Consider the following 133,702-nt stretch of genomic DNA (forward strand, 5'->3'; position numbering starts at 1 on the left):
GCGCGCTCCCGGGAGCTTTCTGTTGTTTTGCAATGAAAGCATTTGTTGGGCGTCCCCTGGGCTCCAGGCATCTTGCCAAGCGCCGAGATTCGAGGGGTGGACTTCTTGATCTACTTCTAACAATCTGTAATTCCAGGGCCAGGCTTCACCCATCTCTGAGGACTGACCGGATAGGTATTTCGGGGGGCAGGGGGGCAGGCAGGCAGGGGTAGGGGTGGGGGGACAGTCTGCGTCTGCTGTGAAACAAAACCAGGGGCCTGTTAACTACTATCTTGAAGTTCAGAGTGTCTAGGGGGTATGTGCGGCACATCCTCTGGCCTCCCTCTCCCAGCTCTGTGATCTGGACCCAGACCAAGGATTTTCTAGATATCCGGGTTGATGTAGGGTTGATGCCACAGTATTTTTCAAGAATTTTGGGTGTATTCATTTTCCAAATTGCTGTGTAACAAATTATCACAAATTTAGTGGCTTAAAACAACACACATTATTGTTTCATAGGTTCCAGCTCAGGAGCGCCAGCCTGGTCAGCTGAATCCTTTGCCCTGAGTCTCAGAAGGCTGTAATCAAGGTATCAGCAAGGCTGCATCCTCATCTGGACACTCAACTGGGGAAGAATCCACCTGCAAGCCCATTCAGGTTTTGTTGGCAGAACTTACTTCCTTTTTGTCTATATGACTCAGGGCCTGGGGTTTTTGTTGGCTGTCAGCAAAGCAGCAAAATAGTTCCAGAGGCCATCTGCAGTTCCCCCGGGGGTTACCACAGTTCCTTGCCATGTGGGCTTCTCCAACATGGCTGCTTACTTTATCAGGCCCACAAGGAGAGTCTCTAGTTCCAGTCTGCTAAGACTGGGTTTCACATAATGAAACTTATTATGTATGCAGTGGGAGTGACTACTTTCCCATCACTTCTGCCATATTCTATAGGTTAGAAGAAAGTCACAGGTCCCACTTGAACTCAAAAAGAGGATCACACCTTTGTGTGAATATCAGGAGGCCAGAATCACTGGGGGTTACCTTAGGTTCTGTCCACCACATTGGGATTACTGGAAAACCTAACGAAAAGGATAAGAAAAGAGCAAGCTGGAGACTAGTATAGGAGAGAGTAAGAAACAAAATCAAAACACATGATGCAGGGGCACCTGGGTGACTCAGTTGGTTGAGCATCTGACTCTTGGTTTGAGCTCAGGTCATGACCTCAGGGTTGTGATATCAAGTCCCAGGTCGGGTTCCACGTTTGGCATGGAGTCTGCTTGTGATTCTCTCTCTCCCTCTCCCTCTGCCCCTCCCCCCTGCGCCCTCTCACTCTCTCTAAGATAAATCAATCTTAAAAAAAGATACATAATGCAGAGGGATAGAAAGGTAACAACAGTGACCTCAAGGATCACTAATTGTTACACATGCCAGAGGCTGCCCAGCCATGCCCTTGGTGCCAAAGATTCTGGGTTTGATGAGCCCCACCTTGGAGTGAACCACGTTGTGGGCTTCCTCCCCTCTTGTTCCTTGGCTGTAGAACAAAGTTAAAAACTGGACATACTGGTTTCAGTATAGATTCCTGTTGTCCCACCCAACGGGGTTCTTTTGCAACCTCAAACCTTTGCTTGCTCCTTGTCATTTTACAGAAACTCAAACTATCTTGCTTGATTTCAGCTTCCCTCCTCTCTACCTCATAATTTTTCCCTATTTGCCTCGATCCTTGCCTCTCATCTTAAAGATGTGGGCCTCTTTCTGCCCATGGCCAGCCCTCCATTCATGTCCTACCTCTCTCTCTGTTCATAGAGACTACAAACACACGCTCCATACTCTCCCAATTAAAAAGCAGGGGGCACCTGAGTGGCTCAGTTGGTTAAGCCTCAGACTCTTGATTTTGGCTCATGTCATGATCTCAGGATCCTGAGATCGAGCCCCACATTGGGCTCAACTCTGGGCATGGAGCCTGCCTAAAATTCTTTCTCCCTCTCCCTCTGCTCCTCCCCCTACTTGTACATGGGCATGCACGCACTCTCTCTCTCAAATAAATAAATAAATCTTTTTAAAAATAAACAAATAAATAAAGAGCAAAACTAAACTAAAATACCAACAACAGAAACAGCATTCCATGTTGGCTGCCTCCTCACTCTAGTGTCAGGTTTATCTTTTTCTCTCTTCATTTAAAGAGTAGCTCTCACTTCCATGTCACCTATTCACTTATTACTTTTTAAATTCTTTTTTTTAAATTTTATTTATTTATTTGAGAGAGAGAGAATGAGAGGGGGGAGGGTCAGAGGGAGAAGCAGACTCCCTGCTCAGCAGGGAGCCCGATGTGGGACTCGATCCCGGGACTCCAGGATCACCTGAGCCGAAGGCAGTCGCTTAACCAACTGAGCCACCCAGGCACCCCTCACTTATTACTTTTTAAATTTGGCCTCTGTCTACATCACTCCCCTAAAACTTCTATCTTGGGGCACCTGGCTGGCTCAGTGGGTAGAGCATGCAACTCTTGGTCTCAGGGTTGTAACTTAAGGCCCCACATTGGGTGTAGAGATTACTTAAAAATAAAATCTTTAAAAAAAACCCACCTTCTATCTTAAATGTCACTAGTGGCCCATTTAGTGTGACATAAACTACTCATTCTCACCAACACTCACAGTTCCCAGCCTCTCTTACAGATGGGTGTGACCAAGTGACTGAATTCTGGCTAATAGAATGCAAGTGAAAGTGACAAGCTGGCTCATAAAACTCCCAGGTGCTGATCTTTGCTCCCGTTCCCACCTGCTAGCCGAATGAAGGAGACTGAGTCAAACCAGATGTGCCCATTCCAAATTTCAGAGTCCCACTCCCCCTCCATCACTGGAAAGACTTAATAAGACTGCATTCAAGGGGCACTTGGGTGGCTCAGTCGTTTAAGCATCTGCCTTTGGCTCAGGTCATGATCCCAGGGTCCTGGGATCAAGTCTAATGTCGGGCCCACTGCTCAGTGGGGAGTGTGCTTCTCCCTCTCCCTCTGCCTGACACTCTCCCCCCCACCCCCGGCTTGTACTCTCTCTCTGTCAAATAAATAAAGTCTTTAAAAAAATAAGACTGAGTTCAACTGTTGTAAATCTGCAACATGTGCAATATTTTATTTGTAGCAAATAAATCTGGGGCTAGGAGAAATAAGAGATTCTCTTATGGTTATCCTGGAAGCTCTATGACTCTCTGACCATGACTTAGTTGAAAATTTAAAGACCCAAGCTTGTCATCTTCTTTGTGCAAGGGCTCTGATGCATTCACAAGCATTCCTGCCATACCAAGTCCCCATAGTCATCATCACCGCCATAATAGTCTAGTGCAACACTTGGGCCCCCCAAGGCACTTGCATGAGTTGGCAAGTCATCCCAAATAACAAGTGATAATCTGATTAATCATGATGCCACAGCCGTGGATTAGTTGCATTGCATTTCTCATTGGCAAGGAGCTCAGCACATTGAAACCCAATGACACAACCAAACCAGATCCCTATTCCCATCTTTTGAGGTCTATTTCCTGGGACCCCCTCCTATTACCAATTTCTGTATCAGTCAGGGTCTAGCCAATGAGTCAGAAGCCATACCAGTCATTGGACAGAGGGAGTTTAATATAAAGAATAGTTGGAAGAGTTAACTAGGTATAAAGCTGTTAACTAACTGAAAAGGTAAAAAGACAACTCTGAGATATCACGGAGCAGCAACAGCAGGAGCCATCTATATAACTCACAGAGCTAGGAGAACAAAGGGAAGCATCTGGAATTACGAAAACTTAGAAGAGGGGCTCCACAGAGCTGAAACTCAGACCTCTAAGTCTGGTGCTGGTGTCTGGTGTCTGAGAGGGAGGAAGGACCAACACCGCTGAGGAGAGTGCCACCGGGCTGAGGCTGGTGTCTCTGACTGCGACACCATGAAGCTGGTTCTGCAAAACCAGCTGTTGTGAAAACTCTGCAGCGTGGATTCAGCTGCTGCCCAGGTGAAGGAGCTTTGCTAGTGACCTCACAGGAAAAGGAAGCAAACAGAGGGAGGGAGATTCTCTTCCTCCTCTGGACTCACTATCTCCCTCTGGTGGTCCTTACCGGCAGAGCCACACACAAAGCCAGCTGACAAAGCAGAAATGGATTTGCTGAGTCCCAGCTCCAGTATCTCATAGTAGAAAGCAGAAGGGTGTGTTTAGAGCTGAGAGACAATAACTTACTAACTAGCATGGGCGCTTTTATAAAGCATTAGAAGAAAGAGGTGAACTTAGGTGAGAACTGGCTGGTTTTCAAGCAGAGATGGAAGGGAAATAAAGTCCGGAGATAATGGGCCTTTCAGAGTCAGAAAAGCTGACTGCTTCTAGACAACAAGTAGTCTAAGATTGAAAAAGGTCTTGAAAGATGTGAACACCTGTAAGGCAAATATCAGCTTATTATTTCACATGACTTTGGTGTAGCCATCATTACATTAAGAGTGAGGCAAGGGGGAGCGCCTGGGTGGCTCAGTTGGTGAAGCGTCTGCCTTCCGTTCAGGTCATGATGCCGGGGTCCTAGGATCGAGCCCCACATCGAGCCCCACATCAGGTGCCCTGCTCAGCGGGGAGCCTGCTTCTCCCTCTCCTTCTGTGCCCCACCCCCGCTCGTGCTCTCTCTTTCTCTCTCAAATAAATAAAATCTTTAAAAAAGAGTGAGGCAAGGGGTGGGGCACCATGGATGGCTCAGTAGGTTAAGCACCCAACTCTTGATTTCAGCTCAGGCTGTGATCTCAGAGTTGTGAGATCCAGTTCTCTGTCAGGCTCTGTGCTCAGCGCAGAGTCCACTTGAGATTCTCTCCCTCTCCCTCTGCCCCTTCCCCACTCACACACACCCGTGCTCTTTCTCTCTCTCTCTCAATAAATAAGCAAATAGGGGCGCCTGGGTGGCTCAGTCGTTAAGGGTCTGCCTTCGGCTCAGGTCATGATCCCTGGGTCCTGGGATGGAGCCCCGCATCGGGCTCCCTGCTCCGCGGGAAGCCTGCTTCTCCCTCCCCCACTCCTCCTGCTTGTGTTCCCTCTCTCTGTCAAATAAATAAATTAAATGTTAATAAATAAATAAATAAATAAAATCTTTAAAAGAAGAGGCAAGGGTATCAAAACAAATATAGAAGCTTGAGAATTCTGTCTAGGAAAGAGCTTAAGGTTGGTTAGTGTCACATGGATCTGACTGGAAGCAAACACAGCAGAAACCTGTTGTATTAATTTTTCGGTCAGTCTGGCTAAGCCACACAGTCCACAGATATGTGGTCAAGTACTATTCTAGGTGTTTTTGCGAAGGTATTTGTAAGGTGAGGTTAACATTTTTTAAAATATATTTTTAAGTAATGTCCACACCCAGTGTGGGGCTCGAACTCATGACCCCAAGGTCAAGAGTCACATGCTCCACCAACTGAACCAGCCAGGCGCCCCATAAGGTGAGATTAACATTTAAATCGGTAGACTTTAGTAAAGCAGACTGTTCTCCATAAAGTAGGTAAGCCTCGTCCAATCAGTCGAAGGCCTTAATAGAAAAAAAGATTGACTTTCCCTAAGAAAGAGGGGATTCTGCCAGCAGACTTGAATGGCAATATCAGCTCCTCCACGGTCTCTGGCTTCTGGCCTACCAGCAGATTTTGGCTTTGCCAGCCTCTACAATCATGAACCAGTCATCTCCCCTGCACTCATATATATGTACACACGCACACATATACACATACATCCTGTTAGTTATGTTTCTCTGGAGAATGCTGACTTATACATCAAAAAGGTTTTGAGGTAACTGTATTGCCAGAGAAACCATGAGCCCAAATTTTAAAAAGCCTTTGTCTGGGATGCCTGGGTGGCTCAGTCAGTTAAGTGTCTGCCTTCAGCTCAGGTCATGATCCCAGGGTCCTGGGATCAAGTCCCACAACAGGGAGCCTGCTTCACCCTCTGCTGCTCTTCCTGCTTGTGCTCTCTCTCGCTGTGTCAAATAAATAAATAAATAAAATCTTAAAAAAAAAAGCCTTTGTCTGCCTAAAATTCATATGAAATCTCATATTCAAGGGACGCTTGAATAGGCAAAACAATTTTGAACAAGAAGAATAAAATTGGAGGTCTCATACTTCCTGATTTCAAAATGTACTACAAAGCTACAGGAAACAAAACAGTATGGTACTGGCATAAAGACAGACATATAGACCAATGGAATAAAATAAAGAGCCTAGAAATAAACCCTTGCATGGATGGTCAAATAATTTCGACAAGGGGTCCAAGACCAGTCAATGGGGAAAAGACAGTCTTTTCAACAAATGGTGCTGGGAAAACTGGAGATCCATGTGCAAAAGAATGAAGTTAGATTTTTATCTCACACCACATACAAAAACTAACCCCCGATGGATAAAAGACCTAAACATAAGAGCTAAAACCATAAAACTCTTAGAGGAAAACAAAGAGCAAAACTTCTTGACACTGGATTTGGTGATGATTTCTTGCATATGACACTGAAAGTACAGGCAACAAGAGAAAAATAGATAAATTGGATTTCATCAAAATTAAAACCTTTTATGCATCAAATGACACTATGACCAGAGTGATAAGGCAACCAGGCAACCTACGGAATGGGAGAAAATATTTGCAAATCATATATCTGATTAATATCCAAAATATATAAAGAACTTCAGCAACTCAAACAACAAAAAACAAGTGACCTGATTTAAAAATGGGCAAAGGATCTGAATAAACATTTCTCCAAAGATACAAATTTTATGTGCCAGTAAGCACATGAAAAGATGCTCAACATTGGGGCGCCTGGGTGGCTCAGTTGGTTAAGCAACTGCCTTCGGCTCAGGTCATGATCCTGGAGTCCCGGGATCGAGTCCCACATCGGGCTCCCTGCTCAGCGGGGAGTCTGCTTCTCCCTCTGATGCTCTTCCCTCTCGTGCTCTCTGGCTCTCATTCTCTCTCTCTCAAATAAATAATAAAATCTTAAAAAAAAAAAAGATGCTCAACATCACTTATCATTAGGGAATACAAATCAAAAAAAGATGCTCAAAATCACTTATCATTAGGGAATACAAATCAAAATGACAATGAGACACCACCTCACCCCACTAGGATGGCTACTATTTAAAACAAAACAAAACAGGGGCGCCTGGCTGGCTCAGTCACAGAGCATGCCACTCTTAATCTCAGGGTCGTGAGTTCAAGTCCCATGTTGGGTGTGCAGCCTATTTAAAAAAATAAAACAAGTGTTGGTGAGGATGTGGAGAAACGTGAACCCTTGTGCATTGCTAGTGGGAATGTAAAATGGTGCAGCTGCTGTGGAAAACAGCACGACAGTTCCTCAAAACATTAAACATAGAATTACCATATGATCCAGAAATTCCAATTCTGGGTATATACTCAAAACAATTGAGCAGGGACTTGAACAGATACTTGTCTACCACTGTTCATAGCAGCATTATTCATAATAGCCAAAAGGTGGAAGCAACCAAAATATCCATTGACAGATGAATGGATAAACAAAATGTGGTGTATTCCTACAACGGAATGTTATTCAGCCATAAAAGGAATGGACAATCTGACACATGCTACAATATGGATGAACCTTGAAGACATTATGTGAAGTGAAATAAGCTCATCACAAAAGGACAAAGATTGTGATAGAGTAGTCAGATTCATAGAGACAGAAAGCAGAATGACGACTGCCAGAGTCTGGGAGGGTAGGGGGAATGGGGAGTTAGTGCTGAATGGGTATCAAGTTTTAGTTTAGGAAGATGAAGAAGTTCCAGAGATGGATGACGGTGACTGTTGCATGACAACGTGAATATATTAATGCCACTGAACTTTACACTTAAAAGTGACTAAAATGGTAAATTTTATATTATAAAATATTTAACATCCCCCTACACACACGTGCATGGGTGCCTCTGGCTGGCTAAGATTTAGGCCCCCATGCTTGCACCAGCAGGAAGTGAACTGTGAAAGCTGCACATTCTCCAAGGAGGTCTTACTCCCCAAAGCCCATCTCAGATGTGGCCATGAAGGACAGTCAAGCGGCCAGAGGGCACAGCCAGAAGGCATGGAGAACACTGGACAAAGGAGTCCCTCCTAGAACTGATCAGGGTGTCTAATCAAGGAATGTTGTTGTTCTCCAGCCCCAGGGAAGAGGGCTTTGTCAGTTTGACCAGTGGGGATTCAGAACTGCTTTGGACCAGAGACTGCTATTCTTTCCTTTCTTAGATAGATGTTTGTATTGAGGTTATTCTTGCTCTACCATTGTATATTTTGTTTTTTTAGTTCATAAGGAATGATATCAGAAGCTGACTGAGAGACTTGGAGCTGAATATAGTCACTGGATGGGCTTTGGGGTTATCTCCCTTGGGAAGGGATGTGTTCTCTCTGTGAGAAGAGCAAAAAAACAGGTATTTGGCTCAGAGAGACAGACTGAGGCAGACTGAGACACACAAAAATCTGTGTTTTCTTCTTCCTAAACCTATATTCAGGCTTCATGTCCCAGTAGGGTTGCCAGATTTAGCAAATAAAAACACAGGATGCCCAGTGAAATTTGAATTTCAGATAAACAACAAAGAATTTCTTAGTGTAAGTAGTATGTCCTGTGCAACATTTGGGACATAATTATACTGAAAAAAATATTTGTTTACCCCAAATTTAAATTTCACTGAGCATCCTGTATCTCATCTGGCAACCCTACTTCCCAGCCTCCCTTGCAGTTAGATGCGGTGTGTGACTGAGGTCTGGCCAGTGGCATGAAATGGAAATGATGTGCATCTCTCCCAGGCCTGGCCTCTTCAAACCTCTCCAAAAGCAGAGGACTTTGAGCATCTAGAGGAGGGGAGAGTCACAAAATGGAAGGAGCCTGGGTCCCAAATAACTGGATAGAACAGCCCTCCCTCCTCAAACCTGCATTAGACCACGATGTAAACAAGAAAGAACTTGTATGATGAAGCCACTGAGTTTTCGAAGTTGTTGATTACAGCAGTCTATCTTTTTTTTTTTAAAGATTTTATTTATTTGAGAGAGAGAGAATGAGAGATAGAGAGCACAAGAGGGAAGAGGGTCAAGAGGGAGAAGCAGACTCCCCGCCGAGCAGGGAGCCCGATGCGGGACTCGATCCCGCGACTCCAGGATCATGACCTGAGCCGAAGGCAGTCGCTTAACCAACTGAGCCACCCAGGCGCCCTACAGCAGTCTATCTTGAATAATATCCCTAATCCCTAAATTCAATAGCTCTTCTCATCCTTTCCTTAACAGCCTTTGACCTTGGTAGCCATTTCTTTCTTTTTGAAACTCTCCCTTCTCCGATACTATTTTTTTCTAGTGCTTTAACGATGATGATGATGAGCAGGAGGAGGAGGCGAAGGAGGATTAACCACCATTCACAAAGTTCTTACTATAGGCCAGGTGCTGTGCTAAGTGCTTTATCTAGTATCTCATGTAATCCTCCTAACTACTCTGTGTGGTAGGTGCAATCACCCCCATTTTCAGGGTGAGAAAACAGGTGTAGAGAAGTTCAACCACTTGCCCAAGGTCTTTCGGGTCCTTCTCTCTCTCTAAACTTTTCCTTTCGACAGTCCCATCTAATCACGGCTGCCCTAATGACCATGTGTTGTGTGGACGGCTCCCTGACCTCTCTCCTTGTCTCCACTTGCACATTTTCTGGCATATGAATGTGCTGATGGCATTGCAAACTTGTGCAGCTACTCCAGTGTCATGTTGTTCTAAATACTTTTCATTTAACTTCCACGACAATCCTGAGATAGATGTTATTCACATCTACAAGGTGGCCAGCGTTACCCACATTTCACAGACGAGTGAACTGTGGCTCAGAGATTCTGCACCTGGCTCACTTTCATGCATGAGTACACACCAGCTCTCAATGACCTCAGTTCTACTCAAACTGAGCTCTCCCTGTCCTGTTCTGCTGCCCGCTTCCTATACTCATTCTCTGCCCTTAACTTTCAAATCGTCCCCATCCTTCAGAGTCCAGCTCAAAGGCTATTCCCCCACCATGTCTGTTTGGGTATTCCAAGCTGGAAGGGATCTCCACCTTCCATGAATTTACAGAGAACTTACTCTGTACCTCACTTTTTTTTTTTTTGTAACCATACAAGCAAAACTTTAATCCCTCCTCATCATAAAAAGTTCAAGGAGAGAGGTACAGAGAAAGAAGTTTTTTTTTTTTTTAAGATTTTTATTTATTTATTAATGAGACACGGAGAGAGAGAGAGAGGCAGAGGGAGAAGCAGGCTCCCAAGGAGCAGGGAGCCCGATGCGGGACTCGATCCCAGGACTCCGGGATCATGACCTGAGCCGAAGACAGACGCTTAACCATCTGAGCCACCCAGGTGCCCAGAGCACGAAGTTTTTATGGCCCTTCGATTCCCCAGAATTTACCAGTTTCTATTTTTTTTTTTAAGATTTTATTTATTTGAGGGGCGCCTGGGTGGCTCAGTTGGTTAAACCGCTGCCTTCAGCTCAGGCCATGGTCCCAGGGTCCTGGGATCGAGCCCCACGTCGGGCTCCCTCCTCATGCAGGAAGCCTGCTTCTCCCTCTGCCTGCCGCTCCCCCTGCTCGTGCTCTCTCCCTCTCTCTCTCTCTCTCTGTGTGTCAAATAAATAAAATCTAAAAAAAAAAAGAAAAAAAAAAGAATTCCTTCTTAAAAAAAAAATTTTATTTATTTGAGAGAGAGAGAGAGAGAGAGAGCATGAGTTGGGGGCGGAGCAGAGGGAGAGGGACAGACTCCCCGCTGAGTGGGGAGCTGGTTGCGGGGCTCGATCCCAGGACCCCGAGATCATGAGCTGAGCCAAAGGCAGACACTTAACTGACTGAGCCACCCAGGCGCCCCTACCAGTTTCTACCTTGATTAAAGTTTCTGTGTATCTGCTACCAACTCTATTAGACAATTATTGGAGTACAGAACATGCAGCGAGTCATCTTTAGTCCCTAAAATAGGCATTCATAAACAATTGTTGAAAGAATTGATCGATTTCAAATCCTCTGAGCCTGCACACACTACATTTTTAGATGAAGGTGAGAAGGTCTGTTCAGGAAAAGAAGTGATTTTTCCCCAAGAGGACTGGTAAAGATATGTCAAACACTCCCTCTCCTCCCACCTTCATTAAAGAACAAAAAAGCATCTACTTCTTAGGTGTATGAAGCGTCTGGTTTCTGTTTTAGCTGGGTCTCAGAAGGAAATGACTTTTCTCTGAAATTGTAGACGCCCAACCCAGCTGCAGCATTGTTAGGCCTCAGGGTAAACAGGAAGCTTCCTGCCTTGGGCCCTTCATGTCCCTCTCCCAGACTATTAACGACTGTTAATAGGATGGTAAAAGGACAGCTGCTGGCCATAAAATCAGCCCATTCCTTAGATCCTTGGAGAATTGCAACTAGATCCCTCCAAGTTCAGAGAGAAAACTGTCTCCAGGTCACACACCAGGTGCGTCCACCTAGCTGGGGTCGTCAGTTATCTCTTCTATGATTAGCCGTAACCATAATGGCCTTTGCAGGATACCAGAGTTTGGTTCCTTGGCATTAGCTGAGAAGGTGGGATTTCCACTTACAGAGTTTCTGGTCCTTGAAACTATTTGTTTCAGGGGCGATCCGTCCTGATTATCCGCCAAAAAGAGGTAAAGAGGAGAATCCATGAGAGCGAAGGATCTAGTGCTCCTACCTCTGTGATACAGGGCTGAAATAGGACCTCCAGTCTTCCTGCACACCGGGTAGAAGTCCCTGGATTTGCAGCTTTGGTGAGGAGGGAGGGAACAGTTTCTGCCAACTGGAGGGACACTAGGGCAGGGGTTATCCTCTTTTGCCAAGAAGGGCACTCGGGTGTCTTGGCAGAAGGCAGAGGGCTGCCCCGATCTGTGTGTACATTTTCAGAAGCATTTGACTCTGGACCAAATGCTCTCAGCTGTGCTAAAGCTAGGGCGATGGATGGGAAATGCTTATTGGCCAGGCTGACTAGAAGCTCCAACAGAGGGTGCTGGGGCTCAGCCAGGAGCTTCCCTTCAGCTGGCAGGTTCAGCTTTCTGTCATGGTCAGAGGGAGTGTGTCAAAATTCCAATTCTCAGTGCTCTCCAGAAGCTACGATTACCCCTCTATTTTGAAGTTTCTGCTTGTTGGAATTTTTGGCTCAAATAGGGAATGAGTGGTGACGCTGCAGAGCCTCTTACCCCCCTCAAAGAATGAGCACAAATAGCTCAGCAGGAGTCAATGCTCTTACTACAAGTACAGTGATGGGCTCATAACCAAATGGGGGCCAGGAAGATACCATTTCATTCAACCTTGGACTTAGCCACAATTTATCAATTCATGCTGCCTTGTTGGCTCCTCTGCCCCATGTCTACCAATCAAGCAAGCACAGGCACCTGGGCACGGCAGGAAAACCAGTCACCGCTTTGACCGTTTACTTGCCTGGCACAGATTTACTTACACAGAACAGGGAGCCTGATTTACGACGTGTCACTGCTTTCCCTCATTCAAAGGAAAGGTCACTTAAGTTACTCCTCAGAGTTGCACCTGAAGAGGGAGGGTTTCTTCCGAGTACCGAAAGCAGGAAAACTGGATACCTTCTCCTAAAATCACGTTTGAGCCTCTACATAAGTGTTTAGATTGGGATGATGCCATTGCTTAAGGCAGCTCTTAAGATCTTAGAGCAGAAAGGGACCTACTAGATTATATGGCCTGCCCCCCTCGCCTCTCCCAGGAATGTCATTTCCCCCAGTTTCAGAAGAGGTCACTAAGGCTGTGAAAACGCTCCCAAGGTCACACAGCTGGTAAGTGGGGTTTTACTGAGAGGACTAGAATCTGGGTCTCCTGGTTCTTTGTGCAGTGTTCTTTTTACCATGACTTTTTCCCTAAGTATTTTGTATTATTTTAAAAACCGTAATTCAGGGGCACCTGGGTAGCTCGGCCGGTTAAGTGTCCAACTCTTGATCTCAGTTCAGGTCTTGATCTCAGGGTTGTGAGTTCAAGTCCTGCCCAGCGTGAAGCCTACTTATAAATAAATAATTCATTGCATGCATAACCAAAAGTTGTTTAATTTGTGTATCTTTGTAAGATTTTTCATATAAATAAATGAACAAATCATGACAATAATCAGAAACAATGTCCCATTTAAAAAAGATGGTCCTGCTTCTTACTGCCAGTACACTGTTCAGGCCTCCACCATCATGTGTGGACTATTACCAGCCTGTCAGCTAGAGCCTTTGATGAAACTGACATTTGAAGTACTCACATTTACATTGACATTTAAATACTTTACATTTAAGTTTACAACTATCTCTGCTATGCTTGGTTGATGAGACAAATGCAAGTGTACTTTAGACTTGGAGAGGAAGATTTCTTCACTTACAGAGAAAATAGGTACTACTCTAAAATTTGCCATAGCCAGGACCAGATGGGGGGCTTTCCAGTGGCTCGTGCTTCTCCCATTCCTGACCAACCTTCAGAGAGACTGGAGGTTCCTAAAGGACAGAGCAAGGGTCCCAGGGCAGCACAGACAGTCCCAGTGTCTATCTGTACTTCCAGACCCCTGAGACTCCAGGTCATGTCCAAGGAAGGAAGTTGCAATGTAGGAGCAGTCCCAGGAGCCAGTAAGACAGGAAGTAGCCCAGAATGCATCGTGTGACTAGAGAATAGGTTTTCCAGTTGTATAAAAGTCCCATGATAGAATTTCTGGGGACCTTTTGTCCTGGTACGGAGTCCCCTGTAAGGGGCTTCCAAGGCACAGTCTCTAGGGATCTCAGCAGTGGCTCTTGATTCTGAAGCAAGTAAGCTGGAAACCAGTACACAATAGGAGTGGAGGAACCCAGAAACCTGGTGAGAACCTGGAAATCATAAGAGGGGGAAAACCCACACATTTATTGGAATATCACTGCTTCACAGTGGACCAGCCCAGGGCTTCCCTGCTGCTCGGTCAACTACAGCCCCATGATTAGAAATGTGTTGTTCTGGATAAAAGATTCAGCAGAACTTAGGATCTGCCTTATAAAGAGCTGTGACACCAGCCAGATGACCTCAATGTTACAAACAAGCAGAGCTACAGACTAATTACCACAGTAATGGGCCAATCAATACTAAAAACTATGGGGTCCAACTTGAGCCTAGGGCCTGGACTCTAACCGCTAGGCTGTGACATGGGGCTTTGGGAACCTGAAGGGGTTCCCTCATCCCCTGGGGGCGGCAAAACAGAGGGAAATGGGGCAGGGGATCCTGTGGTTCAACATTTTCCCTCCTAGGGGAATTCAGAGCCAAGCCTCCACATGGCCTCCCTCATCTGAGCTGGAAACTCGAAGCTGTGCTGGCACTCGCTCTACTAGTTAATCCAGCTACAAACACAGAATGCTACTTTCTATTTCCCCTGGGCCTCTTACTCACACAGCTCAGAGAACTTTACAAACAGCCAGTGTGCGCCTCCCAGAGGCAGAAGCTGTTAAGGAGTGGCCGGCGTGGAGGAAACCACTTCCTCTGGGTTATGTGGGAACTGGGGTCATAGCCAGGAATAAAAAAAATGGAAATATCAAAGGCTTCCCACCCCAAACATTACACAAGGGATCTCCTCTAAAGACTGGGCACCTGCCAGAGCTGAGAGTGCCTCAAGTCACCATCCAAGTAGACCCTCGGGGTAACCGTACAGTCGGGAAGGACCCGCGCTCTCCTCTGTGCTTAGCTACTTCATCTCAGTCACTTCAGGTCCTTCCATGACTCTTGTGTCTCTGCATGCACCCTTCATTTGCCCAGAATCCTCTTCCTCTGCTTCTTAAGTGCAATTTCTTCTCACTCTTTAGGACCCAGCCTTAACAGGACACCCTCCTCAACTCCTTCAGTCCATTAGCTACTTTTTCCTCTGGGTTTCCACAATACTTTATCTCAAAACAGCAATTCCTCTTCCATCCCACTGTACTAGAATTTTATCTCTTAAGTGTCCGTCTCCCCATTTCTACCAAGAGACCCACTAGGGTAGCCTCACTCATGTTCCATTCCTCAGTGGTCTGACCCAGGGTCTGGACAAAGAAAGCCCCCAAATAGTTGGTGAATGAATAAATTAGGTACAGGTCACACAAACGGGAGAAGCTGGCAGTCTTCCTTGACCCTGACCAAGGGGTTTTGCCTGTATTCACACCCTTACCCCAGTCAGGAACCCACCTCACCTGAACATGCATGCATAGACTGCCGAACAGCAACAGCGCCGCAGCGTGGGCCAGGTACACAAACACCCGAGGGCCGAGGAATCCAGGGTCAGGTTTCTCTAGGGTCTTGCTGTTCTTGCTCCTGTGCATCCCAAGTGTAAGGCAGAGCCAAGGGTGGGTGGTCACATATGTCCATGTTGCCCAGGCAACCAGTATAGCCACTGGTGCAGCCAGTAAGAAATTGGGCACCTGCTTGAGCTCATAGTATCTCAGAAAGCCAACATTCCAGTAGATATCCTGGATATAGCTATATATTAGGGGAAGTTCCCAGGAGCACCAAGGTGGCTCATTTCCCTCCACAATCCGGTAGCCCTTGTCCACAGCTAACTTCAGCAAGGGCTCAGGGATGGGGCGGGCTAAGCCTGACAGACAGAACTGGGTATAGGCATAATACTGAAAGAGGGCAAAGGGAAGGCCAAGCGTGAACACAGACAGGAACACAGAGCCCATCAGCTTCAAGAGTGGTCTCAGAGGATTCAGCACCATGAGAGAGGACAGAAAGCCTTGGCACTGAGAATACACGAGGAAGCCAATGTTGACCAGCCCATTGGAGCGTACGCCAGTGGCAAGGGCAAAGAGGAGTCCACTAGTCCAGCTTCGGCCCCTTTCCAGCTGCCCCATGGCGCTGAATGTCAGGAGGGCAAACAAAGCTTCTGAGTAACCAGCTGCCAGAAAGACATTGGCGGGGCTGAGGCAGAAGAGTAGGGCTCCATAAAAGGCCTGGCGGGGACAGCGCAAAACCAGACAGCCCAGGTCGTGAAGTGCGACAGCGGCCAGCATGGAGAACAAGGAATTGAGCAATGCTACTGAGATTAACAGGCGACTCCGTAGGTTCAGTAATGCCTGCAGGGGCCTCAGCAGTTCAGCTCCCACCAAGAGAGCCAGGGGGAAGCCAGGCAAGAAGGCAAAGTTGTGCTCATACAGATAGCCATGCTCGGCAATGAACAGGAAATGTTCGGCATCCCAGTGAGACAGGCCACCCAGGAGACCTTCCACAAGTTGGTCCACAGAGCCTGAGGGGGTGAGGCGAGGAGGAGAGAAGGCTTCTGCATGGTGATCAGGGATGATGGCATTGAAGAGAGCCTGTGGGATGAAGGAGAACTAGGATTTTGGTTGAGCAACTGGAAGGAAAGAATTACCATTTAATAAAATGAGGAAGAACACGGGCGCCTGAGTGGCTCAGTTGGTTAAGCAACTGCCTTTGGCTCAGGTCATGATCCCGGGGTCCTGGGATCGAGTCCCACATCAGGCTCCCGGCTCAGTGGGGAGCCTGCTTCTCCCTCTGACCCTCTCCCCTCTCATGCTGTTTCTCTCTCTCTCAAATAAATAAATAAAATCTTTAAAAAAAAAAATGAGGAAGAACAGACTTGTTGGAGGACAATTAGTTCAGTTCTAGACTAGTTAAGTTTGAGTTACATATTCCAGGGCAGAGGTCAACAAGACAGTGAGATATGAGTCTGAGGGTCAGGAGAGCGATCAGGGGCTGGAGACATAAATTCAGATGTCATAGGTGCACAAAAGGTATTTAAAGGCATGAGACTGAATGAGATCACCTGGGGAGGGATGAAGCAGGGCTAGAGAAAAGAGATCTGAGAATTTGGCCCTGGATGTGTCAACATTTAGAGGCTTGAAGGAGGGTGAGGATCCAGAATGAAGATAAAGAAGGAACAGTCATTGAGGTATGAGGAAAACCAGGAGAGCAGGGTGTCTTAGAACCAGGTGAAGGAAGGGAGTGATCAGTTCTGCTAGTAGGTCAAGGAAGATGGGGACTGAAAAGTGACCGCTGGATTTAGAAATGTATAGGTTACCTCACTGCTTCAGTAGTGAAGGTACACAGGTGCAGACGTAGGCATGGGATGGATGTGGGGGGAGCATGCACAAGGTCACTTCTGATTGGACCTATTTTTGTGAGTTTTCGCTCAGAAAAGCAAGTTGGGGAAAAGGTGTTAGTTAGGGACTTGAATAAAAAGATAAACATGTAAAATAAGTCATCTATGACCCCCAGTTCTCAAAATAGCTGTGCACTGGAATCATCCAGGGAGTTTCAAAAATACTGATGTCTAGATGTCTGGGTCCCTCCCCCAGGATTAATGATTTAACTGGTATAGGATAAAGCCTGGGCATTGAGATTTTTTTTTTAAGCTCCCCCAGGTGATTCTGATGTGCAGAACCATTTCAGAGAATGGCAGGGTGAATGGGCCAGGGCAGTAAGGTCACCAGGTAGCACTAAAGACTCACTTGGGCCAAAGATCTTGAAGAGAAAGAGACCAGTCAATACAGCTGTGTGTTTCTCTCTGGGCATGATGAGAAGTAGAGAGAGAACGAAACTGAACCATGGCTGGGCTTCTGTCTTGTGACCAAGCCGGGGAGCAGGGAGCAAGCAAGTTGTGCATGTGTGCCTGGTGGATCATGGAATCTAAGAAGGGGTGCAGAAGCTAGAAGGTGGGTGAGGCACAGCAAAACGGTGGATCAGTGGATTATAGGTCCTGAGGGGGTGGAAGAGCCGTTAGAACTGGGGTACTAGAGGGAGTGAGTTGGAAAGATAGGAGATAGTGGTTGGTTGTATCAGCTTTATTAATATTGAAACCACCAAGAGGTCAACAGGAGTGCTGGAAAGTGCAACAGTGAATCAAGAGCTAAAACCTTTAAGGAATGAAGAGGAACGAGCTGTCACTAACAGAGATGACAGCAACAGTGAAGGGTAACTGGGGAGATCATCTGATGGCATGAGCTTTAAGGCTGGAAGGAGGGTGGGGGAGAGAGAGGGATAATGAAATAGCATTATCATTAAATGTCTTTTTGCATCGTTAGATTGTCAGCTACTCAAAGGAAAAGAGACCGTGACTTTTCCTTCTCACCACCTAGCACAGTTCTTGGAACAGAGCAGGCACTTAACACAATCCTGGGCGAGAGGAGAGGAGACAACTCATTTCCAAATCACTATCTGAATTAGTCTTGCTTCCCTAACCCAGATGCCAGTTCACAATCCTGCCCCCAGGGGCCTGCCAATCACTCATCTGATACTGTTCAAAGCCATCGCTGGGTCAGTTTCCCCAGCCCCACAACCGGGGTATAAGCCCATTCTTAAGGCTCTTTCTCTTTTTGGTCAGTTTCTTTTTCTTTTTTTTTTTTTAAAGATTTTATTTATTTATTTGACAGAGAGAGAGAGAGAGAGAGAGCACAAGCAGGCAGAGAGGCAGGCAGATGGAGAGGGAGAAGCAGACTCCCCGCTGAGCAGGGAGCCGGATGCGGGGCTCGATCCCAAGACCCTGGGATCACGACCTGAGCCGAAGGCAGCCGCTTAACGGACTGAGCCACCCAGGCGCCCCGGTCAGTTTCTTTATCAGGCCACTTTAAACAGTGAAAACGAATGGGGCAGGAATGACAGTCACAGTAACAGCCCTAGTCTCCAAGCTGAAGCTACTTTTAACTAAACCTGGGGCCCAGCAGAGGCTGCTATGCCTCATAGTGCAGGAAGGGAGAAAGGAGGTTTCCAGAAAGGAAAAAGAGAACCCTGAGAAAATGGCATTTGTGGAAAAAAAGAGCACACGTAATTATGTTAATGTAACACCACTAGACTGGTTGACATACATTCAACAACAACACATACTGAGAACATACTAAGCCACTGGGCACTGTGCTAGGCATCAAACAGAATTCATATATATGGGAAATTTGATTAAAATATACATCAAGAGGAAGCTTGGAGGCGAAAGGAAGTTGCAAAAGTGCAAATGCATTCTGAGGGTTGTGGTGGGTGAGGCAGCAAGGGGAGACACCTGGGGGAAGAGCCGGGGACATTGCTGACTAACCAAATACACTCAACTGACTGACTCTGTGCTCCGTCTCCTGGTAAGGAGACCCAGGGCAATGCCTTGGGCTGTCACGCCCTAAAAACATCTCTGGTTACAGAACCTCATGGTCCACTAGAAAGACCACTAGCTCAGGTGTTAGGAAGGCTGGGGTCTGATTCTGGCCCTTCTCTAACTTGCTAAGTGACTTTAGGGAAACCATTGAATCTTTCTGGGCCTCTGCTGCTTCATGTGTAAAACAAGGGATTAATAGACCATTTCTGGGGCGCCTGGCTGGCTCGGTGGGTACAGCACGCGACTCTTGATCTTGGGGTCGTGAAGTTCAAGCTCCACGCTGGGCACGGAGTTTACTAAAAAAAAAAAAAACGTAGACCATTTCTAAGAGTCCTGCCCATCTTTTGGTTATCAGGTGTAGGTGTTCCAACCACATGGAAGGGCACACCTGGGAGGCAGAAAGAATATGGGGATGATTCTTAGTGCCTAGCCTAGTCATGTGGCAACAGCATGTTCAGGACAAAAGATCAGAGACTGACCTGAAGCACCAGAGTCAGGACACGGCAGCTGACTGCAAACCTCAGCACCTCTTTCCTGGACAGGTCCAGGGTGCACATCCTCTCACCACCGGGAATTCAGGGATGTTGCTGCCTGGACTGAGTTCCCTCAGGCTTCTAAACTCTAAAACCCAAGGAGGAAACATCACACATAGGCCAAAAGTAAGTATTATTATTTTTTTTCCACAAAAGTAAATTCTTGAAAGCATTCTTCACAGGAGACTCCCCCTTCAACATTACATGGCAAACTTAACTGCCTAACTGCCCAGGTGAGGGAAAAGCATTTTGAAGGCAGATGGGACCACTTGGTGTCACTTTGAAGCACTGTATTGGAGCACTATTCTACACAGATAGGCATGAAGTTCGCAGCTAGGCTCACAGAAAATCTTCAAAAGCCTGTTGGGTACCCCTGTGCAGAAACTAAAGACCTGGGTTCAAGTCCTGACTCTGTCACTCACAAGTTCTCATTCAGTCCTTCTAAGCCTCAGTTCTTTAGGTATAAAATGGGATCAGACTGTTGTTGTTGTTTTTTTAAAGACTATTTTCTCTCACAAAATTGTCATGATGGTGAAGTGGACGAAAGTGTGCAAGTACCACCGAATCCATGTTGTGGTTGCTATTATTTGGTGTGTGCCCTTTTCCTCTTGCCCAGAATAATAAACTAGATCCCAAACCAGAGTCCCAGAAGTGGGGCACAGAACTCAACTGGAAGACCATAATGACTACACACTCTAGCCTAGCTCTCTGATGTGTGTTCAGCTGGTCTGTTAAATTAAGTGGAGAAGGAAAAGAAAACCACCACTCAGCAGGACTTCAGCCAGCTCACATTGCTAAAACAAACTGAGGGGGAAGACAGAGTTGACTACTAGGGATGGAGAAAACTGTTATTTCCCCATCTCTTTGTTGGAATGGCAGCAATGTATAAACAACTGCAAAGCCATTCTGAGGCAAGGAATGAACTTGAAGGCTTTTTTTTTTTTTTTAAACACAACTCCTTGGGCTAAAAGAAGTAGCAATGGCTCCTAAAGAACATTCAAATACCAGTCTGGGAAATCAGAAGTGGGGGCAAGAGCACCAGAGGCAGTTCACTGATTTGGGGTGAACTATGCCTAAAGGAAAAAACATTTCAACTGAGAAATTAACAGGGAGGGCTGGAAGACTTTCCTTTCTTACCTAATATCTACCAAACCTTTAGGTACCATTTGTTTCTGGAATTCTTCTCTGATGCTCACTAGACTATTTGATATGCTCTCATTGCACTCTGCTTCGTCGTCTTTACTGCTATTGTTTAACTAAGTTGCTTGTGAGGGCAGGGGCTCTGTCTATCTCGCTCCCAACTACACCTGCAGGGCCTGGCATTACAGACAGGCACTTCAGGCCCGTGTTCTCACTGAGCAGAAGTGGCAAGAACAAGATATGGCATCACCAGTTCACTGGCTCGGGATATAAAAATCACTGCTATAAGTATTCCTCTCACCATATCTCATGTTAAGCTCAAGACCTAAGTCACAGAAGCCACGGGAAAATACAATTTCTCCAGCAAGGGAGCAAGATTGGCCAATAGCAACAGTACACTTTCCTCAGCACAAGGGGGCGCCTGCTGCTCACTCCATCACCAGGAGGCCTGGAGGAAGGGAGGGGCCGTCGACGCCACACCGGTTTGCTCATCAAAATTCAGTTCAAAGGCAAGCTTTTGAAAACCCCAGAGAGCCGCTGTAGTTTGTGAATCCACCCAACATTTCCAGCATCTGACTCGCGGAATCGAGAGGAATTGCAGAAACAAGTATGGCCAACCTCACACGGCTGCTGATTCTCTAGCCTAGGGTGAATTCACTTTTTCCCTTCACTTCCCACCCACATGCATTAGAAATGTTGGGGACAGAAAAGCACTTAACCCACCTCTGCCTCTTCACCGGGCTTCCAATTCTTCCTTTCCTCTCTCCAGAGTCAAGCTCTAGCCCCAGCGACCACAGGAGACTTGTAACCTACACTTAGCTTACAGGTAAACCAAGGAAAAATAAAATAAAGCCAGTTGAGTTGTCCCTCTCTGCTAGTTGAAGACCTCACTTCCCAACAAGGCCTTTGCGAAATCACAGTCTCTTGAATTGGCAGGACACTTAAAGCAACTAGTTTTACTCTATTTTCCCGTGAGATAAATATGCCCAGAGTGGTAAGTAATAAAAATCTCCATGGTTTTTACATCCGATATCTCATTAGACCCTGTGAGGCCAGTATAATTACCATCGCCATTTTATGGATGTGGAAACTGAGGCTCATTGGGGTCAAGTGACACACCCTAGGCTATATTTAAAGAGAATGTCATCTTTTCCCCTTCTGGAACCTCATGGTCTTCCCACCGGCCCTCAACAGGGCCAGAGGAATGTGCTCTTTCAGAGCCAGGGTAACAACCCAGGACTCCCAACTCCTAGCCCAATACTTGTCCAAAGACAGCGCATGCTCTTACTGGGTATGCTTAGGAAAGGGAGGGCCCTAGCTGAGACTCTGGGTAAGCCTCAATTGGAGCCCTGGAGCCTTGGAGTAAGACAGCGTCCTCTGTAGAGTGGGGAAGTCTCCGTGACCCAGGGTCCTCGGGGCCAGAGGCGCTGCTGGCTGTCGCGAGCCAGGGACCGCCTTCTGCCACCCCAGCCGAGTCCGAAGCCCATTCTAACCCTTTCCTTTCGGACACAGTCCCAAACGGGCCGTGGGCACCTCCTCTCCCCAAAGGGGGGCCACGGCGCAGGGGTTACTCCCGAGGCGGCCGGCGGGGCACGGCCCGACCCGGCCTACGGCCGGAAGGCAGGGGAGGGCCAGAGGCTGTAAAGGAAGTGGCGGCACCGGGAGGCCGCTATGGCGGAGGGGTGGGGCTCCCCGCTTCTCGGCGGCCTCCGCCTCGTTTCCCTCGGCCTCCGTTTGACGACCTCCCTCCCCCCGAAAACTCCAAGGCTCCGGAGCTGGCGCCGGGTCCACAGCGCCGGCCCGTCTCGACCTCCCAGGCGGGGCCCGAACCTCAGCTCCTCCATCCGGGGACCCCGAACGGCCCGCGCCTGCGCACTGGCCCCGCCGAGGCGGCCCCGCCCCCCTCCTGCCCGGACTCGGAGCTGCCCCGCCCCCTCCGCGGCGGCCATGTTGACTCCGGGCGCGCGGGGCGGGGACGGCGTAGCCCCAAGACTCCGTGCCCTCCGCCTTGGCACCTTCTCGCCTTGGTGACACCTGAAGAGTTCCCTTTGGCACTTCGCGCGCCTCAGGTCCCCTCCCCGCCTTCAGTTAGCCCATCCGTGCTGCTATGGCAGAGTCGGCGCTCTCGCCCGGGTTGCATCCCGCAAACGTCCACTGAGTTCCCGATGTGTGTGTGCAGAGGAGGCTTTCGGAGTTGGGGGCCGCCCCGCGGCCTCTTCGCACAAGCCAGAGCCGCGCTTTCCCTGCTCTGAGGCACCAACCGCTCAGCACAGGGCCTGGCACACAATAGATGGTCTCTGAATAGAAAGAGGAGTCTTGGGGTTTCTGTGGCCAGCAGTGGCACCCAGCGTCCTGGGTGTGAGGAAAGTGGGGGATCCCCCTGCCTTTTCCCTCCTCCAGATACCGGGGACCTCGTGTCCGACTTCGATCCTCAGCCCCACCTCAGGTGGCTAACGAGGACGGTGCCGAGAAGGCCCCCCAGGACTCTTCCTCATTCAAGCAGTTGCTCTCGTGGGAAGTGGGGCCAAAAAAGCAGCAGCAGCAGCAGCTAACTCAACAAAACCGGCTGTTAGGGAGGAGCGGCCAGTGGGTACCCCTGTAACGGAAACTGTTAGAACAACTTTGCACCCTCCTTCAAGGAAATAGATAATAAATCCTTCTCCGTTGGTGGATTTCTTGTTTCTCAGGATTCTAAAGCCTTCTGTGGTTTCAGTTATCGGCCCCCTAAACGGAGCTGGGGTCTGGGTTAGCCTCCGGCCACAGACCTGGATAGGGAGGGGGTTTATCTTCTGCCACAGCTACTAGTGTGGGTGGGAACAAAGGGATGGTTGCTATCTCTCCAGGCAAAGAAAACTAGGCTACATCAGTTCTGTGGGGGCCAGGCACTGCACTTTTAAATTCTAACTCATTTCAGGCTCTGACACCTAAGCTGCCCTAAGATACCGTTGTGTGTGAGGTGGATAAAGTAGAAATCACATGTTAGTCCTGAGTTGGAGAAGGGAACAAAAATGGAGAAGACTCTTCCCCAGTTTTTTTCAGTGACACACACTCGTTCTCAGCTCCAGAAGCCTGTCAGTGAATTGGCAAAGCTGTGGTGCACACTCGTGACTAGGGCCTGAAGTTGTGGCTTGAATCTCTAGAAGTCCATGAGGCTCCCAGCAGCACTCTGTTTGCAAAGACAAAACCAAGCAATGAACTGTACTTGCTTTGTGAATTCACAAGGGAAAAAGACATGCATTCTTAAGGTTTCCTCCATCCACACCAAATTCCCTCAAAAATCTGTTTGTAAAAAGGACAGGGGTCTCTTGTGATAAGTCAGAATGTTTCCTAACAGCTCAACTGTCACCCGTTAGAGGTAGAACTTTGTCCAGATCTTCAGCTCTACTTTCCAGCAATTTCTCCTTCCTTTCCTTCTCTGCTACCCACCCCCCTCCTCTTCCACTCTGTTTCCTGTTTCATTTTCTGGCTCCTGCTCTGACAGGAAAACAAGAAAGCTGAACCTTGTGCTCTCAAAGCCCTGGCTTGTCAGAATGGAGGAAGACTAGGTGGGATGGGAAGGGGTTCTAGAAGGGCCTCCAAGACTGCGGGCAAGTAATTGAGGAGGCAGCTCTCTCCAGTCTGCTTTTAGAGTCTGCAGCTAAAATGGAGCCTGCATCTACACAGGGAGCCAGCTGAGCAACCAGCACGGTGGGAAAGCCAGGGAGGCAGACGTATCCAAGGGCTCCAGAACGACTCTATACCACCCGGTCACTTCCATTAAGAAGCAAATGTCCCATACCACCAACAAATGATTTCATAATACAAATTTCTGGCCTAAACAATAAAAGCAATGCATCACTGTTTCTAGAATCCTAGAAGGTAAGAGAGTTACAGCATTTCTGTTTCTTGAACTTGCCTGGCTCTGCTCTTGCTGCTTCCCCTGCTTGAAATGCCTCACTGCTGGACCACCCTTTGGCCAGCCCACAACCTTCAGGTCTCAGGTGAAAGGTGGCCTCCTCAGAGAGGCTTTCTCCCACTACCCAGCCACATGCAGCACCCTGTACCATCCCATCACCCTGTTAACTGTTCTCTCCATAGCACCTATCACCACCTGATTGTCTTGTCTATGAATTTTACTGCTTTCATTGTCTGTTTCCCTCTTATGGAATATAAGCTTGTGAGAGCAGGGGCCATGTTCACCAAAGTATTACCAGTACTTAGACCAGTGCTTTTGCACATTGTGTGTACTCAGTAAAGATTTGGTTGATAAATCAGTTTTGTTTACCCTGATACCTATATTTTATGGATGTGGGAACGAGGCTCAGAAAAGGGAAGTGGCTAGCCTGAACTTACATAGCTGGTGGCTAAGGCGAGACTTGAATTCAGATCTCCAGGCTGTTTTGTTTTTTTTTTCCTGCCACTCCACATTATTTTAAACTTTCTCAGGTTTACCTCTTTCTCTCTCTTCCTTTTGTTCCACACAACTGAGAATCTGACCAGGTTATGCCAAGAACCCTGCGTAGTGCACACCGCGTCTTAACAGCTCCTGTCTACTCTTTCCTCTACTAAATTCCCATCTTACTCCACAAAATAGGAGTGCCTACCATGTGATAGGGAATGAGGAGGATGTAGCACTGAACAAGACAGACACAGTCCTTGTCCTCATGGAGATGACAGTAATATCTACCTCATGGATTCTATAGCGCTTGGCCCAAAGTGCTCCAATGAAGATGGGCTGTTGTAATTCCCTGAACAAAAAGGGGAAAGAGCGATGTTCCCACTGGAGGTGTGAAGAAGGAAGTTCAGTAGTTCTCATGGAGCACTCACCATGCTGGAGCAACCTGACAACTCGTTTCTTTCTGTAGCACCTTGCCTGGCTCTAGGTATCATACCCAAGGATGGCTTTGGCTGCAGACTGGGCAGAGGAACAGACCAGTGTGTCCATTCTCAGTAATTCAGTTTCAGACCCTAGACTTTCTATGGCCCCAGCCCTATGGGAATGATGGAATAGCTGACCCTCATCTTGGCTTTGATGCCACACCGTTATGTGACAAAAGTGACCACATTGGCTTCTGATTCTGTCCCTGCCAACTTTAGCAGGCAGGGGCTAAAGCCTGTGATGACAGGCAGAACTTTATGCTCCATTTTTTCTCTGTGGGCATTCACTGGCAGTTTCCAAGGGTGTTGGGTGACATTCACATCCGTCCTGAAATCGGGGGTGGCACCGTCAGGTTTTGGACATTCCATTTGGCCTCTGTTGTATTATTTGAAGGTGTCCATCCACCGTGGGACACCCCACCCTGCCTCTCAATTGCAGGAGCCAAACCCTGATCCTTTAGAGGCCACGGACACTAAATATTTTTCACCCTTCCTTCGGTGTTTGCCTTTCAGTACTTAGAAAACCTTGACCCGACTGAGGCCTAGTGGGAAGGGCCTTAGCCACTTGGGGGTGGCAGTGGCTGCAAGGCAAAAGAGCCAATGAGGTTGAGAGTATTGTTTAGGCCAGACTTGGCAGCTCTCCAGCTATGAAAGAAGGTTAAGGTCATTTGTGGGGGGGGGAGGGGTGGAGGGAGGAGCCTGGGAAAAGAACTACTGGCCACACCTCTGGGTTCTCTACTGGCGAGGTTCTATTTACTTCTCAAAAGCAAATTACTCACAGCTCAGTGGCTAGCAGTTCTCTCAGCCTGTGGTAACTCCAGTCCGAAACTGGAGACCAGGCTAGGCTCCCCCTGCATTGCAGGGGAGCAGATGAAAGGAACCCAGGAAACCAAACTCCTAGGTAATGCTCCACACATAGCCCAGAAATGCACTTTCTACACTAGAAAATGGAGTTCAAGAGGCCCGGTACAAAACATAGCCATTAGCAACACAGCTCACCAAAATATAGATATGAAAAGTTTCCCATGTAGTTTTTTTTCCAGAAGAGTCCTAGGAAGGCATCTCGGTTGACAAAGGTTAGCCCTTGTCTCTACCTCCCTCCCCCTCAATCAATAGAGGAATACTGATTATTCATTCCTGTCCCTGACCCAAATATTAACAACCACACTTAGCTCGATGAACACTTGATTGAAATTCTTGGGACAATTTTTACCTCATGCTGAATACGACAAAAACAAACCTTGCCTGCTGAGCTCCGCAGCTAGCTTCAGTTACTCCTGGTGGTCCTCTGACCCGGGAAGGAGGGCCGCAGTTGTGGGACCTCGCTTGGTGTATGTGCTCAAACCACTTTCCTCAACTGTAAAATGGGAACCGGAATACTGACTCGCAGGCACAATCCTTGCAAGATTACTTGATGGGCTACGTCTGGTACACAAGTAGGTACGCACTAGAAAACTGTTGTTTCGAGTTTCACTTCTAAGTGTCCACAACAATGGCATTTTCTCTGCTCCTGCTTCCGGTCTTTCCATTGTTCCCCTAAGGAAGAAGATGAACAGAGATGCTGTATATGGCAACATTCACCTTATAAAAGTAACTGCATCTAGCCAACATCTACAGTTTCATTCAACAACTACTTAAGTGGTCACCCTGTGTCGTAGGACCCGGATGTAGCAGTGACCAAAATAATAATGCCCTCAGAGAGCTTACATTCTAGTGGGAGACGACAGGTGAGTAAAATATATGGTTGACCCTTGAACAACAGAGGGTTTGAACTGCACGGGTCCACTTAAACAGATTTTTTTTGATACAGTGCAGTACTATAAATGTATTCTCTCTTCCTTATGATTTTCCTAACATTTTTTTCCCTCTTCCTTACTTGATTGTAGGCACACTGCATATAATACAGATAACATACAAGAAAGGTGTTGATCTACTGTTTATGTATCAGTAAGGCTTCCGGTCAACAGTAGGGTATTAGTGTAGGTTTTGGGGGGAGTCAAAAGTTATACATGTACTTCTGGGGGGGTGCCTGGCTTGCTCAGTCAGTAGAGGATGTGACTCTTGATCTCGGGGTCATGGTTTCACGCCCCACGTTGGGGGTAAAGATTACTTAAAAAAAGTAAAAATAAATAGAAGCAACATTTGTAAAATTTGAAAAAAAAAATACAAGTATTTTTGCCCGGGCAGGGTGTTGGCACCCCTGGCCTCCACACCGTTCAAAGGGCAACCGTACTACAGGCCGGACGTAACAAGGGCTACAAAGAATAAGGCAGAGAGGGAAATAAGGCAGGGGAGCAGAGATTGCTATTCTAAATAAGGTGGCTAGGGAAGGGTTCGCCGACACAGTATTTGAGCAAAGACACGAAGAGGACTTCAGTCACAGAGTTATCTGGTCAAAGAGTATTCTGGACAGAGGGGACAGTAGACACGAAATCCCTAAGGTGGAAACATTTCTTTGGGGGGGAGTGAGCAATGGGGCAGAGAAAAGGGGCCCAGAAATCTAACGGCAAGCCAGACGACCACGGGTCTTGCAGGTCATTATAAGGATCTGGACTTTACTCCGAGTGAGAAGACTGAAGGATTTTGATCTTAGGTTTTAAAGGGAGTGTTCTGGTTGCTAATGTCAAGAATAGGTTCAACCAGGCAAAGCAGAAACAAGGAGGCTATTTCAAGAATTTAAGAACGATAGGATAGCTTCTCGAACTACAGTGGTAGTGGCTCGGCTGAGGGTTCTTTTTTTGGGGAGTGCGAACAGACTAGATGTGGAAATGAAAGTAGTTTTTTGTTTTGTTTTGTCAAGCAATGGAGTTGTTGTTTACTGGGGAAGGTATGGGAGAAGCAGGTTTCTAGGGGAAGATAGGGCATTTTAGCTCGGGAGTGTTCAAATCAATCTTCCACACCGTTGAGTTGGAGGCTGCCTTGAGATAAATGCTTGTCTTACTGTTAAAATTTCTTAGAAAAGGGGCACCCGGGTGGCTCAGTCGTTAAGCGTCTGCCTTCGGCTCAGGTCATGGTTCCAGGGTCCTGGGATCGAGCCCATCGGGCTCCCTGCTCAGCAGGAAGCCTGCTTCTCCCTCTCCCCCTCCCCCTGCTTTTGTTCCCTCTCTCTTGCTGTGTCTCTGTCAAATAAATCTTAAAAAAATTTTTTTCTTAGAAAAGCAGATATCCTCCCTTAAGCCAACTATTTCAAAAAAAAAATTTTTTTTCTAGACTACCATCAAAATTTCTTTGGCTATTTACACCCATTTTATTTCAAGAGGCTAACGTGCCTTTTATGCCGAGAACTTCCTTTTGCAGGTGAAACATTGCAGATGCTTTCTTAAATTTACTTACACTGTGGAAGGTAGAGCAGAATATGGTACAGAAATGACAGGGCCCAGGACGCCACCATTCAGGGAAGAGAGCACACCAAGGGAGATTTCCAAGAACAGGACCAGCAACCCCCCACTCCCCTCAAAAGATCAAGTTGTTAAACTGCCTGAAAACAGTAAAAAGCCTCACAAACGTCTTACCAAGATTTAATGTACATTTATTCTTAACACGTGGAACATATAGTATAAAGATTTCATACTGAATAAATGATATTCATTAAGCCAAAAAAGGAAAAAAGGAGGAATTTACATCAAGTTTTAGCTACATTGTTTGAAATACAAATATGCAGATTTTATCACTGAAAAAATCTCAATTGTGTTTCTTCATCAGGAACTTCAACTGAACCTAGAACTTTTTCACACCTCGATTAGAAAGAAAACAAAACAAAACAAAAACCCAGAAAAAAATAAACTATAAGTTGATTGGCTGCTGAGACAGCAAGGACTTTTTACAGAGACCTGTACAGCATCGCGCCAAGAGGGGCGATGTCTGGCAAGAGATTAAATAGCTGTGTCTCGCTTTGTGCAGGTCACCAACTTGTTAACTCGTCATACTATAAAGGGGCGGCTGGGAGGGGGACCAAACTGTGGGGATCCAAGGGTATGTGCAATGTACAACGTCAGATATATACACACGTGGCAGCGCAGCCGCTGCAGCTAAAGGTTAAAACCAGTTCTAAGAGGTGATCTCAGGGTTATTCATACAATCAAGGAGGAGAGAAAGAGGTCAGGGTGTTGTAGGTTCACACATGATACTTTGGGGGAAAAGCCTTTTTTTTTTTTTCTCCTCAACATTTAACTAAAAACATTTTTAAAAACTACAGCTTGCTGCTGACCCAGCGTTTTCTCTCGTTTCCATGTGAGACATTATTATTACAGTATGTTTACAGTATCAGGTGTACAGTACAGTACATGAAAGGGTCTACACTCTACTGCACAGGCCTCTCCAGTGAACAGGGTCTGTCCACAACTGCGAACTTCTCGGCTCCTGCAAGATTGTGAATGTACAACAATAAACCACACACAGTTCAGCAGTCACCTTTTTTGTCCTTCAGAGGTTTTTTTTTTGTATTTTTTTCCTTTTTTTTTTTTACCATTAAAAACAGTTATGAAATGTGGCATCCCGTTGATGCAAGGGCCGGGAAAGCCATTTTTATTTTATTTTATTTATTTATTTTTTCCCCAAACTCACTGTAAACGACAGTAACTTTGGTTAAAATAAAAAAGTCTTCTATGTAGGCAGAGCTTTGTCTTTTCAAATAGGGTGGGGTCCTGAGGGGGGTAAGGTGAGGACAAGGAACAGAAAGGTGTGAGGTGGGGGGGAGGGGGGCGGGAGAGGAGAAGGAAAGAGAAACAGGAGAGACTTTTTACCCAAGGGAGAAGCTGGACAGCACAGGGTAAACTGGATTCTGAGGTGGTTTTGCATAAATAAAGGGCAACAGTCAGTTTCTAAGTTCTCCACACACGCACACACACACAGGGAGGGAGGTGTCCCACGGCTGTCATGACTGGCCAATCAAAAACAGTACATCACAAATGACTTGTGAAACCAATGAGTTCATCAACGGTGATACCGAGATGTCCAACAGCCGTGACTCGTACAGCGTGAACTCCGAGTGGTTCTCGTCCACCTTGGCCAGGGCCAGCAGCGCGCGGGCAGCCCGCCGCATCATGTCCACACTAGTTGGCTCGAAGGGCGGGTTCTGCATGTGGAGCAGGCTGGCCTGGCTCTGCTGGAACTGGGTGGCAGCAAGGCTGTCCTCCAGGAAGCCAAGGAGGTTGCCGATGCTGCCCTTCTGCACGGCGATGGCGCGGGCTGCCAGGCTGTCGCCCTGCGCCAGGTTGGCCAGCAGAACCACGGCCATCTCCCGGCACACCGGGTTCTTTCGGTCACTGAGGAAGCGCACCATGGTGCTATACAACTTCTCCAGGCGGCTGAAGGGGGGCGTGGCCAGGATCAGGTCCACATTGTTGTCCTGGATGCTGAGTTTGCTGAGGGTTTCCAAGACCAGTCTCTGGGGGGAGAGGACGGCGTTGGGGCCCAGGGTGGAGAAGGGGTCCTGGGCTTCAGCTGAAGGGCAGACTGCCCAGTGTAGGAGTCCGTCCAGGACAGGCAGGCAAATGCTCTCAGGGTATGGGGAGAGGTCCAACTGCCCCGAGATGTTGGCAAGCGTGACCAAGGTGTTTTCCCGGAGCATCTCCAAGCAGTCCCACCACCACTCCACTTTGTTGCAGCTCACCCCTTGGTCCTGCTCCTCCTCCTTCTCGTAAGTCAGTGGTGCCTGCTTCCGCTCTGGGTGCTTGTGGTGCAGGAGGATCAGCTTGCCCAGGATCAGCAGCAGCCCCGGGTGTTTGGACATCTCAAAGTCGTTGCCGGGCACAAACGACAGGCTTCGGATGGTATTGGAGACACAGACGCAGCGCTTAGCGAGGGAATCCTGCCAGTCCAGAAGGGTACACAGTGGGGTCTCATCTTTACTGTGGGGTTCATCCTCTAGGATCTTGATGTTCCGGTGGCTCTGTGCCGGGCTGATGCCGAATGGAAACTTGCTGCTCTCCTTGGTGGCCTCTGCATTCTTAGCTCCCTCCTCGGTCAACGTGCTAGACCGGGTGGACAACATGTCATCCATTGTGGCTGTGATCCGTTTCTCTGGAGGGCCATCAGGCGGGGGGCCCTCCTGTTCTGTTGTCCCTGGCGTACCCTCTGCTGCTGTGACATGTTTCCGGGTGACTGGTGGGCAGGGCACATGAGGCCGGGTCAGCAGCAGCTCTGTCTTGCTCTCAAAGTGGGTCTGGATATGCTCAGTGGTGTCCCCCCCACCAATCCGCCAGTGCAGCAGGCCACTGTCAAACTCCTGCACGCGCCCAAGCTTATCTGAGCAGTCCACCACAAACGGGTCATTCTTCTGCACGATCTTTACTGGAAGCTTGTCAAACTTACTAATCAGTTTCTCCTCACTACTCTCTGAGGCTGCCTTGTCCTTGCCCGAAAAGGCCATCTCCTCATCATTTTCCACTACTTCCTCCTCTTCTTCCTCCTCTAGTTTAGGACCTGGAAGGTCTTCCTCCTCCTCCCCCTCCATGGGGGCTGGACTAGACGCCTTGCTGAATCTCCCAGGGTCCAGTAGTGTTCTCTGTCCTGGGTCACCCACCTCATACTCCTTTAAAATGCCAAAGATCTCGATCAGGCAACGTCGGAAATATTCCACAAGGAGCTCTAGCAAACCTGGGAGCTAAAAAGAGAAAAACAGGAAATAAATGAAGGGAGAAAAGTGGGCCAAAGGAGAGAATCCTTGATCTGAGAGGACTCCCACAGTCCTCTACCTAATCTCCCCTTCTTTCCTTGTAGGTCAGACATCTGTATCCCCAGGAAAGACAGAGTTGCTCCTTTCCCAAAGGCTCTCCACAGAGTAAGACATTCAATCTTTCCTATGCCCAGCGCACAGTTCTTCCTTCTGCTCAGCCTACCTTCACGTAACCTGCCTCCAGCAGGACGGACATGCTGACCGACAGCTCTGCACCTCACCTCTCGGCCTCCTCTTCCCAACCAATTCCTGCTTTTCTTCACCAGGCCCAGTTTCCTACCTGCTGGTCATTGACACTGTCCCTCTTAAGACACTCTCTATATTCCACTGCCAAGTATAGCCCAAGGCTAGGCATGGTGGAATGATCCCTTCAACACAAGCTGAGAAAGGGAAAGCAGTGTGGACAGATGTTGACCTGCTCTCTTCTCCAAGCTCCCTAACATTCCAGGAGGCTGGACCTCCATGAATCAATCATGCAACATAATGAGTGGGATGAGGCTTCAGTCCTCCAAACATTGGTCCAAGCTGGTGCTAGGTAGACCCAAGTTCCAGCTTGGATCCTGTATAGGTTATTTGCCTCTAGAAGAAAACACTAATCTCCAGTCAGGTTAATCTCTGGCCAAAGAGAGTAAAGCAGAATGGAAAAAATAAGGGCTTTAGAATTAGAAAGATCTAGGTTTGCGCTCTGGCTTTTCGAGGAACTAGCCATGTGATTAACTCTGTACCGATACCACTTCTATCTTTCCACTGACCGCAGTGGAAATTCCTACACTTGACACGACTGTTCTGAGGTCTAAATGGAATATACCAAATGCCTGGCATAGGGAAATTGCTCAATCAAAATCTGTTCCTTCTCCTTCTCATGCGGGGCAATTTTATGTAATGGACATAAAGTTGGGCCTTGGAATCAGAAAGACTGTGAACTTGGGCAAAGATAAGACTCTGAGCCTATTTACTCTTCTCTAGGAGGCCACATGTGTCTCAGAAGGCTGTTGTGAAGATGATATGAAAGAACATATAAAGGACCTAGCACAAAGTGACGGCACACGAAATGGGTAACTCTTAACAATCTGTCTAGTCAGCTCCTTGATAGATAGGTTGCTAGGTACGCTAAGGATGATCAAAACAAAGAGTGGGATGGTGCAGCAGAAACTCTTCCTAGCTATTGGGAAGACTCAAGGTGCACGTCCTGTGGAGGGAGGATCTGGAGAATCACCTCTGCAAGAACATAATTAAAATACCACCACCACCACCCACAAGCAGACTTCACTTCTCCTTCTACACCTTAGGAAAACGGGATCAATAAAGACCTCCTATATTCACAGTGCATGAAGACAGGGAAGAAGAAAGAAACTGCTGTGCTCACTAATAAAGACCACAGGTTTTTCTTGGTAGTCTTGAAAGTTGGGTGTCTTCACACACATCAACAGAATCTGCATTTCTTACCAATAAATACCAAAAAGTTTCTCCCAAATTCCCTTTGAAGTCAATCCTGATACCTTACACAAATTATTATTGTTCTCAGTGTTCTGGGCCCATGGCCAGTGGCACAGTACTGGCATGGAATCAAAGCACTGGCACGGAAGATACCAGAGAGTGAGCGAGAGAGGGGAGACCATGTTGGCCGGGGATGGCTTAATCCCCCGTGTCACTTAGTGCGGTCTACTTCAAGGTCCCAGGCCCTCCCATTCTTCCAATCTTTCCCAGGCACCTGTACTCACCTGACTGAGGTTGAAGGTCATGATGCTGTTGTCATCATACAGCAGGATGTTAATGGTGTCTAATGCCCATGTGCTCTCTGCCAGCAGCCCAGACTTGAGGGACATCATTACCCGCCATGCCTCCGGGGTTCCTGAAATAAACCTCCATGTCGCCCATCTACCAAGCCCAGGGTGGCCAGATGCTCCCCCAGGGCTGGCCCATCAGTCAGGCTACTCTGAAGGTAACACATGGCGGGAGGCAGTTCCTATCTAGGAGAGGACACACATCTGCTTCTAGGCTCCCTTAGGACATCACTGCATGGCGCTTCTTTTGGTAAAGCCTGAAATCAGCTGTTTTCCTTATCCAAAGTTCTTTGGCTCTATTTTAGACAACACTGGACCAAGATCTTATCCCATCCGGGATATTAGGATGGAGACAGAAAAATGGACAAGATTTTAAGGGGCAGATGAAGCAACCTTACCAGGGAGGTTTCCTTACCAATGTCTTTCATCGTGAGCCGCCTCCTCTGCTTCAACACGGGCTGTGTTGCTTCGACAGAGCCAGGTGGGAAGGTGATGTCCCGCCGAATCATGGGTGGCTGCACGGGGGCAGGTGCTATGTGCGAGGCAGGTACCGGGGGACCTGCCTTTTGCATCTTCATCCCAGAGTGTAGGAATGGAGACTTGCTAGGAGAGGTGCGGTTCTCCATTGGCCGGGGCAGGGGAGCGGGGCTGGATACCTGAGGAATGTGATTCTGCATGCTTGGTGGGGGCTGGTAGTTGGAAGGAGGGGGCCTTGTCATGGGGGGCACGGGGGCAGAGGGACCATATGGGGGCTGCCGTGTGCCATGGGAAGGCCACGGGCCTTCATGGTTGGCCCTCTGATCCGTATGCAGCATTTCATCTGTTCGGTTCACGCCATGATAGGCGGGGCCCTGGGGGGCAGAGCCAGTGCTCTGCCTGTTGGTGTAATTGTAGGTCATGTCATTACGCCCCTGCCACATGGTGCCTTGCTGAGCGACCTCAGCCGATGCTTGTATGGGGCCGCCCATCATCTGCGGTGGCATGTTCTGCTGGGCATTGGAGCCAGGGGGCGCAGAGACACGGTCTCGGCCAAACTGGAATGGAAACTGGTTCTGGGGGCCGCCCGCTGGTCGGCGCTCAGTAGCAGCGGTGGCCGTGGCAGGATAGGCGTTGCCATACTGGTTATACACATCTTGCTGAGGGGAAGGCTGGGTGGCTTGCTGCTGGCTGGCAGGCTGGGGCTGGGCTGGGGGCAACTGCTGCTGTTGGGGCTGCCCCTGCCCCGTGCTGTACGGCACGCTGTACATCTCCCCTTCGTGCCGCTTGGCAGGAGGGCCATATGTGCCATCCATCGGCCGTTTGTAATTCTAAGACAGGGACAAGCAGAGGGGCAGTTAATATTCTGCACGCAGGGACACAAGATGCACAGCTGCCGAGATGGCTACACCAGACACCTGCCGGGCTTACTTCTGTGCCTCCAGGGGAGGACGGGGACTCTAAGGGAAGAAAGGAATCACCTTTACAAATGATCTTTTGAAGTTGTTTCTGAAAGCAAGAATCAGTCCCTATTTCCCCCGGTTCTCCCTTGCTCTAGGTAGAAAAATGTAGAAAAGTTCAAAAATCAAAATAAGATCGGTTTCTAGCTCTTTTGGAGAACTAGTGAGACTGGACTGGAATCTGAACAGGGATGAGATTGAGGGCTCGGCTCTTCAGCAGAACTATGTGGGTGGGAGCATACCAAAGTATCTAGAGCAAGCCCTCCTTAAACTCTCCAACTCAGTCCTCTAACCGGCTCCCGGGGGGGGAACCTGTATGTCGGCGCACCCAGCTGCCCTCCTCACCTGCTGCTGCTGCTGATACAGTGTGGTCTGCTGGCTGGGGAAGGGGCTGCCGGAAGGGGTGCCTTGAGTGGAGAACTGATTGCCATAGGAATCATGTCTGTAGGAGGGAGAGAATCAGAGGATCAGGGCGGGAAGTGGCAAAGCCTGAGCCACAGCGACACTGATAGCAGCCTTCACTCACCGCTGCTGCTGCTGCTGCGGGGGGTAGCGGCTGGGAGAGTACATCCCCGAGTCTGGGTTGGAAGGCATGAGATTCGGCTGTGGGGCTCCGGTGCCCATGTTTCCCTCGGGTCCTATTCCAGGCTCCGTCCTGTACACAGGTGGAGCAGTGGATTGAGTCCACAATAGCTGTGGGGGGCTGGGGTGGGACAGGAGCAGGGGCCACGCTCACCTCACTCTGTCATAAGGCCCTCCATAGGGATAGTGCTGTCGCGGTCCCATCGCCACATTTCCCAGCCCAGGGCCGGCAGCTCGGCTGTAGGGGTCTCCCATCCCGCCGTTGGGGCCCTGCCCCGAGGACATGAAAGGATCGCTCCCTGGAGCTGTGCGCAGAAATAAAGTGTGAGCAAACCGGTAAGCCAGTAGGCCTTGCAGCCTACACTTTGCCTGCCCCAAAGACCAAGCCCTCTTCAGGGCTCAGGTTTGTTCCTACAGTTTTCCTGACGGGTTCAGAAGAGATCTAAAGAGGCTCCAACCATCAAAGAGCATGTACTTGTTAAGGTGTGACAAGGTGAGGCCAGGGAGAGGGAGACAAGAAAGGAGGTAGGGATGAAGAGTGGTGGTTGGGTCTGGAAAGGCCTTATCTCTGAGAATGGCTTAACAAGAACTGTGAACCACTCTCAAGATATCCCCCCATCTCCCTGGCCCTGTCCTCAAGCAGTTGGTCACCTTTCCTCATGCCGCCATAAGGATCCTTATTTGGCTCGTAGGACATGCGCCCCATCATGTCAGAGGTATTCATACTGGGCTGGTACCCAGGGTTTGGAGTCATGGAATTCCGCTTCTGGAATGTGGGGTCACTTCCATCAGGAAAGGCATCCTGGATCCCAACCGAATTGCTCCTGCTCCAGAGTGAGGAAAGCCAATTAAACCCCAAATAAAGCAATTCCCTCAGTTAAGCAGGGCACGTGAGAGTCCCTGGCTGGGTGGGCCGAGCAGGGACCACCTGGGCTGCACAGAAGCTCATGCACTTCTGCCCAGGTCCTCCAAGCCACCTGCCCCTGCTTCTGGCCTTACCTCATGCCTGGCAAGGGGGGGATCTGACTGTGTGGTGTGGATGCTGGAGTTGGTGGCTTCAGGTCTCCTCCTTCTGCCATGGAACTGCTGGTTGACTGAGGTGTCTGTGGCCCCTGCATAGACCCAGATCCCGCTGTGGACAGAGATGTGGGGTGAGCTGGCAAGTGTTTAACTCTCACAGAAATATACAAATGCCCTGGGGTTTCTTTGGAAAGGACTGTTATAAGGCTAAAGCTGGGGTTCTTTAAAGCCTAAATCACCCTTCTCAGCAGGGAATATGTAAGGCCAGGTAATAAAAAGGGAATTTGAGGGTTCTTCTTCTTTTTTTTTTAAATATAGGCTCCATGCCCAGTGTGGAGCCTGACGTGGGGCTTGAACTCACGACCCTGAGATCAAGACCTGGGCTGAGATCAAGAGTCGGATGCTTAACTGACTGAGCCGCCCAGGTGCCCTGGGGAATTTGAGGTTCTATTGCTCCTTGATACTGTTTCACATTTGGAGAGCAGGAGTAATGTGGCAATGCCATCACCATGCTAGTGTTTCCTTGCGTCTCTGCCAGCTTCCCTGACTACTTTTCTTTACTTCCCCAAGGACTCTGTCTAACCTACTAAACCCTGTAATGCTGGTGCACAAGTTCCCGGTCAGAGCCCCTGGAATCCTGGGTAGGAAGGCTCCATCTTGCCCCAAACCTTCAGTGTACTTTAGGAACCTAGGAGGTCCTAGTCACAAGCATCTAGCATAGTGTCACCTCTCAGGTTCCAATGTTCTTCTAAGCTGATCCGAGCAGAACTACCAGTAATTAATGTTTCCATTAGTTACCATTCCCAGCAGCAGATATCCCACTGCTTAGGCCTCCCCAGCTGATGAGTCATCTCAGGCACTCATTACACCCTCAGAGGTCAACACCAGGGCACATGTGTTTACACCCACCTTCTAGGAGCCCTGGCCTTCTTCCCTCCCCATGCTTGCCCAGGCCCCAGCCTCCTCTCAGAAAGGAGGGTGGGCAGAGGCACTCCCATCAGAGAGTTCCATTCATATCCCCTCCCCACCCCCTCCTTCCCATTCATTAGCATCTCAGCTCCCTGGGGAATTCAGGGCTCTAGTCTGAGCTGCATTCTGAGGCGCTGACATCAGTGGGCCAAAGCTCCCAGATGGCCCTGCCTCACTGAGATTTGTCAGATTTCCCTACTCCTCTGGTGTCCCTCCTACTCGCTAGTTTACAAACATTTGGCAAGATGCCAGGTGCACAATGAAAATTAAAACTTAAGGGCTGCTGCAGACTACCTCTCAAGGGAGTCGCCACTGTCCGCTCTTTAGTTCTGCCAGCGTGGTAAGCCCTGGGGTAGGACAGGGCAGCACACGTGTCCCTGGGGCCAGGCGCTGCTGAATAAGGAGCCTGGACCCCTGAATGCTCCCCGTGAAGGGTGAGCCTTAGTGGGGCTGTTCACCCGATCCTTACCAGGAGAGGGAGGCTGGATCTTGGGCTGAGACTTCTTGGAATCAGCAGCTGCAAAGATGTCTGGGGGAGGGTCTTCTCCCCGTTCAATCTTGCACTCAAAGGCATAGAGACACTGGATGTACTGCTTTTTCAAGGAGCTGGCAGCACTGCTTGAGGTGCCCACATTGAGGTTGGTCGCAAGTTCCCGCCATTTTTTGTTCTTGTTGACCTGTACAACCAACCAGAAGAGTCGAGGTACATCTTCCACCTGGTCTTCCTGCTCACAAGCCCCAAACCCCATCAGGTTACCAGGCACTCATCTCTTACGGAATCGCAGTTCTCAGTTAACGACCAAAGTTAACCCCCCTCAGTGCAGACTCCACAACAAGTGTTAAATCCATGGCTAGCTGCCCTCTACCCTCAAGAGGCTCTATCCATAGATCACTGCAACTAGCAGACAGTGCTTATTCAAAAGAGGGCAAATTTCACATCATTATTAATGGGAGAGAACAGAATTCAGAAGGTATGATGCTTTACACGAGTATACAACTGAAAAATGGTGTGCAAATCACCATCACACCCAAACCCCTTCAAAGGCAACAATAAAAATCAACATTTTGATTGAGACGTGGCAATATCAGCTACCACTCTGCTAGACTTACTTTGTCAAACTGGAGGTTTCCATATGTGGGCTGTTTTCTCGTTGTGGGGCTCTTTGCAAATTTTACATTCTTGTGCCACTGCTGCCCTGCTTCTCAGTGACATGTCACGAACTACAAGCCCCCTTCTTCCCTCACCAGTCACTGTCCTGATTGTCCAGGAGACGCCTCAGGCCCTCTAACTTCTCTGTGCCCTCCCAGCGGCCAGCCTATACTTGTCTCCTTTCCTAAGCTTCAGGACACACTGACCAAGACCATTCCCCAATCCCTACAATTAGATGGTCTTTCTGCTCTAGCCAGGCAAGTCTCCTTCTTCATGTATTCTTATGCTTACTCATCCACCCCAAAGGCTGGGAACACCAGCTTTCCAGGCCCAACGCACAAACGAAGCCCAACATGTTGTGGTATCTACTGACCTGGTACCTGTGATACCAGAGAGAAGAGTGATAAGGAAGCAAAGAGAGGGACAACCTAGATGGCGGGGAGGTGACCAGGAACACTTTCCAGAGCAGGCTAACATCTGAGCTGAAGCCTGAAGGCTGGGGATGGAGCTGGTTGGGTATATTCCGGACTCTCTCCTGTATCTCCATGCCACGTAGGCCGGTCAACTGGATGACCCCTTCCTCTACCTACACCCTACTAATCCTTCACAGAAGCTCAGGACTCATCTTCTGCCTTCTTGGAAGCTTCACAAACTTATAACAGCACTCTTTCTCCTCTGAACTCCCACCGACTTTAGCATTCAATTACATCACAGCACCTAAAAGGCTGGCATCCTTTTGCAAACTGGAAGACAGGTGCAGGCTTCGGGATTCCCTCTGTACCGCATCCTAGGTTCGGTGAATCCAGAAGCCTATCCAATCAAAAGTATGCCGAACCTAACCCGACGCCCCCTCCCTTTCCTTACAGGCAGGAGAAGCCCGACTAGGAGAACTCAGTACCAGGGAGAATGGCAGGAATAAGCCCAGGGTCACCTCAGAAGCCTGCTGTGGCTTTGCTTCCCACGCCAGTTATGTGGCAGTGTGCACGTGTCTTGTTTTGTTTTGTTTTCCTTTGTGGGGGAGGGGAATAAAGCCTGAAGGGAGAAGGAATTCATAACTGACTGTTGGTTGGCTTCATTCCAATCACTTTCTTTTCTGCTGGTGACAGCTGTTTTCCTCTTCTGATTTAGAAGGTTTGGAACACGTCTCTCCCCGCCACGCCTCCCCCTGAGCTCAGCCACAAACTCAGATCCAACAGCAGGCTCCTGATCTGATGACTACAGAACACGCACAGGAGGAAAGTTCCCAAAGCACAGCATTGCCTCAACTATTTGCCTCCTGGGCTGAGTGTAAAGCAATGCTATAAGGTATCAGAGCAGGGGCAAGGCTCAGGGTGGTATTCAGTTCAGAGGTTTTTAGCACAGATTACTGCATTCACTTAAGTATGCCATATGGAATAACTAAACACAACTTCTCCACCTATTTCATCCTTCATAAGCTATTTCTATTAAATAGCTCCTGAAATCCCATCTTCACTGGGATTGGAAGGAAAGGGTCAGCAACTACTCCGGCTACACCTGTACCATCTTGCAGACCAATTTATATGGCAGAAACCTTGCTGCAAGCTTTGCGTATTTTTCTAGCTTTTGACAGTCTAGCAGGATATACACTATCCCTACTTTACAAATATGTTAGGGCTCAGAGTGGTCATTCACCTTGATTAAGGTCACATGTGTTGTTAAAGTGGCTAAGAAAGAATTCAAAACCTGACTCATCTCTCCAAACCGTGCCCTTGCTTACTATGTCAAACTGCCTCCCGCATTTTCCCTATCTTTGTACCCCAGTGAGACCCTAGACATATGGTAAACTCATTGCTAATACTTCCTACTACCACCCAGGGAGGTCTCAGCCTCCTGTCTTTGTCTTATCTTCTGGAAGCCCTGTGCTTCCAGTCTGTCAGTATGTGCCTCAGAGAGCAGGAGACGGTGATGCCCCTGTGGGATGCTTGGCACCAGGTGAAGCCACTGAGTACCTAGAGAGAGGCTTGTTGAAACCACAGAGGAAGCCAAGTGCTAGGCACTCACCTGAGTCAATCCACCAATCTCCTTCACAGACACATAGAGGCGATAGAGGTCCAGAGGTTTCCTACCCACAGCAGGCAGATTTGTCATGCCCATGGCCTTCTCCTCCGTGAAGGCCAGATAACGGTCCACCCACATCTTCCTCTCAGGCTCACCACCCAGCTCATACAACTTGGTGATCTTCTCATTGGTTGTAGTAGAAGAACTGGATTTCTGGAAGGGGCAGGTCAAGATTCATAGGAACCGGTCAGATTCAAAGCCTATGCTAAGGGTGGTCTCAGAAGTCCCTTGATTAGGGCATTGGTAAAGCTTCTTATTCTGGGGTAGTCAGTAACATGTACCTTGCCTTTGCAAGGTCAAAAGACCAAATGGGAGCTAGAAATTCTTCCTGTAAAGGAAGGAAGCTAACACTGCCTATATATTATGCATTGGGTGCCGTGCTAGACGCCTTTATATATCAGGTATTATTAATTATCCTCCTCTTCAAAGATAAGGAAGCAGGCACAGGAGGCCATTCCTGAAATCTCATTGTTTTTAAGTAGCAGAGCTAAGTGTCAAACCCTTATCCACCTGACAACAATGTCACTATTCTACCTCCATGCTATTACCCAGGAGGCTGGGCATGATTTTATAGACTGTTTCAGAGAACTCAAGAAACTCAAAACGTTGATTTTGAGACAATGGAATGGACTGAAATGAAAAGAAACTTCCTCCTCTCAAGAAAGGAAGGGTCTCCTGCCTGCCTGAAAGGCTTTGGATGTTAAATATCCTGTCCCAGACAGGAGGATGGCTAAAAGGGTCTGAGAGTCAGAGGTGAAGGTCCACAGGACGTGGCAGCTGTACATTTTTATTTCCCGTACTTTGTAAGATGGGGAAAATGGGGCATGACAAAGGGCAGAAATGTTTCAAATGATTCAAACACTGAGCAGGTCCCCAGACTGCCACACAACCCAACAGATAGCACACTCAGGACCATCCTACAGGGAGGCCAAGCAAGGACCCAAACCCCACCTGCCTCATTTTCCTCTCTATAGAACACAGGGCACCAACCATTCCTGCTGCTTGGAGTAAGGTCCAGGAAGAGAAGAGCAACTAGTTGCCCATGGCACACACCACCTATCAATGCATGAGGACAGGGTGCACAGTTTCACAAAGGGCATTACAGAGAATTCTACACTGCAGGCCTGGCATTTCCTCTATCACAGACAGCTGTGAGAACATTGTGTTATTTACATCAGGACCCCTTAGGCTAACTGAAATCTAATTCAATGAGCTACTAGCCTGGGACCCTTCATGTTCAAGATGATCAGCCTTTTCTGAGATGATCTAATCCATGTCATAAAAGGCTAGAGTCTAGTCACCCTCTTTTCTTTTTCCTTCCTATCCCTGGAGAGGATGGGACAGCGAGTTGAGAGGAGTCAGGATATAAATCATTACCTTGGATTTGGATTCTGTCTTGGGTGTCCCATCTGCCTTGTTGTTCATTTTGGTGGCTGGAGTTAACTTGACGTCCCCAAGGCCCATCATCTCTGGGCTGGCTGCCATCCCTATAAAAGAGAAAAAAAATCTCAAGTCCAGTAAGTTTGTGACATGAAGATCATTCTGGAAGAAATTCCTGGGATGAGCAAGGACTTGGACTTACCTGCTGAATTGTTGGCCATGGTCCCACCCATGGGATACGGGGGTCCCTGAGGGTTGATCATGCCAGCCATACTATTAATCCCTTGTCCGTAGGGAGGTCCAGTTCCCATCATGCCCCCCTGATTCATATTGGGGTAGCCTGGTGGCCTGAGGAAGAAGATGGAAAGTGACAGAGAGACAAGAGTTAGACACACTGAGCTTTCATATTTGGACCTGAGCTAAATAGTTTGTGAGCCAAGATCATCTAGTAAGGCTTACAGGGAGAAAGTTTATGGGTTTTCCAAACCACAACCATGTACCACCTGACCCAGACATTCCTATCTATTACCTCCCACAAAAGGTTCTAAGATGGTTCGGGCTCCAAACAGGAAACCATAGTTCAATTTTAAAGGATACAATCCTTGGAGAAGGGACCCCTACTATGTCTCTTAAGTACTGCCTCCCTCTAAGTCACCTCCAGTGTCAAAATGTGTTTCCATTGAAGGGCCCTCTTTATGGCAAAAGGCCTAGATTTTACCACTCTGTCATGTCAAAACCCAACCAAACTGGACCCCTCATGGCATAGCACCTGGAGGTGCTTTCTTGATGGACCTACTGCAAACTCTATGCTTCCATCATTCTGAAACACTACCAAACCCATCTCTTTACCATTAACCCCCCTATTCTACCTTAGTTCATAAGCATTCCAGTAAGACAAGAGTCACTGTAAGAACTGTAGCCACCAACAGAGGAGTACACAGACAGAGCCTTCAAAAGCCAGTAGAATCATATTCACTGAAGTGAACGGCCACCAAAGTGAGTGTCCAAGGAAGAATGGATGAATCTTCAAAGTCATTAAACCAAATCACATGAGCTCTCTGCACTTTAGTGCCAGATTCAAACACGAAGAACCACACAGAACAGTAGAGAAATGGCAAACCACAACCTTACCATCCTCTATTTCTCACACTACAGATCCAAGTCATGTGTATCATTAAAATCCTTTTGGAAACCAAAAAACTAGACTGACAGAAGAAATGGAGAAACTCTGAAAACTTATTTTACTCATCAAAATAACCTATGCTTTCTAAAGTTCTTTACATACAGTATCTGGACATGTGAAATTTGATACCAACTGAAGATGCTTAAGAATCAGCACTTTTGTTAGCCTGGTGATGGGTATTAAAGAGGGCACATTCTGCGTAGAGCACTGGGTGTTATGCACAAACAATGAATCATGAAACAGTACATCAAAAACTAATGATGTAATGTATGGTGATTAACATAACAATAAAAATTAAAAAAAAAAAAGAACCAGCACTTTTGTTGGTTTTCTTTCCAATTGTAGGGAAACCCAGTTTTCTAAAGAGCTCTCAATAAAATACATATTTACCAAGATGGCATGGTTCAGATCCAGAAGCATCTCAACAACCCAAATCACTTTACAATTTATTTCCTTCTGCTGACACCCTCTTCACTTCCCAGGCCTTACCTGTTTTGGATAGAGTTGGCAGCAACATGCATGGCGACAGCAGTTTCTTGAGTTTTCCGGTTCATGCCCCCTGGTGGGGGACACATCCCTGACCCAACCTGAGGTGGCATATTGGCCATGTTAGGGCCATAAGGCCGGTTGCCCATGGAGGCATGACTCATTCTCCCTGGAGGGAGTGTGCCATAAGGTGGGATGCCAGGCTGCCCATGCATCTGACCTCCAGCACCCATAGGGTTCATACTTCCGGCCATGCCTGCACTGGGGTAGTTAGCATTGGGCAAGGCATTATAGTTTGGCTGCCTGGGGTAGCCTCCTGGGAAGGAAAGAAGAGAAGACGCAGAGACCTGGTTAATGACTCACTAGCAATTCCTTAATCTCGCTCAGCTCTAAAACTCCAAAGATAATAAATGATAGGAATCACTCACTATTTGGTCTGATAAGAGACCAACTTCATGGCAGCCTTCACCCCATAAAAAAAGGGGGGAGGAGGCCAGAAACACAGAAAGGCAGGCCTCAGTTGTCCTCTCATCCTAAAGCTAGTGCAGCACAGAGCAAGGCTTGCTGGCAGGCTTTGCTGCTACCCAGGCCCCTCAACTCCCAGAACTCCTTCCTTTCTACATAGGTAATCTGCCGTCTCTTCCATGCTCTGTGTAAGACTTCAGCTTTAGATCCATCCAGGGCTCATTTTGAGGAAAGATACATTCTATTAGGACTAATTTACTTTAATTGCCATTAAATGTTTGCCCAGTCTTGGGGTAAACACCTTCTCCCCATTTTACGGATGAAAGAGAGGCTCAGGGATATTCAGGGACTTTCCCATGGTGACAGTCCTGCCCTATTTTAGGGCCTGGCTTTGGTGCATTTAAAGCAAAGGGCAGTCCTACTCTTACAACCCGGAGAGCAGCATATGTACACACCTCTATGTACTCCTAACTGGGCTGCATACTCACCCTGTGGGCCGTACTGACCCCCCTGGGGACCATAGCTCCCCATGGAGTTCTGCTGGTAGGAGCCCATGCCTGTGTGCATCTGTCCACCCGAAGGCTGACGCGGAGATAAGGCCGAGCCGGGCTGGGGGGAACTGTACTGGGGCATCTGGGGGTTCCTCTGCATGTAACCTATTTGTGGATAGTGTCCATATATTATTACCTCAGTACAATGAGAACACATGTTCTCCCTTATCATAAGACCTCACCATCTACATTTTCTTTAGCAACTACCTACGAAGTCTCTATCTTATTTGCTATATAATTATGTGCTCTTTTAGGCACCCTCCAAAGTGACATAGCCACCAACCAGGGCATGCCAACTGTTTCTACTAAATGGGGGTCTGAAAAGACAAACAGCAATGACAACAAAACGGGACAGGATTTAAAGGGTAAAGATTTGATGCCGAGTCTTCAGTATTTGCTGACCAAATTAGACACGATGTAGGGAGGAATCCAACAGAGCACAAACATTGAGAAACAACACTGGGGGGTAACACAACACTGGAGCCACCAACATGGTCAAACCCACTCTAACTTCACAATTCGTTGCTGGGATTGTCCTAAGCTTCCTGGTCATACAATTTTCCAAAAGCTATTGTACAGGATAATTAAATGGCTCCCTTAGACTTCTGCACCTCCCTGAAAGCCCAGGGTCTCACCTCGATCTTGGGCAATGCTCGATTGGTTCATGGAAGGATGCATGATGCTGTCCGACTGGCCACTGGGTGGCCGAGGTGGCATCTGGTTGCCTGCTCCAAACAGAGAAAGAAGCCAGTCAGGGCTAAGCCTGGAAATTCTAGCTAGGAGGTCATTTCAGAGCTGGAAATGGCTGCTGCCAAGGCCAAACCTCCCAATAACACATACACAGAGGGACCCCACCAAGGGGCTCCCATCTCTCTTCTTCAAATGCTGAATGGAAACTTTGCAGACATGAACCAGAGATGCTCTTTGTGACAGTGGAAGGCTGGGGCTCCCTGATATCACTGGGGGGCCAGTCCCTTTTCCCTCTCCCTGAAGTCCAGCCCTTGAAGGTACCTGGCACTGCAGCAGGCGAGAGTGGTCCTGAGCGAGACTGAGCAACACTGGCGGGAGAGCCAACAGGGGACGGGGAGGGGCCTCGGATGCCAGGCAGGTGAGGGGAGGTATGAGGAGAGAAAGGAGACTGAGCTGGATTACTCTGCTCTCCTTGGCTGCTGGAAATCCCTGATGTGCTCACTCCAGGGCTCAGAGCTCCTTCTGTCCCCATGGGGAGATCATCTATTGAACCAGATAGATCCTGAAACATACACATAAGCATATGCATTAGCAATGTTAGGCAGAAAGACTTCTTTCAACAGTTGTACTACACAATTAATATTTTACCTAGCCAACCAAGAGTAAACACACTGCACAAGTTATGTAGTCATGATACTAAAGCTTATAGATGGCAAACTCTATTCAGAGTCAGATAGAAAATATTTTAGACTCTGTGGGCCATTAGTCTTTGTCACAACTACTCAACCATAGTGCTAAAGCAGTCATAGATAATACATTAACAAATGGGTGGACTGTGTTCTAATAAAACTTTATTTATAAAAACAAATTAACTAGCCCATAAGCTGTAGTTTACTGACCCATGGTCTATCTATCAGAGCAGATCATCCTGCACTTTCATCTTCTTTCCTGTCCCCACCCCTTTTTTAAATATTTTATTTATTTTTTGAGAGAGAGAGACACAGCGAGAGAGGAAACACAAGCAGGGGGAGTGGGAGAGGGAGCAGCAGACTCCTTGCTGAGCAGGGAGCCCGATGCGGGGCTCGATCCCAGGACCCCATGATCATGACCCGAGCCGAAGGCAGACACTTAACGACTGAGCCACCGAGGAGCCCCTCCTGTCCCCAACTTCTATAGTCACAAGAAAGCTGCTCTTTCAGTGAGTCTTTAGTTCTTTTCCGATGGGGAAACTTGACAAAACACTGCCAGGATGGCACCAGGAGCTAGCTACAGGAGAATGTTAAACAAGTTTGGGCAACATTCACAGATCCCCTCTCCATTAGATTATTATAACCTACATTTACCAAGGATGCACTTGCTCCAAATTACCACACAGTAAACATAAAGGGTAGGACGTGGGAAAGGGACAGATTGTATAAGACAATTCCTTAACTGCCAAGAAGATCTGGGACTATAGTCCTAACAACTGGCCCACAACAGGGATGAACAAATGTTTACCAACTGAACAAATCAGTTTTCCTCCTAGCTTTATTTTTTTGGTGAAAACTTGATGTTTATTGGGGGGCTTTGCTTACCTTGAATTCATCAGTATAGCGTTCACTCGAGGTCAGTAAACTCCTGAGATTAGCAACCAGGAGCTCAATATGAAAAATATTCACCACAGGAAATGCACACCCAGCCCCAACCTCATTCTCTAGCAATATCACTGGTTCAACACCACACATTAACTTCAAGCTGGGAACTAACTAAAGGATGAGAGCTTTGGGTAAGGGCTCAGATCTGGGAAACACCTAATGCTCAAACGTTTAAAAAAGAAGTTCTCTTAAAGAGACATCGAAGAGAAAGGAGATCCAAAATGGCCTAAGTCTATTCCTATTCCTACAAGCAGCTCACCCTAAAAAGATTAGCTCAAGATGACACTGACCCTGGAGTCTGACAATAACACTGAAGGCCAGAGGGCACCTCTTAGGCTCTCCCCAAAGTATTAGGTTGGTTGGACCTTCTGCCAATCAGCTGGTTACTTCACTAAGCTGGGAACATTCTACAGAGTTCTATGGGAATAAAGCTTGCCCTGAAGGCAAGGCAGGCAGGTAGGTATGCATTTGTGCCTGTGTCCAGCTCTCCAATGTTAGCTCAGAAGTCAGAAAATGCTAGCTTTCCAAAATGCTAGCACACCATAGCATGCTTTAAATATGCAGTAAGAATTAGTCCCAGCATGGACAAGAACTCAAGAAGGCTCTCCTGTAGATAACACCAGAAGGTGTCTTCCCTTTCAAAGGACTAAAGTACCGGCAGCTATAAAAAGCCCTGGGTTCATCCTAAGAAAGGAGAATTCCATCCCCATGTTGAGGGCTAAGCTATACCAGGGACACCTGGCTTCTGAGCCAAGGAGAATAAACTCAAAGAGGCAGCAAGAAGACAAGAGAAGCCAACTGTGTAGACCTTGAAAGCCACTTGTTAGGCCCTGACCTGTAACAGAAACCACAGCTCAAAGCTTTCTTTTAGGGACCAGTAGGTTCCCTCAGCATTCCTTCCTTCAGTACCCATTCCTTATTGATCTGCCAGCTTCTGGTAATACAACTACTTGCTTACAGAAAAAAGAAATCAGTGTATTTTGAAACAGAATAGGAATCAAAGGTCCATCCATAAGAACTTGGCCCCATTCAAATGGCTTTGGAAAATTAAATGTTTTGAACATCTTCGGTATGTATGTATGCATGCATGTATGTATGTATGTATTTATCATGGGGGGGGGCGGGTGAGGGAGAGGGAAAGAGAATCCTCAAGTAGACTCCCCACGGAGGGCAGAGCCTGATGCAGGGCTCAATCCCAGGACCCTGAGATCAGACCTGAGCTGAAATCAAGAGTCAGATGCTCAACCGACTGAGCCACCCAGGTGCCCCTGAATATTTTTGTTTTTAATTAAACAAAATATGAATATTCTCATGGTAAAAACAGTTCAGATAGTAGAGGTAAAGCCAAAGTTCCCCTTTGCTCTATTTCTGCTGCCTTCAACTGAAGAACCCCTGCTCAACTGAGTATATACCCTTGGGAATCTGAGGAACTGGGAGTCGGGGGGAAGGGAAGAAAAAAACCCAACAATAGCCTACCAACCACTGCTATGGGTTGGAACGGGGCCTACGGATGGCTCCTTCAGCCACACTTCTGTTAAAAACCAGGTTCTCCCCTTCAGCCACACTTCTGTTAAAAACCAGGTTCTCCACAGATCCATAAGTGAATGTGTTAGTCCAGCTGAGAGATCCCAGGAGCCTGAAGAAAACACTGGCAACCCCTGGGACTGGGCTCTCAGGACCCTGGAGGTATCTGTGGTGGCAGCCTGGTGGCTTTCTTCACAGAGACACTCTGAGGAGGGCTGTCAGTTTTGGTAAAGTGCCCTGAGCTCCTTGGAGAAAAACTGCTAAATAAACCACTGTCAACAGCAGCCCCACGTGGGCTGGGATGCCTGGGCACAGAGTAATAGTGGGGAAGGAAGCAGCATTAATCTTCTTATCTCTCTGATTTGGTTGGTTTGAGGCCAATCTCTCAAACTGTCATTTTCAGCAGATGGCAACTGGTCAGCATGGGGGTAGTTGATTTAAAAGAAAAATTTTTTTCTTTTTAAAGATTTTATTTATTTGGGGGTGGGGGAGAGAGAGAGCTAGAAATAGCTAGAGAGAACACAAGCAATGGGGGACGGGCAAGGGAAGAGGGAGAAGCAGACTCCTTGCTGAGCAGGGAGCCCGATGTGGGACTCTATCCCAGGACCCTGGGATCATGACCTGAGCCGAAGGCAGGTACTTAACCAACTGAGCCACCCAGGCTGCCCTGTTTTTCTGTTTCTGTTTTGTTTTGTTTTTTTTTAAAGAACCAGAACATTAGCATAGGAAGGGACAAATCATGTGCCATTTACCATCTGAAGCATGTATAATGTGCCAGGCACTTTATGGAGTTCTTTACTTTTCTACTATTCTCGGAAACAGGTACTACTACCATTAACATGTTGAAGATGTACATGCTGATGCTCAGAAAGATTGGGTTACATGCCCAAGTCATCCAGCAAGTAAGTAGCAGAAACTAGATTTTGAACCCAGGTCTGCTGAACCCCAAAGCCTATGTCCTTTCTCTCTCCATTTTGCTGTGATACTACATGGACTGAGAAAAAGTACTACAACACCTTTGAGTTAGGAGACCAAGGCCGAGTTCTTGGTACTTATCATTTGTGGCCTTAGACAAGCTGGCAAGAAGCTGGGCTTGGTTTTCTCAGTTATACAATAGGGGGACCGGACAAATCTGAGTTTGTGGTAACCCTGGGCCATATGCATGAAACTCCACTGGCACCATATGGTTGAGGCCATATGGAATATGCAGTACCAGCAGTAACAGCCTGGAATGAGAGATATGACAACACACAAGCAGTGTAAGATGTAAGACATAATCGATCAGTCCCAGTAGCTTCATCACAGTAAATGTCTTCATTGGGAAATGGGAGGGCCTGGTGGGGAGGAAGACTCCAAAAGAAGTGTCTCCCCTCTATCTACATGAACAGATATTGCTCTGAACTCCATGTCCTTTTTATTTTTATTTTACTGTTTTAAAGATTTTATTTATTTTTTGACAGAAAGAGCGAGAGAGGGAACACAAGCAGAGAGAGTGGGAGAGGGAGAAGCAGGCTTCCTGCTGAGCAGGGAGACTGATGCGGGGCTCGATCCCAGAACCCTGGGTTCATGACCTGAGCGGAAGGCAGACACTTAACGACAGAGCCACCCAGGCGCCCCTCCATGTCCTTTTATTACACAGGACACACCTCTGCTTTCTACCCCACAAAAAGCCAGTTTTTCAGGTCTCTTGTTCCACAAAAAGCCGGATGTCTGGTTGTTGAGTCAGACCTCAATGTGCCGAACAAGTCTGGCTTTCCACAACACACCTATCACACAAAGTTCAATCAACCCAAGCCCCTACTCTCCCTGGCAGGGGCTACTTTCAGCATTTCAAAACTCAGGGTGTCTTGGTTCTTCCAAAAGGGCCCACCTAACAGGTATCTTCTAGGAGGTCTACTGAAAGAATTATAACAATGTCCCTTAAGTGGAAAGATCTCTTTTCCCAGGTTTGCTCTCTTTCCAAGCATAATCCTGCTGAGCGATGGGAGGTGAGGATCAGCCCACTCAGTGCCCTGCCAGTTCCGAGGAAGCAGCAGGGCCAGGGAGAATTTCCTCACGTGTTTCCAACGTGTTTCATGCATTTTATTGCTCATCTACCATGCAGATCAAAAGCGCTGGAGCAGGTCCAACTATTTCACACAGAATCTCACACTCCAGGCTGGCTACAGCCCCGAAAGCCTTCGTTTCTTCACTTGAAATACTGCCCAATGTTATTTTGGGATATGACCTGATAGAGGAAGCCCATAGGGACTCCATGACGATAACTGTTCCAGCTGTGATTGGTTGCCCAGCCCCAGCAAGTGCCAGCATGGGTTTGTCAGGCTCTGCTGACAAACAGAACTCAGCAGCTAACACCTTCTCTTCACACCACAACAAAACCATGCCTGAAATCACACAGTCCATACCTCGTTGGAGGGGGCAGGAGGTTGGGGGAGGCCTGCTAGTGCTCTCACAGGAAGGGCTGCAAGTTCTAACATGAATTGGCTGCCTGATGAAGTACATTTTCAAGCAGAAGATACCAGATCAGGGTTAGAGGAAGGGGGTTTAAATGGTCTCCTGACAGAGCCTGAGGATGACATCAGTTCGTTCTGCCAAGCAGATTAAATAACATCAACAGGCAAGTCTAAAGAACAGGCTCATGGAAATGCTCAATTCAAGGTTTTCTCATAAATTTGGATGAGTCCTTGAGAAATGGAGCTTTTGTTAACCCCCAGATGGAGTTCTTGTCCTCTTTCAGTTGAGAAGAGCTTTTGCCAAGTTGTGCTGACTACTGGTGGGGAAACCACCTACCAAGAGAACCAGGTAAATCCTATATATATACTTATGGGTGTGTGTGTGGGGTGTGTGTGGGGGGTGTGGGAGTGTGGGTGGGGGTGTGGTGTGTGTGTGTGAGGGGGTGTTGGGAACCTTGCAATTCAGCCACACTCACTTAAATGACTTCCTTGAATGAAAAAAAGCCCAAATACACAGCCCGAAATGACCAGATCTGCACTGGCACTTCTCAAGTGTTTTTCCTGCAGCGTACTGAACAGATTCATGGCCACGGCAGGAGGCTGCTCCCATGCTGGAGAATGGGAGGAAATCCTGAGGAACATAGAAAAGATTGGGAGACTTGACCCTTGAAGAAAGGCAGACAGCACTTCTGTCTGGAAAGGAGAGAAACTTCAAGGAAAAAGGAGTATGGCAAACATAATTACACAGGAACTACTTAAGGCAAATTAGTTTCGGGGAGACCTAGTTTTTCATAAAGACTTCCTTAAGCAACTTATTTGTCAAGGGTTGGGGAGAAGAGGCTACCTCTACCAAACACTTCTAAAAAATATTCAGTACAATAAAGCTTCATTCGTAGGTTCTCTTTTCCACAATCTTTGCTAAATGGAAGAAAGGGTGATCTGACTCCAGAGTTACAGAACTCTGATGAGTGGTCACAGCCCAACAGATAAGCTGCCATCTCTGCTCAGAGAGCAGGCTAGCTTGTGCTGGCTGAAATGCCAAGAACAAATCAATACACAGAACAGGCTGCTTCTTACTACTGGTGGTACTTTCGAGTCATGGGCTAATAAGCAGGTGGATGAGAAGGGGAAAGGAAAGACACAGAAGACAGCACCATCTTTCTAGCTTAGGACCAAACACCATCTCCTGCTTGAACTACACCCACTGTTTGGAATAGCAGAAACTGCTCTGGGAAAGGCTAAGAGAACTTGATTTCCTAACCCCTACCCCAAGTTTCCAAAAACCCCTAACTAAACTCCCTCTTCTCTTTTTTGACAATACGCTATTGTTCTGAGGATAATGGGTCATTTCTTCCTGGTACCTTCTGGCTGCATGATGGGGGATGCACAGTGAAGAAGGGTCAGAACTCTTCTGGTCTCCAGAATGCTTTTCAGGGGCCCACCTCCAAGAGGAAATCTCTTATATATACACGTCAGAATTCATAAATAAAACTCAGGGAGACCAAATCTCCAAATTCAAAGGATGCTGGAAAGAGGAATAAAGGAAGTCTCTTTGTACCTCCCTCTTGAAGGGAAGCAGAACAAACACAAATATGTGACTCTCATGTGCTTAGCCCTCAGGTAACATGGCTGGCTTACATTTAATTCTCACAATCATCTTCTAGATGCAGTTATCTTCCCCGTTTTGCCAAAGCAAGAGCTCAGAAGTTGAATGACATGCCCAAGGACAGAGAGTTATTACATAGAAGAACTCGAGTTCAAACCTACATTCCTCTGATTCCAGAGCTTGCACTCTTTCTACTGTAAGGTGGAAGCTTGCCACTATCAGAAGCTAGGTTCCATGCTCCAAACAAAGCCTGAAGCCCGGCCACAACCTGCCTCTGGACATGTTGAGGGACTACCTCCATGGCTCTAACAAGTTAACCTCACTAGGCCTTGCTTGGCTCTGTAGAGAAAAGACTAAAACTAGATAATTTAACTCTACAAGTCTACAATGCTACACACTCCGCTCTTGCCTAGTTGCTTTTCCCATAAACCATTCTTCCTTTCTAAACCTTCTTTCATGGTTTATTTCAAATCAGCCCTTTCATCTATAATTCTCAATTTAAACTTACTTTTGCTACACTAAATGGTATAGTACTTTTTCTCACTTCTGGGTCTTCAGAAGGGTACTTAATGTGCAGGGAGTGTGGAGGGGAAGTAGAGAGTGACTCAGAACCTAGGGAGACCCTCAGGAAGCTAAGTCCCGTGTAGGTTGGTATCTGATCTCTGCTGGTATTCATACTGAATGTGCTCTACCCCTATTATCAGGCACAGGCGTGTGGCCCAGAGAGAGAAGTCAAAACACCCGTGGCCTCTAGATGGCCTCATCCCAGGCGATTTCAAACCCTCACCAGCCCTGCAGTCACCCTCCTAACTGCAGGACAATTACGCTTTGTTTAGGGGCCCCATTCCCCAAACTCTTAGGTGGGGAAGCTCCTTTCTGCAGGGAAGAGGCCAAACAAGCTTCAACCCCCTGCCCACAGGTGTGATCCACCCGGGGTGGGGATGGGGGAAAGGCACCAGAGCCCTCTAACACAGCAGGGTGGCCCATTTCCCAGTCACTGAAGAGAACTGGGTGGGAAGGCCAATTACTTGAAATCGAGCTATAGGTGCTATAGACTAAAATCATTTTTTGCCTTGGAGACTTCAAAGACAAGAACAGCTTTGGAGGGACAAAGCCTCCACAATCAGCACACTTCCCTGGCCCTTCACCCTCACCCCAGAGGTGATGCTTGGACCGGCTGTGGCAGGACTGATGGCACTGTGCTGAATCTGCCTGTGGGACCACAGCAGGACCAGGTTAGATCCTCCTACTTTATTAGTAACCAGAAAAATGCCAGGTACACAAAAGACATGTTTCAGAAGCTACTCAATGAATAATCTACTCAAAAGCATCCTCTGTAGACCCAATCTCTTTTAGTTTTCTCTCTTTCCTTTAACCTTGATCCCCCACCATAATCCCATACCTGAGCTCTAGACCTCCACATGGAGGGAGGGACTCTTGAGTGCTGGCATCAAGGGAATGAACTCTCCTGTCTAAAACTGCAAAATACAACCCCGAATAGGCCCCGGCCACTTGGGTAAGAGCACTTGATGGAACTGCAGTGCAGGGAAGGAACGTCTGGAAAGGAGGCTGTCGGGAGGCGGGGCTCTGTGTCACTGGAGAAATTTCAATCTAATTACAAAAATACAAGAACCTGCTGTTCTAATCCACCTCAGCAAAATCTCTTGAGGTAGGTCTGCCCCTTTGGGTGGGGGCTGAGGGCGTTTCTGAGGTGAGACAGGGGAGAAGAAAGACCGTGGGGCTGCCTGCACTCCTGCGGTGGGAGCCCCTGCAAACAGCAGCTTGGCCACTGCAGCAGCCATTGATTTTCTAGGGGTCGATATTCTGCTCCCACAGATCTGCTCGGCTAGAGGTTTAATCACATTGAGTGCTTCTGCTCAACATCTCCCCTGCACTTCCCCCTCCCCAAACCAATAAAACAAACACCAAACACAAGCAGAGTCGGCAATGGGTAGAAGGCTCTCCCCACAGCTGGCCCCCACCCTCAGAAAATTCTAAATACCAGCTCCAAGGGAGCCCAAGCTACATGGGCAGTCCACATGAAGCTGCAGAGACAGACCCACAAGTGCCAGGTAACCTTTTAACCCACTGAACAACACTCCCATACAGACCCTTCTAATAATTCTGAGATTTTACATTAAAAACTCCAATTTCCCAACTTGTGAAAAAAATAGATCCCACAGTGTAGCATCAGTTGAAACCTTGTTTTCCAGTCTGCCACAGTCCCCACCAGGCCTGTAAAATACCATGTTACCTACCTGACCAGCCTTGGACACACACCCCTCCCCTGCAAAGGCTTCTCACTTGGGCCAGGAGAGAAATGTCTTATCTAGTCAGAAACCACCTCTTGGCCAAAAATGTACAGTGTTTTAAGGGTCACTAGCTAACAGACTCAAATCTGAAAAAACTGAAACTGGGTCAGAGCTGGGCCTGAGTTAGAGCAGTCAAGAACAGTGCATATTTATGGAAAAGGCTGTTCTAATCCCAGCAGGAAACAAGCACTGTAAAGCTTGAGAAAGCAAAGAAGTTAGGAACTCCCTACTTTTCCCCAAGTTAAGCATTTCCTGTTAGGAAAGCCAACCACATAGACCTTCTTCCACCATGATCATCAGCTGAAATCCTAGAACTTGAGCAAGGAGGATGGGGGAAAAAGGGGAGAGGAAAGAAACACAGAAAAGGCGGCAGAGTTCTAGAAATGAGAAGTGTAAGGGAGAGGGGGTGTGGCCTGAGGCTTCCACCTCATCTAGCTGCCCCTCAGAATTATAGGCAACCAGAAAGCAAGCAAGGATACAACATGCACAACTGGGGAAGGAAAGGTTGGCACTGTACTGAACACAGCTTAGGCCAAGGTCTAGGGAGCTCAATGGCCTCCTTGGTTTGGTATTTAAACCCCTACATACGTATTTGCCAGTGGTCTTCCCTACCATGGCCTACTGGTCTAGATAAAACTCAAAGATTTGGGGAAGGTATACAACAAACAGATCTGAGAGTAGGGACTGAACAGCATCTTTTTTTTCTTTTTTTAAGATTTTATTTATTATTTATTTGACAGTGAGAGAGGGAACACAAGCAGGGGGAGTGGGAGAGGGAGAAGCAGGCTTCCCGCTGAGCAGGGAGCCCAACGCGGGGCTCGATCCCAGGACCCCGGGATCATGACCTGAGCCGAAGGCAGACACTTAACAAATGAGCCACCCAGGCGCCCCTGGACTGAATAGCATCTTAAACCAGAATAGACAGCCATCAACCCCAAAGGCCTTAAAACGAGAACAACAACTCTGAACACAGGGAAGACACAGTCAAGTTCTAAAAGTAGAAGATGAGGGGGAAATGACCAAATATTTTTAATAACAGTTCCTCTGAACACTGATTCCATTTATTTGGAACCTGATTTTTCTCCCACCTTCCCCAGAATGTAAGGAAATTACCTTCACTTATCTCTGTAAACAATATTCAAATATGCATTCCTCCCACATCAAAGCTGGCCTTAAGGGACAGGTTTGCCGACTCTCAGCTTGAGCCTTCAACTCTCAGTTCCCACTTTCAATAAGGCATGGCTTCTTAGCTTCCTTGGGAAGGGTCAAATGGGAAGCAAGCAAGCCGCTTGCAGGTGAGCTCCACCCTATGGCAATCAGAGACTATGTCACAGTACCAGCCTATTTCACGCTGACACCAAGTGGGGAAGATGGAAGAGGGTCAGGCTGTGGAAGTGGATGGTGCAAGAGAACAAGCACTGGTCCCCAAAGATTGAATGCCAAATATCTTAGAAACATGAAAAAAAGACAACAGAACTAAATCTATGCTTGATCTATCAGGTATGTTAACATAGCTCCATACCCAGGGGTCCTCCCCTCTGGACCAAGTTTGGTAGAACAGATTCTCACTCTTGTGTAGGGTGGCCCGAGGGGTTTCTGAAGGATAGTATTTCTAGGAGGGCTTGGTTTATTTCTTGTTCAAAAAGCCCAACACCCCTCTAGCCCCCTAGGGCAGATGAGACACAGCTTGGCCATCACACATCTGGGGCCTGGCTTTCTGATTTTGTTGGGTCTTTTTGGAGAAGGACAATGGCAGAAGCCAGGGCATGTACTTCACTGAGGTAACCTCCCAAACAGCTTTGCAGGTTATAAAAGCACCAATAGGGGGGCACCTGGGTGGCTCAGTCAGTTAGGCATCTGCCTTCAGCTCAGGTCGTGATCCCAGGGTCCTGGGATTGAGCCCCGCACTGGGCTCCCTGCTCAGCAGGGAGGTCTGCTTCTCCTTCTGCCCCTTCTGCTCATGCTCGCTTGCTCTCTCTCTCTCTAATAAATAAAATCTTAAAAAAAAAAAAAAAAAAAAAGAAGCACCAATAGGAGAGAAAGGGAAGTGGGGTGGAGGGTGGTGGTGGAAGAAAGCCATGGTCACCAAGGCAACTGAGTTCATCCATACGCTGACTCAGGAATTGCAGGAAATTCTAGTTTTTGAGGTTTCTTCCTTCCAGAGTATCTTCTACATCTTCCTGGAGAGTAGACCTAAATCCAGAAACTATAGTATCACTACCTTTGCCTAGAAATCTCAGCCCCACATCTCTACATACCTCTTCCTTCTCTCCAGAAGAGAATATGGCATTCTTCTTTCTCTCAAAGGAGCTTTTTACTGATCCTTTATAGGAGTTGGTAATAGTAAAAGCACTGGACTGGAAGTCAGGAACCGAATGTTCTCGTTTACCGAATGACTTGGACAAGTCCTTTACCCTTTCTGGGTCTTAGGTTCCTCATATGTAAGGTTAGGGGGTTAGGGGGTAGGGGGGGGGGGGTGTGATGTTTGTGTTAGTGTAGTGAACATTCTATGGACCAGCTCATGCTGTCTCCATTCTACTCTTTTCTTAATTGTAGAGGTTAAAAAGCTAAAAACCATGTTTCCCAGAATCCCTTGTGAATGGGTTTAGATACAATTCAGGTTGTACTAATTAGAAGCAAACTCAAGATTAGATCAAAGTATGGCAGAGACCATATTTCTGTCTTCTTCACTTGTTCCTGCAACAGCATTCTGGCTTCCTCTTCCAGTAAACTGGGTGCTGGTTCTGGTGGCAGCAGCCGCTCCTTCTTGACTCTACTTACTGATCCCTGGATAGCAGATTTAGAGCAATTAATATGATAGTGGCTCAAAGGTAGGAGTTTCCTTGGTGGGTCAAATCTAGTTTTAGGTCCTGCTCCTGAAGGGCAAGCCTAGAGCATGCTTCCTCAACCTTTCTAGCAAATTTGTTAAGCCCACAACCCTATATTAAATCCCTCTCTATTAAACATACCTGTAGAAACCACTCCATCTGACACAGGATTATCAGATGATCCCAAAAGAATAGTTGTGAAAGAGAGAGGAGAACAGAGTTATTCACAAGGCATATTCTCTGCCAAGACAGCATCTTCTGGGGAAAATGGGCAAGATGGAGGGGTCTTAGAACTTTAAAATACAGTTGTCCAGAACAAGCTCCTTTACTTCTTCCCTTTTTTACACCTCTCTGTACTTTCTCCCTCCCACTCTAACCCCAGAGTGGGGGCGGGGGGGGCTGGACTGCTCATACAGGACAGAAGGCTGAGTCAGCACATGCTTGCTTTCCATCTCTATACTCTCTGCAAGCTTTTACTCTGCTGAGGATAGCATTACCTGCCCAACCCCATATATGTATTCTCTGGACTTTAGGGAGGTTTGGGCTAGAAAGGGTACCAAGTATCTTCCACAGCAGCAAGAAATATGTTTATAAGCTCCAGGTGAAAAAGAACCAGTCCTGACAATCCTGAGCAGCTGAGGAGTGAGGACAGGTTTGGCTGCAAAAGATCCCAGCTCTTTGTCTTATAGCAATTTCTGGTCTGAGCAACAAGCCACCAGCTTCCTGTATGTAGCAGGGCTGGGGACAAACTGAAGAACAAGGTCAAATCCAAAGGGTATGGTTTGCTTGGTGGGAAGGAGGTACTTCCTGCCAGTCCTCAGAAGAGCTAACTGACCCCAGGAGCCATCACACCAGAAGTAAGGCTCCGTTCGTTTTCAGACTGAAGTTGTTCTGAAGAAAACAAAAGGTTCTAGCAAGAGGAATCTGTGTGAGACACACAGGCAGGAAGCAGAGCTGAGCCACCAGTGACCAGAATAGAAACAGGAAATGGGCCCAGGAACAAGCATACAGTACTGCGCACTAGCAGCACAGGCCCCAGCAGGCACCAGGCGGTATCAGGGCCGGAGCAGCGTGACTAAGACAGAGAAGCGGATTGGCTAGCCCTGCCAGAGAACCAGCGTTCTCGAGCAGGGACGGCTACTTGCACAAAGTACAGTCTGGGCAGATATGACAGAGGGGGTGGGGATTTCCTTTCTGAGACTTTTTGAGAGCACCTGGGCTACAGTTCAAGGGGAGCAAGCACAGATACACAGTCAGATATATAAAGAAAACAGGTCACCAAGCTCAGAAAGGCCCAGCCTCTCTGAGTACCAAAACTGCTAGTGGCGTTTTTGTTAGCCCCTTGAAAATAAGCCGTCAAAAGCCTAAGCAAAAACTGCTGGCCTGTTTCCTTTTACCATGAAATGTGACAAAAGGCAACACAGTGTAAAATTTAAATCCTTCAAGCATACCAGTTTTTTAAGCCTTCAGAGGATTTCTGTCACTCCCCCCAGTAAACAGACAACGAAAAGCTGGCCTCCAAGCTCAGGTGGGCAGCAAGAACCTGGGGCTGCTCAGCCAGCTGCCTGGCCCAGGTGCTAGATGCAGACCTGATGCACAAGCAGGGTGCCTGCATAATGCCAGGCCAACATAAGAAACTGGGGAAGTCTCAGAGAAAGTATTTCAGCTAGGTTTTGAAGCCAAAGTAGGAGTTTGCTGGGCATTAAGAGAGCGGGAAGGTAGATGGGCAGACATCTTTGGCACGAAGACAATTGGCAGGAAGGACTGGGGGTTGTGAGGCGCTTGAGGCACACCCAGGCAGCTGGAGATGAGGCTGCACAGGTCTGCTGGGAGCTGCCAATGGCCTCACAGTGGGGTCTGGCCGGTAGGCATGGGGAACCAGGGCCCCCAAAGCACCACAAAGCAAGTGGTGGTGGTCTCCGACTCCCATCCCCCACACTCAGAGATTATTTAAACATTACCAGACACAGTAAAACTCATTGTATTCCAAAGTCCCCAGCTTGATATTTCATTTGAAAATTTTACTCTCCATTCTCAGGGTCTAACTCCTTGCTTCTAAACCATTAGACAAATGAATCACCTGGGGATCTTGTTAACAGTGTTGGATTCAATAAAGCTGGGTAGGACCCAAGAACCTGCATTTCTAAGACAATTCCCAGATGATGTCCATGCTGCTAGATAACAGACCACATTTTTTCAGTAGCAAGGCTCTACTTGATTAACATTAGCATTAATCAGGACACTGTGCTTTAAGAAGAAAGGCTCAGAACAGGACCTGCTCCTGTCCAATTCAAGGGGAACCAAAGAACCAAACTCTAGTCAGCTTTCCACTTTTTGAGGGCATCCCCCGTTGGTCAGCCCCTCCAGCAGACCTGCCCTAACATTTGGACATGTTCCCTCTCCCACCCTCCCTGTACTGCGGCTGTCCTTTTCACAACTCATCTGTGCCTCCATGACAAGAAGGCCTGGGGAAACAAAAGTGAAATGGAAATCCTTTCAGGACAAGTCTGGTAAATATTAAATGGCAAAGGGGTTGAGACTTTTGGCTGAACTTGAAGAGAGGATCAGATTGTCTTTCTTCTGCTGAGTGAGATGCCAGAGGAAGTATTTCGTCTGAAATATCAGAGAGAGCTGGATTCAAATCCTGGTTCTGACCCTTAGTTTCTTCTAATATAAAAAAGGAGTGGTTACTTAGTATATTTCTTTTTTTTTTTTTTTATTCATGAGATTTTATTTATTTATTCATGAGAGCCAGAGAGAGAGAGACAGAGAGAGAGAGAAGCAGAGGGAGAAGCAGGCTCCCAAGGAGCAGGGAGCCCGATGCGGGACTCGATCCCAGGACCCTGGGATCATGACCTGAGCCGAAGGCAGACGCTTAACCATCTGAGCCACCCAGGCGCCCTACTTAGTATATTTCAATTCCTGCTCTTCTAGGAGGATTGGTGTTGCCTGTAAGCTCCGTTCCTGGCCTCACTCTCCTGCCCTCTTAAGATTTGGATTCTACAGGAACCACATAGTTCCCTCCCATTTCGTCTTTCCAGATCACTGGAACCCAAGCTCTCGGGGTCTGAGAACATCAAAGTAGTAAAACATGAGTGCTAATAGCTACATTCTTATTAAGTGAAATCTAAAGAAGGGCTTGGAAACCCAAGTGATTAAAAAAAAAAAATCTGTAGATAATTCAATAGACATGAAGAATCCTAATCCTATTCTCTACCTCATTCCCAGCGTCAACAACCTCCACTCTTACCCTAACCAGAAGAAACAAGTATGATGCAGCTCTTCAACAGCAGCCTCTCCGACTTTCCCCAGTCAAGGGTACAGTGTCCTTTGTGAGCTAACCCAGTGAGTGCCCTTGATTCCTTTCTTCATAACTCCTGAAAGATAAGTCTGTTTATACCCTCCTAATATTCTGCCAGCATCTTCACCCTTCTATCTGCCTGCCTTATACATATGCGGGTCTCCAGATGAAGCGGAGGAATTTGGGCTGATTCAGCTGCCCCCTCCCTCCAATGCCTTTCAAGAATGTTCTTTACATTTACACCTTTCCTTTGTTCATTTCCTTTGCTCCAGCCCTCAGAAATCAGGTCCTCTCAACACGTAAAAAGGAACCCCATAACCTGCTTTCTGACAAATCCAACTTTATATTCTTTGAAATATGTGATATGGACCATCCCCCCACACACTGGGCTTCCATAAACAGCACACAATCCTGGTCCTCCTCCAAGCTCACCAGCTATCTGCTGGGCACTTCTACCTGATGACTACAGGCACTGTCAAGGGCTCCCACTGGCTCCTCCCTCCATAAGCCATGGCCTGGGAGGCCTCCTTCATTCTGTGGTTTAACTATGAATCACTCCACAGACCACTCTCCGACTCAACCCAGCCTCAGCTCTTACCCAGGTTGCAGTCTTCTGTTTCCAACTAGGAGCTAAGCATTTGTTTTTAAACATTTCACTATATGGAACTTAACTTTTCCCCAAAAATGAGTTTTCCTATTAGCCTTTCTATTTCTATCAATGATATCTTTCTCCCCATCCCCTTCAAGATCATTAAGTTTTCTACCAGTTCTCAGTTCTACAGAATCTCTCTTGCACAGCTCAGAACTGGGCCTAGTTGGCTATGCAAATGACACAGAGGGGTACAGCTCCACACCTCTGGCCAGAATTATTTCAACAGTTTAACTTCTCCCCTTGCTTCCAGACTCTCCCCTTTTCAAACCACACTATACATGAATGGATTATTTTTTAAACATTAGTTTTATCATGTTACTGCTCTAACAGCATATCTGCAGGCCTCTAAGATCAAATTCAAATGGCTTACTTAGCCCACCAGGGCCCTAACCCCTGTAATCTAGCTTTCCTTCCCGTTACTCTCCAACCCCTAGAAGCCTGATCCTGACCAGTCCCCCAGTAGCATCTATACTATACCCCACCCCTGGCTATACTTCTCCTTTCCAACCACCCAAGTATGTCCATATCTAGGTCATTCTAAACTTCTGCCATGTTTTCCCTCAACTATTTAGATATAAATGATCACCAACTTCACCAAACTAGGAAAGCACCCCTTGTAACATTCAGGCATACATTCTTCTACCTGTTTTACTAATGAAACAAAGAAGAATACTTGAGGGCAGCAACCATGTCATATTTAAATCACAGGCGACCTCAGAAGTCATCAAAGTCTAACCCTTGTCTAAATGCCTGTCTGCCTTCTATAGAGTACCCACAGCAAACAGTGTACTAGCTTTTACTTGAGGGACAGGAAACTTATCCACTTTTTTTTTTTTTTTTTTTAAATATCCTTATCCTCCAGATCACAAAAGAACTTGTGTCACACTTGGGCTTAAACCCACTGGCAACAGGTAGCCAGGTTTTTAAAGCAATAATGTTAACTTGCCAGATTTTTTAAAAAATATATATTTATTTGAGAGTCAGAGAAAGAGAGAGAGACATAAGCAGACTCTCCACCAAGCAGGGAATCTGACAACGATGGAGGGCTCAATCCCAGGACCCTGAGATCATGACCCAAGCCAAAGGCAGCCGCTTAACCGACTGAGCCAGCCACCCATGCGCCCCAGTAATCTGTGTTTTAATTAATCTCCAGATGATTCTCAGTGCATGCTAAAGTTTGAGAAGCACCGATCTACTTAACCTTTCCAGAGCTGAGCTTTCAATCCTATATCTATTTTCCACCACTGAATGGAAACTCTATCCCAAGTACACTTTCAGATTATAATGTAAATTTACAAATGTGCCTCAGTAAGAAAAAAATTGGGAAGCATTCATTATTCTAGGGAAACCACATACACTTGAATGAATCACTTAAACAGAAGCTTTTAAAGATGCAACTCCAAGTCATTCCCAGAAATGATTATAATCAAAAGTCAGATACCAATTTTCAGATGAGACCCTTAAAGATTTTGCTCCAAACTAAAGGAAATTAAAGACTTAATGAAACACCTAGAGATTTGCTTACCCATCCCTTACAAGAACCTTCTTACCATAAGGTGAAGTAGTAGCTATTTTACAAGACAGATGACAAACCCTAACCTCACTTCTTCCTAAGGCCACTGTCAGGAAGCACAAATGAATTAATCCATCTTCTAAAATGGAGTTTAGGCCTTCTCATAACAGGCTGTGATACCCGCCTTGCCCTCGCATTGGAAAACAACAATCTTACAATATGGTCAAGCTGTCCCCTGTCAGACATACACTTTCTGAATGAACAACGTAATAAATACTGCTCAGGTTCATTCGTTCACTGAATTGGAGCCCAACTTATGCCAGGCACGATGATGGCCATGAACAAGACAGTCAGCCCTCACTGCACTTGTGTTAAATAAGTAATTGAAATTGCATTTGAGATAAATACTGACCAAAAACATGGGTGCTAAGACAGTCTATTTTAGCAAAGGAACCTGACACAGTTTGGATTAGTGGATCTCTACCAGGGCTACAAATCAGAATCACCAGGGGCAGCTTCTAACCATAGCAAAGACGAAGCCCCGTCAATCCCAAACAATTCAGAACTCTGTGAACCTCAGCCATTGGTTTTTAAAGAATATTTGCTCCCCAGGTAATTCTAACATGCAGCCAAGGTAGAAAACCACTGGTCTGGGGCATCATGAAATAAGATGTTAGGGGCAAAAAGGTCAGCAACACAGTGCCTGCCCTCCAGAAGCTTACCATCAAGTGGGAGAGACCCAAGTGCAGAGGTATCAGCAAATTGCTCTAGTGACGTGAAGCAAAGAAACCTCAGATATAGGATAGTGTTTCTCCTGGTATAAGGATGGGGAAGTGATCCCAGAGGGCTATATAAGGTGCTTTTACCTATGTTACCAAGGTTTGCTTTCTAAAGATGGGTCCTCAGGCACTGAATCATTCTTTATACCTTTTAATATGTCTTAAATACTGCAGGGTTTTTTGTTGTTGTTGTTTTTTAAATAAAAACTGACTTTAGTCAGTGAGGGCATCATAGAAATTACTTAAGCTGAGTTTTGACATTTGATTAAGAAGTTTTCTGAGGAAATAGTCTTGAAGATGTAGTCTGAAATATGAACAAGAGGAGTTAGGAGGAAATGTGTATTAGGCAAAGGGAAGGGTCTGTGTAGAGGCCTAGAAGCAGAAAAAAGCATGGGGCCTTAAAAAACTGAGACAAAGTCATAATAACAAGGCAAAAGGCAAAAAAGGATGAAGTAGAGGTTCTCACAGTGCCATCCCTGGCCTAGCAACATCAGCAGCATCAAGGAATTTGTTAGAAATGCAAAGTCTCAGGCCTCATTCCAGACCATTCAGAAAGGGGGGCAGCCTACATAATATTAAGGATTTTGGATTTTATTCTAAGATTAATGAAAAATAGTTGAGAGGTTTTAAGTAGAGGGATAACATAATCAGGATAATAGCAGCTAAAGGGTTTGGCATTAATAGCTGAGCAAAAACTCCTCAAAATCTAATTTTTGTAATGATCAGGATCAGAAACGATAATGAGTCTTTAAATAAAGGGTCACAATCATAAAGCCCTTAGGGCTAAGTGGGTAAGGTGAATGAGTGAAGAGGGGGTTGTGGAAAACTGGAGGCTGTCCTCCAGTCAGCCCAGCTTCTGTTCTGGAGAAAACACGAAGAGGTGCCCCATAAACATCTGCTGAGTGAAGGAATACACCAGCAAACCTAGGATCCCTTGACACAACTGTTTCAGAAAAGAGTGGGCCCCTTCTAGGGAATCCCGACTTCTCCTTTCTTCAAATGTGACCGTTTCCCAGCCTGGCTAGGCAAATCTGGCATCAAACCAAAATTTCAAAGAATAACCACCTTTTGTTTCTTAGTCCAAATAGCAAACGGATAAAAAGCAATTCAACAAACAAGATGCCAATAACCCAGCCAGCTTACCTCCCACATAGAGCTTCTACCACAGAGCAAATGACCCATTTGGATGAATCTATAGTAGAAGCCTGAGCTTGGGAATGCTCCTTGTGATAGGCTGCCCAGGAGTAATCCTCCCCTGGGCCCACGAAGGTGCCAGTGCCTTCACTTCAGCGGGTCAAATCAGAAGCTCTGGATTTGACAGCACAAGGCTCTCAACCCTGAGAAGACATGCAATGTGTTTGTATGCTAGGCTTCTCAGGATTGAAAAATAACAAATACAGTTCTGCTGGAAGATTACTAGGAGCAAGCAGAAACTTTCTGATGGGGAGCAACTTAAAGCACTGGCAAAAATCCACTGATTTGGTTTCTTGCCACAGTAGCACCTCACCCAGATTTAGCTACAGACCACAGATGATGAGGGAGTAGTTTTACATTTCTGACTGAATCAAGTTAAAAAACACATCCCAGTGAAGTTTGGGATGCAGAAAAGGATTGCAACAGTCATTAATGAAGAGGGAACAAAGAAGGATTGCCTTATTCAGACACATCCTCACCCAATTCCTCAACTGAGAAAGTCAACAATCTCAGGGGTCCTATCTGACAGTGGTTATTCATTCTGGCCTGGGATGCCTGCACAACGGTACTGAGGGACTCTGGAAACCTTGCCCTACGCAGGTTATGGCTCAGAGATCTTCAGGGGAAGCCAGGAGAGGCTTCGTGATGAAGAAAGGCTTCATGATCAAGAGAGTTCCTGCCTCCTACCTATTCGTTAAAGATCCAGAGACGATTTTCTCCCAAGTCAGAATAACTGAAGAGATAGGCTTCAAATCGGAGAATAAAAATTCCAAAAGAGGGGTCCCTGGGTGGGTCAGTCATTAAGCATCTGCCTTCGGCTCAGGTCATGATCCCAGGGTGCTGGGATCGAGCCCCGCACTGGGCTCCCTGCTCTGCAAGAAGCCTGCTTCTCCCCCTCCCACTCCCCCTGCTTGTGTTCCCTCTCTCACTGTGTCTCTCTCTGTCAAATAAATAAATTAAAAAAAATTTTTTTTTTCAAAAGACTTTTTTATTTAGACATGTGTGGCTGAATTTCTATTTCTAAATACTAATTGAAGCAGGATTTGTAATGGAGGGTTTGCTACCAACGGTCTTACCAGATTTTAGAGCAGCCCATTTTATTCCTGGGCCCAGCAGATTAATTTTCAGAGCCTGACTTGCTCACATATAACCAGAGCTAAGACTAGGGGGTAAATGTTCCCAGAACCAGTCTATTAACTAGTTGGTGCTCTCAGGTATCAAATAGAGTCCCTATGCCCTCTGAGATGATGATTAGAATCTCTGACATTTATGGAGTGCCCACAATGCATGAGCACTCTATTTTAACCTATCTCATGTTAATAACCACTCAATGAAGTGGGTACTTTTAGGTTCATTTTACGGATGCAAAAATGAAGGCAGGGGAAGGTTAAGTGACTTGCCCAAGGCTACAGAGTTAGTGGCTGAGTCAAAATGCAGACCCAGGAACTCTGGCTCTAGAGCCCTAGCTCTTCATCAGCAGACTGTACTGCCTTTCTCAGGATACAGTCAGTCCATCCATGAACAGCAATCAAGCATCTGGGCACCAAGCACTCTACTAGACAGAAGCACCTATTCACACAAAATGATCAGAAAAACTGCTTTTACTCAGCCCATGCTCAATGGGAAAATCCATGCTGAATGCACCCCAGATTGTACCTCCTAGCTAAATACGAAGACAAAAACCTAGAAATTAAACCCTCGAAAATAAGGTCAAAACAACCCTGAAACTTCTCTCAACTTTGATGGAGAGCAGACAGTGCTTACAATATCTTCTTCTTCTCTGTCCCTTACCTGGGTCCACGTCTCTGAGCCCAAGATGTAAAAAATAAAACACAAAACCAAACAACTCTAAATAGAGATCACCAAACCTATTCCCCAGGCAGCCAGCCAAAACTGACATTCCACAAGGTCAGTCCATAAATTCCTATTTAGAATTTTCAACCTGAATTCAAGGAATAGCTCATTGTTTATTTAGGTCATATCACCAAAACATCCAACCAGAAACCAGTTTTCTTTGCTTTCCTCTCTGCCCCATCATCTTTTAGAGGTCGGCAAGAATACTCACAGGCAAGCTTGAGGGTCTTGACTGAAGACTCAGGTTCATATCTTCTTGCCCTCCCTTACTGGAGGTCATTGAGGGGGCTGAGGATGCCTGAGACCCAAATGAATCTTGAGATAACTCCTAAAATAAGAAAAACAAATGCTGTGAAGGCCTGGTATTGGTAAACCAGGCAAGTTTGCTTCATGGTGAAAGGGCTACAAGACTATCTCACAGAGGGCAGGTGGGAGCAAGAAACTGCCCAATTGTGCACAATATAATCTGAAGGCAGAAAAACACAAGGTGTGGCTCTTAAGACAAGAAGGTCAATGAGCACCAGGTGACATATGAAGGGTTGAATCACTATACTGTACACCTGAAACTAATATGACACTGTACGTTAACTAGCTGGAATTAAAATAAAAACTTAAAAATAAAGTTCAATCAATCCAGTTAGCATGTTTACCCAGAGTTTATTTAGTTGGTTTTTAAGTGCACATTAGAGACCCAATTTGTATGGCAAAGTTCTCCTGACACCATGCCCCAAGCTGTCTGTGGTCACACGCAGGGAAGGGCGGGAGGCAGGAGCACCTTACCTGTGGTGGAGGGAAGCGCTGCTGGGAATAGGCAGTTTGCTGTGGCTGCTGAGACTGGGGCTGAGGGTATGCAGCCTGCTGGGAGAGCGTCGAGGAGGCTGGCTGCTGAGGTTGCTGCTGCTGGTAGGGAGACTGTGCCTGCGGCTGTGAGTAAGGGGGCTGGCTCTGGGGGTGCTGCTGGGGGGTGGACTGCTGGGAGGGGTATGGAGTTGGGGACTGCTGATGTGGAGGCTGGGATGGCTGCTGGGAATAGGGAGGCTGCGAAGCCTGGAGCTGTGGGGGCTGAGACTGCGGTTGCTGCTGATAGGAAGGCTGGGCGTGAGGGTTCTGGGACGGCGGCTGCTGGGAGTAGGGCGGCTGCTGCTGCTGGGGGTGAGGACTCTGCTGGTTGTAATATGGAGTCTGGCCCTGCTGACCATACCCACTGGGGCCTTGTTGTCCGTAGGGAGGAATCTGTAGGAAAGGAAAGGATACTTTTAGCACAGACTCTTCTGGACGAAGGTATTCTGTCAGAAGACAGCCTGAGGATGGGTATAGGAAGCAGGCAAGCCAAGCTTCCCACTTAGAAGGCCCATAGTCTTTCCTACCATCCCTCTCTACACTGAGCCAGGAAGGACAGCCCAGCTGGGTTACTAGTTGGTTTGTTTACAAGTTGGTTTGTTTACAAGTGGACTGCATTCATCTACAGAAAATTTACAGTTTAATATCTGGGCAATTTACAAGAGTTCAAGAGCAGCCGTTTTCACCAGTGAACCTCCTCTTTATCATGGCCTAGACTGTTTTTGTAAGTGCTAGGAATCTGTATCCTAGCCACAACAAATGGTCAACAGCAGCCTGGCTTAGCTGACTAAAAACGTCGGGTTTAGTAACCCAGACAGTGTGCAAATCACTAAGCTACTCTGGTTCTCTTTTTCATTCAGTTTTCATTCAAAAAATATCTAAGAGCCTACTTGCTTACTTGTACCAGGCTCAATTCTAGACACTGGGGGTGTATCTGGTAAGTAGGCAAAAATAAAAACAACCAACCCACTAATACCCATCCATGTCTCCTCCATCTGCTCACTAGAAAAACAAACAAACAAACAAGCCCAAAAAAACAAACAAAAAACCCCCCCAGAGTGACAGCATCCTATTTTCCATATTTAAGGGCATACTTTGTTTTAAAGTCTTAGAAGTTAGGTTTTATATTCTGTCCATCACCATTTTCAGTATGAGTATTACTCAAATATAAATGATAGAAAATGCTGTCAAAACAAAAAATGACAATAAAAAGATAATGGTGCAGATGGCCAGACAAAAGGAGATGAGAGAAATCTTAACATTTATAACAGCACTGTTAGCATCGCTACCGTTCAATCTTCCCCTTTTCTTCTATTCCCAGTCCCTCCTACTAATCTTTCATTTTAAATCAGACAGCTATACATCGAAGGCCTTGGGAAACATGAAGGGCCTTTTCCATCCCCAGGGCACATGGCACGAAGGGATTTCTTGATTGCAAGTGGATAGGTGCCTGGCCCCTGCCTTTTTTCCCCCACCTCCTTTGGAGATCACTACTCAGTAGGTACAAGCAGGCCAGTCAGATCAAAGGACACAGATATGTACAGCCTAAGGCCAGGGAACAGTCTTTCTTCGAGCAAACATGGGATGATGCCCACAACCTCGGCCTTGTAAGCAGCATACTGTAGACAACTGAGCTCAATGGCCTATGCTCCTTTTGAGAGGTTTAGATGCCAAAGACTCATTCTGATTCTACAGCGCAAGACCAGATCATGGACAGCAACAAGGGTTAAGGTAATTGGAGTCACCATCTACCTGCTGTGCATAAGAGAGGCTGCCCATGGCACTCTGCGCCCGGCCCTGCATGGCCATCGGGTACCGCTGCGGGGTCTGGGACCCATATGGCTGCCCTGGGTACCCATGTCCTTGCTGCGGTCCTGATGAAGGTCCCTGTTGTTGCGAGTATGGGTTAGTCCCGCCATATGGCTGAGGTCTCATCTTGCCCATCTGATCCATTGGACTGGATGGCTACAAAATAAAAAGCATTTCATTAACCTGAAGCTTTGATAGCCTCTGGCCAGTATGAACATAAACCCAAGCGTACAGGTCTGTATGCCACATAGGAAAACAGTTACTGTGAGAAAGTAGTGGTACAGACCCAGTAATCCTTGGGCAAGTCATTTAACCTTCCTCATAACCTTGATTTTACCATATGTGAAATGAAAATACCACTATGAAAGCTATGTACTACTTTGTAAGTGAGGTACTATTTGAGATCCAAGGGACAGGCCAGGTGTGGAACATGAATTTATGTACTCTCTGGTGCAGAAAATCAGAACAAAGGCCCTTCAGTCGGGAAAGGACGGTGCTGCTATTATACTCTGCCATGATCCTGTTCAACACCACCAAAACTAATAATACTTCAATACTGTGGTTGGGGATTCAAAAACATAAGCATCCAGACGCTTCCATTCTTTCAATAGTGGAATCTTTTTTCTTGCGTATCTGTAGCTTGTTTACACTATGGCAAAATGGCACAAGCACTTAAATTTATGCTTTCTTCTAAATGGATAACATGGCTAAGTTACAGTTGTTGACTCTGAATTTAGAGCCTTGGGCATCTCAACTGAAAAGTTCATCTCCTAAGAGTTTGAATGTGTAAGGAGGATAGAACTTTTGCTTCCTTAAAGGACAAGATATAGAGGTACACCAGTAATGGAAACTCAAAGTACACTTCACAAGTATTTGGCTACAAACATAGCTTTCTTTCAGCTCTTTGTGGGACAACAGGTTCAATCAGCTCATTCACTTTCTGACATAACTCTATCCTACTGGAGCTATATATGACAGAGCCCAGCATGTTTTCCAGTCAGAGATGCCTACCTATATTTATTGGGGGGGTCCCCTAAAAACCTTAAACAGATACACCCGAGTTGAAGAGTAGGCCTGGACTTAACACAAAACTTGAAAACTGAACCTTAAATTGGGAATGGGGAATAGATATTAACACTCTGGGCCTGAGTATCATTAGCTCTCAAATTAAGGAGTTCAGTGGTTCTTGAACTTTAGCATGCATCAAAATCACCTAGAGGGCTTTTTAAAACACAGACTGATGAGACCCACCCCCGGGGTGTCTGATTCTATAGGTTTAGGGTCGGGCCTAGGCTACACAGTTGTAATAGTTCCGCAGTGAGGTTGATGCTGCTGGTCCAGGGGCCACACTTTAAGAACCACTGGTCTAGATTATACCTAGGGTCCCTTCCTGTTCTGCTTTTCTGTAATTAATATTCTATAATTTAAGGTGGATAAGACCTTAAAAAACAACAAAAGCCCTCAAAGACAAGGGGAGGGGGAGGCACATTCACATAACTGGTTCTCTGTACATGTCTTTTTTTTTTAATGTTTTCTTTTCTTTTTTTAAATTTTTTTAAATTTATTTATTCATGAGAGTCAGAGAGAGAGAGAGAGAGAGAGAGAGGCAGAGGCAGAAGCAGGCTCGCCACTGAGCAGGGAGCTGGATGCAGGGCTCGATCCCAGGACCCTGGGATCACGACCTGAGCCGAAGGCAGATGCTTAACCATCTGAGCCACCCAGGCGCCCCTCTGTACATGTCTTTTTTGGGGGGCAGAGTACTACCTAGGTGTTTTATAATAGAGGGAAAGTTGAGCTGTCATGAGGAAAATAGATAAGACAAAAAGCCACAGAAACTATCCTTCTAAACACCAAAAGGAAAAAAAGCAGAGGCAAAATTCTTAGGCTGCAACAAAGTCAGCTAAAAAGGTAACAGGGAGGATGGACGCACCCTTGAAGTTTCTAAACTATAGTGAACCACAGTAAAACTGTATCCCAAATCACTACTACATGTCAATATTATTAAAGTGCTGTTTCCAACAATCATACCCACAAATTTTGGCCCAAGTCTTGCCTCTGTATCAGAAGCTCCAATAAAATCTCAGTCATTAATTTTGGAGCTACATGAATTCTTTTGGGACTCTTTAGGAAATTCAAATTTAACAACAACTGGACTACTAAGTAATAAACAGCATGTGATCTTCCCCAGATACACCTGGCAATGAAGCCAAAACATCACCAGTCTCTCCCGTAAAGAGCTCAGGGGCTTACACAGCCACATTATGCCACCAGATCCTCAGCTCATCCCCAAGTGCAGCTGCTGTCCACGTGGCCCCCAGGTGAAAAGACTACATTTGCTCAACAGAAAGACCAGCCCACTCTAGGTATCTCTGTCAATCCAGGTCTCCCTACAACACAAGAGGGGCAGTCATTACCATGGTTACTGTGGAGCTTCTAGAGCAGTAGCTATCAACCAGGGCTACAGATCAGAATTTTCTGTGAGGCTGCACAAATGCCTGGGTGTCTCCCCACAGATTCCAAGTTAGTGAGTCTGGAAGGGCTTGGGTTCCCTGACCCCCTCACCCCTTAAGATCCTTGAATGATTCTAACGTATACTACTAAGTGAGATCTAGAGACATACTGTCCAATAAAATTTTCTGTGACATGTGACTATTAGGTACTTGATATATGGCTAGTGTGACTGAGGAACTGAATTTTTTTTTTTTTAAGATTTTTTATTTATTCATTTGAGAGTGAGAGAGAGCCAGCTGGAGCACAAGGTGGGGGGCACGGTACGGAGGCAGAAGCAGACTCCACTTGAACAGGGAGCCCAACGCCGGGCTCGATCCCAGGACCCTGGGATTAAGACCTGAGCCAAAGGCAGACACTTAACCGACTGAGCCACCCAGGTACCCTGGAAATGAATTATTTTTATTTACTTTTAATTATATTCAAGTAACCACATGTAGCTAGTGACTATCATACTAGACTCCACAGTTTAGAGCAGTGCTCACAAATCATTTTCATCTTTCCCTGTTCACCAACAGCTCCAAAATTCCTGTCTACATCCTGTACAGTACTGCATAGAAAGTGCAAAGAATGTAGTAAATCTATAGACTTGGGTTCAAATCCTAACTCTATCACTGTCTGATCTTGAGCATAAGTCCATCTAAACAGTGAAAAGTTTTTCACCTAAAATACACATAACTTGGAGTGCCTGGGTGGCTCAGCTGGTTAAGCATCCGACTCTTGGTTTCAGCTCAGGTCAGGATCTCAGGGTTGTGAGACCCAGCCCAGCACCGGGTTCTGCACTCAACAGGGAGTCTGGGATTCTCTCCCTCTCCTTCTGCCCCTCCCCCGCAATCTGTCTCTCTCTCTCTCTCTCTCTCTAATAAATAAATAACTAAATATTAAAAATAAAGGGCACCTGGGTGGCTCAGTTGGTTAAGCGACTGCCTTCGGCTCAGGTCATGATCCTGGAGTCCCTGGATAGAGTCCTGCATTGGGCTCCGTGCTCGGCGGGGAGTCTGCTTCTCCCTCTGACCCTCCCCCCTCTCATGTGCTCTCTCTCTCACTCTCTCTCTCAAATAAAATCTTTAAAAAATAATAAAAATAATAAAATGCACATAACACACTACACACAGTGCCATTTAAATGCCCAGTAAATAGTGGCTATTATCGATAATGATAAATAGCGCTTCTGCCTGGCTCTAGAGCCCTCCAGTGTGCTCCAGTTCTACACATTTGTCAGTGCTCAGCTCTACACAATGGTATCCTGCCTTGCCCTCCTGTCCACAATGGCTTCCACGAGCAGAAACCCAACCCTTCAACATGAAGGCACTTGCCATTCTTCAGCACACTGATCTCTCACATTTCTAAATCTCCTATAGTAAATTCAGTCAGAATTGTAAGATTGGCATTTAGTTGTCTAGTTAACTGAGTGCATCTCTCAAGATTATGTTCTAGGAAGCCAGAGATCGGGTGTTTTACCTTGAAAATCATCCCCCTCCAGCCCCTGCCACAGACCCCAAGTGCAGAGCTAGGGCTCAGTAACATCAATGTGCTAGGCTGCCCTACTGTAAGTAGTAGGTAGGGGATACTATGGGGAGAAAGCCCAGATCAAACCATCGAGCCACAGGGTTAGGGACACACCCTAAACCAGGTTATGACTTTGAGGGAAGAAAAAAAATGTGGACTGAACTGAAAGAAAAAAAGAGGGCAGGGTAGAACGAACAGCCAAGGGAGAACAAGCACACTTTTGAGAAGAATCTTATGTGCCATGCTATACCAGAGAGGTCTTCAAACTGCAAAGGCATACCCAAACACAGCTTAGAAACAAAAGGCTAAAAGCAAGTTACCTTTTCCTCTGTCATATCTAGGGTCCTATACTACCAGTGGAGGACAGTTACTTAGAGGGGGCTAGTTAATAAAGGTTTCAAGGATTCCTTCGTCAACTTTAGGAAATCTTTGCAGACCAAAAAATAAATGCAACTCAAAGAAATTCTAATTTTAAAAATAAAATTAAGACATTTCCCCTTCCTGGACATCAGGTTTCTTACCCCCTCCCTCACCAAAGGTTTATAATCAGCAGAGTATGCAGCTTTGCAAACTAAAACATATTCAGGTCAAACGATCTGGCTACTCTGGTCTCATGTCAAAGTTCAACATCTGCTCATATTAGAAGGGGAGGTAAGCAGAGACCTAACTCACACTTCTGACATTTAAAACCATTGTGAAAGATTTGTGATTTGCAGTTATAGATGAAATGCCATCTTACAATCTCTCATAACAGAGAGGGGGCCTTAAATCACCACTAATCAGTTTTATTGGAAAACAGCAATTTCAAGCCAGAAAAATCCCTACTACATGCAAGACAGAAAAGCCAGTATCAGCAGTCTGCAGGCACCAAGGAAGAGGCAGGGAATGGGAAACACCAAACTCTGGCTGCAAAGAGCCAGAGATTCCACTCTGGGAATGATGGAGAGGAAATCCTTTCAATGGGAAACCACAGGAGTAGATTACTGTGATGATACTTCAAAAGCAAAGGCTCCGCCACAAAGACACATAAATGAGAGGAAAATGATGCCCCTTGATCAGGGAAGTTGGGCCCCTTGCTATCTACTCTCCTGAATTCATAAAAAAATTTTTTAAGAGGGGGGGAAGAGCCATAAGGAAAAAAAATCCATCTCCATCCACCAATTATCTCTTTCCAGATCACTGGCCATGTTACAAACCGCCTGCCAAGTAAAATGCATCAAAAGATGCAGTTTAGGGGCATCAAAGGCAGGGATGCCTAGTGGGCTGGACCCTCTGAATATATTCAGAACAGCTTGTAGACTAACCATTTGCACAGAGTCCCCCTATTCCAAGCAGAAGGAATTACACGCCCCTCCAGACCGATGAGCTAATAGAATCCCTGACAACTTCTTTTTTTTATTTTTTTATTTTTTTAAAGATTTTATTTATTTGATAGCGACACAGTGAGAGAGGGAACACAAGCAGGGGGAGAGGCAGAGGGAGAGGGAGAAGCAGGCTTCCTGCGGAGCAGGGAGCCCGATGTGGGGCTCGAGGATCAGGACCTGAGCCGAAGGCAGACGCTTAACGACTGAGCCACCCAGGCGCCCCGAATCCCTGACAACTTCTTATTGCACCAAGGAAGGCCATAACAACCCTCAGGATTGCTGAGATATAACAAACTGGGCTTCAAATTCTCCAACTTCTGACCATGACTGATTGTGAAGAGAGCAGAGACCACCACCCCCAATGCCTTCTCCTTCAAACTTCCAAACAGAAAGATACTATTCACCAAAATGTATCACACCATGTTCCTGTGGCACCAAGAAAGATCAGCTTAATTTTCTTGAAATAAAAGTCCAACTGAGGAAAGCTCCAGGCTTCGGTCTCAATCCAAAGATACAGAAAGGAAGTGCCCAGGCAACAAACCTAAGGAGCCAGATTTGGTACCCAAAGACTGGCAAGAACAGGAGTGGAGAGGGATGGGCCAGGGCTGAGGAAAAGCTGTCCATCAGAGAGCAGAAGTCTTGACTACCACTTGTACTGTCATCCTAAATGCCAACTAGCTGGGGCCAGAATAAACTTAGTGCCATAACCTGGAATTTGGACATCTAAATATTATTTCTTACTCCTTGTGCTTTCAATTCATTCCTGGCCAGATTTGTTGTATGACTTTTAATAATAACAATAAAAAAAAAAGCATCCCTGGCTCTTTAACCGAAAGAACCCCCTAATTGATTCCCACAGTAATTAACCTGCATTTTACCTCAGAGAGCGGTAGTTAAGGAAGTCGGCACTGCTATTTATAACTCATCTCAAATTGAGGGCAGACTGCCTAAAATCTAACACATCCCAGCTGTACTCCTGTTTGAACTGGGGCCAAGGGAATTTTTTAAAGCAATCTTGGCACCGAATGAATGACACCAACAGTATGAGAGCGCGAGCGGTTGTGTTGTGGTGACGTAGCACTGGAGGTGGAATGGGAGGGGGCCAGTGTACTGTGATCCCTCTCGTGCACGCCTGCTTCTTGCTGAGTCCCAGTACAGTAAGCTGGGAACCGCCCACTGAGAGCCAAACACAGGAAAAGGCTTTTCCTGTGGAACGCCTTGAAGTGAGAAACACATGGCTAATCTGCATAAACGCGAAGCCACACCGCCCCTGCCAGGAAGGTTAGTGCTCGTAATCTCTGGCCATGAAGCTGGCTGCCTGGGAGGACTTGGACTGGCGCCTGATAACCCAGAAAGAGCCGAGAGAACAGATGGGTAAGGACCCCGGCAGAAAACAGCCCCGGGTCACGTGACTCGCCACATGGCCCCGCCAGCACAAACTATTGTCTGGCTGCGGAGCTCCCATACAAAGGCACCCGGCCTCAGCTTCCTGTGATTACAGGGACAGGCGGCAGCTGTTGATCCAGTTCCCGTTTGGGACCCTCCCCTGTGGAGGGGCAGTCCAGGCAGGGACAAATATAAAAGGTAAGGCCTCTCCCAATCAACGCTTTCAGCTTCCCCCAAGCTCCACGTGGCTCCACTGGGATCCTAGGATGGACAGAGTAGACTCCCCTAAAAAGAATCACCCTTTATACCCTGGTACACATTAGCTAGTCAGAATAAATCATTCTCACGGTGCCCTCTTCCCTGGCCACACAAACATCTGTATCCAAAGCCTCCTCATCCTTTTCTTACTCTTCCAGTATTTCATAGTTTTGAAAACTGGTCAAGGATCCCTACCTGAACTGAAGAGAAACTGCCCAGAAAGCTGCTTGAGTTCCATCCCCAGACCCTGCCTCTTAAAATAAAGAGACTTCCTTCATTTTGTTTTGCGTTTTAAACAGTCAGGTTTCCCTGTGACCTAGGACGACAATAAGACATTCCTTAACCTCCTATTTTGCCTCACCAGAGACATTATTTTAGATTTTCTGAAGCTAAGTTGACGACAGGAAAAGAAAAATACCTCTTCAGACATACCAGCACCTGACCCAGGAAATCAAACCCACTCGGCCTAAGATTCTTAGCTTTCTTAACCTGATAATCACACCCCACATTTTCTACTTTACAAGAGATGGAAAACAATTCATTCTAGTTCTAGTTCATTCAAGTTCTAAATAAACTGGTCATCTGCCTATGGTGAGAGAGAAATTAACAACTACCACTCCAAAGAGATTTAAAAAAAAAATCTTTCAAAATTGAATATAAATTTAAAAAATCCAAATTCAGGGGCGCCTGGGTAGCTCAGTTAAGTGTCTGCCTTCAGCTCAGGTCATGATCCCGAGGTCCTGGGATCGAATCCCACATCGGGCTCCCTGCTCATTGGGGAGTCTATTTCTCCTCTCCCTCTGCCCACCTGTGTTCTCAAATAAATAAATAAATACATAAATACATAAAATCTTAAAAAAGAATCCAAACTCAATGAAAAGTTCTATCAACCCTATTCTGTTTACAGAAATAATTCTAGAAGATTAGGGCATGTTCCTCTTTGCAGACAAAGAACTCATTTCAAAGCCACCACCTGAAGCACCAGCCTGACCAAACCCCTAGGAGGGGTTGCAACCAGACATCAGACTTGATCTTCCAACCAATACTGTCTCTAAAACTGATAGAGAACAAGGGGCTTCTCTCCCTGGCTCAGAGATATTTAGGCTACTGTGCTCCATCCTTCCAGATCAGATGATCAGAGAAAACTTACTAAGGGTAGAAAAAAAAAGAGACCAATGGGGTAACAGTCATTAAATCATCTAGCAAAACTCAAAACAGATTATGAGAGCCAACTGTAATAACCACCTCACAGCTGTCCACCCAAAAGAGGCATGCCAGAAAAACCACAACCAGGTGCTGGTATTTTATTTCTTCTTTGGTTCCAGAAAGAGCCCTTCAAGTAGTGCAGCAACAGCACCAAGCTAATGAACTCAACAAATGATAAAGTCCTTCTCATCCAGAGCACTTTCATTAGCCACCTTTCATAGAGAAAATGCTCTTCTGAAAATGATGAAGATCACTTTTTTGGAAGACCAAATTTAGCTAACCAATCTCTCCCATTTCCAATGAATTACAAAAGCCTCTGAAGAAACCACACAACTTCTTGAGAAAGAATTCCTCTTTAGGTACTGCTTCAATCCCAGGTTTTAAAAACAGGAGGGCCCCAAGAAGATGATTAAACAGGAACTGAAATGCCATTTGATAAAATTAAACATCCCCTTCTTTACAACTTTTTAATCTCAAGAGTAAGGCAGGAGCACAACATGGTGAAAAGTACTAGACTGAGAGGACATCTGGGTCCCCCTCCCAGTTTTCTGACCAATTCCCTGGGGTGGGCTGTGGGGGGTGGGGAAGGGTGGCAGTGAAGCACTAGCCAGGTTGTACCTTAACCTCCTCAGCAACACAATGGAATCCTGCCCTCCAGATTCTGAATCAGCAGCTCTGGGACAGGGCCAGAAATCTCCTTAGGCAATTCTCATGTCCAGTCTGGGAGCATTTGGGCCATGTGCCCTCTTTCCAAAACTCCTCCCATCTCCAGTACCAAGTGACTCTAGAATTCAGATGCACGTTCAGCTTCCTTAGCCAAACAATGGTCTGAAGAGGGCAGAGCGTGGCCAACAGAGAAACCACCAGGAATGCACCTCAGATTCCCAGATTCCTAAATAAGCAGCATTCTCAGTTAAAGCCAAGCTTTCCCAAATTCCTATACCGAGTCCCTGCGATGTCTTGTTTACCTAAACATGTATCACTAACATACTATATACTTTACTTATCCTGCTCATGTTCTGTATCCCAGGCTAGAATATAAGCTCCAGGACGGTGAAGATGTGTGTGTAAAGCAAACTTTCCTCCTTTAAAAGTAGGAAAGGAAAGGGGACTGTGGAAGAGAAAGTGAAATTCTAGAGGCCTTGCAATTCCTAACCTCGGTCGTGCAGAGGAAATGCTTTGGCCCTGGGTGGCCAGTCCTACACAATGGTTAAGAGCTCTGCCCTTGCAAGGCCTTCAACTTCTCTTGTCCCTTAGTTTCTACATCAACAGAATAGAGACAATAGTAGTAGCACCCTCCGGGCTGAATAAATGAGTTAATACATTAAAACAAAACCCTCTTCTTCAAACCAGCTGGACATGCTCTGGCCTCACCCATCTCTCCACCACGAATACTCTTTCTTCAGGTATTAGGATAGCTCTCTTCCACATCAAATAACACTTTCACTTGGCCTTCCCTGGTAAACCCACCCAAAATTTCAATCCTACACACCTCTTAGACCTAGTCCATTGTTAACCTTTCTCCCAAGCATGTATCACTAGAATACTCTATGGTTTACTATTTATCTTGTTTAATGTTCATAGTCTAAACTAAAATATATAAGCTAGTGGGTATGTGTCTAGAGGTACTAGAGGTGGACGTGTGTTTAACTGACTGCTATATCCTCTAGCACCCAAAATGTTAGCTATTATCATCCTACACAAGTCCCAAATTTCTAGAAGCAAAGCAGAACACTTAAGGTCTGGTCCCATATACTCAAGACCAGAAACCCAAAGTGGTCAATCAGAGGTTAGCTAACAAATAAATTGAAATTATGCTTTTTAAAAAAAGAGAAAAAGCACAGGCTTTGATACTACACTGAGCAAGTCACTTCCCTTGGCACCAGAACCATCTGTAAAATGGGGATTAAAAACTGTCTAACAAAGATAAAAGACAGTTGAAATGATCAAATATGTGAAATGCTTGTTAACGTACCAGTTCATAAACTACACGTACAACAGACATTACTTCCCTTTACCCTCAATGAGAGAAAAAGCAGAATGGGTTGAAAGCAGTTTCAAAATACCTGCTTAAAAATCAAGAACACACAAGTCGGACATCAAAAGGGTTGATCAGTCCAATTTTCAACCTCTACCTACTTTCAGTCTGTTCTCCCAAAGGAATCCCAAAGAATCTCCTCCCAAGAATCCTGACAGTAAAGCCCAATAGTTTTCAACCAGAACAAACCCCTGAGAAGTTTTTGGAAATAAATGTATGAAAGTGCCTTTTTTTTTTTTTTTTTTTTTTTTGGTTATCACATCAACTCTGTGGTGCTACTGGCATTTATTACCTGGGGAGCAGGATGCCAAATGTCCTGCAATGCATCTCCACACAAAGAAGAGCCTCGGTGAGAAACAATGGACTCTAGCCCATTACAAGTCCAATCTTAGATGGAGAATTTCCTGTAACACTTGACCCTGGAGCAGTGAAGGGAAAGGGAATCAGAACTGACCAGTACCCATCCCAAGAGCCCAACATTATAAAGCCACCCAGTAGCCAAGGTAATCACAAATAAAAATTTACTTTAAAAAAATAGCTGGAAGATAATTCACTGAAGGTGGTACTTCTCCAGCACATTTATTAAAATTCAATTACGGTTATTTGTAATTATTTACTTACATCTTTCCCCACTAGAAAGTACTCCATGGAAGCAGAAATTATGAATCCTATGTTCACAACACAGTGACTGATACATTGTAGAAGCTCAGTTAAGTACTTGTTGCATTACTATAAGCAACCTTCAAATGGAAGGTAGGTACTCACAGGTTTTCCAAAAAAAGTTCTACCATAAGACTTCTTATATTGGCAAGTAAGTCAGTAATAGGATTGGGCAATTAAGTGAGCTAAAAAGTTATTATCCCCCAAATTTCTGAGAAATGGGAAATATGATCAAAGTCTAGGAAATCTTGATGGTATGCAAGAAAGATAGGTTGGGATACTGCATCCCAGTAGTGCTCAATAATTAAAAACAATGTATAGACCTTGCTACCCACATGAGGTGGTATGGGTTGACACCAGGAAAAGGTACTTCCTCCCACAAACCATTCTTTGGTGTTTCTATTAGGGAAAGGACCTTAGTGTGGATGGACCACAAGCCCAACTGAGTGGCACAATTTTTTAGACATTTTCTGCCCTGCTTACTTGTCCCTTAACATTAGGTGATATGGTATACTTAAGGAATACACAGAGAGCCAAGGGTCATGTAACCTTATAAACAGAGCTTCACCCAGGAGGGTACATAGCAACTTTTCAATAAAGACAACACTTTTAAATCACACCTACTTCTTCTGACCTAGTTTCTAAAATACTCCTTCTTCCATATTAAACTGCTTCGCAGATAACTGCTCAAAAACAAACAAAAAAGGCAAAGGCAAAAACTGCTCCTAGTCGCAAAACTTTAAGGCCTCATTTGCTTTCTCTTTAAAAGCTCTCGTTTTCCCCCACTCCCTTTATCTATAATTCCAAACTTGGACTGGTCTTGCATGGGTTATATAAAAAGATCCTAAATTTCTCTAAGTGCACAGTTCTACATCCTGCCAAAATTTCTCCTTCTGTACTAAAAAAGGTATCTGTGACACATCACTGAGCTGTAGGAACTTGATTTACATGCAGTCGGAGATTCCGTTTGTCATCAATCCAATCAAGTCCTGTAAAGACGCTGAGAAGCAGCAATGCCACTGTGTTTTTTCAACTCCTAGGGCTGCCTTGGACCACTTTCCAAAAATGCCAGTCTTTCACCTGGTCCCCCTAAGTCCACTTTGAACAATCAAATAAGTTAAAGAATGGCCCAGGGCACAGCCAACCTTATTAAGATTATAGGTGCCTCCAAATCCTCAGGCGTTTTTAAGGTCAGCAATTTGCTGAATGAAGAGCCATACGGTCCTATAAATCCTCCAGTTCTTTTCAAAGCTCCAAAAGTACATTAGTACCAACCTCCTCTACACCACTGTTCACACAAATGTGTACAGGAGACCCCAGCTGGCTTCATCATTTATACCAGAAATATACCTGGACCAGACCAAAGTTACTAAGCTATCTTTTCTCAAGTTTGTCTCTCCTCTTTATTTCCTATCTCTGGCCAATATAATCAAATTGAGATGGATACCTGGCATGCTAAATTATGCAAATCGAGCTGAAATTTATCTTTTCCTCACCCCCCACCCCCAAGTCTGTTTCAGTTTTAGCTCATACACTCTTTGGAGATTGTCTTACTCAAGGCACACGGAATTTCTTTTTGGTGCAATGTGCCTGGGTGGATGAACCCAGCTTTCTCAATGTCATTTTATTTTAACCCAAAATACCATAATGAGACCACATATTGGTCACTTGAGGTTTTATGTAGGGGTTTTAAAGAAACCGATTCAAAGCTGCATTGGGAGAGCAGAGGATTCAAATCACAGACTAGAAAGAAAAACAAAAATGTTACAATCTGTCCTGTACCAACACAACCCCAAAAACAGATTAAGGAGGGCTAAGAAACAGTCTCCAGGCCAAAGGCAATAAAGTGGGAAAGAGAATAGAAGAGATACAGATCATTTAGGGAAAACTTGTTTATTAGTTAATTAGACAAAGGCACTTCCTGCCTCTACTTAGGGCAGGTACCTCCAACAGAGAGGCACACAGATACCAGTTGATCTGAAAGTGGTGTAAGTTGCATCTCCAGTACTTTAAAGACATTTTACCAGCTCTAGTATGGTAAAGTTACTAGGCCTCCATATGCTCTGCATTCTACCAACAGAGTTAGACATCAAAAGAGAGAATGGAAAAAGGGAAAAACAAGAAACAGAGAAAATCAAGCTAGAAAGCAGAGGGATGCTAAAGTAAGATTAAAACACACAAGCACACACAAAGAACGTATGACTCCCTACTAGAATTATTTGTCTGTATCTACAAATGTCAAATCACAGATCAAACTGTCAGCACATGGCCTCCTAGAAGCCTTGGCCTTCATCAGAGCCGGGTCAGTCATCACAGCTTCACTCCTCAGACAGGAGGGAAAAGAGGCTTGGTACAAGGAAACTTGTTTTTAATGGGAACGATACAGAAACCACATCAGGTTTTCAGAAAGTGCAGGTGTACTAGAACACTGGTTCTCTGCTAGGTCTTTGCATTGTTACTGTTTATTACCAGACATTTCTCAAACTTTCCATTTCTGTGCCAAGCACAATCATTATTTATTAAGCTATACAACTGGGGACAGGTCTTGGCTCAAATGTCCGCTCCTGAGAGAGACCTCATCCACTTCAAAGAGGGGCAGCTTGTCAGGAACTGACTTAGAGAAGCTAGGACTTCACAAGGGACACAAAGAAAGGAATCACAGCAAACCTCTGGCTAGCCACTAGGGGCTAAGTGGTGAGAGAGGGAGGGAGGTCATTAAGGACGACCTACTAAGAGACCACCAGATCTGGCCCTGTTCACAGATCAGTTGGCCATCACGAGCAGAAGGGACATCATGGCGTTTAACTGAAGCTCCCAAACTGGCCTGAGCAGCGTTTTCAAGAATCACTTTGTTAGGCAATTTACTTGGCCGGTCATACCTGCTGACCACACAGTCACAATCCTAAAATGAACTTTTCCACCTTCATCAAACAACCAGTACCACGGATTCAGATTATCTTCATGCTGCATGTCACCAAAGAGCTAAGAGAAAGAGAAATGGAAGGCAGGGAGTCCCCAAGCGCTATAAAGAAATAGACCTGTTTGGTGACTGGAGTTTACAATATTGCATAGTAGAAGATTCCTTTTTCTTTCTTTTTTTTTTTTTTTAAGTAGTACGAAAAGAAGATTCCATCTTAAAAGTATTTTTCTTCTCCCAAGCATTTTTAACCTTTTCTCTATCCAGGAACTCTCTCACATCATGGGAAGAGCAGATACATCTGAAATATCAGCCTATGGTTTAATCTGGAAGAAGTCCCTCAGGTAATTCAGATATACTCTGTAAATGCATAAATCTGGTAGTTCTAATTTGGGTGTGCATCACAATGGCCTGGAGGGCTTGTTAAAACACCCTGCTAGAGTTCTGGATTCAGTAGGTCTGGATGAGTATTTGCATTTCTTTCTTTCTTTCAAGTAGCTCCACACCCAGCATGGAGCCCAACGTGGGGCTTGAACTCATGACCCCGAGATCAAGACCTGAGCTGAAATTAAGAGCTGCAACTGACTGAGCCACCCAGGCGCCCCTTTACGTTTCTAAACAGGGCCCAGGGAATGCTGATGCTAACGGTTAGGGATCCCACGGAGAACCACTGCACTAATCTATCTCTCAAACTAGAACAACAGGTGCTTAATAAAATTTGTTGGGTTTTTTTAAGCATTAATATATCTTACATGTAGCTAAGAACTATGGGATAGCTTTTAATTCAGTGAAGACCAACTGTCCTTAACCACTCAGTACTAGCCCCCTCTCAAGCAGGGGCCTCTACAAACTAGGAGTCATGTTCAAATTTTATTTGATAATAGTACTTTCACATATATTATTAATACATTTTTTTAAACATTTTCCTTATTTGTTTGACAGAGAGAGGGACAGACAGCACAAGCAGGGGGAGCAGCAGAGGGAGAGGAAGGCTCCCTGCTGAGCAGGGAGCCCGACACGGGGCTCGATCCCAGGACCCTGAGACCATGACCTGAGCCGAAGGCAGACCCTTAACGACTGAGCCACCCAGGCACCCCGTTATTAGTATTTATTGAAACCTGCAAGGTAGATCTTTTTCCTCATTATATAGTTGAGGATATAAATTCAGAGAAGTGACTTGCCTAAAGTCACACAGCCTAAGGGAACTTTAAACCCTTAGAGTTTTAGAGCTGACTCTACTATGAAACTTTGTGTGAGGTACTTAATCTTTATGTGCTCACTTTCCCCAAGTGGAAATTAAGACAATAATCCTTGCCTCTCCTGCAAGTGCTTCAAGTCATAGAAAGTAAACTCAATCTGTAAATACTCTCATAATACAAGTTACGCTCACTTAGATCAAAGTGAAGGAGTCTTTGAGCCTCAATCCACCCCTACCCCTCACTCTTTTCAAAAATCCCTCCCAAAGAGAAAAGTGGCCTGACGACCAAAAGCTGCCAATTCTTACCATTGGGATCACATGGCCATTCATCAGAAACTTAAATAAAATTCTAGATGGACAGAAATCTAGGCATAATGTAAAACTGTAACCAAAGGCTTTTAGTCTTTCACCCCATTTAAGAGTTCCAGGCTATTGCAAAAATAATGTCCCGATAAGCCTTAGTGCTTAAATAATTTATTTTAAGAAGCAAATTTAGTATTTTATAATGTTACAGCTCTAGAGAATCAGACAAACCTTGATTCATATCAGAACTCTACCTTTTACTAGCTTTTTACCCTAGGGCAAATTTCTCATTTTTACTCTATTTCCTCATCTGTAAAGTGGGAGGAGTAACAACAGAACCCAGCTCTCATGGTTTTGAAGATTAAATAAATAAATTCATGGAGAGACCCAGCATAGAGATTGGCACATTGTAAGTGTGCAAATGCATGGTTATTACTATTAATATTCACCCTCAGTATGCCATCATTTTAAAATTGGGATCTCAGTGAGATTCTAAGCCTATCCCCAGCCCAGGACAAAGTTATGGATCAACTACCTATAGAACTGTTCCCCAAATCCTTTATAATAGAGCCATCTTTGGCAGCCAGACTCCTCAACAGGTAAAAAGTTAGATGTCTACTACTGCTGGACCAACCCAAGAACTCCACCACCTGATGATGAGAAGAGAGAGAAAGCAATCTGTACACAGCAGACTAGACACAGTAACAAACAGCAACGAATTCCCAGCATTTTTGCTCAGGTGACTTGTTCACTAACGACAAGAGAAAGCCATAATAAGGTCCACCCAGAGAAAGGGGGAAATCACTGTGCAAGAAGAGCCCAAAGACACATTTGTTTCCTCCAAAAGGAAGTGCCCAGCAATATGTAGTCTTTTATCATCTACCACGTGGCTGAACTCACACTCTGCTTAAAGTCAAAGTATACCAGGCATCAGTCATTGAGAGTAAACAGCTGGACCCAGACGCACTCATGCCCGGTAAGCAAGTTGTGACCTCAAGGAAAACAAGAGGCAAAATAAAAAAAACCAAGCACACAGCAAATGGGTTTTTAAATGACTGATATCACACCAACCCCTAAACTCCCCTGCTGCCGTCATGCTGGTGCTAGATCTTGAGCAGGGAGTTCCTTTTAACAGAGATGTCTATAAACAAGCAAGCTGAAAGCTAACAAGTTTAAGAGGGAAAAAGCATACAAAAATCTTGGCTGCTGGTGATGAGCCACAGAAAATCATGAATGTGCCTGTGCCAAGGGAGGAGGAAGTCTAATATCTAACATTGCAGACTTGGGAACCCAGAAGCAACGAAGCCATAAGGAAGCCCAAATGCAAAAGAGGAAAAAAAGCACATGGCACATTTCCTCTTCATATGGGTGGCAATTTAAGCAGCACTCTGGGCCTGCAGAGCACATAGCCCCGGTGCCCAAAGCCCCTTAGTATTTCATATCAACATTAGCTTCCTGGAGGGCGACAAAAATCTGTCCTGGATTACTGGGTGATTTCTAATATGTACCATAACCAACACTAAGTCAACATTTTAGGGATCAAATTTCCTACTCTGCAGCGTGTTGGAATGCATTCTTGGCATTAGACCTCTCATTGCAGTACACCCTTGGAAAATGCAGAAGCCACTGCAAAGACTCAACCTGTCCCAAGACCATCTTCTGGTATGCAGAAATGACTAACAAAAACAAATGTAAGTTCACTCAGATGTCCTTTAACATTCAATAAAAACTAATTCTATCCCATTTGAATGGGGGGAGGAACAATTCTGGGGAAGAATACTCAAGGTAGTTAAGTCAACATTCACCCTAACTTGGATTCCTCTAAAACCCAGACAGACTAAGGAGTTCATCTCAGGCCCCTACTCACCTGCTATCCATGGCAGATGAGCCACTGTGCCCCAATTCTGAGTTACTGGAAACTCGCTTTGCAAAATGCCAGAATGGCAAGGCTCAAGAAGTTGGAAGAGAGATTTCTAAACTAGAATCTGTATTCAAGACTCCATACTTGTACACTGGAACAGTGTAACCTAGCTTTCTCTTTCAGGTGAAAGCACTCTAGTAGCCTGGCACTGGACTCTCCATGCATCTTCAGCTGTTAAGCATCCACTTACAGCCCCTTGAAAAGTGCCAGAAATCATGTGTGGTCCCATTGCACATGGACCAGCAGATAAAGAGAAACCAAAATCACTGCCATTTCAAAGGTTCCCGTAAGGAATAAGCATGTGTTTGCAGCATTTATGAGCTTCTTGGCCACAGCCAACCTAATCAAAAACAATATTAAAGGCCATTTCTGTGAACAGATGGGCAAACTGCATATGTGCAGGCTTACCCACCCATCTACCCTCAATATAAGGTCTGATCCCAGCAACTCAGCTTCAGTACAGCTACCAACTTTAGAAATAGCAACAGCCTAAGTGTCTGGACAGGTACCTCATGGCTCTCACTTTGTTTAAGAAAAATCGATTAACTCTGCCAAAAAAAGAAAAAAAACCTAAGCTCTCCAACCAAAGTTGAACCACCGTCCCTGCAGAGTTGTCCAGGGCACACAACTCTGAAGGTGACACAACCTTCCAAACCCAAAATTACTACAAAAGAGCCCCTGAAACTGGCCAAAGAACTTGGCAGGTTGTACTAAAGTCCCCACATAACCACAAAAACCACTAAGACCCTGGAGCCACTCTCTTTCATGGAATTTTAGTTACAGTCCAAATTCTCAAAGTCACCAGAATGAAGCATCTACAGGTCTGGAGATGGTTGTGTAATGTGGATCCTATAAAGCCCATGGCACTCAGGGTAGCATTATGAAAAAGCAAATTAATATTTTAACTTTCCCCCTCTTGAACATTAAGCTTCACAAATCACTGCCTCTGAAAAGCTGTCCCAGGTTAACCCTGCCCAACTCTGACTGCTCCTTATTCTTGAATTCCTTCAGCTCATACTCTTAGTTTGGTCTATACCCATTTATAAGCTTTGCAAGTTTTCCAGATGTGTGCACATAAGCATGCTTTGCCAAGAAAACGAAATTCCTCTGAAGCAGATACTGTCTCTTTTAAGTCCCTTTCTAGTATCTAACTGGTGTGTTCACATACGGCTATTTCTTACTCCCATTTGAATCTCCAAATCCCCCTGAGCTAGAAATCATACTCTCAGCAACGAGCCTGATGTTCTACTACCCTTACCACCATAACAATGAGAAAGGCCTGGGCAACCAATGTCTGTGTCAAACCAAGTTTTTGTATTTTGTTTTAAAACAAGCTGATAGCTTTTGGTAAGTTAGCAGAACCAAAAAATTATGGTCAGGGCCATAATGACATTCATATTCCCTACTACTATGCTGAGTCAAACAGGCACTTCCAGGACTCTGGTCTATAAAAACACTTCTTGTGATGAAAACTGGTGTCAGAGTCAGTGGATTTTGTTTTTAAAAAGAAACTTTGAGAAGATAAATCTGGTTATCTCACAAGGCTACCAAAGCCACAGGCACACAACTAAAATACTTCTAAAATATTTCTTCCTCTATAAAAAGAATGTTTCACTGAAGGAACCCAGAAATGTTTTTAATCCTAAAATGGCAATTTCAAAAACAAAGACTGAATCTACCCATATAACCCTTCAGGCAGGATTTAGTGAGTCCCCAAAACATTTGGACTTTGTACTAACCCAGGAACCTGGGAGCATTAATTTTAACATATATACGTATGATGCACAGAAGGAGTCCGGTAAAAACTATACAAATAAACCCAGCCCATAAAGTGGGCTTATAATCCTGAGAGCCACAGCAAAACAGAGGCTGAGGACGACACTGAAGTTGTAGTATCTTTTTTCCCCCTTTCTGGTATTCCAAAAATGCAAACCCAACCCTAAAAACATCTCACCAAACTACAAAACCGTTCCGAAAGAACAAGGCTTTAAAACTCAAAGTCTCATAAACCAAGTTTTTGGAGCACACTTACCTCACTAATGAAACTTAGGATCTTCTTTCCAAACTTCTGTTTATTTTCACTCTGAAACTGCAATCCATTTTGAACAGGGGCTCCATGTGCCCTGAACTTAGCCTGGAGCCAGGACCATGGAGGCTTCTCTGCCATCTTTTCACTTCCAATCTCTTTTAGATCATCTCTCCTTATCTCCAAGTCTCCACACCCCCGTACTACCCCCTTTTCTATCCACATTTCCTTTTCTCCAATGTTATTTTATTCCACCGCATGAGAACAGACTAGCATTATCTTTGCTTGAAAACTGTTTATTAATTTGCCTGTCAAACATTCTATAGAGCCGTTTATATCTTACTACAGAAACCTCCTGGGTACATATTGACAGCTCAGCAAGTATTTACACAAAGCTCTGAAACATTTGGTTCCTTCACAGAGGAAGAAGCTGCTGTGTCAAGCAGAGAATTATCAAACACCTTTCCCCCTTTTATAAAGGGAAGCTTCCTTCTAGCCTACTTCTAAGATGCCTAAATTACACTTCTAAACTACTAAGCCAGAAGGAGAAAGAATGGAAATTCAGGTGTGCTGGAGAAGAGAAAGAATAGCACTTCCAGGAGCACTTGCAAATCACACCACCTAGATTAAAAAGCCAAAGGTATGAGAAAAGGCAATAGGTCTATGAAATTGACCCTGTAATGCTTAGCTTTTCCTGTTCCAGTCTCAGGAACTTTTGCTCTTCTCTCAGCAAAACTTACAGGGCAAGTTCAGGCACTCAGATTACAACCAACTGCCCAAACCAGACCTAGACCTGCCCAAACACCCGAAGAGTCTGGAGAACTTAAAGCTACCTCTCCCCACCTTCCTACCCCCCTGAAAGCAGCAGAGTGCTAATGTTATGAATGTCTACTCCCTCCCCCACCCTGAACCTACTCCCAAACTCCCCTCGTGGAGATTTTGAAGCAACTATTTTTCAAGTCTTGCTTTAATGGAGTCTGCCCAATTTTTCAATTAATGTTTAGTGTTTTAACCACCAGCCAGGTGGAATGATTAATGATAAACATAAACAGTTTTAAAGCAAAATAGTCTGGTAGGGCTTTTGCTGTAAAGGGCCACAGATCATTGTGGTACCCAACTGTTCAGAGCTTGTTCCCGTAAATCCTCAGGAGAAAACAGCCTTGAGTTCTTCAGGCCCAAGGGAAGAAAGATGGTCTCAAGACCCCTACCGGTACATGTACAGGAAGAAGTTGCCCTCATAAGTCAGGTATGGAAGCACAGCCCAATGTGTAGCATCAGAGAGGAAGAAGACCATGCAGTCCACCAACTTCACTTTACTGAAGGGAAAATAAAACCGAGAAGGTCAATGGCTTGCCCCAAATCACACAGCTTAATCTAGAGCTGCATGTGGAACCAAAGCCTCTTGCTCCTAAGTCTTGTGCTCTTTAGCCCTCACCACTATGTTACACACAACTCAGGGCGCATCAATAATGATAATGACCAATCCAAACAAGGAGAAAGCCATGGTAATCAGAACTCCATTTTAGAGACTGAGGTATCCCAGCTCACCGGCAGGAAAGAACAATTCAGTGCCAATTTATTCTGAATACCATATTTTAACACATATTCTGCTTGGTTCAGTGGCTTCTAGAATTTTGGGATTTGAAGCCAATCAATACAACCCTGGAGGGGGGTGGGGTGGGAAAGGGCCCTAACCATACTTTGTTAGCCTATTTCCACATTTTAAAAAAAGTTCACTAACCTCGCTGCTAAAGCCTACTGTAGACATCACACCCTACAGGAATCAATCCAACAGATGAATGTTTAATGCAATCCAAGACATCTTATTACAGCAGGTGCCACTTGTCACGGTTACTCTGTGTCACACACAAAGGAAGGTACCTTGCAAAGTCCTTATAGGGCCCAATACAAAGAAGCCAACCTTGGTCCTGCTGCTTTCTCTTCTCTTGCCACCATCCCAACCCCCATCACCCTTAGTTCTCTCATGGACAGTAGAGAAACATGAAGCCTCAAAACTAAGTGCCATCTCAGTGTGGTTTTCCCAGTCCCTCCTACTTGAGAGAGCTCCAAGAGTCCTGTATTTTAGCCAGCCTAGAATTTCTGCCAGTAGGCATTCCCATAATAAGCCCAAGATTCCTGTATTTGTTTCCCAGGAGTCGGAAATATCATTTGATATTTCCATAGCAAGAACTAACAGCCAAACTTCTACAATCAAATCCATCTTGACCCTGGACTACATATTCTATTTCATTTTTTACTTTGATGAACTGATACTACTCTCAAGGTACTACAGCTAAAAGCATCCCAAATAAAAAACTTCACATGAGGTTCAAGTGCATAGGTGAGCAAAAAGTATTTCATCAGTAGCAGGATTCAACACCTTGAGACACAGTATTACTTATGGAAAGCAATAAAAGAAAAGTTTGCCTGCTAGGATCTTCCCGCTCCTGTGAAAAAGAGAGCCACAATACAAACACTTAGCTAATCTTTATTTCATAAAGGCAGAGTCAAATGAGAACATTACCACCTTAGCTGTGTCAATCAATTCTCTGCAAAACAGTCTTAATCCAAGACTGAGAAAGGGACAGAGCAAGACCCTGTTATTTAAGAATGCTTAAGAATAAGGCTTCATGGTCTGACAAGAGCTTTATCCTTAAGTAGCAAAGAGGAATTCATATCAAAATCTATCCACCTACAACCTTCGTGGAGACTACCACAAAACTGAAAGTTGTACTGTCTCTTCCACAAGTGAATGCTCACCACCCCCTTCTCTGGGCATAGGGGAGTAGGCAACTGAACTGAAATTGAACAGGAACCTATGTTGTTTTAAGTGTTAGGTATGGTGATGTTAAAAGTGAATCCAAAAATTCACCCAGAGGCAGCACAAACAAGCTTCCAGACAGGGACTACATCTATTTTTCTACCATTTACTCTGCACAGAGCATAGTACCTAGCACATAAAAGTGCTCAAATATTTAATGACTGAAAAACAGAAATCACTCTATGGCAAAAGTTGGTTTTATCCCCCTCCCTCCAAAAAACAAAGTGTTTGCCTGAATATCCCCAAACCAGCAGAATTCAAATTAATTTTTGCTTTTAAATGAGTCTTGACTTACCCCAAATTATTTCTTCTAATAATTTAAGAAAGGTAAATGGCTCAGACTCCCTCCCCTCAAGGGGAAAGAAATGTAATATGTCTCTTATCCGGAGACAAGAGGATGTTCTCTTTCCTAAGACAAAACTTATCCTCCTGCACCAGAAATTCCATTTAAAATTCCCGTTTCTTGTCCAAACACAGAACATTATAGACGATGTGGAGTCAAGGCACAGAGCTCTAAATCTGCCATTTAACACAGCTTTTTTAAAAATTCCCAGCTCAAGAGAAGAGAAAAGCAGTTCTAGGATGAGGAAGGAACACAGCTAATCAGTGAACAAAATCTCATAGCAGGAAGGTACAACTGGGTACTGCTGGGGGTAGGGGGGCATGAAGAGCTTTTCCCCTCGTTCAAAAGATAGTCACTCCACAGAATACCCAATATTCCTGACGAAAACGCTTAAGAACATGAAGAGGTACTAAGAGCAAATAAAAATAAAACAGAATGCATAAAAATGTACCTGAAAGATGTCATTTCTAAGCAAATATCAAGTACCATTATAGGTTCTATCTTTATTATCTTGGAAGATAGGGGGGAAAAAAAGTGGAACATACCTTAAAATGCAAAGAAAAAAATCAGATGATCTCTATTTCAAAGCTCTAAAATGATGACAAAACAGAAAACTAGCCTTTCTGATATTCCAGGAACAAATGATAAATTTCACCAAACCAGGCCTTTAGGAGAAAGTCCCTGCAAGATCATTAAAGATGTCAGCTTCTCTTTAAATTGAGCTGCTCTCCCAAAGTTCAATTAACAAAAGAAAGTGTAAACAAGATTCAACATGTAAACAAAGAAATGAGGCCAGTCTTCCTTAAAACAGAATACTTGAACTTAATATGAAATTCTCTCAGAAAGCTTCCAGTTCTTAAAAAAAAAAAAAAAAAGTTTTCTCTTACCCCTCCCATAAAGATCCCACATTTGTCACTCAATAAAAAGCCCAGTAAAATAATTTCAATTCTGCAAAGCGAACAGGGTCAAAATTACTCAAGACAAATGCATCTTCAGAGCCATCAAAGAAGTCATTTATACCATCAGGAAAGTCACAAAACCAAAACAAACAGCAAACCCATTGTAGAGAAAAACTCGGCTACTGTTCTGACAACACAGAATCTATTTCAGGCTGCATAAAACATAACAAGCAAAATAAATCCAAGGTACAAGCAAAATGCCACTGCCTCTTCTTTTGTTTCGGCACAATGTAACAAGGGCAGCCTGTCTGGGGCTCTGCTCCTGCTGATACAGTATTGCTGCTTAAACCTCCCTCCTCAAGGTCACAGCCAATTTCAGCTCTGGAATAAAAGGCAGATAGTGGCAGCGATGGTTTGGGTTATCACTGGCAGAAAAGCAGAGTGTAAAAGTTTATGAGCTCATCAGGATTGTTGTACCATTACATCAGAGGCAATTATAAATGGCCAAGAGCAGGAGATGGGGAGCCAATCAGATCACAGATAGGATGTCAACCTAAGACCAACTGTCTCCTGGCTTTGACAGAAGGATTTTACCTCCATAATTCAAATCCCAAACCAAAGCAATCTGCACTTACTACTCCAATCACTCAGCTGTTTACCAGCACTTCCAGGGAGAAGCCCAGGCCACTGGGCCGACGGAGACTAAGACAGGAGATGGCCCGGGCTGCCCTGGGTGAACCGCAGCCGGCCTCTAGCTGCCCCCAAGCAGGCCCCTGCCCTCCCCCGAGGTACCCCAGAGCCCGAGGGGCCCCTCCTTGAAAGCACAAATGGGGAACGGCCTAGAAGAAGGCAGGAGAGCGGGCAGAGAGGAGCGGCAGGTGAGCAAAGAATTGTTCACTCAACTCCCGAGCTCCTAGCACTGCACACCCCTAACCTGAGCCCCCAGCACCCCCCACACCCTGGGCCAGGCCCTTCCCCGCACATTCTGCCCCGCACCCCCTTGAAGACCCCAGGAGTTCGAAGGGACCAGGGAAGAGGGAGAAGGGGAGCATACACCTCAGGGAAAGCCCCACACAAAGGCTGAAGGAGGGAAGGAGAGGAAGGCAGACAGGCAGCCATTTTAAGAGAAGAGCCAGACAATGGCAGCTCCCCAGCAGTGGGGGCCCCGGACTGGGGGTAGCCCAAGGCTGTGGCCTGCTCCCCGCAGCCGCCACCCACTCCCAGGACCCCGCTCGCCCCAGCCCCCTCCCCACTCAGCTGTGTACCTGCGGGGTCCGGGCGAGCGGCTGCCCCCCGCCGCCGCTGCTCCCGGGGCTCATGGGCGCGTGGTGGCTCCTTTGTTGGGCCCCTCCCGAGGCGGCTGCTGCCGCCGCCGCCGCCGCCGCCGCAGCCCCCCAGCACTGCGAGGCCATGTCCGCCGGGCCCTTGCCGGCGCCCCCGTCCTGGGGACCGCCGCCGTAGTCGCCCCCGGGGTAGCCCTGGTAGCCCCGGGCCGAGCTGGGCGATGTGAGCAGTTGGTTGAGGGTGGGGGTGGCGGTGGGCTGGGGGGTTCCCCCGCCGGCCGCTGAGGGGCCGCCTCCCCCCATGGCCCCGAAGCGCTGCTGAGCGAAGGACGAAGACGACGAGGAGGCGGAGGCGCTGGAGGAGGGAGGCGGCTTGGAGCCGGCGGCCGCCGCCGCGCCGGAGCCCGGAGTGCCACCTCTCGGGGAGCTCAGCGCGTAGGCCTGGGGGGGCGGGGGGTAGGCGCTGCGGTTGGGGTAGTAGGAGTTGTACTGGTGGTTGGGGAAGCCGTGGTCGTGCGAGTTCTGCTGGGGCCCCGCGTAGGGCTCCAGGCCCCCGCCGCCGCCGCCGCTCTGCAGCGCTGCCAGGCCAGGGCTTTGTTGTCCGCCATGTTGTTGGTGGAAGACGGCGGCCGCCGCGGCGGCGACGGCAGACGGGCTCCGGCCGTAGGGTTGCCCGAAGCCGTAGGCTGGGGGCGGCAAGGCGGCCGCGGCTGAGTGAGGAGGCGCCCCCACCCCATCGCTGCTGCCGCCGCCGCCGCCGCCGGGCGGCTCCGTGAGGTTATTGTTCAGGGCGGGCCTAGGGCCCGCGTTCCCGTTCGAGTTCTTCAGGTCCGGCTCCGCGCCGGGCCCGCCGCCGGCGCCGGCTCCGCCGCCGCCGCCACCCCCATTGCTCTCGGCCCCGTCCTGCAGCTCCTTTCCCAGCGGCTGCGGCGGCCCCACGGCGGGGCCCTCGCTTTCCTGCCCGGCGGCTGCCTTCATTTCCCCGCGCTCGGCCACTGCCGCCGCCGCCGCCTCGCCCCCCGCCTCCTCCCGCTGCTGCTGCTCCGCTTTCTTCAGCTCCGAGGGCGGCGGCGGCGGGTTGCCCAGGCTGCTGGCGGCGGCGGGGGCGACCTGCGCGGCCATGATCCCCGCTGTCTCGTCCGCGGAGAGACCCGGCCCTGTCTTCGTCTTCTCCCCCCCTCCCACCCCGCCCCGGGGCCGAGTCCCCCGGGCTGCCCTCCCCACCCGCCCGGGCGGGCCTCGCGGGGCTCCGCTGCTGCGCGGCGCTCGCTCGCTCGCTCCTCTCCCCCCCGCCCCGCCGGCTCAGGCTCCGGGCTGGCGGCGGCGGAGGAGGAGGAGGCGGCGGCGGCCGAGGCGCCGGCGGCTCAGCTGCTCCCGGCTCTCTAGGCTCGGGACCCGGCTCTCCCGGCTCATTCCCCCCAAGCCCTTGCCTGGGAATGAGGGGGGCGGTGGAGGCTCCGCTCCCCAGGGCCTGGCCCCGCTGTGACTCTCCGCTTTCTGCTGCCGGAGAAAGGAGGAGGGAGGGAGGGAGGGAGGCGAGGGGGAGGGGGCGGGGAGGGAGGGAGGGAGCGGGGGGAGGGGGACCCGGGACGGGCGGGCTGGAGGGCGCGCGGCAGCAGCCCCGGCGCCGGGAGGCAGAGTCGGAGCGCGGACCGGGCCGGGCGCCCTGCCTCCCCTCCCCGGCCGCGGCGCGGGCCGAGGCTGCTGCGCGGCAGCGGGCTGGCGAGCGGGCGGGCGGCCGGACTGAGCGGCTAGAGCGCCCCACTCTCCTCCGAGTCCCCCTCACTCCGACACGAGGCTCAGCACTGCCATTTTACCCAGCGCCGTCGCGGCCGCCTGGCAAACCCGGAACGGAGCGCGGAGCGGGCGCAGGCCATGGAACGGACTCGCTCCCTTCCCCTCACAAAGGAGGAGGGGAGAGAACGAGCCGCGGCGCCGGCAGGCCCTCTGCCGCTTTCGCTCGGCAGCGCCGCCGCCGAAGGCTTCGGGGAAAACCCGGCCCGGAGCCTGCGCCTCTCCGGAGCCTGCGCTGCCTCCCTCCTGGCGTTCCTATCCGGGTCGGTCCCCTCCAGGCCGCACCGAGGGGAGCGGGCAGCGTGAACTTTACTCGCGGCTGTAAAATTGGCCTGAGCCCGAGACCGCGGCCGCCTCGGCCCAGGCCTGACCCCCTGGCAGCGGGCCTGGTCTCTTGGCTGCTGCTTAGCACCTCTACAGCACTTTTCTTCAAAGCCTTTTACAAACCCGCTCTTAAAGACCCAGCTGAGTGAGCGAGCAGGGCCTTGCATTTTACCCCCCTTTGCAAAGCCCAACGGAATGAGGGGTCATTGTTCAGACTTTTCGTTTTCCCACTCCTCTCCCTCATTAGCCGGACCTCATAAGGCCCTGGGGGCATGAGGTCCCATTATCCCCATTTTATAGAATTGGAAGACAGAGGGGAAGGGACTGCCCTGTCAGAGGGCACAGGAGGATGATTTTAAAAAGTACCCTGCCTCCCCGTCCACTTAGCCTTAAAAAAAAAAAAAAAAAGCGATCAAGTCGTGTCATATCCAACAATGGGATCAGGATATAATAATGGGTTTGAGATCAAAGCTGATCATCTCAGCCTTGGATTATCTCGACACTAACATAAAATGTTCACCACTGAAGCTACTTTGGGGGCATATGACAGCCTTCTAGCAGGAGAACCCAAGCCCAATCTTTTCCTCTTAAGAGAACTTAGAGCACAATGACCATAGTCCCAGTCTTCAAAGACAGTACCTGTAAGACTGTGAATAGTCGACAGAAGAGGCTCCAGGGACTGGAGGAAACCGAGTGTTCAAAAGAACCAGTGCAGAAAAGGGATGGCCGCATGGAGAGAAACCATTTTCTCCTTAACTTAAAGAGAGAAAAGGGGCAGTCTCACAGGCCACTTGAAGAAATGGATGTAACCAAATTTGTTTTCTATCCTCCAGTGTAAAGATTCTTCAAAGTTTACTATTATATTCCAAAAGATGCCAATTGAGCTAGAGACATACATAGAAAACACTAGATCCACAGCCCTACCAAATCCCAGCAGCAACCTTTTCCTCCTCAAGCTGACTTGGAATGCTCTGACGTGACAGGGCTACAAAAGCCAGAGGGGATTCCAGCTCCTTACCAGGCCCAAGGCTGCCTTGGGAGAGGTTCAGGCCAGTGTAGTCACTGGACACCAGGGCCTCTTTTCCCCTCAGATTTTATAAATGGAGACTTCATAGCCACAGATCCATTATCTTAGAACTTCCAGATCCTGCAGGCCCTTTGGACAAGCTCTGGTCATGCCACTGGTCACCGTGAATAATTCCAAAAACCTGAAGTCATTCCTACTCCAAAGAAAACTTAATATCATCTTACACTAAAAAGGCAAAACCCTCCTGTTAATCTAAGCCTGGTGGGGTTTTTTTCCCCTCAAGCCAAGAACCAAACTACTAGGCTCTGACTGACTGGAATGGGCCAGTGCCCTCATTTCACTCACAGTCCTCAGGGGCAACTACTCTCCCAGTGCATTAGGTCCTCAAAACAAAATTATAGGCTGCCTCATAAATGGAGCTTGGCTATTTAATCAACTGCTTCTGAGCTGGCAAACAGTCCTGAGTCCTGCACACAAATGAGGAATTTTTACATGCAATTACCCTGCCATTTTCCTCAGAGCTGGAGTGTAATGGGAAACCTGGAGCCCAGTGAAAATCTGGGAGCCAGAATGGATTTGTCTCCAGAGAAAGCCCTCATCCCCTTTTTTTCAATGGCTGTGAAATTTGGAAAGTGCCAAAATCCCTTTCCTACACGTGGGCACGCTGTTTTGAAAACAGCCACCATTTTTATCTAGCAATAAGGTAAAGTGCACAATGATCTATCCAAGTGGATAGATTTTTGTGCACTTTACCTTATTGCTAGATAAGGCTGGAGGAGGTAATGTGGGATTTTTCCTTTACCATTTTTTAAAAAATCTCAGATCCTTTAGGGTCCTCTTCCACCCCTGCCTTTAGAGCCCCATGCCACTATCCCAGGGACTGCCGAGTTGAAGGGAACTTTCTTAGAAACTGGCCCAACAGCTTTCCCTAGGGGCAATGGCAGCGGGAAAGGGGGGGGAGGGGAGGAGCTGGGCACGTGGCTGGCCAGAGCTCCAAGACCCAGGTTAGGGGCTGCGGGTTCTCCCCGTGGAGTTTTCTCCCCCACAGCCCCACTGTTTTAACCCCACACCCAGGCAGCTCAGGAATCCCGGCGCAGACTGCAGAACTAGGACTAGGACAGCGCTACCCTCACGAAAGCGCCTCAGCCACCAACAGCCTGATGGCAAATATGGACTGAATCGTTGACATGGAAACCGGACTAAAGTCTTGCTTGCTCCCTCACAAGAGAGTTCTTATCGCCATCCCCGACCGCACAGCACTTGGCAAACGTGGACTGGATCTCCCGCCCAGCGGATCAGGCGGAGTTTCTGCGCTCAGCTTTAACTCCAGCGGCTGCGGCAGCCAAGGAGGGGGGCAGGGCTGCCAGGACAAACCGACTGAAAATGGCAGAGTATGTGCTCTCATTTTATCCAGCTTCTACAGTGTGCACGGATTGGGCCCGAAAGTAAGGGAACAACCTATTAAAATCCACGCAGTCAACTGCAAAATGTGGAACCGAGGCCTGGAGGGCTTGCTAAGAGACGGAAACGTTTGCTGGGAGGACAGCCCTTCCTTTCTCGCAATTTGCTTCTCCAAAGTGTCCGAAATATAAAACTCAAAAAACGAAAGATCGGGCTCGGCTCTCTCCTTTCCCCACTTCTTTCGGGGGAAGACGTTTTAAGCCCCGGGATCCTAGTGAGGGTGTGCCTCGGTTCTGAATAAGGCGCGGGGAACCGGTGGAGCGCCGGGCTGCGGGCCCCACACGCGTCCCCGCCGCGGCAAAGCAGGAGACACCCAGCGGAGCTCTCCCCAAGTGCGAACTGGAGCTGCGAGTTTGAGCAAAAGGGCAACTATGTCAGTTGACGGAAGCCAGAAGCAGAGTTCAAATCCTGGCGTGGATTTCCGTCTGGAACTGCCTGCTTCTTAAAGTTTGTAACTCCGTGTTCAGAAACAGCCCCAGCGGAGGCTTTGGGAGCAGTGTGAAAGTCTAGCACTACCATCTGACAGCAAGCAGCAAAACTTTGGGCTGCATATTAAGCGAGGAAAGTGGATTGAAGCGAGAGTCAAGGCAATTCATTATATTATCGGCTCCCAGACGGGAGCTGTAAGATACGAACTGGATCGCCACGGAGAAAAATGGAATGGAGTCTAAATGGCGCTCAACAGCTCTTAGCGGTAAAATTGTGCCTGCCCAGCACCTAGAATCCTGAAGCAAGCAACTCCAGAGGCATCGAGCTTGGCGGGCGCTCAACAGATGCTTGTGTAGATGCTTTCTTCCACTCATCTCAAAGTTTTAAAATAATTTGGAGGAATTTACATTTAGAATAATAAGGAACACATTTTGAGAAATGTTCATTTCTGAATGAGGCTTTCTTTTTTTCCCCTACCAGAAGAGTAGCTCTGCAAAAATACCTTAGGGTGTAAATCAACTTGCTTTTTTTGTACCAACATAAAATGAGAATTACCCTCACCATCACCTCCCCAAAACCTAAAATCAGAAATAAAATAAAAGATCCAGGCTGGTCTGGTTTGTGGCAGATTTCAAACAAAACCTAACAACCCAGATTCAATCTAACATGAGGAAATAGGTACCAAGTCTCACACTGTAATATGTACCTTTTCCTTATCCACCAATCTCATTGGCGAGCTTGCTGACTATTCTTTTGGAGAAGACAGAGTAAAACTTCTAACAATATTTTAAAAGACAAACAAACATACCTGAACTGGAGTTTTATAAAACCACTGGGCAGATCAAGAATTTGGACATTTCTGCTGAGCCTCACTGAAGGTTTATATTCATCAACTGATACAAAAATAGTATATGAAAAATCTACTTGCCAAAAAGCTTGAAAGCCACGTTAGAGTCCACCAGAAGAGAAACTGAATGATTTTGTATTTGGGACTTATTACACTAAGTTGTTTTTCAATTTGGAGAGCTAAATACCACCAATATTACCAAGGAAAGATAAGGTCAGCAATCTTAATATTGAGGGCTATTGCTCAGGAACAGGAAAAGTCTGTTATCTTTGACTTCCCATATTAAACCAATGTAGGCTGCTTTTGTTTTGCTTTACTTTAAAACCAATCTAGGAAAATTTCACACATGTAAAATGATTGTAAGGGAAATTTTTGAAAGTTGAGGGTAGAAGAGAAAATCCGAAGGAAAATAAAATATTCTAGGTGGGTGTTTATTTCAGCCCTGATTGCATAAAGCTTTCTTGTACTGCCATTTTACTGAGATAGGAAGAAGAGTCAGTGAGTGGGGAAGTTTCTCGTAGCAACTCTGGAATGGATCTGGAATGGAGTCTTTTTCTCCAACACAAGTTCTGTAGAAGAGAGTGGGAAAGAGAAGGAAAAATTGTGTGAGCACTGACAAAATGGAGGGAGGCAGGCAGGCAGTCCTGTAAACCCGGATGGGAGGCTGAAACAGCAAATGTGCCGCCTGTTCTCTGCAACACAGCTACCTCAAGAGAATACTCCAGCATGATCATCCGGGCTTTTTATGTAAGAATCAAAGAAAATCCAAAGGAACCTATTAGGCATAAGACAGGAAGTGAATGGCCCCTAAGGGAAAGCATTCTGACTAGCTTTAATAGAATTGAAACCCAACTATCCCTACAAAAAGAAAATGGCTTCTTCCAAAGATAAAAGTGGACCAAACAAAAAAGTGAGCTGTGATCTACTGTAGTGGTAGTGTTATGGCACTCCAGTGAAATGCAGAACTTACCAATGACACCAGAGGAAAGCTGCCATGAAAAACTCCAGTTGGTTTTGGCACTTTTCCAAATTATCACTTTCTGCCTGGAAATTTAACAACTTTGGATTCAGAAGCCACCAGAGGGGCTAGAGGGCCGGGACCGGCAGGTTAGTGCTCATTGGCCTACCCTTCCAAAGATACTACTGGAAACCTGTGTACAAATGTGTTGTTGTTCTGCCAGTCTTGCTGTGGAGGGAGAAAACAGGAGACAAAGGAGAAACAACCCAACACACTTCATCGCGCCTATCCGACAGGCCACTGAAAAACAGCACAGAACCTCCCACCACACACACATACACATACTCCTCTCTACCACAGTGTGTTTTCATTAATAGAGTCCATCCACACACTACACTCAAACAAAAGAATACACAATGCCATACAACATTAGGCACGATTTTTGCCCCCAACACCAAGACCAGGATGTAGATTATACATTGCTTAAATGTGAGGTCCCTTTTGACTTAGAACAGTCCAAGAGCTCATTTATTTTTTTTTCCCCAACCAACCAAAGCTACCTAAAAATATGGATACTCTGTCCAGCAAAAAAGAGTGGATGGCTAATATCGTGTTTCCCCTTTAGCCCAGCTAAAGTTAGAAGTCCAAAGTATTCTAGAAAAGGAGTATTATAGTTGACTCCACACCTACTCTCTGTTTTTTTATGAACTAGCAGCCAGTGTTTCTAAGATGGAATCATAGGAGAGTTGGAGTACTACATGGCCTTCAAAAAGATCTTCTCTAGGAAAAAACTTAGAGGTAAGGAGGTAATCCTGATTGGCTACTGAGGATTTTTAGTAATCCATCATTAGCACAATTTGTAACTGATTGTGGAGAGGTTAGATAGAAACCATTTTTATAAACTTAACCAAATACTATAGATCAAGGGCACTCAGTTTCCCCCTTGAATACTCCCCTTTCATGATGAGGCAGCTTTACCCTATGCACCTGACCTTCATCAGCAATCCTTGCGTTGCGTGTGCTATTCTGACCCAATTCACACCAAAATGGGTCTTCTGGGGCTCAGAAATCTTGTGAGTATATTATTCTTTCAACTAGAATGTAATAGCATGACTATTGCTAATAATAAGATCATTCCAAAGCCATATTTATATACTTCACTCAGTACCTTGTTCCTTGCCTTTTTTGTTTTTAGGATTTTATTTACTTATTTGAGAAAGAGAGCACAAGTTGGGGAGGGGGGACACAGAGGCAGAGGGAGAAGGAGACTCCTTGCTGAACAAGGAGCCCGATGCAGGGCTTGATCCCAGGACCCTGAGATCATGACCTGAGCTGAAGGCAGACGCTTAACTGATCCACCCCGATACCCCTCTTGTTCCTTGCTTTAACTATCTCCTAGAAGACTTATTAATACTATGTTTGGCATAGACATTATTTTTATTTTTTTTTATTTTTTAAAGATTTTATTTATTTATTTGACAGAGAGAGACACAGCAAGAGAGGGAACACAAGCAGGGGGAGTGGGAGAGGGAGAAGCAGGCTTCCTGTGGAGCAGGGAGCCCAGTGCAGGGCTTGATCCCAGGACCCTGAGATCATGACCTGCACCAAAGGCAGATGCTTAACAACTGAGCCACCTAGGCACCCCTGGCATAGACATTGTTTTAAAAAAAGATTTATTTATTCATTTATTAAGATTTTATTTATTTATTTGACAGAGAGAGAGAGAGAGAGAGATCACAAGTAGGCAGACAGGCAGGCAGAGGGGGAGGGAGAAGCAGGCTCCCCGTTCAGGTTCAGCAGGGAGCCTGATGCGGGGCCTGATGCGGGGCTTGATCCCAGAACGCCGGGATCATGAGCTGAGCCAAAGGCAGACGCTTAACGACTGAGCCACCCAGGCGCCCCTTATTTATTTATTTTTAGAGAGAGAGCACAAGTGAGAGGGAAAGGGAAAGAGAATCTCAAGCTGACTCCACGTTGAGTGCAGAGGCTGACGAAGGGATCAGTCTCACCACCCTGAGATTTCCAGAGCTGAAGCCAAGAGTTGGATGCCACCCAGGTGCCCCTTTGGCATAGACATTTCTAAAGTCCCACAATAAAACTCACAGGACGGCCTTGTGATAACAAGAGTTCTAGGACTAAATGCAATAACAAACAGGAACAGTCATGCCGAGCCGTAACCGTTCACTGACATTACCTTTTGATTGCCTGTGAGTGACTCATATTCTCAATGATCTGCTAATTGAAGATTAATTAATTTAGTAGGTTCTTCACCATTGCACATCATAGGATCTGACCCAGTCTCTCCCTTACCTCTACCCCACATGTGCACACATACACACACACACTCTGACATCATGTTTCGGTGTATGAGAAATATTTAATAGGAACAACAGGGGAAACATTTTCTAAACAACTAAAAATATGAAGGGGACTGGATAATAAGGGATGCTTGTTTTCTACTTTAAGGTTTTTACTTCTATACTTAAACCCCAGAACACATACACACACACATACACACATACGAATATATGCGAATATACATATTATACATACATAAAGAATTCAAAACAAGTTTTTAAAAAAGGGCATCTTCAAATATATATATGTCTTTTTAAGGGATCACAGATGCCAGCCAGGATTAGGGTTATACCAAACGTTACCAAACATATTCTATACTGCCATTTTCCACACTAAGTGAAACAGAACAAAAACATGGAGAAGGAATTTACAGGAATGGAGTACTACAAAGATGTGAAAACTCTGTGAGAGGTCTTCTTTTGGGAGATGGGGGGGTGGGGATTAATTAGGGAAAGACAAGATTTAAACAGGATGACCTACCTAGTATTCAAGGCAAAGAGTCTACCATTTGAGAGCTATATCAACATTTGAGACAAATGTCCAGACTTTGATTTTAAGTCAGATTTCCAAATGGCTGTATTCATTTATAAACTGTAATGATCAAGATTTTTAAAAATATTTTATTTATTTATTTGAGAGAGCATGAGAAGGGGGAAGAGTAGAGGGAGAGGGAGAAGCAGCCTCCCTCTGTGCAAGGAGCCTGATGTGGGGGGCTCAATCCCAGGACCCTGGGATCATGACCTGAGCCGAATGCAGACACTCAACCGACTGAGCCACCCAGGCACCCCCAAGATTTTAAATAGTCTCACAAAATCTAATCATATGAACTATGTATGCTCAGATGCATCAGAGCAGAGGCTCTCCATGAGTCAACTGACTATCTCTGCACTATGATGCTTTGAAACCAGTCTAGAATTTTCTACATTTTGATTTTGGATATAAATTCTCTTCATTGAGTTTACTTTTAAATGGAGGCCCTTTTTTTTTTAAGATTTTATTTATTTATTTGAGAGAGAGAATGAGATAGAGAGAGAGCATGAGAGGGGAGAGGGTCAGAGGGAGAAGCAGACTCCCTGCTGAGCAGGGAGCCCGATGCGGGACTCGATCCCGGGACTCCAGGATCATGACCTGAGCCGAAGGCAGTCGCTTAACCAACTGAGCCACCCAGGCGCCCAATAGGAGGCCCTTTGACATCACTCTGCTGTAATGTACAATATTGTATATACACTACCTTTCTACCTCCTATAAAGTACATTGTAGGCTGACATCTACCTAAGAGGAAAGACAATGCCTCCAAAAATAGTATAGGCTTTTTTCATTCAAAATTTATAAGTTCTTAGCACTCAGGTCAAGGTCCCTCATTTTCTAAGAAAGTTGATGAAGAAAGAGAAAAGAGAAACAAAGAAAAACTTAAGACTTGGCAATACCCTGGGCGCCTGGGTGGCTCAGTTGGTTAAACGACTGCCTTTGGCTCAGGTCATGATCTCAGGGTCCTGGGATTGAGCCCCACATCGGGCTCCCTGCTCAGCGGGAAGCCTGCTTCTCCCTTCCCCACTCCCCCTGCCTGTGTTCCCTGTCTCGCTGTCTCTCTCTGTCAAATAAATAAATAAAATCTTAAAAAAAAAAAAAGGATTGGCAATACCCATTCTATAGGTCCTTGAGATTTGGGTGAGTACAAGAAAATAATGGATGATAAAAGTGCTGTGAGATCACTGACCTAGTTATCAAAGGTAGTATTATTAATAATACTAATGCTCTTACATGCAGGTTATATTTTAGTCATTCTTTTCCCTTAGTGAGAATTAAGAGAAGTGAATTAAGATAACTTCTCCTGCTCCTCCCTCTTTTCTCTCTTCTCTCTTTTTTTGTCTCAGTGTCACATAGGCTCTCACGTTGGGTAATTGTACTTGGACTAACCAGTACAAAAATGTCCACGAGGTACAATTTTTGCCACATGGCTGCTCTCAAAGTTCAGGCTCCTGTACATAACAATGCTCATAACAGGGACTCCTGCATAGATTGGAACCCAGTGCTCCTAAGGCAGCTACGTGGAATGATGAGATACTTGTTCTATCTACCTAGCTGACTCCAAGTTTAGAATGGTCTTTGGTCTTTTTAACAAGAGAAACAACTGTCCACCAAAACAAATGGCTAAGATGCACCAAATCAAATAATGTCCTGAATTGGACAGATGAGGAAGAAAAGAACAAGCAGGACTTAGCGTCCATTTAATTCCAACAGAATCCTGGTGCTAGATGAGGAAACAGAATACAGCCTTCCAACCTTTTGATCCTTGCTATTGAGGACAAGAATTTGATCTTTAGGTCAGTGTTTGGAGGGTTTCAAAATTAGTGACCTGGGAAGTCCCCAGCCAGCCGCTAGCACTTCCTCACTCCATGAACATGTGGCTACTCTTTTCAGGTGGCTGGTGTCTCCAGTTGAGTCTTTTTGAGCACCTCATGCAGCAGTGACACAAAGCAGAACAGTTAACAAAAGAAAGCCTAAATATTCAAAGCTGCATTGAACAGGTAGAACCCCTTGTTTTCTTTTTAAAATTTGAAAATAGGTGTTCAAGAGAATTCTTTATAAAACAGGTTTTTAAAAAAGGGCATCTTCAAAACTAGTTTCTGTTGGAGTGATAATTTACTTTAAACTCTAAACTTTATAAAAGTTGGAGTGATATTTACCTTAAACTCTAAACATTTACCAGTTGACAGCATTAGAGTCTTCTGTGATTTAAAAATCAAATAGAGAAGAAAACAAATTCTTGTCTCCATACTGCTTAGGCCTTCATATAGGTAATGAAGAGTAGATGGTGATAGAAATGTGTTGGCAAGAGGTTAAATTTATAAAAGTGTAAAAAATGGGAAGAAATAAATTTTACTAATGCTGCATGGCAGGAACTTGCCAGTGATAATGTTTGCCACATTTTCTTCCAGAAACCAGGAAAACCAAGGAGACGAAGTTAGCCTCAAAGTCAAAAGCATATGAAAAGTAAACAGACACATTGGGCAGCCCCTGTATCTCTGTAACTTCAAGAGAATAGCCCAACCGTAACATGAAGGAACAAGGCACCTGGGTACTCACCTAGTGGTGCAGGCCATGGACCTCCTAGGTCAGAGAGCCTCAAGAAAGAAGCAGCAGCAGTCCTTGCTCCAGCCCAAGCCATGTGCCTGTGATGTCATGTCATTTGCAGCAGGAATCCCTCTTCCATGGGGAGCTATTAAGGAGCAGCTCCGTTCCAAAACAGGGTTTTCCAAATTGCTTCTCTCTGTAGGCTTCCCCGAGGGCCAGGCATTAGGAGAACTTGCCTGTTGTACCTGTATAGGAAAAGGAAAATAACAGAGGCCCTAAAATGAAATTAAGCAATTCAGTTTGAAAATTTTTTCAACAAAAGTAAAGATCATTGTTGTTGAATTATTTCAGCTTCACACTTAAGAACCAAGGAGACCAGGGTGCCTGGCTGGCTCAGTTGGAAGAGCATGTGACTCTTGATCTTGGAGTCATGAATTCAAGCCCCATGTTGGGTGTAGAGAGTATCTAAATAAGTAAAATGTTAAAAAAAAAAAAGAATCAAGGAGACCAAAATTCCTGTAGACTCCCTGAACTTTTCTTTGAATTCCTTAATATCAGAACTAATCCAAAAAAACCCATAACTTCTATGTATGAAAAATTTGATTTTATATGGATTTTTTTTTAGATTTTATTTATTTATTCATGAGAGACAGAGACAGAGAGAGAGAGGGAGAGGGGCAGAGGGAGAAGCAGGCTCCCAAGGAGCAGGGAGCCCGATGTGGGACTCGATCCCAAGACCCTGGGATCATGACCTGAGCCGAAGGCAAATGCTTAACCATCTGAGACACCCAGGCGCCCGATTTCATATGGATTTTACTAGAGCTCTAAATAACAATGCCTTATTCAAACGGTAAAGAAAAATAAACTTAAAGAAGCATCTCCTGGGGCGCCTGGGTGGCTCAGTTGGTTAAGCGGCCACCTTCAGCTCAGGTCATGATCCTGGGGTCCTGGGTTTAAGCTTCTCCCTCTGCCCCTCCCCCTGCTCATGCTCTCTCTCAAATAAATAAATAAATAAATAAATAAATAAATAAATAAATAAATAAAATCTTGAAGAAAAATAATAGTAATCTTATGAATGACCACTATGTGCATGCCATATAGTCTCTAGTACTCAAAAATCCACTAAGAGGGGCACCTGGGTGGCTCGGTCATTAAGCGTCTGCCTTCAGCTCAGGTCATGATCCCAGGGTCCTGTGATCAAGCCCCGCATCAGGCTCCCTGCTCTGCGGGAAGGCTGCTTCTCCCTCTCCCACTCCCCCTACTTGTGTTCCCTCTCTCACTGTGTCTCTCTCTGTCAAAAAAATAAATAAAATCTTAAAAAAAAATCCACTAAGATAGACGGTATTATCTCCAATCTATAAAGGAAGATACTGAAGCATAGATAAAGTAATCCAAGGTCATGACACTGGTAAATGACAGAGTCAGGATTCAAACCTAGCTCTCTTACAAATTCCAAATCCTAACTTTTCAATAAAAATAGATAATAAATTCCATAGTGTACTTTAGTAATGTGCTTTTTTAAGATACCAGTATTAACTGTTATTAGAAGCATCATATATATATATATATATATATATATGCCACTATACATCTAAATGGCACTATCAAGTATGAGGTCAAAATAAAACTATTTAGTTGGTCCTTTAACTTTATTATTATTTTTAAAGATTTATTTACTTATTTCAAAGGGAGAGAGCGCCAGCAGGGGAGAGGGAGCGGGGGAGAACTGGCAGAGGGAGAGGGAGAGAGAAACTCAGGCAGATTCCACACTGAGCGTGGAGCCTGACGGGGGCCTCAATCTCACGACCCTGAGATCAGACCTGAGCTGAAACCAAGAGTGAGACACTTTAACCAACTGCGCCACCCAGGAGCCCCAGATCTCTTAACTTTTGAGTTCAGAGCTGACATAATATTGATCCCAATCAGACAATAAACATAATTTCATTGGGCATCTTAGAGTCTCTCTATTCAAATTGTGGTTCTAAGACTAGAAGTTTCAGGATCACCTAGGAGCTTCTTAGAAATGCACAATGTCAGGCTCCATTTCAGACCCTCTGAAACATAATCTGTATTCTGACAAGATCCTTAGGTGCTTTGTATGCAACTTAAAGTTTAAGTGGCATTGTCTTAGAGATGGGTGATTCCAGAAAAAGGGATGCCTCTCCCCCATACTGAGGCCGTCCCTATTCCTAAGACCAGGGAGGGAGAGAATGGTAAGAATGCACTCACATTATTACCTTTCCTCTCTGTTTTTTAACTAAATGTTCATCAGTCATTCTTTTTTTTTTTTTTTGGTAACAACTTTATTGAGATATATTAAAACTCACCCATTAGGGGCGCCTGGGTGGCTCAGTCATTAAGCTTCTGCCTTCAGCTCAGGTCATGATCCCAGAGTCCAGGGATCGAGCCCCGCATCAGGCTCCCTGATCCACAGAAAGCCTGCTTCTCCCTCTCCCATTCCCCCTGCTTGTGTTCCTTCTCTCGCTGTGTCTCTCTCCCTCAAATAAATAAATAAAATCTTTAAAAAAAAAACACCTCACCCATTAAAGTGCACAATTCAATTGTTTTTAGCTTACTCAGAGTTGTGCAACTGTCACCACAATCAATTTTAGAACGATTTCATCGCCCTCAGATGAAACCCCATACTCGTTAGCAGTCACCCCCAGTCTCCCCAGTGCCAACCCTAGGCAATTGCTAATCTTTCTGTCTCTAAAGATTTGCCTATTCTGGACCTTTCCTACAATACAGTACAAAACAATATATGGTCTTTTGTGATTGGCTTCTTTCACTTACCATGTTCTCAGACTTCATCCATGTTGTTTATCAATCCGTCTTAATCCTTCCTCATAAGTGGTAGTTATTCCTTCAACAGAGGTGTGGGTGCCAGGCAATGGGACCCATCAGCCACTCCTCCCTGTGCCACTCCTGAGTGCCACTGCTCCCCTAGGAGGAGCCTTGCTCTTCCCATTACTAACTACCCTAATAAGGAGGTCTTTAACAGAGTTCCCTTTTCCCCATCTTCTCCCTGGGATTTAGCAGCTCAAGTACAGCTGGCCCTTGGCCAAGTTTCTCTCCCCAACACCTGCAGGCACTACCAGTGCTGCCACCTTATGCCCATTTCTTGAAGTAGTGGACACTGGGTCAGGCACTCTCCTCCTCCCCAGAGCCCTGCTCTTTACTGTTTCTACAGCAATAAGGTTGTGACTCATGACAGAGTGTGACCAGGAGAGGTCGAGGGTGTGCTGTGTGGGAACACGTGCCTGGTACCTTCAAACAGCCAAGAGGCAGAGAAAGAAACAAGTGCAAATGCACTTGGGGCTAAAGGGGACATGATTTTGCAATCTCTCTTCCTGATTCTCTCGGCTGTTTCTTCAGCTACCATTTCTCTTCCTCTCTTCAGCTCACTTTCATTTCCCTATGCTATTCTTCGCAGAATAGGGAACCTAAACATCTCTCCCCTTTCCTTCCTACCTGGATTGTTTTCTCTTGTGCTTCCAGCAGCACAACGGTTGGGTACTTAGACATTTGGGTATGCTAAGTTACTTCTTAAAAAAGAGAGTTGGTCTCAACCTTCTGCCCTACTGAACAGCAGATTAAGGAAAAGTTTGGTTTTTGTTTTGTTTTGTTTGTTCTCCAAAAGCAAGATGTTCTTCTTTAATAAATGAAGAATTCTTGATAAAATTATCGGTCCCAAAGAAAAACCAGCATAATAACAAAAACACTTCCCCTCGTTGCTGGTGGCTGGATTTGGAACCTTGCCTGAGTTCATTTTGGGGTATGTAGCTTGACTGCAGATTGGTACACTACCCTGTACTCCCTGAGTAGCTCATATGTCCGCAGGTCATGCCCTTAGTCCTGGGAAAGGCTTTCCAAACTAAGGCTACAGGTACCTCAAGCTCTCATTGCCACTCTATCATAGTCGTTCACGAAATCTTTGGATACTACTCCACACCAGCCCTGTGCTGTACACAAGGCAGAAAAGGATCCAGCTCTCTCTTGTTTTGTGCAAGGGGATGTGGAGGAGGCTATATAATGGTACACTGCAGCCCTAATAGACCTGTCATGTGTTTGGCGGATTCCCTTAGTGTGTCTTAATGAATCCTGCTCTCTCTGAGTGAAAGCAGGCAAGAAAGACCTTGCTGTCTTAGACATCAAGGAAGAAAAGCAGATGGACTTGTGTGGTCCTGGCTGGTAGCCTTGCGGAACCTTCTGCCTTCAACTTACTCTGACACTTGAATAACCCCTGAGAGCCATAGAGGTATCACAAGGCTAAGAACCATAGTATTAATGGATTTCATGATATTACTGAATTCTTAAATAATAGCTTATATGTATTAGGCATTGCTTAGAAATTATTCTTATATATAATCTTTGTTAATTTATATAGTTTCATATTATTTAGCAGCATAAATAATTTACATTGTGGGTTTGTTTGTATGATCATGCTTTAATTCTTGGGAACTTAGAAAAGGTGTTGCATACCTTTTCTATTTTCTACTTTTGTCTTCCACAGAGCTGGGCATGCCAATGGGAGCTTGTTAAACTTTTACTGTTAGTCAGCTTGTAGTGGAATGCATTATTTATTTTCTCTTGCTTGGGGGGTCAAAGCAACCAACCAGATCTAAAGACGCATTTAGAAGACCTGTCAACATAAACTAGTGTGTGTTTACTCTTTGCTGTTACAATCCAGAAAAGCTCCATTTATCTACACTTTTGAAAAATGTGAAAAGTCTGAATCCATTTTCTAAATAATTGGAAGTAATCCCTTTAAGTATAAAATGCTTAAAAATCTGGCTTTAATGAAATATTATTTTAAATAAAATAGATTTCTGCATTCTTAAAACATATAGCAAATGTAATTTAACTTCTTATTTTCTTGGTCATTATTAGCATTCAGAACTAGAGTGTGGGCGCCTGGGTGGCTCAGTTGGTTAAGCGTCTGCCTTCAGCTCAGGTCGTGATCCCAGAGTCCTGGGATCTAACCCCATGTCAGGCTCCCTGCTCAGTAGGGAGTCTGCTTCTCCCTCTGCCCCTCCCCTCTGCTTGTTCTCTCTCTCTCTCTCTCTCTCATGCTCTCTCTCACACTCACTCTCTCTCTTAAATAAATCAATAAAATCTTAAAAAAAAAAAAGAACTAGAGTGCAAAGTGATGCATCTTCAAGAAAGGCAGAAATATTCTAGGCTTTTTGCTCTACCCCAAATGATCCAAGGTTGGTGTGTTTTTGTGTTCTTTTATGCCCTTCTAATAATTTTTTTTGCATTCTTAATCTTCATTTTATTTTATTTATTTATTTTAAAATTTTAATTCCAGGGTGCCTGGGTGGCTCAGTCGGTTGAGCGTCTGCCTTTGGCTTGGGTCATGATCCCGGGGTTCTAGGATTGAGTTCCACATCATGCTCCATGCTCAGTGGAGAATCTGTTTCTCCCTCTGCCTCTCCCTCTCCCCTGCTCATACTCTCTAAATAAATAAATAAAATTAAAAATAAAATAAAATAAAACTTTAATTCCAGTAGAGTTAACATACAGTGTTATATTAGTTTCAGGTGTACAACATAGTGATTCAACAAATCCATACAGTCATCATGATTAGTGTACTCTTAATCCACTTCACCTGTTTCACCCATCCCCCACCCCTCCCCTCTGGTAACCAACTGTTTGTTCTCTACAGCTAAGAGTGTGCTTTTGGGGATGCCTGGGTGGCTCAGTCTTTAAGCATCTACCTTCAGCTCAGGTCATGATCCCAGGGTCCTGGGATCAAGCCCCACATCGGGCTCCCTGCTCAGCAGGAAGCCTGCTTCTCCCTCTCCCACTCTCTCTGCTTGTGTTCCCTCTCTCACTGTCTCTGTCAAATAAACAAAATTAAAAAAAAAAAGAGTCTGCTTTTGGTTTATCTCTTTTTTCTTTGTTCATTTGTTTTGTTAAATTCCACATATGAGTGAAATCATATGGTTTTTGTCTTTCTCTGACAGACTTATTTCACTTAGCATTATACTCTGTAGATCTACCCATTGTTGAAAATGGCAAGATTTCATTCCTTTTTATGGCTTAGTAATATTCCATTACACACACACACACACACACACACACACACACACACACACCCCACACACACCCCACATCTTTATCTTTATCCATTCATCTATCAATGGACATTTAGGCTGCTTCCATACTAATAATTTTCTTTCTGGCTTTTTGCTCCCTATTTTGTTAAGATATTAGATAGTACCTCTTACTACTTCCTGGGTGCCTGGCTTTGGCAGTCCTCTACCTAATCTGTGTCCTAGGAAACCAGATAACCAAGTTTATTAGCATTGTGTATAAAGTGAGAGCAAATAGATTTTGAATCTGAGAGTCTTTCCTAAAAGTGAGTAGTACTGGCTTTTCAAAGGCAGTTCAATGTTCCTTTTTACTTGCTCCGATATTCTCAATTCCCCTACAGATACCCTAGATTGTTAGATAAATTACTTTCTGTAGAAAACTGAGGTATTATCACAATACTTTTCTGCTAACACAATTCAGTCAGATACAATTTTTTTCATCAAAAGTTCTTTGTGGGGCACCTGGGTGGCTCAGTTGGTTAGGCATCTGCCTTCGGCTCAGGTCACCATCCCAGAGTCCTGGGATTGAGCCCCATTTGGGCTTTCTGCTCAGCAGAGAGTCTGTTCCTCCCTCTGTCCCTACCCCTGCCCCTGCTCCTGCTCTCTCAAATAATAAATAAATAAAATCTTAAAAAAGTTATTTTTGTTTCTGAACTGTTCTTTTTAGTTCCTCCTTATTTCTGATTTAGAAACCATTAGTCCTTCCAATATGGGGATAAAGAAAACCTAAATAACTTAGAAACCTGGTAAAATTTCAAGATCTTCTTATAGATTACAGAGAGATTTCAAAATGCAATACTTTTTTCTGATAGGAAAAATGTCTGAGTTGTAGTTTTAAGTTAAAACCCATGTCCTCAGGCACGAGGTGGCTCAGTTGTTAAGCTTCTGCCTTTGACTCAGGTCATGATCCCAGAGTCCTGGGATTGAGCCCCACATCAGGCTCACTGCTCAGCAGAGAGCCTGCTTCTCCCTTTCCCTCTGCTGCTGCCCCTGCTTATGCACTCTCTCTCTCTCTCAAATAAATAAATAAAATCTTTAAAAATAAAAAAATAAAACCAACATACTCAATTTAAAAAATATTACAACTACCATTTTATATTGAGTGTCCAATATATGCCAGGTGTACGTATTTTTTTCCCTCTACTTAGAACATCTCTGCAAAATATGTTAACAACCCTAATTTACATTTGTGGCACGCTAAAGCTAATAGACATTAAGTGACTTAAACAGGGTTATAGGAATAATAAGTATAAGAACTGAGATTCAAATCCAATCCTGAATCAAAAGTCTGGATTCTCTTTTCTTTTTTCTTTTTAAAAACAGAAAATAGAAATTTATTTGTCAAATAACAGTCTGGAAGATTCTGGACTTCAGGCAGCTCTGTTTCACCTAGTCAGTCAAGGACTTGGGTTCTTTTCATACTTTTGCTTTGCCCTCTCCTATGGGGATTTCACCTCCATTGCATGGTCAAAACTCAGTCTCAGGCACATCTGTTCCAACTTGCTCTGAATCAGCAGTGGCCAAACAGGAGCAGGCAAGTAAAACTTCAAATGCCCATGTGTTGAGGGAAAGGAGAAATAGGGGATCTGGATGCCCCTGGATGAATGAGGGTTAAGGACTAGGGATGCCCATCTCCCTACATTCACCTACCTCCCTCCTCATTCCCAGACCTAGAACGCTACTCTGAAAGTCTGCATCTTTTCTATTAAGCCAAATTGCCTTCCTTATACTATTGCTTGTGAGGTAATAAGAGGGTTTTCAGCACGTATTCTGGTAATTGTGGTCAACTTGACCATGGACCTATTGGTAATAAATGTAGCCAACCAGCTGTCTGTAATCAGCAATTATTATTTGAAGATAAAGTGGAAGTGGTTCTTTTCAGCCGCTAGAATCTCCCCCTGAAGGAGGGGTTGGGGATGACTTGGACTAGCCCAGCTTGAGGCAAAGGCCATATCTTTTAAAGGCCATTATTGGGTTTCATAAGAGCAGATCTAAAGCCACCTGAGGAAAGCCAAATGGTTAAATATTAGGCTATCAGGGATATGAACACTCCATCCAGAGTGCAAAGGCAAATATTGGGCTGATGGAATATAGAGTTGAGATTTTGGTGAGAACAAGTACAGAAGTAGTTCAGTAAGAAGAAATCTTAGGCGGAGTGCCTGGCTGGTTCAGTCGGAAGAACACACGACTCAATCTCAGGATTGTGAGTCTGAGGCCCCACTTTGGGTGTGGAGATTACTTAAATAAATAAGTAAATCTTAAAAAAAGAAGAAGAAGAAGAAATCTTGGGCAATTTTCTAAAATACCTGTTTCTGAAAGATATGTAGACAGGTCAATCTGGTTTAAAGGGGACAGGGTCTTCCATGCAGATATATGGGATGACTTAAATCATAGGAGCTGCTCACAAGTTCCATCAGCCGATGGCTTGGGCCTCTAATGAATAAATGACAATAAGAATTGTGCTTTTCTGAGTTCTTATTTAATATTTACAGCAGCTTTTTGAAGCCTTTAATTCTTTAGTTTTTCTTCCTTATTCCGTTGTGACAAACACCAATTCTGGTTTGCCTCAGTAAATTCATGTTTTCTCCCATTTTCTGCTTCTGCTTTAGGTTAGTTTATGCTGTGTAATATATGACATATATATTACTGCATTAGATTTTCTACCCAAACTGCTTCTACCCAGTTAGCTATACTATTCCATGATTCTTTAGCCAACTCCATCCTTGGGTTGGGTTTTGTTTCTTTTCCTTGACTTCTTTTTCCTTCAGATTTTCACATGTATAGTTTTGTCTGCTACTCGGTCTTCCATACACCTACTACTTTTTGCCTAGAAGATGTGAAACATCTCATCTTCAATGTGGTAAACAGGGTCGGGGTTCTAGGGTTTCTCCTTTCTTCAGATGCTCTACCCCATCAAAGTTGGGGCCAAAATGCATTTGTGGTCAAAACCCAGTCGAACTAAAAGTTAACTAAGGTCAATAATTTAGCCTTCAAACTTTGCTTTGGATCTTTGTGTGAGGAGGAGGGGAAAGTAAGGATGTGGGCTGGGAGCTATGGAGCCACGTTTATGTCATGTCTCATATTTTCCTGCTAGCATCTTGTTCCTTCAGTTCCTATAGTTGTAAGCTGCAGTGATTGAGGGTTAACCTAGTATGGTCTTACTCCATTAAAGACTCCTCTCCAGTGTATTATGGTATATCTCTTCATACCTTATCTCATGATGCTCCCTTCAGCAAAAGTACTTTTATGGCTCCTCCAAGTCTCATATCAAATGTCACGTGTGTGGGAAGCAGTCTTTAATTCCTCTAGCCTGGGGTTGGCAAACATTTTCAGTAAAGAATCAGAGAGTAAATATTTTAAGCTATACAAGCCAAGAGCAATGAGAGTGCCACTTAAGGCCTCAGTCTCAATGATTTCACTCTACCTTTGTAGTGCAAAAGCAATCATAGACAATAGACAAGTGGGAGTGGCTGTACAGCAATAAAACTTTATTTATAAAAACAGGCAGTGAGCTAGATTTGGCCCACGATCTATGATTTATTGACCCCCTACTCTACTTATATATTTCTTTTCCAACCTCATTGTTCATGCCTCCATTATCACATTTGTACTGTAAGTTTACCTCCATCAGACTATGAGCACCTTGAGAGCAAGTATTCTGTCTTTACATCTCTCTGAACTGAGCAAAATGGAACTCCTAATGATTACAGGTACTTTGTAAACATTTATGGGAAAAGTGGGGAAGAAAGGTAGGAAGTGGTGGGGTTCTTAATTAAGTAGGAAACAGGATCCTGCAAATCCTCTACTGATAGGCAATTGAATATGAACTTCTAGTAACACGAACAGATGTTGTTTATAAAATGGCTGTGTTAGGCTCTTCAGCAAGTTTGCATTTGGAGATTTATATATGTGGTAGCCAGCCCCCAAGATGGCCCTTAGTAATCCTTACATCCTGGTACTGATACCTCCCTCCCATGCTGAACCATGACGATCTAGTAACCAATAAAATACTGTGGAAATAAAGGTGTATGACTTCTGGGGCAAGTCATAAAAGACATGCGGCTTCTGCCTTGCTCTCTCTTGGATCACTCTCTCTGGAGGAAACTAGCTATGTCTTGAGAACAAGCAACTGTATGGAGTGGTCCATGGAACAAAGAAATGAGGCTTCTTGCCAACAGCCATGTGAGTGAGCCATCCTGGAATTGGATCTTTCCTTCCTCCGTTAAGCCTCAGATGACTGCTGTTTCAACTGACATTTTGACTATAAACTGATGAGAGATTCTGAGGTATACTACTTAGACTCTCCTGAAATCCTATGAGATAATGTTTATTATTGTCTTAAGCTGCTAGTTTTGGAAATTATTTGTTATACAGCAATAGATAACATACAATATGCTAAGTGGCTTTCATTCTATCTAAAATCCCTATAGTCTTTCAGAACACCTTGTTAGCATTTCTTCTAGCATTTAAAATATCTAACTCTATACTTGTTTAATGTCTGTCTCTTTCATTGGGGCAGAGACCACATCTAATTTTTCATTGAGCATAATTCCCAGCATTCAGGAGGCATTCAAATATGGGTTTTTTTTTTGTAAATATCTAGTAACAAACAAAATAAAGAATCTTAAACCCAAGAGTGATTTGCTCCCAATGTTTTGTGTCCCTAAAACATATTATAAGGGTGCCTTTCCAAAAATCATCCTTCACATGCGATTAAAACATTTACGTGCCTCTATTGTAGCATTATCACACCAAATAGGAGTTGCCTATCTATGAGCTCCATGAGGGCAAGGACCTTAGCTTATCACGTTATATTTCCAATATTTGCAAGTGCCCCCTACAAAGGTATTCAATAAGTGCTTGCTGAGTGATAAATTAAGTGATCAATTTGTGGAATGACTAAAACTGGACTTCCCATGATACTGTACAAGACTTGAAATTGTGCCATATCACTCAGTATTGCACTTTGGGGAATTCTTTGCTTTGTTGTAGTATCACCAATTATACCGAATTAAAAAATAAAACCCTCTAAATAATTCCTCTTGACCAAACCAGATTTAAATAAGAGGTCCTACTCAGACAGTAAATCAGAGCAAAGATAGTAGCATCTTTTATTTCAAATGCTGTTCCAGTTCAGCAGGTGGAGAACACAGGAAATAGATATTTCATAAGACATGTGGATCTACAGACTAGTCAACCCCTGTTTATTTGCTGAATCAGCAAATCCAAGGATACCAAGATTCTGCAATTAGAAGGGCTCTCTTGAAAGACAATGCCATTCAAAATACTAGAAAGTTCAAGTGGTAATAGGATTTGGATAATTCATGATACATGCAATAGTAAAGCCCAGAGCAAAATGCCTGGAGACTGTATAGTATTTACAGTAATACTTACGAATGGTCATGGGTATAAATACCATTATTATGGGTGTCAACAAGTTAGCAGATACTTTTAAAATTAATTTTTCTTTTGGGGCACCTGGCTGGCTCTGTCAGTAGAACATGCTACTCTTGATCTCAGGGTTGTGAGTTCAACCCCATGTGGAGCATAGAGCTTACTTAAAAAAAAAACAACAACTTAATTAAAACTAAATTAATTTTTATTTTATGTTATTGTGAAAATTTACAAAGAACTATTAAAGTCATTCTCAGTGGAAAAGTACATCTAAGGTACATATTATACCAGAACATATCAATGATCTGTCCTGACTTCAACTAAAGCTGCTTATACAAATTATATAATAAGTATACACACTAATTAAAATTATCCAGAGTATCAGTTGTTTTAGGGATGACTGAGAGTTGAATCAGTTAATTTTCTCCCGTTCCTTACAGTTCCTATTGCAGTGGCTACTAATATAACTTATTTATATTAATGTATCTATATAGATAGAGTTCCATCATTGAAATAATGAAGTCATATCTTTCACTAGAGATCCTTCTGTTGATGCCTTCTCATGCCATATACAAAGAATTGCTGCAAAACAATAACGGAAACAAATCTATCTTAAATGGCCAACGTGTAATGACCATGAAACACAGATCCTAGTAAAGAACCAAAGACATTTAAGCTGACTCTTCGAGGGTACTCCCGTGCTGAAACATTTTCATTTAGATTGCCATAAAGGGGAGAGCACAGTAATGCCGGCAATGGACCACATAGCTTTTTTTTAGGTATTTCCTTTTTTTTTTTTTAAGATTTTATTTATTTATTTGACAGAGAGAGACACAGTGAGAGAGGGAACACAAGCAGGGGGAGTGGGAGAGGGAGAAGCAGGCTTCCCACTGAGCAGGGAGCCCAATGTGGGACTCGATCCCAGGACACTGGGATCATGACCTGAGCCGAAGGTAGATGCTTAACGACTGAGCCACCAGGTGCCCCAGACCACACAGCTTTGAAGAGGACCTCCTAACAGTGTCGAAGGAGCCACCAACATATAGTTGGTGTTCAAATGGAACATTCAAACATGATGCTTTGGGACTGGGCTCTGTTTATATGATGTTGATATAAAGAGCATCTCAGCCCCAGTTGTGGCTTGCTCACCAAGAGTTGTTCATTGCAATGGTCATGAGGGAAGGAGCTTTGTTAACAGGTAAAGCTGACAAAGCTGTTAATTAACAGTTCCTAAGAAGTAACCATGAAGGCCTGAATTATAACTTTCACAGAAGTAGCCAACTTCGTTATGTTCCAATTTAATATATCGAATTTCATCATACATTCTCAAGCTACAATGGCAATCATTCATTCAACATATATTTTTTAAAGGCCTACAATTGGGGCAAATGGGTGGCTCAGTCAGTTAAGTGTCCAACTCTTGATTTCGTCTCAGGTCATGATCTCAGGGTTATGAGATTGAGCCCCACGGCGGGCTCCATGCTCAGTGGGGAGTCTACCTGAGATTCTTTCTCCCTCTCCCTCTGCCCTTCCAGCTGCTTGTGTGCATGCACTCTCTCTCTCTCTCAAATAAATAAATAAATCTTAAAAAAAAAAAGGCCGATGATTTTCCTGGTACTGTTTTAGGTGTTAGGGTTACAGAGGTAAACAAAGTGAACAAAAGACGCTACCCTTAAAAACTTACATTTTAGGGGCCCCTGGGTGGCTCAATCAGTTAAGCGTCTGCCTTCGGCTCAGGTCATGATGCTAGGGTCCTAAGATCGAGTCCTACGTCAGGCTCTCTGCTAAGCAGGGAGCCTGCTTCTCCCTCTGCCCCTCCCCACTGCTCATCCTCTTGCTTTCTGTCTCTCAAATGAATAAATAAAAAATCTTTAAAAATATCATTAAAATATAGGTAGTATATATGTCCGATGATTCAAAAGAAAAATAAAACAGGAAAGGGAGAAAGAGAATGCCAGGGTTAGGCAAGGTTGCAACTTTAAACAAGACAATGAGGAAATACCTCAGTGGAAAGGAAACATCAAGCAAAAATCTGAAGTGAGTGTGGGAGTTTCTTAATCGGCTCAGACCACCATAACATAATACCATAGATGGTGGGGCTTAAACAACAGACATTTATTTTCCAACAGTTCTGGAGGCTGGAAATCTGAGATCAGGGTGTCAGCATAGCTGGGTTCTCATAAGAGCTCGCTCCCTGGCTTGCAGACGGTAGCCTTCTTGTTGTGTTCTCACATGGTCTTTCCTGAGTGTGTGCACATGGAGAGAGAAAGCGAGAGAGAGCTCTCTGTCATCTCTTCTTACATGGACACTAACCCTATTAGATCAGAACTCCACCCTCGTGACCTCCTTCAACCTTAATTACCTTCACAAAGGCCCTATCTCCAAATAGTTACATTGGGGGTTAGGGCTTCAACGTACGGAATTTGGGTGAGGGACACAATTCAGTCCGTAGTAGGGAGTGAGCAGTGCAGATACCTGGGGAAGAATGTTTTAGGCAGAGAGTTTGGGCCAGAGACGTAAGTTAGGGATTTATTAGCACACAGATGATATATATTTTTTTAAGATTTTATTTATTTGTTGGAGGGAGAGAGCGCACAAGCAGGGGGAATGGCAGGCAGAGGGAGAAGCAGGCTTCCCTCTGAGCAAGGAGTTCAATGTGGGGACTTGATCCCAGGACCCAAAGGCAGATGCTTTGCCGACTGAGCCACCCAGGCATCCCATACAGATGATATTTAAAGCCGTCAGGCTAGGGGCACCTGGGTGGCTCAGTGGGTTAAGCGACTGCCTTTGGCTCAGGTCATGATCCCAGGGCCCTGGGCCCTGCTCCGTGGGGAGCCTGCTTCTCCCTCTGCCTCTCCCCCTCCCCCTACTTGTGCTCTTTCTCTCTCTCTCTCAAATAAATAAATAAAATCTTACAAAAAAAAAAAATAAAGCCATCAGGCTAGATGAAATCGCCAACAGAGTGACTGTTGAGAAGAGATAACAAATCCAAGGTTTGCATCCTGCTGCCCTCCAACCTTTAAAGGTCAGAGAGATGAGGAAGAAGCAGCAAAGGAGACTGAGAAGGAGCAGCCAGTGAGGTAGTTGAAAACCAGGAGGGTGTAGGATCCTGGAAGCCTAATGAAAAAAGCATAGTATTTCAAGAAGGAAGGGGTGAGAGCTGTGTCAAATAAAAATGAAGGCTGAGTCCTGACCATTGGATCAATAATATGGAGGTTACTGGTGACTTGATCAAGAACAATTTTGATGCAGTGTTATGGGTAAAATCTTGGTTGGAGGAGAATCACGAGAGACTGAGTGAAGAGGAATTTAAAACACTGAGTAGAAAAGCAACAAAAGAAAAAGTAGACAAATTGGACTATATCAAGATTTTAAACATTTTACTGCAAATGATAGATACCATCAAGAGAATGAAAAGACTGGGAACCTGGCTGATTCAGTCACTGGAGCCTGAGGCTCTAGATCTTAGGGTTGTGAGTTTGAGCCCCACATTGGGTGTAGAGATTACTTTAAGCATTAAAATTATCTAATTATTTTTAAAATAAAAATTTTTAAAGATTTTATTTATTTATTTGAGAGAGAGAGAGAGTGAGGATGAGTGGGGGTAGGGGCAGAAGGAGAAACAGACTCCCTGCAGAGCCGGGAACCCCACTTGGAACTCGATCCCAGGACCCCGGGATCATGACCTGAGCCGAAGGCAGACGCTTAACCGACTGAGCCACCCAGGTGCCCCTTAAAAATAAAATCTTAAACAAAAAAAGAGGGGCACCTGGGTGGCTCAGTCGGTTGAGCGTCTGCCTTCGGCTCAGGTCATGGCCCTGGGGTCCTGGGATCGAGCCCCGCATCAAGCTCCCTGCTCAGCGGGGAATCTGCTTCTCTCTCTCTCTCTCTCTGTCTGCCCCTCCCCCTTCTTGTACACACTCTCTCTCTGTCAAATAAATAAATAAATAAAATCTTTAAAAAAAAGAAAAAAAAGAAAGTGAAAAGACAACCTACAACATGGGAGAAAATATTTACAAATCTGATAAGGGACTGGTATACAGAATATACATTAAAAACTCTTAGAACTCAACAACAAAAAAAACAAGCAACCCAATTTTTTTTCAAATGGACACAGGATTTGAATAGACATTCCTCCAAGTAAGATATGTAAATGACCACTAAGCACATGCATAGATGCCCAACATCATTAGCCACTAGAGAAATGCAAATCAAAACTATAATGAGGGGCACCTGGGTGGCTCAGTTGGTTAGGCAGCCCTACTCTTGATCTCAGCTCAGGTCTTGATCTCAGGGTCATGAGTTCAAGCCCTGCACTGGGCTCTGCACTGGGCATGGAGCCTATTTAGAAACAAAAAACAAACCATAATGAGATATCAAGTCACACCAATCAGGAGGGCTATAATCAGAAAGGCAGACAATAACAAGTGTTGGTGAGGGTGAAGAAACTGGAACCTCATATATTGCTGGTAGGTATGTAAAGTGATGTAGCATTTTATTTTTTTTAAGATTTTATTTATTTATTTGACAGAGAGATAAAGAGAGAGCACAAGTAGGCAGAGCAGCAGGCAGAGGGAGAGGGAGAAGCAAACTCCCTGCTGAGCAGGGAGCCTGACGCAGGCCTTGATCCCAGGACCCTGGGATCATGATCTGAGCCGAAGGCAGATGCTTAACGACTGAGCCACCCAGGCACCCCAAATAAAATCTTTTAAAAAAGAAAAAGTAGCACTCGGCACTGAATAATGGCAAGTCAACCCAATCAAATTCTCTCTTTAAAGACATAGAAATGCCAGGTGAACAAAGGGAAGGCAAGTAACTGAAGCCTAAGCTGTTGAGATTTTAGCAGCTTTGTGGTAAGTATAAAACATGAATTATTTGTAGGGAAGTTTTCAGTTGTCATCTAAAGAGTGAACCCAAACACTTCCTGAAAACAAGCTCACCCAGAAGGAACCCATGCACAGCACACTGGCGTGAAGTCATTTACTACCACTGATACTAGTAAACTAGTAGTGGTACAAATGATACTACTACTGGTATCACCCATACGGTATACATCTAATCATATGAAGCATTCTCCAAGGAGTTTTCAAAGAGAAACCAAGTCATTTCATCAGGTCAAATCATAGTGTCAATAAAAAATTTTAAATAAATTATCTTTTGTTCAAGGGGAGCAGAAATGAATAGAAGTGAGAACATCTAATCCAACAAGGCTTCTAAACCTTCTAAATCTTCATCTCTTCTTAAACCTTAAGCCCCCTTCCTACCTTGCACTCAGCTAATGAATTTGCCTTCTATGTTACTGGGAAAAGAAAGGCAATCAGATAGGAATTTTCTCATCCTCTCACCACCAAATCAACCATCCTATCTCTATCAGCACTCATATTCTCTGCCTTCTTTCCTGTGACAGAGGAAAAGTGTCCTTATTCCTATTAAAGGCCAATCAATTGGGGCGCCTGGGTGGCTCAGTCGTTAAGCGTCTGCCTTCGGCTCTGGTCATGGTCCCAGGGTCCTGGGATCAAGCCCCGCATCGGGCTCCCTGCTCCGCGGGAAGCCTGCTTCCCCCTCTCTCGCTCCCCCTGCTTGTGTTCCCTCTCTCGCTGTGTCTCTCTCTGTCAAATAAATAAATAAAATCCTTAAAAATATATATCTTAAAAAAAAAAAGCCAATAGACCCACTTAAGCTCTGTGTCCCATCCCTTTAGCCCAGTCATGGGCTTTGCTACTGAAATTTTCCCTAATCTTTCCGGCATCATTGATTCCTCCCTTTCTTTTGAAAACATGTAAACATGCTCTAGTATCACCTTCCCCATACTTAAAAAAATTCTTGTTGGAATTTTTAAAAAAATACTTTTGGAGTGGGGAAGGTTTTTAAAGTATGATACAAAACTCAGATAAATTCAACTATGTAAAAATTTAAAATTTCTGGAGAGAAAAACATAAATAAAGTGAAAAGACATATCTACAACTCATATCACAGAGGGCTAATGTGCCTGGTATATTAAGAGCTCCTACAGATGAATAAGAAAAAGACCAATGACTCATTAGAAGAATGAACAAAAGGGAGGAAGAGACAATTCAAAGAAATACAAATAGCTTTTAAACTTTTGAAAATATATTCAACCTCACTCAAAATAAAAGAATGCAAATTAAAGGTACAAGAAACCATCTTCAATTACTAGATTGGCAAAGATAAAAAAAAATTTGATAATACACTGTATGGGGAAACCGGTGTTCTCATCATTGCTGGTAGGAAATATACTGGTACAATTTATATAGAAATATTTGGCACCATATATATCAAACTCACAAATGTACTTACCCTTTGACTCAGCAAGTCTAAGAAATTTTATACTACAGATCTATATTTCCACACATGTGAAAAGACCTATTATAAAATTATTCATTGCAGCTTTATTTGTAATAACAAAATATTGGAAACCACCTAAGTATTCATCAGTAGGGATCACTAGGGGATTGAATAAATAAATTATTATATAATAACATAATGCAACCATAAAGAAAGCAGAAGACCTTTTTATATACTTATATAGAACAATCTTCAAGATACATTGATAAGTAGAAAAGCAAGGGGTAGAAACAGTATGTACAGTGAGCTACCATTTGTATATTTGTATAAAAGGAGGGAAGATAGAAGAATATATATACATATACATGTAAATATCTGCTTGTATATAGAGTATTTCCAGAAGGATTTGTAAGAGACTAGAAACATTGAAATGAGGGAGGAAAAACATTGTGACTAAGGGAAAGGTATGGGAGTGAGATTTTTCACTGTATATCATTTTGTACCAAGTAATGTAATCTATTGAAAATTTTGTTTTTATTTAAAACTATTTTTTTAAGATTTTATTTATTTATTTGACAGAGACAGAGACAGCGAGAGCAGGAACACAAGCAGCGGGAGTGGGAGAGGGAGAGCAGGCCTCCCGCCGAGGAGGGAGCCCGATGTGGGACTTGATCCCAGGACCCTGGGATCATGACCTGAGCCGAAGGCAGACGCTCAATGACTAAGCCACCCAGGCGCCCCTATTTAAAACTATTTTTAAAGTTTTCCCTATCCCACTTCCTCCTATCATCCTATTTCTTTACAAAACTACTCAAAGCATTTGTCTCTATTTGCTCGTTCTATTTTCTCATCTCCATTCTCTCTTTAATCCATTTAAAAATAGTTTTTGTCCCTTCCATTCTTTTTTTTTAATATTTTATTTATTTATTTGACAGAGAGAGAGCACAAGCAGGGAGAGCTGCAGGCAGAGGGAGAGGGAGAAGCAGGCCCCCCGCTGAGCAGGGATCCTGACACTGGGCTCGATCCCAGGACCCTGGGATCATGACCTAAGCCAAAGGCAGCCGCTTAACTGACTGAGCCACCCAGGGATCGCTCTTTTTTTTTTTTTTTTTTTAAAAGCGGGGGAGAGAGAAGAGGGGAGAGGAGCAGGGGGAGAGAGAGAGAGAGAGAATCTTAAGCAGGCTCTACACCCAGCATGGGTCCGATATGGGGCTCAATCTCACAACCCTGAGATCATGACCTGAGCCGAAATCAAGAGTCAGACACTTAACTGACTGAGCCACCGAGGCACCCCTGTTTTCACTATTCTACTGAAACTGCCTTTTCTGGGTCATTATAACCTTTATCTTGCCAAATCCAATGGCCTTATCTCTACCTTCATCTTAACCTCTCAACAGTATTCAACTCTGTCAACTACTCCCTCCTTGAAGTCATTTCTTTTCTTGGCTTGTAGAATACTTCATTCTCCTAGTTTTCTTCTTGTGTCCTTTGTCATGTTTCATCTTGGTTGAATCTTCCTCTTCCTCTATCTAACTTTTGAAGATTGACTACCTTTGGCTCTTTTCTGCTCTATCCACACTTTGCCCTAGGTGATCGATCCTATCTAGTCCCATAGCTTTAAATACTGCCATTGACTGACTAATTTATAATCCAGCTCCACTTCTCTTCCCTAAGCTCCCAAACTCATATTTCTGTATTTAGTTTTTCAAGGAACACTAACCTGTTTTCTAAAATATTGTGCCATTTTACATTTCCACCAGCAATATATAATGGTTCCAATTCTTATCAACAATTATTATCTGTGTTTCATAGGACAGCCATCCTAGTAGATGTGATGTGATATCTCACTGTGGTTTTTATTTGCATCTTCCTAATGAATAATGATGTTGAGCATCATTCATGTTCTTGTTGGCAATTGTATATCTTCTTTGGAAAAATGTCTATTCTAGTCCTTTGCCCATTTTCTATAACTGGGTTGTTTCAGGGTTTTTTTGTTCTTGTTGAGTTGTAGAAGTTCTTTATGTACTCTAGATATTAATCCCTTATCAGATATATGATTTGCAAATATTTTCTCCCCTTTGGTATGTTGCCTTTTACTCTGTTGATAGTATCTTTTGATGCACAAAATTTTGCTTTAAATTTTGATGAAGTTTTAAATTTTGAAGTTAAATTTTAAATTTTAAATTTTGATGAAGTTCAAGTTATCTATTTTTTTTCTTTTGTTGCCTGTGTTTTTGGTATCATATCCAAAATATCATTGCCAAATCCAATGACATGAAATTTTTCTCTATTTATTCTTCTAAGAGTTTCATAGTTTTCATACTTACATTTATGTCTTTCATCCATTTTTAGTTAATTTCTGTGTATGGTGTAAGGTAAGAGTCCTTTGCATGTGGATATCCAGTTTCTCACTACTATTTGTTGAAAAGACTGTTCTGTCCCCATTAAATGGTCTTGACACCTTGTTAAAAATCATTTGACCATATATGCAAAAGTTTATTTCTGGATTCCTTTTTCTATTCCATTGGTCATGTCTGTTTTTATGCAAAGTAGACTTTTAAAGATCCCATTTTTAACTCTTCAGATTGACAATATATCAAAACATTGATAAATTCAGTATTCAAAGAATGTGAAGAGGGCACCTGGGTGGCTCAGTTGGTTAAGTGACTGCCTTCAGCTCAAGTCATGATCCTGGAGTCCCGGGATCGAGTCCCACATTGGGCTCCCTGCTCAGCAGGGAGTCTGCTTCTCCCTCTGACCCTCTTCTCTCTCGTGCTATCTTTCATTCTCTCTCTCTCAAATAAATAAATAAAATCTTTAAAAAAAAGGAAGAATGTGAAGAGATAAGAACTTTAGGAAGTAATGTGGTAGTGTCAAAATTTAAGATATTCTTTTTTAAAACTTTTTTTCAAAGATTTTATTTATTTATTTGACAGAGAGAGAGAGAGTGAGCACAGGCAGGGGGAGTGGAAGAGGGAGAGGGAGAAGCAGCCTCCCTGCTGAGCAGGGAGCCCAACATGGGGCTGAATCCCAGGACCCTGGGATCATGACCCAAGCCAAAGATAGATGCTTAACTTACTGAGCCACCAACGCACCCCAATACTTTTTTTTAAGATTTGTTTATTTATTTATTTATTTTTATTAAAAGATTTTATTTATTTATTTTGATAGAGAGAGAGAGACAGTGAGAGAGGGAACACAAGTAGGGAGAGTGGGAGAGGGAGAAGCAGGCTTCCCGCTGAGCAGGGAGCCCAATGTGGGGCTTGATCCCAGGATCCTGGGATCATGACCTGAGCCGAAGGCAGACACTTAACAACTGAGCCACCCAGGTGCCCCAAGACTTGTTTATTTAATTTTGAGAGAGAGAGAGAGAGAGAAAGTGGGGGGAGGGGCAGAGGGACAGAATCTTTAAGCAGACTCACCGCTGAGCACAAAGGGCTTGATTCCATGACCCATGAGATCATGACCTGAGCCAAAATCATGAATGGGACACTCAAACAACTGAGCCTCCCAGGTGCCCCTAAGATATTCTTTTAACATAGCATGTGGGATCTTTTTTATAGAAATAAAAAAACTAGAGGGGCGCCTGAGTGGTTCAGTCGGTTAAGCACTGGACTCATGATTTCCACTCAGGTCATGATCTCATGGGTCGTGATATTGAGCCCTGGGTCAGGCTCCATGCTCAGTGGGGAGTCTGCTTGAGATTTCCTCTCCTTCTCCCTCTGCCCCTCCCCCCATTCTCTGTCTCTCTCAAATAAATAATTCTAAAAAAAAAAAGAAATAAAAAAACTAGTACATAAGTATATGTGTACAAAGATATTTATTGTGGCATCATTTGTAGTGGGAAGAGCCTGGATTAAAAAATAGTCAGGTAGCTACTCTCTCTACATCTTTCTCTCCCTGTAGTCAACATGTTTCCTCACCTCTGTTTCTCTCTATGTTTCTTCCTGGACTTGCAAATGGACCAACAAGGTCACCAGGTAGGAGTCTCTCTGATCTTACAAATCTCAGTGCTTCCTACCACCTTAGTCTAGAATTTCCATTTTGCTTATATGCAAATCTGTTATATTTATGTCACTTTTATTTATTTATTTATTTAAAGATTTTATTTATTTATTTGTCAGAGAGAGAGACAGAGCACAAGCAGGGGGACTACAGGCAGAGGGAGAAGCAGGCTCCTCACTGAGCAAGGAGCCCAATGTGGGACTCGATCCCAGGACCCTGGGATCATGACCTGAGCCGAAGGCAGCCGCTTAACTGACTGAGCCACCCAGGCATCCCTTATTTATTTATTTTTAAAGATTTATTTATATTAGAAAGAGAGAGAGAGAGAGTGTGAGTGAGTGAGTAGGAAGAGAGGCAGAGGGAGAGAGAGAATCCTAAAGCAGACTCCCCGCTGAGTGCAGAGTCCAGTGCAGGGCTTGATCCCAGGACCCTGAGATTATGACCTGAGTAGAAATCAAGATTTGGCAGCTTAACCAGCTGAGCCACCCAGGCACCCCTTTTATATCACTTTTAATAGTTTCTAGTTGTCTGCCAAGCTTTTCAAGTTTGGTTTTTATCTCCTTGAACATAGTACACAGAGTTGTTTTAGTTTGTGTCCAGTGATTGTAACATACAGAATCACTGTGGGTCTGTTTCTATTATCTGTTATTTCTCCTCCTTAATCATGGTGTCTTGTCTCCTTGTGTGTCTGGTTATCTTTGTGCTGGACACTGTATTTGAAAACACAATTTTTTATATAAATAATTTGAGGCTGAGGATGATGATATTTTCCTTCAAAGAGGATTTTGATTTACTCTTGCTACTAGCAATTAGGGCCAATCTAATACAAGTTCAGACCCTGAGATTTTTCTGGACCACTTAGATGAAATGAAGTCAGCCTGAAGTCTGTATGAGGGTTAGTTTACTTTTGGTGTTCCCTTATACCTATAGTGCAGCATTTTATTTTATTTTTTTTAAAGATTTTTATTTATTTATTTGAGAGAGAGAGAATGAGAGACAGAGAGCACGAGAGGGAAGAGGGTCAGAGGGAGAAGCAGACTCCCTGCCGAGCAGGGAGCCAGATGCGGGACTCGATCCTGGGACTCCAGGATCATGACCTGAGCCGAAGGCAGTCGCTTAACCAACTGAGCCACCCAGGCGCCCATAGTGCAGCATTTTAAAGGCCTGGTCAAAGAGGGTGATGTGTCAGGGTCATCACCCTTTATGGGCCCTAGACTCCAACTTTTGTCCCCATCAGCTCTCAACACTGCCAAAAGTGCAGCTTAGTTTGACAATCACCTCTTCTGAATTAGTAAAGGTAGTGAATGCTTCCAGACAAAAGCAGCATGAGTGTCAGGCTCATCTCTCCAAATTCCTTACCTACTACCCAAAATCTTGGCCCAGTAATTCTTCACTATCTTCTTAGTTATTAGATGCTTTTTATGTTTCATCCAGTTTGTTTAGCTGTGTTCAGTAGAAGGGTTGAGTTGAATTACATAGTCTATCATTACTAACACTGAAAGTCCATTCAGTTTACTTTATTTCTGCAAGAGAAAATCTCATTAGCTCCAGTCAAGGGCCCATTCCTACTCTTGTGGCCAAGGGTCTAAGGTCATTTAATATACAGAGCATTCAATAGCTTTGAGAGGGCAGGTTCCTAAGAAGGGGATATGAGCATAGAAAAAATGATTGGCATCTCTAATATACCAAATTACCTGCTATTCTCTAAATGTACCCACCTATATCATATTCCTGTGCTTTTTCATGTGCTGTCTCCTCAGCCAGGATTTGTTCCCCTCTGTTCACTAGGGAAACTCCTATTTCTTTTTCAAGACTTAACTCAAATAAGAATGCCTTATCTCAAAAACAAGCAAGCAAAAACAAACAAAAAGACACCTCTCCTAGGAGCCTGGGTGGCTCAGTCGGTTAAGTGACTGCCTTCAGCTCAGGTCATGATCCTGGAGTCCCGGGATTGAGTCGCGCATCGGGCTCCCTGCTTGGCGGGGAGTCTGCTTCTCCCTCTGACCCTCCCCCCCTCATGTGCTCTCTCTCTCTCTCTCTCATTCTCAGTCTCTCAAAATAAATAAATAAATCTTTAAAAAAAAAAGACACCTCTCCTATATGCTCTTTGTAATGTGCATAAATCTTTTCATAGCAATTATTCTATACTGAAGGATAAGAATTATTACTATTACTATTATTATTATTATTTTGCTGATATGACTTGACATTGTGCCAGACACATTCAACAAATATTTGTTGAGAAATGAATGAATGTGAGTAAAGAACAGCTTTTTCCTAAGTTTCCTCAGATCTTATGTTCTATGATTCTATAAAATTCCAACTCCAAAAAATAACTTAGTTCAGTGGTTTGTAATTCACTAGGCCTTACTTAATACTTACAATACTTACAATACTTATTCCTTTTCCTGCTAGGAATAAATAATACAGGTATGTTTTGAGAGAGAGTAGACAATGATATAATTTTAGAGGTAATTTCCTAATTTTTTTCCTTTACTAGATTTGGTACTCTCAGATTCTGACTTGTTTTCTGTGTTTCCATGCTTGGAAGACAAGGCTTCAAACTCATTAGTTAGCTTTATAGCTACTTTGCACATTGCCCATCTCCCTCTTCATTCCCACAACCATCCCCCTCCATTTCTATCTCTTCTTCCTTCTAATTTTTCATTCTTTCTTTATACAAAGGACGTTCGCTGATCACACAACTGGTCAAATGCAGCTTTATATCTACACAGTTCTGTAACTTCTCTGAAAATCAGAGACCTAAAGCATATATCAAGTTTAATAAGGAGTCATAGCAATTTCTAACAAATTCAGAATATCCCTCAGGGACCCCTATCAACCAGTTCTAACAGTTGCACTACAAGGGAGAAATGGAAAAATCCTTGTTAGTGCCAAGAAGACACCTTTTGAAGATCTTTTTGAGAAAGATTAGGAGGGCAGTGGCTAGATAGGCCACTCATTAGCAATCACCTTCACCAGAATAAGGAAAAACAGAAAGCATCTGTTTAACCATATTCCCAAAAAAGTAGAGACTAGGAAGAAAACACACAGAAAGGGGCACCTGGGTGGCTCAGACAGTTAAGCGTCTGCCTTCTGCTCAGGTCATGATCCCCGGGTCCTGAGATCGAGCCCCACATCAGAGCCTGCTTCTCCCTCTCCCTCTGCCTGCCGCTTCCCCTGCTTGTATGCTCTCTCGCTCTGTCAAAAGTAAATAAAAATCTTACAAAAAAAAGAAAGAAAGAAAGAAAAGAAAACAGACAGAAAACAATAGTAGTTCTTCCAGGAGCAACAAAAAGAGAGTTGAAGTGTGAACAGTTGTACAAAGTTGGAAGGATACAAGAAAAAAAAATACTATTAAGTAGTTCTTTCAGCTCTAATGTGGCTACTGTCTTTAGAAAAGAATCAGTAGCCCAAAACTAAAGAAGCAAAATAAAAATGATAAAGTTTTACCCAAAGAATGAATCGCAAAGTGGATTTACTAGGTTTTTTCCTAAAATATGCTTATTCATTAACAATAAGAAACTTCTGATATTCCATAGGTACTGATAATTTGAGCCATTTCTTTGATCTTTTGAAAGGCTTCCTTTTCAATTGTTGTAGCCTCAATTTCCAGAACCATTATTGACTACCTAAGTGGTTTTAATATAATTTCCCAAGGCTTGCATGGGAATTTTCAACCTATGATATTTAAGAATCTCACATGCTCCAACCCAATATTTGTATTTTTTGTATACAGCAGAAAAAAATTATTTAAGTTGAGGGAAGGGCTAAAGAAAAGAGAGAATAAACCAACACATTTTTAAAGGCTGCTTTGGCAAATGCTTGGATGAACAAATGGCTAACAAGGAAAAGTTAGGAGGTAAACCAGAGATGGAGCAAGTAGTCGATCACCCCTTGAGAACACTCTCTTAAAGAGTAACTGGGGGCGCCTGGGTGGCTCAGTCGGTTGAGCGACTGCCTTCGGCTCAGGTCATGATCCTGGAGTCCCGGGATCGAGTCCGGCATCCAGCTCCCTGCTCAGCGAGGAGTCTGCTTCTCCCTCTGGCCCTCTTCCCTCTTGTGCTCTCTATCTCTCATTCTCTCTCTCTCTCAAATAAATAAATAAATAAAATATTTTTAAAAAATCTTAAAAAAAAAGAGTAACTGGCCACTTCTGTAATATTTTTGCCCAAAATGTTTAACTTTAATCATAAAGAAATAATCAGATTAATCCAGATTAAGGTGTTATCTCCCCAAAAATGGCAATATCATGGGAAAAAAGTGAGGAATTGTTCTAGAATAAAGAAAACTAAAGAACTGAAGACACCTGAGGACAAAATGCAATCCCGAATTTAAAAAAAAAAAAGCCATAGAGTAAATTATGAGAACAATTGGGAAAATTTAAATGTGGATCATATTCTAGGTAATAAAATTGTGTCTGTGCTAAATTTCTTAAGAATGACAATTGTAGGGCTGCCTGGGTGGCTCAGTCGTTAAGAGTCTGCCTTCAGCTTAGGTCATGATCTCAGGGTCCTGGGATCAAGCCCCGCATCGGGCTCCCTGTTCTGCGGGCTCCCTGTTCTGCGGGAAGCCTGCTTCTCCCTCTCCCACTCCCCCTGCTTGTGTTCCCTCTCTCACTGTGTCTCTCTCTGTCAAATAAATAAATAAAATCTTAAAAAAAAAAAAGGAAA

General features: G+C 45.2%; 2 protein-coding genes across 6 annotated transcripts; both read right to left on the reverse strand.

Moving 5' to 3' along the window:
- Positions 1–12,996: 12,996 nt before the first annotated feature.
- On the reverse strand, positions 12,997–23,274 carry PIGV (phosphatidylinositol glycan anchor biosynthesis class V). 4 transcript variants are annotated; one of them, XM_025856777.2, is made up of 5 exons: positions 22,722–23,274; positions 21,430–21,525; positions 19,513–19,654; positions 15,129–16,250; positions 12,997–13,805 (listed from the first exon to the last, which is right to left on the reverse strand). In XM_025856777.2, exons 3-5 carry the CDS (start codon positions 19,588–19,590, stop codon positions 13,524–13,526), a joined length of 1,482 nt encoding a protein of 493 aa, XP_025712562.1. In that variant the 5' UTR covers positions 19,591–19,654; positions 21,430–21,525; positions 22,722–23,274; the 3' UTR covers positions 12,997–13,523. The 4 variants fall into 4 exon arrangements, with proteins under 4 accessions (XP_025712562.1, XP_025712561.1, XP_025712560.1 ...); XM_025856776.1 differs by lacking the exon at positions 22,722–23,274 and adding an exon at positions 22,537–22,605; XM_025856775.2 differs by lacking the exon at positions 22,722–23,274 and adding an exon at positions 21,995–22,582.
- A 5,791-nt stretch (positions 23,275–29,065) lies between these two features.
- Positions 29,066–96,144, reverse strand: ARID1A (AT-rich interaction domain 1A). Of its 2 annotated transcripts, none has more exons than XM_025856786.2 (20): positions 94,936–96,144; positions 70,257–70,469; positions 68,445–68,897; positions 67,876–67,992; positions 46,336–46,576; positions 45,960–46,049; positions 45,262–45,429; positions 44,312–44,624; positions 42,842–42,987; positions 42,637–42,746; positions 41,203–41,412; positions 38,500–38,707; positions 37,041–37,173; positions 36,693–36,868; positions 36,196–36,346; positions 35,986–36,114; positions 35,805–35,901; positions 34,439–35,330; positions 33,961–34,091; positions 29,066–32,167 (listed from the first exon to the last, which is right to left on the reverse strand). In XM_025856786.2, exons 1-20 carry the CDS (start codon positions 96,073–96,075, stop codon positions 30,437–30,439), a joined length of 6,849 nt encoding a protein of 2,282 aa, XP_025712571.1. In that variant the 5' UTR covers positions 96,076–96,144; the 3' UTR covers positions 29,066–30,436. The 2 variants fall into 2 exon arrangements, with proteins under 2 accessions (XP_025712571.1, XP_025712572.1); XM_025856787.2 differs by having other exon boundaries at positions 36,693–36,865; positions 94,936–96,143.
- Positions 96,145–133,702: the final 37,558 nt, after the last annotated feature.

Source organism: Callorhinus ursinus, unplaced genomic scaffold (assembly GCF_003265705.2).
Source record: "Callorhinus ursinus isolate GAN/ISIS: 27379988/994484 unplaced genomic scaffold, GSC_fseal_2.0 scaffold18, whole genome shotgun sequence".
Lineage (NCBI taxonomy): Eukaryota > Metazoa > Chordata > Mammalia > Carnivora > Otariidae > Callorhinus > Callorhinus ursinus.

What these genes read in the sequence shown, in the direction of transcription:
- PIGV (XM_025856777.2), bottom strand. Translation starts at nt 19,590, where the DNA reads ATGTGCACCCTGGACCTGTCCAGGAAAGAGGTGCTGAGGTTTGCAGTC. An exon ending in TCCTGACTCTGGTGCTTCAG is followed by an intron (nt 16,251 to 19,512) that starts GTCAGTCTCTGA and finishes TTCATCCCACAG; the next exon opens with GCTCTCTTCAATGCCATCAT. An exon ending in GTCTATGCATGCATGTTCAG is followed by an intron (nt 13,806 to 15,128) that starts GTGAGGTGGGTT and finishes TATGATTTCCAG; the next exon opens with GTTCTCACCAGGTTTCTGGG.
- ARID1A (XM_025856786.2), bottom strand. Translation starts at nt 96,075, where the DNA reads ATGGCCGCGCAGGTCGCCCCCGCCGCCGCCAGCAGCCTGGGCAACCCG. An exon ending in CGCTCGCCCGGACCCCGCAG is followed by an intron (nt 70,470 to 94,935) that starts GTACACAGCTGA and finishes TTTATTTTGTAG; the next exon opens with CCATCCAGTCCAATGGATCA. An exon ending in GGGTCAGTACGGCCCACAGG is followed by an intron (nt 44,625 to 45,261) that starts GTGAGTATGCAG and finishes TTTCCTTCCCAG; the next exon opens with GAGGCTACCCCAGGCAGCCA.